Source organism: Rhinolophus hipposideros (assembly GCF_964194185.1).
Source record: "Rhinolophus hipposideros genome assembly, chromosome: 24".
Classification (NCBI taxonomy): Eukaryota; Metazoa; Chordata; class Mammalia; order Chiroptera; family Rhinolophidae; genus Rhinolophus; species Rhinolophus hipposideros.
Window position 1 is genome coordinate 18,400,207 of NC_138070.1, and position 107,756 is coordinate 18,507,962.

At 50.0% G+C, this 107,756-nt stretch overlaps 3 protein-coding genes across 6 annotated transcripts; 1 reads left to right on the forward strand and 2 right to left on the reverse strand.

The window, feature by feature from the left end:
- Nucleotides 1–7,689: 7,689 nt before the first annotated feature.
- On the reverse strand, nt 7,690–51,842 carry AP1B1 (adaptor related protein complex 1 subunit beta 1). Of its 4 annotated transcripts, none has more exons than XM_081037318.1 (22): nt 51,702–51,842; nt 36,045–36,107; nt 32,958–33,063; nt 30,372–30,507; nt 29,354–29,599; nt 27,961–28,151; nt 26,922–27,143; nt 24,388–24,508; nt 23,861–23,956; nt 22,768–22,883; nt 22,264–22,429; nt 18,820–18,918; nt 18,133–18,392; nt 17,287–17,488; nt 16,417–16,437; nt 15,649–15,792; nt 12,971–13,116; nt 11,639–11,768; nt 11,275–11,359; nt 10,529–10,615; nt 10,280–10,434; nt 7,700–8,691 (listed from the first exon to the last, which is right to left on the reverse strand). In XM_081037318.1, exons 2-22 carry the CDS (start codon nt 36,079–36,081, stop codon nt 8,617–8,619), a joined length of 2,841 nt encoding a protein of 946 aa, XP_080893444.1. In that variant the 5' UTR covers nt 36,082–36,107; nt 51,702–51,842; the 3' UTR covers nt 7,700–8,616. The 4 variants fall into 4 exon arrangements, with proteins under 4 accessions (XP_080893446.1, XP_080893444.1, XP_080893443.1 ...); XM_081037317.1 differs by having other exon boundaries at nt 10,274–10,434; XM_081037320.1 differs by lacking the exon at nt 16,417–16,437 and having other exon boundaries at nt 7,690–8,691.
- Nucleotides 51,843–55,712: 3,870 nt separating this feature from the next.
- LOC308492451 (uncharacterized protein) lies at nt 55,713–90,159 on the reverse strand. Its single transcript, XM_081037500.1, has 7 exons — nt 90,045–90,159; nt 87,791–87,857; nt 83,241–83,358; nt 80,954–81,117; nt 78,874–78,966; nt 73,706–73,739; nt 55,713–56,281 (listed from the first exon to the last, which is right to left on the reverse strand). Exons 2-7 carry the CDS (start codon nt 87,794–87,796, stop codon nt 56,271–56,273), a joined length of 426 nt encoding a protein of 141 aa, XP_080893626.1. The 5' UTR covers nt 87,797–87,857; nt 90,045–90,159; the 3' UTR covers nt 55,713–56,270.
- On the forward strand, nt 89,946–97,798 carry NEFH (neurofilament heavy chain). Its single transcript, XM_081037494.1, has 4 exons — nt 89,946–90,929; nt 92,857–93,056; nt 94,030–94,154; nt 95,742–97,798. The coding sequence occupies exons 1-4, from the start codon at nt 90,056–90,058 to the stop codon at nt 97,210–97,212; spliced, it is 2,670 nt and encodes an 889-aa protein (XP_080893620.1). The 5' UTR covers nt 89,946–90,055; the 3' UTR covers nt 97,213–97,798.
- Nucleotides 97,799–107,756: the final 9,958 nt, after the last annotated feature.

Genomic DNA, 107,756 nt, shown 5'->3' on the forward strand with positions numbered 1-107,756 from the left:
CGCCGGCGGCGCGGGGCTCCGAGGTCCGACCTCCTCGCCGCGAGGGTCCCGCAGCAGAGCCGGGCTCGGGGGACGGCGCTGCGCTCGGCGCCTCAGCCCCTCCGTCCTTCTCTCGCGCCGGCGCCCGGAGTCGCCGCACCAGCCGGCGGCGCGAGCGAACGAGCGGAGCCTCCCGGAGGTGGCGATGAGGTAACCGCCCGCCGCCCCTCCCACCTCCCCCTACTCGCCCGGGACGCCCCTCCCGGGAAGGGTCGCAGGAAGGTGATTGGGGTGCAGGGAGCCCGTGGAGGGACCTAGCTCCTTCCGCGGATCGCGATTCTCTCAACCCGCTCCAAAATAGAAGCCCTTCCCGCCCACGTCCGCTCCGCCAACAGCGCTCTCCGAGGCTGACTCCAGACAAACCCCGCTAGACTCAGGCCGCCCGGGGTCGGATACGTCCCCAGCTGTGTGACCTTGGGCGAGTCGCCGCACTGCGTTGGCTCTCTGCTCCGCATCCATCAAAACCAGACACCATTTCTTGAGAGCCTACTACATGCGGGGTCCTTTACTAAGCAATTCCATACGTGATGCTTGAATCTATAGCCTCAACCTGGCATCTCCATTTCAAAGGAGAAAACTGAGGCTGGAGAGGGGATTCTCCAAAGTTGGGGGCAGTGGGTAGCCCCTGACCCACAGCTTTATGGTCTCCTCCTCCTCCGAGGAGCCCTCCCACCTTCCTCTGCCCACAGGGGAACATGGGCCGCACTAAACAATATGTCAAATGACAGTTATCGAGGGAGGGCAGGACAGGGGGTGCTGAGCCTCGTACACACCGGTTCACAGCAGCTCAGCCCCAAATCCCTGTCCCAACAAGGCTGAAAGATCCAGAAATTGGTGGACACCACCTCTGTCTCTGCTAAGGCCAGGTTTTCTGCCTGAGACTCCACCTGTAACACTCTCCTTGGAGCTGGTGAGAAGATTCTCCCCCATCAGGCTTGGAAAGCCTTGACTTGCCCAGCTCCCCTCCCCTCTGCCTCTGCCTGCCTCCTCCACATAGAGGGGGCTCCCACATCTCTGATCAGATGCCCAGGTATTTGGTGAAATGAAACTGCTCTGTTTCTGCATTGACCAAAGTTTTCACTTACTGTTTGCCAGGATGCTGAGATGGATTTAAAAAATAAAAAAAATAAAAAGTCCTACCTTAGGAGAGAAGGTTCTAGAACACATGGGATCCAGGAACTGTAAGAGCACAAACATCCACTCCCCATCCTGGGGGAGGTAGAGGAGTGAAGAGGAGTTAAACCTGGAAGTGGGGAGGGCATGCGTCCTCCAGGGAGAAGGTGATGGCAACCAGAGAGTGTTTCTCCAGAGCATTGGGTGTGTTTTCATTCTCCCACAATGGATTAGGGACCTGGATCTGTTTTCACTCTTCTCAGCCACTAGGGAGCTCAGAGCCAAACTTGTGGGTACCCTCTGGCAGTTGTTCCAGGTCTTCAAGCCCAGCGAGGGGGGACTCCTGGCTTCATCTTCATTTCCTGCCATGATTTTTCCCTTCACCTGATTTCCCCACTTACTTTGTAACTTTTCAGGCTTCTGGATTTTGTGAGCCGCCTCATTTCCTTTGGGGAACAAGGCAGGGAGTGAATAAACTAAGCCTCCCTTCCCTTTTGGTACTCAGCAGGCTCTTTTTCCATAAGGCCCTTCGTGTGGCCCACACCTCTGCCTGGAGCACCCTCTCTTCTTGCTCCTGTCCACCCTTGGGAGCCAGCTCTGGGTGTCCTTCTTCTGGAAAACCTGCCTTGCTTCACTTTCTGACAGAGTGCTTTCTTGGGCAGGGCTTCTTCAGGAACAGGCAACGGAGCTGGTGGAGGGCATACCTGGGATCTGGTATGGTTTCTCAGGGCGAGGTTTTGGAATGATGGAGGACAGTGACAAATTCCTTAGGAAACTGTTACATCAGCATCACTAGCAGCACTTCCCATTTATTAAGGACCTGTGATGTGCAAAGCTCTGACCCATAGCTACATGTTCATTAAGACTTGGAGGGATGCAATGATTTGCCCCAAATTTTCCAGCAGGAAACTGGCAGCACAGGCACTGGAACCCAGGACCTTGGGCCAACGAGCCTGATTTTCTGAGAAGCCGGAGTTCATCCAAGCCCAGGGGCCAGAAGGAGGGCAGCTGGAGCTTGTGGCCCTGTGGGAAGGGACTTTGAGGAAGGCCCTGGCACTGAGCTGAGCTGTGACAGGTGTGGGCAGCCAGTGCCAGGCTTTCCCTAGACTGGCAAGCCAGAGACCTTGGGCTGCTTGTCTGGCTGGGGTGTAAATTTTGAAGTTTCTCTCATCGATCTCCTCACTCCTTCCCCAAGGAGAGGCAGTCAGGCTGCTGTTTGCTGCGCCACTACTCCTATACCCTTCACGTCCTCCCATGCAGTGCTCCAGGGAACACCCACCAAACATCCACACGTGCTCCTTTGCACGTGGGACCCGGCCTGCCCTCTGTGGCTTATGAGGGAGACAAACATACAGCCAGGCACAGACTGATGGAAACAGGAGCATTAGGCTGGTTCAGGCCTAGGGGACACGGGGTGCACCAGTTTGACCGAGGGTGGGGGCTCAGGAAGGGCCCGATGACACAGCTAAGCTGAGCTCTGGAGGATTAGCCACAGAAAGTAGGGTGGGCTCAGTGACAGTTAAGAGGGCCTGGCCAGGGGCAGGCCCTGGGTAGGGAATTCTGCGTTGCCCAGTTCATTGCCCAGAGCCTCCCAAAGCCAGCCAGCTGGGTGTCCCCCACCGCCCCAGCACCTGACAGAAACAAATAATTACAGAAAGGGGGAGAAAGTAACTTCACAGTAAAGAAAACTGCAAATTCTACCTTGGCCAAGTGATCCAGATTAATGTGACTGTGGTAAGTCATGCTGATGGCGTGTGTACCTGAGATGACATGATGAGAAGGGCCCCTCCTCTCTGGTCTTCTTCCTAAAAACCCATACCCTCAGTCTCACCATGAGAAAAACATCAGACAAACCCAAATGAGGGATAGTCAACAAAATACCTGACTAGTATTCCTCGAAATTGTTAAGGTGATGAAAACCTGAGAGCGTCACAGACCAGAGGGAACTCGAGAGACATGACAACCCCATGGCATGTGAGCTCTGGGAACAGAATAAGGACATGAGTGGGAAAACTAGTGAAATCCAAATAAAGTCCGTAGTTTTGTTGAAAAGTTATATAATTTGTTAATTTTATATTATTAATGTATATTATTGCTATATATTATATATTTACAAATATATGTTTAGATCATAAATATATAAGGAAAAGAATGAAGAAGTCCATTTATAAAAAGAAGCAAACAAAAAGGAAACACTTCATGAATCTATGCAAAAATAAACCAATATAGTCAATAGTATTGTGATAACTGCACGGTGACATGGTTACTAAGACTTAGTTACTAAAGACATCATAAGGTATATAAACGTTGAGTCACTGTATTGTACACCTGAAAGTAATATAAATTGTCTTTCAACTATACCTTAATAAAAAAATTAAAATATATATGCATGCAAGAACTTTTTTTTTTTTTTTTTGGTTTTTGAGAGCCCACTGGCCCATGTGGGAATCGAACCGGCAGCCTTCGGAGTTAGGAGCATAGAGCTCTAACCACCTGCGCCACCCGGCCGGCCCCCATGCAAGAACTTTTAATGAAGAAAACTTAAAATATTACAGAGACATCAAAGAAAGCATGAACCAATGGAAAGGCATGTACTCCTGTATTTGGATGTAAATATTATTGACATTATAAGGATGTGAATTCTCCATCAGTTAGTATAAACATTTGGTGTGACCCAAATACAAATACCATCAATTCTTTTTAAACTAATTCTAAAGTTCAAATGGAACAAAGATGGCAAATAAGAGGATACAATAAATTATGAAAATATAAAGATACAATAGTTTTTAAAAACACAGTGACCAATGAATGGAAAATTCTCTGGTACAGAGCGGAATCCACAAAAGCACTCATATATATGTGGAACTTTAGTATATGAAAAAATGACATTTCAAATCTGTGGGAAAAGATGAATTATTCAGTAAATTCTGTGGAGAGAACTGGGTAACCATCTGGGAAAAGAGGAAGTTGGATCCCTACCTTGTTCCTAACATAAAGCCCAGATGGAATAGGTTCAAAATGCAAAAACTAAGATGAGACAAGTACTAGAAAGATGAAGAGACTAAGACTACAGAAAGGGGTGGCTGGAGGGCTCAGGTTGTTAGAGAGCGAGCTCTTGGCAGCAAGGTTGCCCGATCAATTCCCACATGGGATGGTGGGCTTGGAGCTGAGCTGCGCCCTCCACAACTAGATTGAAGGACAACTTGGGGCTGATGGACCCTGGAGAAACACACTGTTCCCCAATAAACCCCAATAAAATCTTTAAAAAAAAAAGACTACATAAAAAAAATTCAGCAAGGAAAAGTTAAAAGCAGTAATAGAATGGGGGAAATAATGACAAATCAGGACGAAAAGGACCAATAACCATATAAAAAAACAGGCAAAAAACATGAAGACTGCTCAGAAAAGGACATATAAATGGCTCAAAAACACATGAGCAGAGTTAAAACACAGTAAGCTGTCATTTTTCACCCATCAGTTTGGCACACATCAATATGCTGAGTTTGTGAGGGGGTGAGGGAATAGGTGTCTCATTCCTGGCTGTTAGGAGAGTAAATTGAAGAATTTTTAGCAACAGCTATCAAAATTATGAACGAACCTACCTTTGACCCAGCAATTTCCATCTCAGGAAGTTATCCAGGTATGAAAGTGAATATTCTTTGCAGTATCACTTGTACTAGCAACACCTTAGATACTGTGTTTCCCTGAAAATAAGACCTAGCCAGACAATCAGCTCTAATGTGTCTTTTGGAGCAAAAATTAATATAAGACCTGGTATTATATTATTATATTAAAGACCGGGTCTTATGTTATAGTAAAATAAGACTGGGTCTTTTATTAATTTTTGCTCCAAAAGATGCATTAGAACTGATTGTCCAGCTAGGTCTTATTTTCGGGGAGACACGGTGTAAGTCAATGGACGTCGTGAGGGTGCTGGTCCATGATGGTACCTTCATTCACTGGAACACCACACAGCTGTTATAAAAAGGCATTAGGACTCTCTTCATGATGGACTGATAAGGGAAAAGTCTCCAAGATATAAGGTGCAGAACAGGGTGTATTTCATGTTACCATTTGTGTATTAAAAGGGAAAAACAGACATCACTGTCTCTTTGGAAGGTAACATTGGTTTCTTTGGGGAGAGGAATGAGAATTTTTCACTTATATACTTTTTTGCCTTTTGGGTTTTGAATGATGTGAATGCATTACCTTTTCAAAACAGAACTAAAATATGAAACGTAAAATGCTTATGTCCACTGGTCTAGCAAATCTGGGGACTAGATCCTACAGGTACGTTTCCACCCACGAGCAAGGACTTATGTAGGAAGATGTGACCGCACTGTTTGGACTGGCAGCAGATGGAAACAGCCTGAATGTCCATCAGCCGGCACTGGCTAATGGCCGCCCATTTGCACAAGGAATACTGAGGTGGGTTTATTTGTACAGACAGGTAAGATAAGGAAAGTGCTGGTCGTGTATGTGTAGAGTGTGCTACCATTTAAGTAAATACCTGCATGGATTTGCTTAGATACATGCACAGAATATTCCTGGAAGAAAATCCAAAATCCAGCAATGAAGTTTGCCTCTAGCGAGGAAAACTAAGAACTGGGTAAGGGTGGGAGGGAGATCTCAATCCTTTGTGTGGCTGATCTGACCCTGGTCTGGAACCTCCGTAAAAAACAAGAACAGCAATCCACTGGCTCAAGATTAAAAAATGTAAAACGAGTTCATGCTACAGGTCTTAGCACAGTGGCTGGCACCCAGGGCACCCAGGAGGGCCTTGGTTTTTGTTGGACCTTCCAGAAATCACTGGCTGCTGTTGTTGAATTCCCCAACTGGCTGGGAAGGCCCAAAGCACTGGAGAATGTCCTGCAGGGCGCCAAGGTCTTGGAGGGGGCAGGCCCTGAGCGTGGGGAGGCCTGAGCACATCAGGACCAGCGAGTTACACGAGAGGGGGAGGAAGCACGGGAAGGCTTCTCACTGAGGCCAGGGAGGGAGAAGAAGCTAAAGGGTATACTGGATATCCCCGAACGCACTTCTAAAGGCGTGGGCCCCCAGTGGCGGTGCATGTTTTCTGATGCGGTGCATGTTTTCCTGATGCGAGACGAGGGAAAGCCCAGGCTTGGGGAACCGGGAGTGCCAATACTCTCTGCCTGTTTCTCCCCGAATATATTAAGACTGCTGGGTCCCATCATAAGGGGTGCTGTCTGGGTGAAGAGGGGCACCTCTGGTTAAGGTCCTGCCCATAATCTCCTGAGAACCAAACACAACTAGAATTAGGAGGGTGAAGCTAAGATGTCTGCCAGTCCCAGGCCCTCTGTCCAACCAGGCCAGCCTTTCTCATCAGCTTTCCTCCTCACCCCACTGGGAACAGCTATCTTACACTTCCACTCTTCTGCCCTCAGCGGTAGAGGGATGGGGACAGAAAGCTCTGTGAGGTCCCGGATAGCTGAGCCAGCAGTGCACTCAGTGGGTGAGTCAGGGGCAGCAGGTGACAGCAGGCCAAGTGACAGTCTCCTCAAGGGCTCACAGCCAGAGGGGACCCCAGCCGTATTTGTGCATGGCCTTCTGAGCCTGAGGGCTTTCAGGTGAGGTGAGAACCAGAGTTGTATTAATACAATCAAGGGTCTTGGTTGATTGTAGGCTCTGTGGTCCCTAAGACAGTGTGGCAATCCCCAGGAGTCAGAAGAGGGCCAGGTGCTCCTGCTGATGCCCGGGCCCAGGCAGTTGCAAAGGCAGCCGTTTGTCAGAGGTAGGCACGGGGCAGTGTGGCTGTGGCTGAAACAGGTGAGGGCACCGGGGCTGCTCTTCCCTTTGAGGCAGGGTGAAGGCCCACCGGCCACAAGGCATTGAGAACGAGCTCTGCTGTCTGTCAGAGCACAACCCAGGGCCCGGCTGCCTTTCCCTGGGAGCCAAGTCAATGTGAGGACTGGGGCCACAGGGGGAGTCAGCCCTGGGTAGCAGCTGGGGCGGCTGCCAGCCTAGTACCCACTCAGCCCGCCAGTTGCCGGGTGGGGAACAGCCTGCCCAGACAGGTCTGGTGCTTGGCCTGCCGCCCACACCCTCTTCCACAGCCGCTCCCAGGAAACTCCCTGACGGCAGGGAGCTGAGGAAAACAAATGGATGTCAGCCCTGGGCCCACATCAAAAGGGATGGCGTCTGCTGGGGCAGAGTTGGGATCAAGGGTGGGAGAGGTTCCAGGGAGATCAGCAGACTTCAGAAGTCAGTACCTAAGGACACGGAGGAGGGAAAGGCTGTCCGCAGTGCCGGGGGAGGGGCGAGGGACCCTGGACTCCAGGGGACTCTGGACCCGCCCAGAAGAGCCTCAGGCAGCACCTGACACACTGGCCAGGGATATGCTTGATGTCATCATTTTTATTCACTTTCTCTTTTCGAAAATAAACATACAATATATAGTCTATTTATATATATATATATATATATATTAGATATAGTTACTGCAGGGCTCAGAACACTCTCCTGCAACCACTAAGAGGCAGATTTCAATTCTGACATTTGGTGGAGGGGGAAAAAAGTGTCCGTGATTGCCAAAAGCAGAATCTTTATTATTAAACAGCAGTAACAGGAAAACCTAATGCTCTGTCACACATACTGACACTTGGGAGGCCAGGCGGAGGGGAGCAGACACTAAGGAGAAGCCCAATAACCCTGCGCAGGAGGCAGCCTGCTCGCCGAGTCCCTCATCCCTTAGCCCTGGCTGCTCCAGGAGCCCAGGGCACACCGAGGAATGTATCATAGGTAGTGACCGTCCTCAGGGGCAAGAGGGGCAGCTTGGTAGGTGTGTGTGCAACTTGCAGGAGAGCAGGAGCCTGGGCAGGGAGTATGGGAGCTTCTGCCTGGTCTTCCCCACGTAGGTCAGCTCTCGGGCGGCTGTGGTCTGCCTGACAACCACTGGGCCCCAGGCTAGGTGCATTCAGGAATGGGGGGTGTGGGGGTGCAGGCCCTGGGAGTCCCAGACCCTGAAAGAACTGCTCTCCCGATACCAAGGGGACCCTCCACGCATGCCAGGACAGCCTGGCAGGGCCCATCTCATGACAGCGCATGGTGGGGAGGGACACGAACACCAACCTGAGAGGGGGGGGCATGGTGCTCCCCAGGCTGGGAGCGCCCTCAGGTGCCGAGAAAAGGAAGAGAACTTTGGGTCTTCCTGTCCAGCTTCTGCAGCCGCTCTGGCTCTGTCTCTTTTGGTCCTGTCCTCACCTGTCCCTAAGTGTCAGCAGCCGTGGAAGAGGGGAGTCCCCGTGCACCAGAGTACACTGAGCCTTCACTCCAGGAGGGGTGCCGCCCGCCCTGAGGACCCGGTGGGCCCTGCAGTCAGGACCAGGGAGCCCCAGGGGTGGCCAGCAGCCTTCCCTGGTCCCTCCAGAGAGGAGGTGGTGCTGTTAACCCCAGGGGGCTCCTCAGTGGGCTGGGACAAGGCTGGGGCGGGCACTGGACGGGGCCTCAGTTCTTGAGGATGGTCTCGTAGGCCTGGTACACGTGCTGGGACACCTCTGGCGCTCGGCACTTCAGGGACAGCTGCGGGAGAAGAGAGGGGTCTCGCTCATTCCCACGACTCGTCTCTGGGGTTGTCATTTACTAGCCTGGGAAGGAACACGCGGGGAGGGCGGAGAGGATGGGAACCAGATGGAAGAGTGCTGTGTGCACACGTGGCCTGCTGGCAGCAGCGGCTGGGGCAGATGTGTGGGGAAGGAGAGGGCGGCCGCCACAGCCAGCCGGGTGTGGACGGAATCACTTGCAGCCCACACACCTGCTGTCAGCCCAGCCAGCACAGCCCTACGGCAAGCAGCGTGAATCAGCAACGGGAGGCTGGCAGGGAGGGCCTGGCCCCCACCCTGCAGAGCTGCCTGGGCCCCCACAGCCCATGGAGGCTGAGGTCCTGGGGGAGGCAGGGGGCTGGGAGATGGTGGGGCGCTGGGGGTTCTTCCTAATTTCCTACCCAGGAACCAGGTACGTCAGAAACTTTGTCTCAGTTCCAAGTGCAGTGTGAGACCGGAGAGCACAAGAAGAGGACAGACAAGTGCCACCACCCTTTCTGCCAAAATCACTGCTTCTGAAGGGTGCAATTAGGAAGGGGAAGTGGAAGGGGAGCTCCAAAAATCAGCAGCAGTGGCCCCAAGGGGGCTCTGGTCTGAAGAGCTCTGTGCACAACATGTTAGGAAGTGGGGGTACCAGCTCAGTTGGGGCCACCTGGTTGGGAAGCGCTGGGGTGTCAGCAGTGGGCAGGATGCCCTCCTGCCTGCGGCCTGCATGCGTGTCTGCCTGGCTTCGGGAGCAACGGGTGAGGCAGGGCTGGAAGGGCCAGGGGTGCACTGGAGTCAAACCAGGAGATGGGGTGTTCGAGGTGTGGCTGGGGAGGATGAGGGGAAAGAGGAAGAGAAAAGCAATCCGCTAACCTCCAAGTCCTGCACCACGGGCACCAGCAGGGAAGGTGGACATGCAGCAACCAAACACAGGGAGACGGAAATTACCACCACCGAAGCCACTGCCGCAGCCCCAGCCCAGCCACAGAGCCGTCGCTGCAGTGGGCCCCGGGAGCAAGGTCTCTGAGGGGGAGGCATGCCTGCCAGAGACTGGGTGCAGGGGGAGAAGCAAAGCCTGGTGCTCGCTGGGCCTGGAACAGCAGCTTGGCCGCCAGGACAACCACGCACTCCGTGGAAGCGTGTCCTCACTGGGGTCTGACTCAAAGCGTCGGAAGGACGAGCCGCTGGGAATCACTGTCTTCCCAGCTGCGCCCCCAGGCAGGCCGGAGCAGGAGGGCCAGGGACTGGCCTAGCAGGGCCACTCCTCAGTCAGGCAGGCGTCGGGCCAACGGCGCCGCCTCACAGGCCCAATTTTACAGACTCTTCTAGTTCAACTCCTTATTCTGAGGCCCAGTTTGGTGTCTTACCTCAGTGACTTGATGGGATCGAGTCGGAGACTTTCTAAGGCCCTTTCCAGGGACACAATTCTGATGCTTATCAACACCAGGCTGAAAGGGACCCCAGCCTAGCTGGGCTAGAGTGTCCCCCATCAGCCCCCCCTGCGGCCAGGGAGGAAGGCGGGGCAGGAGAGGCGCCTGGGACGGGGAGGGAGGCCCGGGGGCTGGCAGGGCGGGGGCGCTCACCGTGAAGCTGGGGTTGCCCGGCTGGAGGCGCAGCTCCGCCAGCACCCAGATGCCGTTGGTCAGCTTCAGGGACTGGTAGAGCATGTCCTGGCCCTCCACGTTCCTCTTGGCCACTGTGAAGATGTTGCTGCTCTGCAGCCTGCTGCTCGCGGCCTCTGGGGGTCAGAAGGCCCCTGGTCAGCAACGGGGGAGGGCCTGGGGTGCAGGTGAGGGGCAGTGCGGATGGGGCCGGGTGCTCAGCAGTCCTACCTGCGTTGAGAGGGCAATCTCTAATCTGGAACTGGGTTTCGTTCTCATTGGGAATGTCCTTCCATGTGGCCAGGAACGTCTGCCGGTCTGTGGGGAAGAAGGCCCGCTGATAACCTTGTGGCCCCGCGCAGTAAGACCCAGCAGGCAGCGGGTGTGCCGTGATGCTGAGGACAGGCACGGGCCCTGCCTCCCGGAGCTAACCCGCAGCTCTGGGAAGGTGGCTACCTGCAGTTCCCAAAGGACTGGGCTTCCTGCCTCTGGGCCTTAGCTCTCCTCCTTAGCACCCACATGTGCCCTTCCCCTGCTCTGGCCCCAAGCAGCCTACTCATTAGTCACCCTGCGTTATGGGGCCTCTGACTGAGAGATGAGGGGGGCAAAGAGCTCCACGCAGCACCGAGCTGGGAGTGAGTCCTCTGGGCCTGGGATGAGTCTTTTCAGGGGTTCTAGTCAGGGCACAGGAGATGGGCATCAGGGGTGAGGCATGACCTGGGTTCCCGGCCTCGCGGAGCTGGTGGGATGACTCTCTAAAGTGCTCAGGCAAGGCTGAGGGGCAGAGCAGGAGAACCCTGGAGTGAGATAGCTCTTGCGTGGCACAGCTCCCTTGGGGGGGGAGGCACAGCTGGCAAGGTAAGACCCTGGGGCCATGACGGAGATGTGCCCCTCACTCCAGGCTCTGACTCATGGACTCTGCTGTGGGGCTGCCAATCTACCATTCTAGGGACCCTACAGGTGCCCTCATGACTCACCCATCTTCCCGTCCTCCACAAAGAGGATGTGCAGCGGGTACAAGGTGCTGAAGTAGAAGACGTCGATGTTGTTCTTCACAGCCACCTAGGAACAGGTCCTCACGATGCCTGACTCACCTCTGAGGCCTTAGGAAAGGCCCCGCTTCCTGCACCCCCCACCTGAGAAGATTCTCTCACATACCTTCCCTGGGAACCACGCCCTTACGTCCCCTCTATGGGGCCTCTTTGTCACATCTGTGGCCAAGAGCACGACTTCACAGATGCAGCCCTTTGCCAACACAGGCCAGGCCCAGACCTTCCCATCAGACCCCTCCCCAAGGGTGGATGGGTAAGGACTGGGTGTTTGGTCCTGCGGGGAACACACCTGGAGGTTGTTCAGAGGCTCCATCTTCATGACTGAGCCCACCGTGCTGAGAGGCAGAGAGATCTCCACAGTCTGGTTGGGGCTGAGTGGTGCGTGGACCTGGAGCGGGGCGGCGGGGGCCAGGCCAAAGCTGGGGAGAGAGAAGCCCCCACAGGGATGGCAGGGGGAGCAGGTGCTGACATGGTGGGCTCCTCAGGCTCTGGAGCTGGGGCAGTAGTTGGCAAGAAGCCTCTCCAGCAGGCCAGCCTCACGTCAGGCCCAAGCCCAGACAAAAGGACAAACTCCTGACCTACGTCCTCTAGCCCTCAACGGCCATGAGGACGGGGGGAATCTCAGACCGGCTGCAGGCCTGAAGCCCACCTCTGCTCCTTGTTCTCCTCTGGGCTCGGCCCTGGGCAGATCCAATTAAGCATGGCCTTGCCCCGTCCTGCCCTCAAGGAGCTCAGGTGGGGGGTGCAGGGAGCGGGGCCTTTCCTAAGGCCTTTGGGACCTCTAAGCTGCTTCTAACTTGGAAACTCTGTGAATGTCCAAGTCACTGCTGCCAATTCCCATCTCCCAGGAGGGACGTGGCCTTCCCAAGTGACATGCAGGGTTTTACTTTCTGGGCCAGAATTGGCCAGGTCACAAGATGAGTAGCTGTTACCGTCCCTGGTCTGACAGAAGTTCAGGACCCACTGGCCCACAGGCTCTCCCTGGGAAAGCAGCCCCTTCAGTCAACTTCTTAGAGGCTCAGTTTGCTCATCACTAGAGCTGCTCAGGAAGAAGAATCATCAGGAGAGGCTGCTTGGGTTCCCCAGAGAGCACTGCTGGCCTAGCTGGCCTGGTCCACGGAGACCCTGGTGGTGCCAGACAGGAGACCTTCCCCACTGACCCCCAGTGCTGGAAGGGGTGAGGAGCCCGGAGCAGCCACTGCGTAGAGGCCCTGTCTGACAGTTTAATCCTTTGCTGGCAGGCAGGCCCACTCCCCATCCGCCTCAGAGCTGGAAGCAACTCAGGCCTGGAAAGGGGGCTCCAAGCTCCTGTTATGTGGGGGGCTTGCCAAAGGCAGGCTCCTAGGCTGAAGCTGGGGACTGTGTCAGTAATACACCCCTTTGGGCAGTGGAGAAAGGCAAAAAAAGAGAAGATGCCCTACCCCCTCTGCCTGGTCTTTTGGAGTCCATATAAAGAGGTCACTGGAGAGGAAAATCACCGCTTTAGAGAACTTTGGCCTGACTTGTGGTTGTGAGGAACACCCACCTTCACCATAAAGGAGGCACCAGGCCCCTGGCAGCCCTGAGCCCGGCCTGCAGGCACCAGCATGGGCTCTCAGCAGGCTGGCCTCAAGGAGCTCACCTGTTGCGGTTGAACTGGATGGCAAAGTCGGTCATGACCTGCAGGGCCTTGTTGGTCAGCTGCAGGTCCATGGAAATGGAGCCCACCTGGCGAGTGAAGGTACCTGAGATCTCCAGCCCCTTGGCCTTCATGGCTGGGAGCCAGACCTGCAGGGGAGAAAGGAGGGTGGGGGCCGGGGTGCTGGTGTGTGCCACTCCCCCAAAACTCAACAGCCCCTTCTCCCTCCACCTCTCTCCCTCTCTCTCTCTTGAAGGTGCCTCCCAGATTGACCACAACTGCCTTTATCACCAGGGGCCGACCACGTGTATCCTGAGATGAGAAGGACCCTGCATGGCCCACCCAGGGCCACCAGCACGGTGTGGCTGAGGACTGCAGCAGCTCTGGGGAGGGAGGTGCTGGTGTGCCCAAGGGCTGACCCAAGTCTTCAGAGATCACAGAAGGAACAGTGAGGAAGTAGGGCTGAGGAAAGTGAGAACAAGCAGGCTCCCAGCCAAGGAGAGCGGAGAGCCCAAGGCCGTCCTGGGCCTCGGCCAGAGCCTCAGGCCAGCATGGCGTCACAGATTGTCCTCCCTGGAAGAAGGCCGGGCTGGCCTTTAATTGTAGAAACCAGTCTGACCAAGGACAGGACCTAAGAGGACTCTTGCCTGGCCTGCCCGCTGTTGTTTGGCTGCCCTTGTCACCTGAGTCTCAGCTTAAGAGCTGTCTCCTCAGGGAAGCCCACCCCCAGACTCCTTCCCTAGAGGTATTTAGGGAGTGTCTGCTGAGCAAATGGCTGGAATGAAAGCCCGGCCCATGAAGGACACCTGCTGGTGTCACCCTGTGGACATGCAAATGCCTCTCAGGCTGCTATTCTTACTCAGACAGCCCACAGCAGGGCAAAAGGCTCAGGCCCCATACACAGCTCCCCCAAGGCGCCCTGTGTCAGCAAATGTCCTACCGTCTCTCAAGTTGCTAATACCAGGAACCTCAGAGCCACCTGGGCAACAGTCCTCAGCCCACCGTGACCCCTTCCACCATTATGTAGCCAGTCCTGCCAATGCCACCTCCTACAATCTCCTGCCAGGTCCTCCATTTCTTTCCTCTCTACAGGCACCACCTGTGTCTGAGCTGCCATCAGAGTTCACCAGGGAAGATGGCGGCTGCCATGTGGCTGCCCCAATTCCTCTCCCCAATTTCCATAGCAGCTGAAGTCATCTTTTAAAATGCAAATTTGATCATGGCACCTTATAAAACCCTTCCAACCCTGCAATGGCTCCCACTTGCCCATGGCTTCTATAGCCCGGTGCTCTGCCCTCCCCGGGGTCTGCTGGCACCTGTGTCTCCGGTCCCTCCACATGCTATTCCTTCTGTTTGGAAAGTGATTCCCCATGCCCCCCGTCCCCCAATCCTTCCTAACCCTGATCATCCTTTGCTTTTCCTGCACAAATCTGTGAGGGCAGAAGCACATGGCTTTAGTTCTCAGCTATAACTCAGCAGGAACTCCTGTCAGGTGACTTCCCTGTGCCCCTCCTCGCCACCAGGCCTCCTTTCCCAGGTTCTTATAGAACTGGCTATCTTTCTGTCACCAAGTCTGACTGGTGAGATGGGGACCTCAGCTCTCTTGGTCATTGTGGGTTGATGGAATCTAGCACAGGTCCTAACAGAACTCACCCTGAACATTTGTTTACTGGAGGAACCAATGAACTGTCACTACCTACTGATCCAAATGCTTGAGGAACTCTAAGTTCTTGTACACAGAGAAACGCATCCCTCTTGACCAGGAAATTTGGAGAATGTATTTATCCCCACAGGCGGGGTGGGGAAATACACATGAGACAAATAATTCTAGGCAGTCACAATGCTGTTACGAAAATGCAGACAACATACATACTGATTCTGAAGGGAAAGCAGCCACATCCTGAACATCCTATGACTAAGGTAGTGGGGAAAGTCCTTCCCATGATGGAGTGACTCCTCCTCCAGGCAGCCTGCCCTGACTTCTCCTGATCTCAAATGAACACATAGCTCCCTGAGGGCCACCTGTCTGAAGGCCAGTTCCAGGCTTTATATTCCTGGCAGCCCTGTGATGCCTGGTGAGGGTATCTTCTGGAGTGGGCATGCCCAAGCCTTTACAACACTGAAATACATCATTTTATTCTTTTCCTTTTATGTCTCCTCTATGCAGTGGGAGCATCTTTTGATTTATTTTGAAATTACATGTGTAAGTAGGTCCACGGTCCACAAATCTTATTTAAGGACAGAAGAGAAAGGGGGCATTGTAAGATGTCTATTATCAATGAGGGCCACTGAGTCAGACAGCACTACTCCAACCAGATGGGACTTTTGCCAGTTCCCTGGACGGTGCTGGGTTCTCCTTCACCTACAGGCCTTTCCACAGGCTGTTATCTTGGCCTGGAGCCCTCTCCCCACTTTTGCCTAGCTAATTCTGACTTGGTCTATAGGCCTGAGATCCAGCTTCCCTTTGGGACACCTTCCCCAGCACCCTGCCCATGCCTGATATAGCATGTTTTCCCTGGGTTCCCATAGCCCCCGGCTGCCCTCAGCACCGTGCTGGCAAACAGTTGCTGCTCCTGGAGCTCATGACTGCTGGCTTGAGCCAATTCTGCAGAATTTAAGGAGCCCACACATCAATCTCTAATTTTCTCTGCTCTTACCACAAGAGGAAGGATGGTACTTACTGTTTTTGGGGCCACGTATGATCCTGACAGGGTGCCCACGCCACTGGTCAAGTCAAAGAGGTCACTCAGGCCACTGCCCATGGGTGCTCCTAGGTTGGCTGGTACTGTAGCTGCTGGGGGAGTCACGAAGTTGGGGCCCCCGATCTGGAAAGACAAGGGGTCAGAGTCAGGCATCTAAGGCAGGGACATCAGGGGCCCGGGATGAGCAGAGCCACCTGGTTCTTCAGAAAATAGGGGGGTAGGGCAGGAGGGGGTCCCACAGGGCTGCCATCACATCAACTCTAAGTTGCAGAGACAAGACAAAGTGAAGTGGGTGGAGAAGAGAGGCAGAGCCCTCCCATGCCCTGCAAGCCTTGGGTCTCAGGAGTGACCTCTGGGAAAGGGCTGGGGACACTCACAGGCTAACACAGCCCACAGATAAAGGGGGTGCCGGAGACACACTGCTATGCTGTGACTGTGCTTAGCAGATGGAGTGTGCCCTCCAGGACATCAGAGAGGGGCTGTGGGGACAGAGTGGCTGGCGACCCTCAGGATGACAAGGCAACTCTGTCACAGGGTGGCGAGGATGGGTGAGGAATTCAAGGATATGGAGACCCAGTGGCAGCTAGACACCAGACAGTCAAGGCAGAGGCTGCCAGGACACTGGACAGAAGGCCAGGGTTCAGCAGGGAGATCCTGCTTGGACATCATCTGACCCTTGGGATGCTGGGCCAGAGCTCTCAGGAGGAGCCGGGACAAAGGCTTGGTGACACAAGGGTTGAACCGTACCCCTTCAGGCTCATCCCCCATCTCCAAGCAGAAGCAGGCAGGGTGAAGAGAACAGGCAGCCACATGCACAGAGAAAAGCCAGGAAGGAGAACACAAAGAGAGATGAAAGGGGAGGGGGAAGAGAGAGAGAGAGAGAAAGAGAGAGAGAGAGGAAAATTAGTTACTGCTGCCCTATCCGAGATGAGTCTGGTGCAAGGCTACGCCAGGCCTAGGCGGGGCCCAGACCGTCTGTATGAAGGGCACTAACCCCCTGGCTTTACCCCACCTCCCACATCCCATACCATGGCCCTTCCTACCCTTTCCTGTGTCACAGCCTTGGGGACTTGAGCCAAACATGGCCAAGTGACAGAGGCTCTGGCTCTACGAGCTGCCCCCTCTACCTGGCTCTATCAGCTGCCTGAAGAAGTTCCAGGGAGGTACCCAGGCCGGTCTCAGCACCCCTTCTACAGGGCAGGAGGGCTGTCTCTGACCGCTCATGGGCCTCGCTCAGGCCTGCAGGGCTACTGCCCCCAGCTGGTGCCGGGTATGGTGGGAAGAGGACACAGGTCTGGCTCCTGCTGCCCTATGGCCAAGGTGCCTGCAGCGTCAGACTTGGGGGAAGGGGCGAGGCCTGGCCCTACACTGTCCCAAATCCCTTGTGCCTCAAGGCCTGGTAAAGAGCTAAGTCCTGTGCCTGCCACTTAGCAGCTATGTTCTCTTGGAGGGAAGGACACCTAACCTCTGTGAGCCTGTTTTCTCACCTACAAGTAGGGAGCTACATGATCACCTTCGCAGGCAGAGGTACCTGGTGCCTGGCACAGAAAAGGTGTTCAATGATCGCGCCTCTGAAGATCATTATCAATGTCATCCAGAGGGGTTCCCAGGACGTACCAGGCTGTCAAGGCCACCACCAAGAAGGTCCACAGCTCCCATCTGCACCGAGGAGGTCGCCAGGGGTGGGCCGCTCACCGGGGGTCCGAGGTCCAGGTTGAGAAGGTCACCCAGCAGGTCGCCTTGGGCGGGGATGACATCCGGCTGCTCGCCAGAAGGCGCTCCAGGAGGGGCTGTCTCAGGGCTCTCTGTGCTCTCGCTCCTGCACACACACAGGCAGAAGAGGGTCAGCAGGGTGAGCGTTGGGCTGTCTGAGGGAGGTCCGAGTCCGCAGTTTCCAGGACCCGGCCCTAGGACATGTGTCTGCTCACTGTCCCAGAAGGGGCTGTCTACATGGCCCCTCTTCCTCCCTCTTCCCCCGTTTATCCATGTGTTTGGCTCTTCAAGAGATCCAGATTCACGGGGATGAGTGAAAGGAGGGAACATCTGTATTTCCAACACTTAGCCCAATCTAAAGAGCAGACTGGATGCCAGTCCCCAGAAGACTGGGCAACCAAGCCAAACCCACCACCTGGGAGTGGCAGACGAGGAAAGCGAGAATGGGGCTCTGGAATCAGACAGACTCCGGCCTGAGCCCAGCTTGTTGGCTGTGGGACGCTGCAGCAGGCACTCTTCATGCCTACTCCTCGTCTGTTAAATGGGGATATCTCTACGCGCTGGTCTAGGGCCCCAATGAGCTCACCTAGTCAACACCTGGTGTAGTAACCACTCAAAAAAGGGTCTCTAGAACCACAATTTTCTCAGACTCAGGCCTCACCAGGGAACATTACTTCAGGCCTGAGCCCGAGCTACTGAACTGAGGAAGGAGGTGGGAGGCTCAGCCCGTCACGGGCCCCCTTCACTCACGAGGCGGTGCGGGGCGGCAGGCTCTTGTGCACCACACCCCGGCCCCCCTCCACAAAGGCGCTGGGCGGCTTGTGGTAGACGGAGGCCAGCGTGCCGATGTAGCAGATGAGCTCGTCCAGCAGCGTGGGCTCGATGAGGTCCGTCTCTTCAGAGATGAGCGGCTTCTCGGCCAACACCACCTCCTTGGCAGCCACTGGGTCAGTGGAGAGCAGGCGCCAGTAGATGTAGCCGCGGTCCCGCAGGTCCGGGTTGTCTGAGTCCTTGTGGGGGGTGATGAGAAGCCCATGAAGCTCAGAGCAGAGCAACCGGGGAGGGGAAAGGGAAGAAGGGGAAGGAGCAGCTTAAATGGACATGGCCTCCCAGATCCTCCCCTTGAGCTCCTGTCTCCATTCCCCACTCCCCTCCACGGGCAGCCTGCCCTCCTTGCCCTCATATAAACCCCTGCTTCTCACAGACTTCCCTCTCCTCTCTCATTTACATCTGTCTCCATTTTACCACCTGACCCCATTCCATCTTGATTTGTTTATGGCCGAGCTCCCAGAGTAGGCCTTCTGGATCACGCTGGGGCCAAACCCACAGTAGTGGCATTCTTAGGGGCCTGACCACCCAGGTCTGGCTCCTGGGGCTGAAGCGCCCCTTGTGGAGCAAGAGTTGTGCTGGGCACAGCGGGGAGGCTGGGGTACCCACCTGAGTGGCCAGGCTGAGGACCTGCTGCACCAGCTCCTGGGTCTCTGTCGGCTTCTTCAGAAAGAGTTTCACAATAGCTGTCAGCAGCTGCAGCTGGACCTGCGGGAAGACAGAGGTGACAAGGAAGAAGTGTGAGCTTCAGGTGGGGACAGCAGGAAACCAAATGAGGGCCTCCAAGAGGGAAAAGAGCGTTCCAAGGCCCCGGAAGTGGAGAACAGCTTTCCTAGGTTTGGGAGTGGCCATGGAACACGGACTAAGGCCATAGGGGGTGTTGGTAGTGCTGAGTGGGAGTGGCCTAGACCTTGGCATTACCACTCAGGAAGGAGCTGGCCGCTGTACCACTTGGCAACCCTACGCAGGCCAGGGGCTGCTGCCCAGCCTCAGGGTCCCAGAAACCTGTCAGGGCTCCGGGCCTCCCAGTGCCGCAAGGAGCCCACAGCTTAAAAAAGGCAACACGTGTAGCTGGTAAGCTTCTTAAGGGGACCACCGTCAACAAGTGGAGGTGGTGGTAGTGCGGCCCAGGGGACTGGGCCATCAGGGCCCACAGAGCCAGCCTGTCGTTGAGGAGCTGCGCTTCTACCCGAGGGTGGGAACCATCCTTGCCCAGGCCTCGCTCAGCTTCCACCTCTTACCTGGCTGCTACCTTCACCTGAGCATGCCTCCCGCTGCCCTCGGCTTGGCCAAAACCTCCTTAACCCTCTGAACTCATGCCGACCCAGCCCCTAATGCTTCTGCAGCCTCCTGCACCGCCACCGCCATCAACACCGCAGCCCCCACTGCATTGGAAATGCTTTCCAGCCACTGGGCTGTCCTGTGGAGAAGGCCCCTTGAGGGCAGAGCATGTCTGTCACAGTTGTACCCCTGGTTATTCCTCCATCTAGTACTCAGTGTGTAGCAGGCACTTATGACTGAAAACTGGCTGACGGAAGAGACATCTCTGAAAGAATAACCCTCTGCACACAGTCCTTCCTTAGCCGCATCTCATTTTTGCCAGTCCCGGGAAAAGAGGGCAGCCTGAGGCTCCTGAGCCAGGGCTGTGCCAGGGACAGGCCTGCAGCACGAGGGCAGGAGGGGACCTGGCAGCACATCCTGGGCTTGTCCAGCCAGCGGGCACTTACAGAAACAAAGGGCTGAATTACCGGGTACACAGGCTGGAATGACAGCAGGAGGCAGGATGGAGGGGAGGCGGTCTCTTTCTGGGAATGGGTGATGCAGAGTCCTTGTGATTTGGTTACACATGAGCCAGTGGCAGAGAAGCAGTGAGCTATTTCCAAGGCAGGAGGCAGCCCAGGGACTGGCCTCTAGCCCTGGCCCTAGCCCCCTGGCTGTATGGCCTAGAGAAAGCCAGTTGGTGAGGGAGAGGTGTGGCCTACTTTGGGGGTTCTTGTGAGCTTTGAAAATGGCAATTTATGGCCGCTGACTCGGAGCTAGTTAGATCACACCTCATTTGGACTCTGGTTCTATCACTTCCCAGTTGGTTGATCCTGGGCAAGTCATTTCACTTCTCTGAGTGTTTCCTCATCTATAAAATGGGTATAATACCTCGCACGGTTAATGGAAAACTCAATAAGACAACAAACAAAGAGTCTATTATGTATTCTGCTCAATACACAACAGCTGTCATCATCGTCATCGATTTCAGCACGGCCACCACACAGGGACTCTTTACCAAGTTCTTCCCAACCCAGGTCAGCTGGTTGCCTGGAGTCATTCATCACTGTCTGGTCTGCTACTCTGTCTGGGACTCTGGCCATGAGCCCAGCTCCTCCCACCTCCCAACAGCCCTCCTGCAATGCTGCTGCTGCCTCTGCCATCCACACAGGAGACAGAGGCAGGCTGGGCTGACGTTCCACCCTGGCCAACACGAGTTCCCCGTCCCTCAGAGAGGCCTAGGAACCTAGGACCAGGAGGCTCAAAGAGAATCTGAAATAGGTTTCCAACTGCAAAGCACCAGACAAGAATTCTTATAAAAGCTCTGAACTGTGCTGTGAACCCAGGAGGCAAAGGGAGAGGCTAGTTAATTGAAACACCACCACACGGCTCCTGTTTGCCGAGCACTGCAGTGGGCAGTTTACCCACATCACCCAAAAAGCTTTGCAGGAGCCCTGTACCAGAGACCAGGAAAGGGGCATGGTGAGTTGAACCTGCTCCAGGCCACCCAACAGGAGAAGCCTGGATTTATTTCCCCACCCCAGGGAGCAATTAATAACGGCAGGGCCTTCAGATATATTTCCAAGGGAAAAATGCAAGGTGCTGAACAATTTGAATTTGTATAGTATGCTATCAGTAGGTTTACAAACATATGAGAGGGAAATATGTATGTAGTCAATCCTTGTTATTTCTACCGTCCACATTTACAAATGTGGCTACTTGCTAAAATTTGCTGGTAACCCCAACATCAACACTCGTGGCACTTTCATGGTTATTCACAGACATGTGCAGAGCAGTGCAAAATCCGAGTTACCTGACATATACATTCCCAGCTGAGGTCAAAAGAGGCGACACTACCTTTTTATTCTCACATCATAAACAAGTGTCCTTTTCAGTCTACTTTGTGCCACGTCTTTCACATTTTGTTGCTTTTTGTGGGTGATTTCTCTGTTTAAAGTGGCCCCCGAGTGTAGTGCTGAAGTGCTGTCTAGTGTTCCTAAGTGCAAGAAGCTGTGAGGAGCCTCCTGGAGAGAATGCCTGTGTTACGGAAGCTTGGCTTAGGCATGAGCTGTAGTGCTATCGGCCCTGAGTACAATGTTAACGAATCAGTAACGTATGTTAAACAAGGTGCGTTCAAACGGAAACACCCAGTAAAACAAGGCTATGGATTGACCAGTAGACTAAAAATGTTGGGACCAGAGGCTCGTAGGAACCCAGCTCTGTATTTCTCCTGGGAGCAATGGTTTCCTTGCTAATTCAGGGACTTTACAGAACATAAGAACCGCAAATAACAAGAATCGACTGTGTACGTGTATGTTTACGTGTACACAGAAATTTGTGCATACCTGCTGGTGTATTTCTAAACTATCTGGAACTATTCCCAAGAAACCAATGAAGAACACTGGTGACCTTTGGGAGAACTCGTAGCCGGGAAAGTGGTGGGAAAGAGAATTTTCACTATATGTATCCTTTCGTATCTTTTCAATTTTGAACCAAGTCAATGTATTATCTATCCCAAGAGAAATACAGAAACAAAACCAGAAAGCTCTGTGTGCCTTCAAGGCACACCATCGGAGGCCGTCCTCACATGTCCCCCTCAGGTACAGTAGCGTGGGGGGGAAAGGGGCCACACCTGTCACCCATACATAACTTACCTGTCTGTCCACACCATCAGTGCTGTTTTAGGAGGGGCAAGGCTCTGCGGCCTGCTGGCTGAGGGGAGTTTCAGAGCAGGATGGACCACAGTGGTGATGACCCACACCCTGGCCTGAGCCAGCCCACTCGACAGCTCACCTGGGTGCTCTCATCATGGAAGCCCTCCAGGAAACTCTCCAGCAGCTCATCAGCATTGTCAATCCGCTCGGCATACTCGCCCACAATCCAGATCATGGCAGCCCGCGCCTCGGGCTCATCCAGGGAGTCCAGGTTCTCGCATAGTGTGGCAATCACGCTCTCATACCTGGAGACCAGCACACAGCCGACATGTGAGTACTGAAGGAGCCTGGGCAACTCCAGAGGCCCAGCAGGGGTCAGGAAAGACAGGCAGATGCCGGAATGGAGAGGGTGGTGAGTAATGGGATTTGAGTTTTATCTGTTACATTTTAGTTCTTTTGCTCTGTGGAGCAGAGGAGGAGGGGGGCAGCTCAGGAGCAGTAAGAAAAAACAAAGGCTTTCTTTTGAGAATGCTGTTTGTGGCCCAGAAGTAAGGAGAGAGGAAAGGCTCCTCCTCCGCTTTTCCTCCGCACACCCCGACCCCAGCAGAGCCGCATTGCCCACACTAGAGGGGCGGGCACGTACTTGTTGGGGTACTTGCGGAAGATGTCCTTAATGACCACAATGGCTTCCTGAACCACGTAGTTGACCTTGGTCTGGATGAGATCAAGCAGCGTGCTCACACAGCGCTCTGCAGATTGCTGTGGGGAGAGGAGATTGTGGACGAGGCCCTGCACCCACCTCCGACAGTGCCCTGCTGACTGTGCCTTGGCCACGGGCTCAGTCACACCTCTTCCTTGTCACAGCAGAAGCATAGAACACTGTCCCCAGAGAACGGGGGAGAATGAGTATAAAATGATGGCCCTGGAATGGCAGGGACACAGGCAGATAGAATTAGACTGAGGAGAAGGCCAGTGGAGCTTCTGCGAGTGGGGAGTCCTCAGAGCTCCTCCAGGCCAAACCCTGAGGGAAGCCTGACACTGCATTTCCCCAAATGGTCTCCCATGACCAAAAACTTAGAAAAGCTCTGCTTAGACACTCTCCACCCCCCAATTCCAACATGCTGTGCTAATGCCCTCATAGGAGAAATTTCTCAGGATGCCATCACAGGTGCCAGGGGAAAATGTCCCAAGGCGCTGTGCTGACCAACTGTCCCACGATTCTCTAGCCCCCAGTGGACCCATTTAAGGAAATTCAACTCAGTGGTCAAGGAACATCTCCATAGGAAGAGAACGGGAGGGACGAAACGCCAGGACACGGGCGTCTGGCTATCCTTGGGAGCTGGAGCAAGAAGCGCATAGACAGCTGAATCACGATACTTGCCAGAACGTTTGACAGGTAGAGCCCCTGCCCCAAAGCTCCATGAAGTGAAAGCTGAGTCTACCAGGGCAACCACCAGCTGGGGCTGCCCCGTCCTCTTAGCTAATGCTTCAGGACAACCTGTGATTATCATAGGTTCATTTCATCTGCAACAACTCGAAGGCTTAACGGAGATTATAGAGTAAGAAGGAGCCCAACCAAATCTGCACAATGGGTGCCTTGGGGACTCTGGTGATGACCCTCAGGCATTCCCGGACCATGAGCAGATGGCAGATTCTGCTTCCATCAGACTGGTTTCCTGGTTTCAGCTTTCTTCCCCTCCAGCTCCCCAGGTGAGGACAGAGTCCCAGAGCCTCACCTCCACCTTGATGGCGCAGCGGCCAATGGCTCGCACAGCCTTCCGTACAAAGTCCACATCCACCTCTGTCGCGTACTCTTTAAGCTCTGCCAAGACCTGTGGCCCAAACAGAGAAGATGGGGTTGGAGGGATCTGATGGGGCAACCTCCTGGAACACCCGAGCAGTGGGGATGCACAGATTCCTAGGAAAACAGGATTCTGCCTCTTGCTAGAGGTAGGAGGCCTAAGGGAGACAACTGTCAGGTGCCCCAAGGGGACAGCAGGGAAGGACTAGTGGGCAGCGCTGGACAATCCTGTTTAGGTTGATCTAGCTAACATATCCACATAACCACCCTTTTCAATGGATGGGTAAGTAATAACAGGGAGAACAGATTCTTTATCACTTAACGCTTGTTACGTGCTTTCTTCCAGAGCCTGTGTCCCATGCTAAGTACACTCCGTGAGATGAAATGTTAACAGTGAGGGTCGGCAGCCTGCCCAGAGGCCCACCCCAAGGCCCGTGCCCCTGGCCACTGCCTCCTGCTGACCTGGGCAATGTTGGCCTGGGAGGCCAAGCGAATCATGATGTCCAGCTTCTCCAGCTTCACATAGATGGGGTCGTTGTACTTCACGAAGAAGACCTTCATCTCGTGCTTGAGGATCTCAGGCCTGGTGGTAGGGCAGGGTTGCCCAAAGAGCAAAAAGCAAGTCATCAGCCCTGTGAGAAAACGCCTTCCACATTTGCTGGGGCGCTTCTGGGGTCTGAGGTGGAGGCTGACACCCGTGAAGGCCGTCACCACCATGGTTGCCCACTCCTGGGCAGGAGGCCCACTGACTGGCCATTGTGTGTCTAACCACATCCCAGGAAGGGAAGAGGGAACATGAGCAAGAGGTTTCCCATTAGAGAGGCAGCAGGCACCAGACGACAGGCTTAACCTTGGTTCCAATCCCAGCATGTGACTGAGGTCTCTACTTCCTCACCCATGCAATGGGCATGACACTGAGCCAGAAAGCATTACCACCGCAAGCCTGAGTCTCTAGTCTTAGAAAGGCCTGGAGTCTGGGAACTCAGCTTTCGGGAGTTGTCTCACCATTCCCTAAATGATAAAGGTGGTTAACTGCGCCTAGACTGTAGAAACAACATGGTCTATGCTAAACACTAGCTCTTTGGTGGGTGCCAGGCAGAGGATGGCCACGTGAGTACCAAATAGGCACCCCCAGGCAGAGTTACACATTTTATTGCTGAGGGAAGAGTGTGCTCTGTGTGACCCCCACCCCCATGGATGGGAGGGCATATAAGGAAGTCGGCACGTGGATTCCTCCAGACTCCACCTGTGTCCTCCTTCCTTAGGCTTCAGCTGTGTATCCTCACTAGTTTTGATAATAAATCTTAGCTGTGAGGACAATACATGCTGACTCCCATGAGACCTAGGGAGCCAATGAATGTGGGGTGGTCCTGGGGAAATGACGGGGCTGTTGTAAGTTACACATGACGCATCTAGCATGATCGGTGCCTGCCTCAGAGAAGGCGCTGGCCACACAGGAGCGATCAGCAGTAGCACTGCTCCTTCTTCAACTGACACCACCCACATCATTTTTCTTAGATGAGGAAAGCTAACAGGTGGAGAGGCTTGTACCAGGTCACACATCTAGTGCAACTAAGGAGGCAAGATGAGAGTCAACACCCCAACTCCTACTCCGATGCCCTTTCCAGAACAGAGAGGAGGAAGGAAAAGGAATGAGGACAGACGGTGAAGAAGGGAGAAGACACAGCAGAGAGAAAGGAGGGATCCTGGGTACTCCGTGCTGCTGTGCAAGCTGCCGAGAGGTCCTGACAAAACAAGGAGCCTCCGTCGTGCCTATGGGGGAGGCAGGATCCTGAGCTGAGGGGGGGGCAGCAGCAAGAGGTGATTTCTGCAATCAGGATGTGGCAAAAGCTGCCCAACCACATGTCAGGACCGGGCCAGGTGGTACCTTGGCAACACAGTCGACTTCTTAAGAGATTTGCCATGTTAAATATAGCCCAGGGAGCCTGTCACGCTCCACGTCACTACACCTTACTAATCCTGCCCTGCAGCTGCGAATCCCTGTGTCACTCTTTTGTCTAGGCACTCAGAGAGCTTTCCCATATTTAATTCCAAACCTTCACAAATGTCCTTATTCCACTGATATCTCTGGGCCCCCAAGAGTGTCCTAAGAACCAGACTGATGTTACGATGACAAGGAGCATCTTCCAAGAGAGAATGTCTACGAGGCCCTTTCCTCTGTGTAGCCCCGTTCCCACCAATGGGGCTGCTGGAACTCACAGACGCTGGTGAGTTCACTGCTAACCAAGCTAGTTGACCAAAAAGGCCGGGAGCACTCGAGTCCAGCTCCATTCTGCAGAGCTGCTGGGCTCTGTCACTGGATGATTCCAGAGAAAGCCTCCTGCTTTGGGTCCCTTGGACCTGCACTGCTAACTGCTTTTCAGCCCACCCACCCAGGGCAGCGGGCACCTTCCCTTAGGAGCAGTGGCTCACTGCCGCAATCGTTCTCCTGGGGAGGATGGAACCAGGTTGGGCAGCGTTCAGAGCCACTCTGACGTACCACCTCCCTAGCCCCCAGGCTGATGCAGAGTCCACAGCGTCTCACCTCCTGCAGTCCTCCAACCTCAGGGAATTGGACCAGAGCTATGGACTCTGTCCCCAGGGAAAATGCATGCACACAGACAAAATCTTACAAGCCATTTCTAGAGAGCTCTAGATTGTGTAGCCATCCACTGTCTGTGGTGAAGAAGCTCCATGCTAGCTTTTACCTGATTCGCTACCCGGTTAGGCTAAACCAGGGCTTCGCCACCTCAGCCGTACTGACGTTTTGGACAAACAGTTCTCTGTGGGGGGCTGTCCTGCGACTGTAGGACGTTACGCAGCATCCCACTAGATGCCAGCAGCACCCCCAGATGTTACAACCCAAACTGTCTGCTGACATTGCCAAGTGTCCCCTGAGGGACAAAACTGTCCTTGGCTAAGAAGCCCTAGATTGAGCGGAGACTTCCGGCATGTGACACTAAGTTGCCCAGCAGCGTGTGAGTGTGGCCCGGTACCTTTTCTGCACGATGAGGTTGATGTTCCGCAGCGCCACGTACTGCAGCTCGGGCTCGGCAGAGAGCAGCGTGACGAGGGGCGGGGCCAGCTTCTTGAGCAGCGTGCCGTAGTAGTCCAGGTCCTTGGACAGCATCTCCATGAACTTCATGAGCACCTTCACAGCAGACAGCACCACCGCAGAGTTGGCGTGGGAGAGCCTGGGGGTGACCCGCTCACAGATGCTGGACGCCGTTCCCAGGGCGCAAAGAGGAGACAGACAAGGGGAAACACCTGTTTTTAGTTATCAAGACAGCATGTCTTCTGTATGTGGGAGACCTTCTTTCTGGTTCTACAGCCCGCAAACTGACCCCAAGAGGTGAGAAAATCCCTCTGAAGCTCAGTTTCTGTGTCTAGAAAACGGAGACAATGATGCCGACCGCACAGGGTTGCTGGGGCTTAAATGAGACAACGCATGGAAAGCACCAGCAGGGCCTGGCATGTAATAAACACGTGATCAATGGCAGCCCCTTCCCTTCCTTCGCTGCGACCGTGTTCAAAGGGGCAGGCTATCATGTTGGTTAGGACTAAGTCAGGGAAGTGCCAGCTGGGTGACCTGCACGATTTCCTCCACTTCTCTGAGCTGGAGTCTCCTTTCCTGTGAATGGAGACAAGGAGGAAACCATCTTCCCAGAGTTGCGTTGAAGATTAGCACGCGCATGGGAAGCACCAGCAGAGCGCCAGGCAGCTACCCAGTGAGACTTCCACGAAAGGAGGCTCCCATGCTGCCCACCAACCTCCCTCAGCCTGAGGTGACCGGGATCTCTGCTAGCTCCCAGGTCAGGCCCTGGCTTCTGTCTCTGCCCACAGTGAGCAGTGAGCTGACTGCCTGAAGCAACAGCATTAACAGCCTGGCCCTGGCCTCCCTTGAGGCGTGTCTGAGGACGGTCTGTGGGACAAGGCCTGGGAAGGAGCCCACTGGAGGCCTGAGGCCCAGCTCGTGGTTACAGACCCCCTAAGGCCAGCTCTGGCTAGGCTGCACGCAAGGGGCAGCGTGCTCACCTCTGGGCCTCCCGGTCATCCTTGGGCGTGTAGTTGGCCAGGCAGTCCAGGATGAAGATCTGGCCCCATTCGGTACACTCATTCAGGGCTGTCAGCAGCTTGTTAATGGACTGAGGGTTCAGGTCGAGGAGGTTGCTGCTGGGGTGAGACTCGGCGATCTCAGAGAGGGCAGCTACTGCGTTTGCCACCACCTGGTTGAGAGGGTGGAAGGGGCAGAGGCTGGGGGCACTGCTCACAGGCCAGAGGGCAGTGGGGCTAATGATGCTGGCTGGTCAGAAGTTGAATATCCTGAAAAAAATATGACCCGATGGGCAGGGTCTGGAGCACGAAAACCCACTCTAAGCACTCCCCCTCCTGACTCCTCTGTAAACTGGAACTAAATAAGTGTACCTGCCATTAAAGAAAGAGAGGGGAAAGATGTAGTTCCAGGGGCCTGGCAAGAGAAAGCTTTCCAGCTACCCAAGACACAGCCCCATCTACCCGTTACAACAGCTCACTTCAGGCGCTGTCAACAGTGCTTCTGAGAGCTAGAAGATTCCTGCACAGCCCCCGGGGGTTGCTGGGAACAGATGGGGGCTGGAGTACAGAGGGGCTTGCAGGGGAAGCTCTAGGCTCTCAACCCATTTCCACCAGAGCAGCTGTTTTTATGTGTGCTCTGCATGGTTCTCAACTTCTCCCTATGCTGGTGCTCCCATGGCCATCCGCATACCGGCCACTCTGCGCCTGTGTGTGGTCAGTGTTTCCATAGGACACAGAGGGATGGCTGGACCCAGGGGTTTGTGCATTTCATTTGAAACAGGGCTAGCCGATCTGTCCTCCAAACTGCTGCCACCGCTGTGTGTGAGGAGACGAGTTCCCCTCCCAGCTACAACCTGGTGCCCTGTCCTCCAGCCTGTGCTACTTCCAGGGGGATCTCTAAACCCTGCAAAGATGTGGGGAAAGGGAAAAGCACCTCACATTCAGAGCTCAGCGACGGTCTTGGCGAGAAGACAGTGAGAGTGACAGGGACTAGAAGGAGGGCCTTAGTTTAGGTTGCAGCCCTACTGTGTGCCAGGCCATACCAGGTACATTGCCTTCACAGCTTAAACCTCACAGCGCTCTTGCCAACCACGCAGGATTAGATCCATCTTACGGATAAAGAAAAAAGGACTCTGAATGTTAGGCAGTTTGCCCAAAGTCACACAGCTTGTTAGAGAGGGCGCAAAGAAGAGAATCCAGGTCTAGCTCCCCGCAAAGGTGGTGCCTGAACCACTGCAGACACGAGAACCATTAGCCCGCCCAGCCAGGCTCTGGCTTCCAGGAGCTGGGGACTATCTGGTGGAGGGTCAAGTCACGGTCTTCCCAAGTAACCCATGAGGTGGTAGAGGTGGCATGGTGGGTGGCAGCGGCTTACCATGGGGTTAGAATCGGAGATGAGATCTTTAAGGGTGTCCAAGAAGCCCTGGTCCTCTACCAGCTGGGCGTTGATGTCATGGAGCTTGGCCACGCACACGGCTGCCGTCTTGCGCACATAGGGGTCCTCATCCTTCAGGCACTTCCGGAGTGGCTCACACAGGTACTCCGTGATCTTGTCAACGCGGATGCAGCCCATGGTCCGCACAGCCAGGGCCCGGATCAGGGGGTTGGGGTCCTCACAGTCCTGAGGGGAACCAGCCATTGGCCAGGGGCAGGGGTGGGCTGGGCAACATCAGACGGCTGCTGTGGGAATCTCCCAACTGCGGCCAACAGCATCACAAGTACCATGTATGGGCACCGAGCATGTGCCAGACACTGTGCTGGGCCTTTGGGCTTGTCGCCTCTGATCCTCACAGCAGACATACAATACCCTTCCTATGTTGCAGGGGAGGAAGCTGAGGCTCTCAGGAAGGCTGGGAGCTCACCCAGTCACTGAGTGGAGCTGAGTCCACCCACATCCATCCAGCACCACAACCCTGAATCTTTCCATTGGGCCACAGAACCCCTCATCTGCCCATATCTGAGCACAAACAGGGGTCGGGAGCTAAGGTTCTAAAGGTGCACAGAGCTGACAATTCTAGTCCCCATTTGTTCCTCAATCTGGAGGACAAAAAATGCAGAAAGAAGCAAAGCCTAGAAGGGGAACACAGAAGCTCTCAGACACTTGCTGAATCCTGCCCTGGCAAAGCATGCAGGCAATGGCTGACCCCAGGGGAACTCGGGGACCAACAGGGCTTGTGTGACTTCGCATGGAATGAGTTAGCAGGGTCGAAAGCATCTGATGTTTTGGAAAGCGGGAGGAGCATGAAGCCCTCTTGGAAGATGAAGCCCTCAGGCTGGGAGTGAGAAGGCCTGGAAAGGAGTCTGAGTGTTTCTACCCAGAGCCATAGTGCTTCACCCCAGGAGATCGAGAGGGAGATGGAGCAGTGAGCTCCTCCCACCAAGCTCCTACTCACCTTCACAAAAGTGTTGACGGCCATGATGGCCATGTCGGGCTGGCTCTTGGCATAGTTCATCAAGTACAGGTACACCAGCTTCTTCAGTTCCAGGTTGTCCGTCTGCATACAGTTTACCACGTCGGGGAAGAGGGCACTAGAAGGTCAAAACGGCATCAATGTGGGGAAGGCCAAAGAAAGAGGAAGATTTTTCAGGCAGCTAATGGGGCGGGGAGAAGTGTAGGGAGACACTGGATAGGAGGGAAGGAGAAAGATAACAGGACTTCCCAGTAAAAGGTAGGGCATCAGCTATGCTCTGTTACCATGGTAGAAATGGAATTCCAAAGGGTGATTTTAAAAGCAAAGAGAGTCCTCTGTTCTTTTCCCAGAGTTCAAACATGAGCTCTGGAGCCCATGAGACCTGGCTCAAACCCAGCTCTGTCTCTTGTTACTGTATGAAGTTGGGAAAATTCCTTCATTTCCCCACCACCCCCCAGCCCATGAGTCTGTTCCTCATTTGCAAGAAAGGTGCAACAGAACCCCATTTCACAGGGCCCCTGTGTAATTAAAGAAGATAATATACTTGGCATCTGGGAAATGCTAAATAAATGAAAATGACTGTTTTTCCTTCCCTGATACTTATCGTGGCCCTTATATTGGGCTGTTGGTTCTGGAGGGTTGTAGGGAAGCAGGGAAGCGCTATGCTGCTTTCACCACAAAGGCCAGCTCAGACACCCCCTAAAATTCAACCCAGCGTGTACAGAGCATGTGCTATACTCCAGGCTTGGCACTACGGGCTGTATGTAGGCACCTGCTCTCATTTAAAAGCCCCGAGAAGCCAGGGGATTATCCCCATTTTATAGAAGATAATATGAGGCTCCTAAATGTCAAATAAGCTGCCTGAAGAGCCAGGTCTGACTCCAAAGCCCATACTCGAGATGGCTGTTATTCTGGGTAGAACCGTCCCCAACATGGTACCCACAGTCCCAGAGTCACAGGCCCCTTGAGATGAGAAATATGGTTAGACATCAGTTTTCTGTCTCTGGAATTCTCCCCTCCCCTCTCCAGTCTCGTGATTTTTATGGGTAAGAACACGGTAACAGAGACTTAAGAGGTCAAAGGGAACTTCCTGAGCCTCAACAGGTAGGAGACCAGCCAGTGCTAAAAGTGACAGATCACCTTGGAAGATGAAAGATGACACGCGAGGAAGAAAGCGGTGGTGGGGTGGGGTGAAGGGTGTGGGGGAGAGGAGGCACAGTTGATGAGCCCAGCCTGCTCTTTTGGGCCGTGGCATCAGCACAAGCTCATGTGAGATGGAAGAACAAAGAGGCTTCCTCTGTGCAGAGGTGACAGTGGCGTCCTACTTGAAGGAGAATGGCTTTGTCCCAGAAGGAACCTGATTTGGAAGGTGGCCCTGTTTTCCGGCAGACGCCCAATCCCTTTGCCACTGTCTTCAGCAGGTTCCTCTCCTGCGGTGCTGTCAGGATCCTTGCTCCCCGAGGGTGGCAATGGGACAGGGCAGTCCGCGGAGAAGCATGGAGCAGTGAGATCCTGGTGTGGGACCCGGATGAGGAGCTGCCCCACGTCAGCACCCAGGCCTAGGAAGCAGGTACTGGGCACCATGAGGGCACAGAGGAGACAGAACAGGCAAAAGCCACCTGGATTTGGATTTCAGAAGAGCTGGGCATGAGTCCTAGTTCTGCCATTAACCATGTGACTATTGGGGAGTCATTGTACTCCTTCTTTATTTGGTTTCTTTGAAAAGTAAAAATATCATTACCTACCATACAGGAATTGTAAGGAACTGCTGGGAAAACATCTGAAACTGTTCTGCAGATTCTCAAACACTGTGCAAGTGTTAGGTTGTTGTAAAATCCACTCCCTGCCCTTGGGGACTTCACAATGTGGTGGGCAAGTAAACACAAATACACACACGCAAAGACTGGTCTAGAATTAGTACCAGGTGATAGGAACATAGAGCAAATGCTGTGTGCTCAAGGCGGTGGGCTGGGACGCTGAAGGGACGCAGCAGGAGACCTTAGTGGGTTTTCAAAATGGAAAGCAAAGCCGCGCAAATGAAAAAGGGGAAAGGGACATTCCAGGAAGGAGAAAAGCACGAGCAAAGATGGGGCAGCAATTCTACACGTGATCTGCCCCAGCAATCAGAGGCAAACCAGAGGCTGCCAATTAGTGCCAAGCTGGACAAATCCAATATGCAGGTATGTTTTCCGTGCGCAGTGTTCATTTCTTTAATACCATCTGGTAATCTAAAATAGGGAGATTGAAAATGAAAAATCCAACTTCTCATTCTTTTTTTAAAAAGCAGAAGACCTGGCCACACTGGGTTTGTTTTCCCCAACTGGCAGCGATCCTCTGGAGTTTCTGACAGGGTTCATGCCATGTCCACTTGCCCGCGTGTGGCCTTTTTGACCCAGTTCACTTCGCTCACTCCATTACTGCCTGACCCCATTTGCATTTGAGCTCGTGCCCCTTGTGCAAATGAAGCCTTCTGGTTGGAAATGAAGTTTGGGAGGGAGCTAGATGAAGGGAGACCTGGGTGCCTAGAGAGACCCTAAAGGAGATGGCACGCAGCCTCCTCCTGCACACCTGACATCTTTGCCCACGGTCATCGATGCAATTACTTTCTTCACCGCCTCCTTCTTCTTCTCCTTCTTGTCACTGTTGAGCTCTGCCTTCAGCTCGAAGATCTCCCCTAAAAAAGGAGGCAGGCAAAAAAGGAGTGGTCTATCCCCACCCTGCCAGAGGGAGATTCCCAGTCCCCAACTTCCCCCAGAGTGGGAGGGAAACAGGTAAGACACTCCATGCTGCCGGCTGAGGGCAGCTTTAGGCCCCCGGTCTCACGTGGAACAGGCAGCAGAGAGCAACAACTGCTAGGAGAGGAATTATCAAGATGAAAGCTTGGAGGTCACACTATATTGAGGAGAAGAACCGTGGAAGCTACAGATGTTCTGAGAGAGACAAAAAGCGAGAAGGCAGGTCCTGCTCAGCCAGATGGCTGAAAACACACAGAGGGAAGCGAAGTCGTCCTCAGCCACCCTTACCCAAAGCCCTTAGGGCGGTGTGTGATGGAATCTGGGGACTTAAGGTCTGAGGGGAGGGGGTAGGATTTGCTCAATTCCCACACTTGGCTTTTCCTGTTTTCCTAGAACTTCTAGTTAAAACAGCTCACTCAGGGTTTCACTTCCTGAGACACAAGTGGTTGCTCAGCTCTGAGAATGGGAATCCAGCTGCCCCACGAGGGATCTAGCATGCAATCAACTGTTTTTAAGAACTTGATCTGGAAAAAGAAAATGAGGAAGTAGGGTTGTCTGGGGCCCTGCTGTGAAGAGATAGTCAGGACCCTGATGAACCTAGAAAAAGGTTAAGAGGGCAGACTTTGGAGGGACAGGCCTCCCTCCCTCAGAACAGCAGCCGCCAGCATTTCCTGAGCTTTCTCTAAGCCAGGTACCCCTCTAACTTATTCCCACGCTTTCTGTCATTTCATCCTCACAATTCTGCATTTCGCCTCCTCTCCCTGCCATTTTATAGATGAGCAAATGGAGGCTGCAAAGAGTTCAGTAACTTGCCCAAGTAACACAGCTGGTAGGAAGTAGGCCGAGACTCAAAACCAGGTCTGCCAGCTCTAAAGCCTGTATGCTCAGGCTTACCCAGGACACACACTTTGCTTCTCTGGACCTATTTCCTCATCTGTACTCTCGACCTTGACCAGGGCACTGGATTTTCCCATTTAACACTCAGATGTGACCCTCTCATTTCAGTGCTGGCACTCAGTGGCCTGCATTAAGGGTGGCCACTATTATTAATTCACCATGAGACCCGCTGCCTTGGCTATCTCTTTTGTAGAGTAAGAGTCCTAGGCTTCCCTCCCAAGTTACTTGGGATAGGGGTAAAGCAGACTGTCACATGGGGGTAAGTGCTCAGGAAGTTCTAGACAGATTTACAGTGAGAAAAAGAAAACTAGCAGGTTTTTATCATGACTGAACAATGTGGTGTTCAGCAAAGAACTCCAAACAAGGGTCATTAAGAATACACAGCACAGCCCGGGGCAAGGCCACAGTGAAGACATTGCTCAACAGAGCCACGAGGAATCTGTAGACCTTGAAGTTCGAATTCATGGCTCTGTTGGGCTGAAGGAACCCGTGCTTTTCTCCAAGAGACAGAGAGGGCCATGTCTCTCAGCTATGGAGTCCAATAGACCACGATGGCTTTGAGCCTGGGCCCCACTGCAGGGCTGCCCCTGCTTTGCTGGAAGCCTTTGGCTGGTTACAGTACAACTGGCCCCCATTGCTGAATCTCGGCCTGACCCCCCTTGACCCCCAGAAGGCTGGTGAGGTGAACCTGGGATCTGCCTGCATCTGAATGGCTCCCCTTCTCAGTCCCACACAAGGCATGTGATTCTCCTACCCCATTGCCTCCCCGCTAGCTAAGGCAGGTTCATCATCTGCATCTCTCATCAGAACTGTGGTACTAGCCTCCCGGCCTCCCTCAGCTTCACCCCCTTCACTTTTCAGAATCTGCTTGGACCTGCCCTTGCTTCAAACCGTCACTGATGTCCGATTTGGACCTAAGCATCTCTCTACAGACATTCCCCTCAAAAGAAAACACACAAAACCCCAGCACTGCCCCCCAATACACTCAGCACTAAGCTCATCCCCTCCGGCCTGGCTCTCCAGGCCCTGATCCCCACACCTCTGCAACCTTCCTTCCATCACACTCTTGAATAACTTGTGCTGAAGTGCTTTCCTTTCCCCGAATGTACCAAGGGCACTCGCCCTGCTCCCCTCTGCAGCCCCACCCCCTTTATCTAGCCGGTCCACCCAGGCCCCTCCCACAGCCCCCTACAAATCCCTTATCATGGCACCGCTGCCTCTCGGAGTGATTACTACTTCATAAACTGTCTTCTCTGCTCAACCACCAGCAAAGCCAGTTTAGAGACTGTCTCCTCCGCTGTACATGGAAGGTATTCAATAGAACTGGCTGGACCCATAAATGAATGCCTGAGAAGGGGCAGCTGACCCAACGACGACTCTTTTAATCCGGTTAGCAGGCGTGTGCCAATCGCACTTGGAAGGAAGCAGGGAGGAAGGAAGGGCCAGTCAAAAGATGCTTACAGGGTCAAAGCATATCTGCCAGCTGCTACAACAGCCTCCGTTTCCCGAAAAGCGGAAACAACCACAATATGCAACAATATAAGATGAGCTTAGCAAATTTCAGTGTAGCGACTCAGTCAACTAATACTGAGTGGTCAGAACTGTGGGGAAATGTTTATGGTAAAGTCAAATGAAAAACAATATAAACGCTGACTTCAGCGACATCAAACATGCGCCCTCAGATAAGGCCTAGACAAACATTATCGTTGTGGGGCCGCAGATAGCGCTCTGTACCCTCTGTCCTCTGGAAAAAACACATCATATTTAACAGTTTTAAGCCATGGGGAACAAAAGGGCTCTTTTTCTGTACTTGGAGCTAACGCTCTTCCCTTTTAGTGTTCTAAAAGAAGCAGTCAATTTCTACACCATCAACAGTTCAGTTTTCTGGAGCCATAGGGTTAAAGATACTCTGGGTAATTCCCACGACTCCTTCCAGGCCCCAGGTCGCCCCCCGTGAGGAGCAAGCAGAAGGGGTGGGCAGGGAAAAAGTAGGACAAGACCCCACAATGAAACAAAACAGTACCTTTCTTGGTCGTGGTGAAATATTTTGAGTCAGTCATTTTGGTCCTTTATCTGTGGCCAGACTCTGCAAGACAGAAAAGAGGGGTGACTTTCCGCTGTGTTCCATTCCATTTTCAGTGATGGAGCACAGGAGCAGGCGAGAAGGATCCAGCACACATGCGGTACGGGAAGATAGCTTCTTGTCTCTCTACTGGGCAAATGAACTAGTAGATAAATGGCTGATCAAACTTGGAAGGCAATTCTGAAGGATCTAGCACATTTTTGAACGGGCATATCCTTTGACCTACCAATTGTACTTCTAGGACTCTCGCCCACAGAAATACCTGCACAGGATGTAAAGGTTTTACTGCAGCACTGTCCACAACAATGCACCACTGGAAATAACTTCAATGCCCATCGATGAGGGAAGGGCTCCATACTCTGGAAGAGTTCACAGATTCGAAAGCACCTCCCAATCCCGGTGACAGCAGCCCCTTGTGACCCCGCCTGGTGTAAGGGCTCACACAGGAGAACTCATCAGAGCCTCAGCACAGCGTCACCAGGGTACTGTCATTGCCCTCCAAAGTCAAATGAGCTTGGAAAATGCCAAGTTTAAATGTCAAGCGACCGAGAGTCCTTCTCCCCTCAGCTTTTCCAGCTTCTCTAACAGTGATGTGCATCACTCGTCTCTAGAGAGGGCTAGCGTCCATATGCTGCGGCCCCTGGTGTTCCCCAAATCGAACTGGACAGTGTTCTCAAAGCACCTCTCAGGACATCTCCTAGAGTAAAACAGAGTGAAGTGCTCTTCTACGGCAATAAGACAAAGAAAGTACCCCGCTTGCTGAATGAGAATTCATTCAACAAGCATTTATTGGTTACCTACTGCGTAACCTCAATAGTTCCTCTTGGTCAACAGATGAAAGATAAAAGAAGCTATGTAGGAGCCAAGTGCCCTGGATACATGGCAGAGACTTCTGGGATTGTTCTAACATGTATTAAGAAGCTATTATTGACTGAGCCCCTCAAAGCCAGGGGTTTCACACACATTCTCATTTAATCTTACCAATAAGGTAACTGCTTTTAACCCCATTTTTACAGATGAGGAAACTAAGGCCCAGGTAGGTTAAGTAACTTGCCCAAGACCACATGGCTTGTAAGTGGCTGGACTGGGAGACCATTTCAGGTCTGAGCTCAGCATCGTACTCTATTAATGAAGGAATTCTGCTTCCCCCTTCTGAGACGGAGGACAGAGCCTGGCAGTGGCTAAGGACTCAGTCCAAAAAACCTCGAGACTTTCAAGTGTAATCTTCCAGTCTTACCTGTAGTTTCACATGGTAAGAAAACTACACAATCCCCAAAACATTTAGTTGGAGAAAAGTCACTCGCTTTGTCCCTTCTGTTGCCTCTATGGAAGAGACGCAAACATGTAACCCATGAACATCTTCCTTCAATTCATTACTATGTGGGGGAGAGATGGTGGGAGGGGTATGAGGGATTAAGAATCATTTCAAAAGTCTCTGGAAACAAAACCAACATAGCTTCTCTTCAGCCCAACTGTATTTTTCCAGACTAAGCTTGTATTTATGGCAGGATGGCAATACGGCTGCTCTCCAACTGAGACACCCATAGATTTTGTTTCAGTAATCAATGGAAAACAAATACGTACCATCTAGGGGCTGCCTTAAGTCCTTTGTGGGTCCCTTTAAGATAAAGAAACAAAGGCTTGGCTGATAAAATAGGATAAAGAAAAAGACAGAATTCTACTTTCCTTTTGCTTTGCAAGGTTGAAAAGGGATGATGGTACTTTTCTATGGGAGCTACAGGAAAGAACAGAAGAGCCCACTGCATTGGATGATGCCAGTCCTGCAATGGGGACGCTAACTGCCACTCCAGGCAGCAGGAGTCAGGGCTGTAGACAAATCCACAAAGGGAGGACCCACACTGGTCTGGCCCACAGCTCCATCTGTCCTCCCCATTCATGCCCGGCCCAGGGATCCACAGCTGGCCAGTGTTCAGTTGATATTGTTGAAAGAAATGAAAAGGGGCCACTGAAAATCCCAGGGAGCCTCAGCCTGCTCTTTGACAGCTCTGTTATGTAACTATTTGGCATTTGTTTCCTATAGCAGTTTACTTACATTAAAAACAACTTTCTTTTCAGGGCACATAAAGCCATTTTACCAGAGAAACCTCACCAAGCGAGAGGTTCTTTTTGGAGCTCTGAGAATGAGCAGGTAAACAGGATAATAGGATGTCTGTCACACAATAAAGGGCTGCATGGCTTCAGAGGTCACAGGCTTGAGAGCACAACTGGCAGAGGTATTCCAAACTGTTTCTCAAGTTTAAGTTTAGTCTAAGAAAAGGGATCAATGAAGGCAAAAGGGGCTAAAAATCACAGGCCGAAAGAATCACAAAAAGTAACATACAAATAATGCCAATGTTAAATCTAGAAGGAAATCAAAATCAACAAAGCAAAAACTACCTTAGATGACTAACGTCAGCACTGCCCAGAAATTCTTTCTTCTCCAGTAGAGGAGGGTGTCAGGGGCTTTCCCCTGATCTGCAGGCACAACACAATTATCCAGGGGCCCTAAATTCCCAGAACATAACCTGCTGGTGACAGATTTGTGTTGTATGCAGTCAACCAGGTGAAGAAAAAGGTGGGAAATTTGGGGGATTAAAAAAAGCAACAAAGCTGTAGTGTCAGTCAGGTCAAAACATCACAGCTGCTGACACCCCTAGAGCGTTGAGCTTTCAATGACACTCTTCCTTTTACAGGTGCTAAGCAACTGTACTCACAAACTTCAACTGCCAACCAGTGGGCTGGCGCTGGGCACCTCTTTGCTCTGCAGTATCTATTTTGCATATCCCTCTGCAGAGGGCCCGATGGGGCTGGTGATGCAGAAATCAGATCCCTCTGAAATTGTTTCACATACAGGAAATTAAAATAGAGGAGGAAGGAGAGGTGGGGAGAAGTGAAAATGCTTTTGCAAAGCCCACCCAGGGCACAGATTAGAAAAACCTCACTTCACTGTGAAGAATCTCCTACACCCTGTTGATCTACTGCAGGTGATTATTTTCTTGTGTCCTTACACTGCCTCATGGATGTCAGTGCAAGAGAGATTTTTCATTCTCTTTGCAGGAATGGAAAAAAACGTACAGTTCCGTCCTAAAGGAGCTCAGACTTGTAGAAGCTGCAGGAAAGATTGTGCTGGCCTTGCTCAGCTGTCCCCATACACCACCATCCGAGTAACGGAGGCCAAAGGGGCTAAGACCTTGTTCTTGGATGAATCCGACCGTGTACATGAGCCACAACAGAACGTAGGCAGCCAATTTAGCAAGAAAAAGCTTAGGGTCTGGATTCCATCTTTGGAAGTCGCAGAGCACATTTAAAAAAGCAATTTAATTGGAGAGAATTTTTGGTTCAGAAACTGCTCTGGCCAGTGTGATGAGTCACTTTGGCTAAGGAGACCCCTCAACTGAGCATTTACAGGCCAAGGAATGGCTCAAGGGGATGGCACAGTTCAAATGAAGAGAGGAGCGCACGGGGAAGGGCTGGTTTTGTCTCCAAGGAGCCCTGCTGCTCTCCTGCCTTAAGTCTACCTGCCCACACCCATCCGAGGGAGATGACTGATGCCACCACCCAGGACCACTTCCTGTTCTTCTCACTTTTTTAAAAAAATCCTATTAACATACCTGCTTCCCCTGCCACTAGGAATAAAGCCTGAAATAAAGCAGTTTTCCCTTAGGTTTTCTAGAATTATAAAGACGTCCCTGGTGAGAATCACCGACATACTGGCCAGGGACAAAGATGTAACGTAATCTAAGAGTGGAAAACTGAGGTCCCGGGAAGAAAAGGGAAGGGGAAAAGAACTCATATGTTCCCAGCGAAAGACTGGATAGTTTTTTTTGGGGGGATTTTAGCCACTGGAGTTAGGGTTAGGTTTAAGGAAAAACAAAAGTCTTCACATATCTAAATGTAATTTTATGAACAAGAAATAAAGAATATCTTTCTGTGTTTTAAGCTAATGAAATGAATTTAATCTATAAAAAATATGTTAAGAAAGTAAGTATTGAATACATTTCAACTTTTCTCTAGTTCTCGAAGTTGCGAATGACAATTAATGATTAGGAAAGGAAAGAGTACTGAGCTAACTAAGGCTACAGTTCACTTCATCTCTATAATTCAACTTCCTCTCGTGAAAATGGGGACTTCACCACCCGCTACTCTACTGATTTCACATATTTCTTCTGATGGAATAATGTGAGAATGAAAGCGAGTGTAAATGTGAACAGTGTAAATATTGGGGGGTTCCATTTATATAAAATTCTTGAATAAGCAGTAGAGGCAAAACTAACCCACAATGATGGACATCTAGCGGACACTTCTAGGTGGGAAGGCCTGCCGTGAAGGGGCCACGAAAGAACTCTAAGGGTGACAGATATGATCTGTGTCTTGATGCAGATACTGGCCAAACTATACACTTAAGAGCTGAGCATTTCACTTGCTGTAAATGGTACAAACATTAATTTTTTTTAAAATAACAATGTAAAACCCCCCAACGTTAGAGAAGAAAAATAGAACACTGTATAACCCAGAGGAAATAAAGCCTTTGTGAGTTGACATAAAATCAATTAAGTCTTAAAAAAATCTATGAATTCAATTATATAAAAATCAAGCTTTTCTGCATGGACAAAAACAAAAAAACACAAGACATACGATAAACACACACACAAAAATTTGCATCACATCACAGACAAAAGCCTATTTTCCTTAACACATAAAAAGTGACACCAAATAGGACAATGACAAAGGATAAGGCCTGTTCATAGAAAATGAAGTGCCACGGTTTAAGCTTGCTGATAATAAAATGGAAATTGCAACTACAATGAAATACCATCCATCAGCTTGGTAAAGACATAAAAGTCTAATAACACTGCACATTGGTGCTGATGTGGGAAAATAGATACCTTCATATGATGCTAACGAGTCTAAATCGCTACAGTTTCTATAGCAATTAGCCTTTGACCCGGCGATTCTGCTTCTAAGAATTTATTCTATTATATATGTACAAAACTCGGCATATAGTTAATCATATAGCATCCTTTGTTATAGCAAAATATTGTAAACACCTTAAATCGTCTTCCACAGAGGACTTGTTTAAAAAATTATGGCACAGCATGCAGACATATGGAATACTATACACCCAAGTAAAAGAATGAGGCGGTTCTACACGTGCTGGTATGCAACACTCTCCGAGATCTGAAGTGAAAAATGCAAGATGTAAAAGTGTATGTTGTTTACTACCATTTCTATTAAAACTAAAAACATGACTATTAATAAAACATAAATACCCATGTTTGCAAATACATTGACTATCCTTGAAAGGGTAAACTAGAAAAGTTACCAGTGGTTTCCTCCAGAAAGGAAGGTGGATTACCAAAGGATGGACGAGAGACTGGCCTTTCATCATTCACCTCTTTATGTCTTGGGAATTGTACTTCCTGTGCCTGTATCACCTTTCTTATGAATATAATACAGTTTAGAAAACAATGGTGCATCTACCCAAAACTTCCATGCTCATCCTCGCTCAGCTCAAACACCACCGCACCGGAGCCTTCTCTGGCCCCAGAAGGCAGAGGCCTCCCGACATCTGACTCAATTATCGTGGACTTTTCCACAGCCCTTCTCATGCCTCTTACTTTGGGATTTGTCCTGTTTAATGCTGTCAACCCAGTGACTGGCACTATGCCTGGCACATTCCAGGAGCTCACCAAACGTCTGCTGACAAAATGAAGAAAAACACAGGTTCCCAGAGAAGCTCCAAAAGCAAGGGCACATAACAGATCAAGAGAAGATCCTCCGATGAGTGCCAGACACTGATGACTGGGCAGACCAAGAACATAAGGTTTTGCAGTTCACGTTCAACAAACATGGCAAGGCACCAGTGCCAAGATGGCTGCCAAGAAATCTAGCTTTGCTACCAACAGCTGTGTGATGCTGGGCAAATCCCTCCATCTCTGAGCTTCATTTTTACCAATTGTCAAACGAGAGAATTCAACCAGATTAATGGCTTTTCAAGCCCCTCCTTGCTTTTAAACCACTTAAAACAAAAGTGTAACTGCTCTGGTTGCTGTAAGAGTGGGGGTCCTAGAGTCTGGCTCATTCCACTAGGCCCAACTCCCAACCCCCTCACCAGGGGCCCTCCAGACCAACCCATAGTCCCATGGGACAGTTTGAAAATCAGTCTAGTCAATGACAGATAAAGTCCCTCTCACATCTCACATTCTAGGACAAACCCATTTCCTCACCAATGAGTGCTCTTCGTGGGTACCAAACAAGAGGAAATGGAGCATGATCATTCTCAGAGCACGACAAAAGACGTTTCCAAGAGAACAAAAGAGAAAAATTCGGAATGCAGCCAGGGCCAGCAAACCTTATTAGGTTTTCAGTAGGAAGGAAAAGAGCAACAAGCCAAGCAATTGCCCAGATGGCAGCCAACGGCCAGGGTAAGGACTGTTCTAGTCTCAGGGCAGTGACTCAAGTTAGAGCAGTCCATGCTCTGCAGTGGGATGAGGCACGTCGCAGCACTGGCACAGAGCACTGCCTGCTCAGGGACTTAACAAGGGAGACAACTGGTATTGTGAGATCAGCCAGAGCAGAAGCTACAGGAAAGGAAAAAGGGAAAGAGACACTTGGCAAGGTCTGATCCAGCAGCCAAGACCCATCTCTGAAGTCAAGGACACTCAGGCGGGGAAAACTGATTCCAGAAAGTCTGTGTTGGTGGCTTCCAATGTCAGTGTTGAAATTGTTACTGTTAAATCCTTGCCTGATGAAGAGCTGTTCAGAAACTTGCTCCGAGGCACAGGTTAGCTCAAAAACAGGCAAGACTACGCTAGGAAGTGAATAAAAGGGGCCACCGTGTCTTCATTTGGAACAGAAAAGCCAAACGATTATCCCAGTGTTTTGCTGTTTCAATTCTGTGTCAAGAGCAGAGGTTGATTTATTCCACAAATATTCCCTGACTCTATGCCATGTTCTGGATTGTGTCCCTGCCCCACGAAGCCTAGGGTTTAATAGAGATGATAGCTCCACTCACTACCCAGTAATTCTACACCTCTCCTCACCTGTCCAGTAGTCTTTTAAAAAGGAAAAGGTCCTCATGGGTAAGTACTAACGTTTACTTTACAGCCAGAGGAAACAGGTAAGGCCCATTCAAAGAGGAAAAGGTGAGTCAGCAGTAGAGAAACAAGATTTCAGACTTTCTCTCTGGGACAATGGAGTCACCAAACCCAGACAGATAGGCTCTTTCCAGTCAGCTCAATAACTATGAAAAAATAAGCTGTGTTCCTCCTCAGGCTTGGCATGCAATTCGGAACAAAGGGGGCAGTGGTGTAGTAATGGCAAATGGAGGTCTGTTATGAGCCAAAGTCACTAGGTACAGAACTTCAAATTTAATCCTCACAATAATCAGTGATGGTATTGATAAAATCAGAAGTTTACAGCTGAGGAAACAGAAGCTCAGAAAGGTCATGGCATCTTCCTGGAGTTCAGAACACGGCAGTGCTGACATTCTCCGCCCTTACCCCATAACGAGGTCCTGCTTGCCCCGCTGTCAAGCGAGGCAACTCCTCCCTGAATGAAGCCCTGGCAGAAACGCACATGCTCCAGGCCAAAGGGTACGGGAAATATGTTGCCACACATCCCTCCAGTGCCTTGAATGCTGAATGACAGGTTATTTTAGGGCCAGCCCGTCCAGTTTGGACAGTGAGAATGCCAAGTTTGGTACCGTGCCTAGTGAAAGCCTGTCTAGATGAGCTTGCTGGTATATGGGCCTCCTGGGATCTGGATGAAAATTGATTGGTCAAAACCAATCTCCTGAGACCTACTAGCAATTAAAGCCTCAAATGAAATGGAACTAAAGGAGGCAAATGCCACATGCAAATGTCCCTATAGCAGCACTGAGTCTCTAGAACCTAATTTTAGAACCAGGTGCTAGGTCTCAACTACCTACAAACAGTAATGGGTGGAAGGATCTGCTGTGAAGAAAAAGGAAAGCTCCTCTGGACTTGAAAACACAAACAAACTAGGGCTTCTTCTGAACAACACTTGAATTAATCGAGATGAGGAAAAAGACGCCAAAGACTAAAGAATAAGGCTCCTTAAAATCCGTTTTCCCTCTTATACAATGGGAACACTTTCTGAGGATCTGTCAGGTTTCACAGTCGTCCATTCAGCACGTCACAGAGTGGAGAACCGCTGGCTCTGAGACTGAGACTGTACCCCACGCAGAAGCACAGCACACGGTAGACTAAGGGACGTCTTCTCCCAGTGCTTCTGACAGATTCAGAGACCAGGTAAAGGACTGCAGGTGAGCAGCAGAGGGACGATGCCTTCCAGCCAACTGCCATCAATGTTCAAGGAGAAGGGTTCTGAGACCGGTAGAGAGCCAAGGGAAACCCTCTTAGATGAAGGCTTGCCTAAACATGAAAAGATGGCTCAGATTTGGAAAGGGAGGGGTGCAGGTGACTTGGAGAAGACCCCACAAGACGCCAACCTAACAGGAAGCGAACTGAGAATAACTAAATCACCAGCTAGGGTGCAGGCTCTGCACTAGGTGATTTATAGCCCCCCTGTCCTTTAATTCTCAAGGTAACATGTTTAAAAATGAGGAATTAGAGACGCTGAGAGAGGACTGAGTTACCCAAAGACAAAACAAGCATGTGTGTTCAGGAGTCTGTGAGACCCTCTGCCTGGCTGAAGGGTAGGAGCTGGAAGGGAATGAGCTGATGAGGTAGGCAAGGAAGGATGAGATTCAGAGGTGCGCTTGGGTGCCCGAGTGTGGTGGATCCTGGCGGCAGAAGATGCAGTGGCCCTGGCTAACGAGAAGTCTCCCGCAGACTAGCGTGGACACTGCCCATCGCGCCCTCCTCTTGGAAACCCGTTCTTCCCTTGGATTCCAGGATGCCATGTCCTCTGCTTTCCCTCCTACCCCACTGTCTGCTGCTCCTCCGTTTCCTTTGTTAATTCTTCCTCCTTTCCGTCTCCTTCAACACTGGAGCGCCCAGGGCTCCTGCCTGTACCTCTTCCCTTCTCCATCTATGCTGTCTCACCTCTTTGGCTGTAAGTATCATCTACATGCTGACAACTTTACAGCCCCAGGCCCAACCTCTCCCCATATATCCAAACTGCCTAACTGACATCTAAACTTGACTGTCTATATGGCTAATAGGAGGCTCAAACTTAACGTGATAAAAACTGACCTCAGGTTTCCCCCAACTGGCTCAGCCTGCAGTCTTCATTATCTAGTTACTGCCAATATCATCTTCAACAGGTTCTCAGGCCAGAAGCCTTGGTTACCCTTGACAACACACACTCTCTCGCTCATAGCCCACATCTAATCTATCGGCAAACCCTACTGGGTCTAACTCGAAATGAATCCAGAATCCATGAAGCAGCGTTTCATCAGCTCCATCACGACCAGCAGGCCGCAGGCCACTGTCGCTTCCCATCAGGATGCTACCAAAGCTGTGTCCACACTGCCCCCCACAACCCACCTCAGCAACAGGCAGAACAATCCTATTACAGTCTAAGTAATTTTAAGTCTTTGCTTAAAATCCTACAACGGTTCCCCGTCTCTCTCAGAGTAAAAGCTAAAGTCCCCATCATGGCCTCACGGTCTCTGAGGCCCTGTGTGAGATGTACACCCCCTTCTGTCTCTCTCACACACACCCTCCCTGCCACGACCTCTTCGAATTCTTCTCGCACTGTTCTCTCCATCACTCCCTCGGTTCCAGCCATATGGGCCTCTTTGCTGACCCTTGAACAAAATCGGCATGTCTCTACCTCAGGACCTTTGCACACATGGTTTACTTTTCCAGGGAGGCTCTTTCTCCAAATAGCCTCATGACTTAGTCTCTCACCTCATTTAAATCTTGGCTCAAATGTCACCTTCTGACTGAGGCTTTCTCTGACCACTTTGTTTAAAACTGTACACATCCCCAACCAACCCACCTCACTTTCTAGTCTTCTTTCTCCTCGTTTTTTCTTCAAAGCACGTAATACCAACATTCTATAAAATGCATTTATATTGTCTATTGTTTTCTCCCTCCATACTATAAATTCCACGAGGACAGGATTTTGTCCCTTTGGCTCACTACTGTAGTCCCAGCTCCTAGCCTGGTACCTGGCAAATAGTAGGGACTCGATAAACATTTGAATGCCTAGTGCTGAACTCTCCTCTTGAGGGAATTCCACGTTTTCTAAAACCATCCTGAGCTAGCCCGCAACTTCCCAGCGTTCCACTCACAGGGTTTGCCAGGATCAGAGTATACATCTCATGTGGTTGTCAAGCTATTTTGACAAAATCGAAATTGAAAATGCCAAACCCCATCGCCCGTTTTACAGCCAATAAATGTAAGTGAATAAATTACAAGAGGGAAAAGAAAGGGCAGAGGCTGGAAGATCAGGTGGCAACGTCTCTATTGGGAGACATGTTCAGGCCACTTCGCTCAGGGAGGCCAGACCACTGTCCCCTGCGCCACAGGCATCAGCTCACAGAGTAACCAGAACCGTGGGAGGTGGGGACAAATGCTGGGGGAGAGGCTTTACGGGGGCTGTGACACAGGCTATGAAGTGAGCCCAGCTGGGCCCTTCCCTCTGCCTACAAGCCTTCAGGCCCCCGGGAACGTCTGTGTTCCTCTCACTGCTTTTGCACATGCTGATCCTCTGCCTGGATTATCCTGTCCAGCTTCTAGAGTGGCCGCTCCAACTTACCCTTCAAATCTCAGCTTAGGTGACATCATTTCAAAGATACCATCCCTGCACGCACCGAGTAGCAATTTTTCTGTCCTCACCCCCTAGTAGTCCTATTCAGACGTTCACTGACCACCTCCCACAGCTCATGAACAGGTCTACATGCTGGGGACGCAGCAGTGAATGAAACAGACAAAAACCCTTCCCTTCATGGAGCACACATCCTAATGGCAGACGGGACCCTAAGAAGATAAACCAGGGAAACGCACAGCATCTCGGATAGTGAGTCAGTGCTACAGAGCAAAGGAGAGCAGAGAAGAAGGCTGGGGGAGGGGAGGTTGAAATTTAACTAGGGAGGCCACAGAAGGCCTCCTTGAAGTGACAGGTGACACTGTCCAGGCATAAGAAATAGTCAGGGCAAAGGTTGGAGTGTGCCTGGCCTGCTTGAGGAACACGAGGTGGGGGGTATGAGCTGAGTGAACAATGAGGGGTGTAGGGGGGTATGAGGTCAGACGAGAATGGAGGCGGCCTTCCAGACCCAGGTAAGGACTCTGGCTTTTTACTCTGAGTGAGCTGGGAGCCACTGAGGATTCTGAGCAGGAGTCCCGAAATCTGACTTACATTTTAACAGGTGCTGGCTGCTAATGCTTCTGTTTCCCTCATGGCTTACCAGTTTTTCTAATTTTTAATATTTGTTTTCTATTTCTTCTCTGTCTTTCTGCCCCATTAGAATGTAGTAAGCACCCCGAGCCAGAAACTGTCTGGCTTGTTTACCTATCCTCACACTCAGCCCAGTGCCAGGCACACAGCAGGGTCTGAAATTAACACTGAATGAATGAATGTTGGATGTATGAAGGTTCTGTCCTCAGCGTCTCAACATCCAGCCACCCAGGCCTTAGCGATCAGAGAATAAAGACCAAAGAAGCAGACTCAACAGCTGGCTATAATGAAATTTTGTCATTCCACTCTCAATATGCTTAAGACCCCAAAATCAATTAGTGTGTGGTAAAAAGTATGTGCTACCCAAGTTTATGCCTCTACAGAGCTCAGCTGTAACTAAACTTTTCAGCGCTGCAAATGGACACTGAACAGTTTGTTTTAAAGCTTTTGAGACCTGACTTCCAAATCTGCCACCGTCCAGCTCAAGTCCACAGAGGAGACGGTAACCTGGGGGATCAGACTAAGGCATCCTAGCTAATGATAAACTCTGAGCATTCTGGAGTCGACCAGCCATACTCTTAATAGAAGAGGTCTACCGACTTCAGGGAGACCCTCTTAATGAAGGGCAAGCCCAAGGTCAAACCCAAGGCTCAAAACCCAAGAAGCATGAGGCTTGGAAGTCTAGAACGACAGCCAAGCTCCCGCTCAGCTCCATTAAATAACAGGAGACAATACAAGAGCAAGGGGTTGGGAAAGGAAAGGTGGCCACAGCCGTAGGACAGGGGCTCTCCAGGGGTCTGCACAACATAACAGGTACAACATGCCAGAACTGTAAATGAGAATGTCACATACTTGAGGGGTTTGTGACCTAAAACATGTCAATACATACAAAGCTCTCAACAGCAGCCAGCCATCTAGTGCTTGATAAATGTTACTCACTATTACTGCTATACAGGGAGAGACGTTACCACCAGCACCTCCCCAACCCCCAGGTCTCTGGAGGCCCTGAAGCACGGTTCGTGGCTCACTACAGTAGTTTGTAGCAACAGTAGTTTGATAATAGTGAATACCACCACTGCTCAGATTTCTCCCTGTCCCCTGGGGTGACATGAGGATAGACAGGAGATCATCTGGAAAGTGCTTTGAATTTCTTAGGAGTTGAGGAATCCTGACAATTCTTTCATTTGTTCATTCACTGAACAATGACTGAGCACCTACCACGTGCCAGACATTTTACTAGGTGCTGGAGACACAGACAGGACAAGTCCTCTCCAAGAGTTAAGAGCCTTTTTAGGGAGAAGAGAGCCAAGTAAGCAATAACAACCCATGGTGATCAGTGCCACATCAAAGAAGGGCATCTAGTTTAGGCCTGCAGGGTAGGGGGGAATGATCAGATGGGAGGCACCAACAAGTGGTCCAGCAAAGGGAGGATGGTGATGGGCAATGGTGTTCAGGCAGTGGGAACAGCAGAAAGCAAAGGCACAGAGGTATAAAAAGTTGGAGCTTTGCAGAAAAGCAGCTGAGTTTGATTGGAGCTTGGGAGAAGGTGGAAGCGTGGAGTAGGAGCCAGGCAGGGGTCAGGGCCCAAAAGGCCTTGGATGCCATGTTAAGGGATGTGAGTTTAGCCTGAGGGAAAAGAGGAACCACCGGTGGATACGCAAGCAGGATTTCTTAAAAAGGATCCCCCAACTGCTCCAGTGATATTCTCTCTCTGGAGCTATTTGTTCCTCTGTGTGTGAAGAGAAAACGAATACAAAAAACATTTCTGGGTTGTGATAATTTATCATGACCTATCTTAGACAAAAAGACCTGTTGAGAAAAAGAAACATCTTCAAGTAACAGAGGCCCCCTCAGCTTACAGAATCACACCAAAGAGCAAAACCCACAGGCAAGCCATGTTTGCACACTGTCAGCACCTCAGGCTTTGGTGCCAGGCGGTGGGGTTTTCTGGGAAGTGAGCAATTAAGACTTGCAACAGTTTCAGAGGATGACTAGAAAAAGATGTGAGTCCAAGCCCAAAGCCAGCAGGACTAACAGACTGAACTTGTTCTGAAAAACTTTCAGGAAGTGAAACCAGAAGGATAGAAGTCCTGTGTATATAAAGATCTCTGTTTGCAGAAGTAAGTAACGCCCCACGAACCAGAGTGACAGCCTTCCTCAGACACAGGCCCCCAGCAGGCATCAACTGCCTAGGGTTAAGGCACCCACTACAACAACAGGCTCTGTACAAATTTCCTCATCTCAGCCCAATACACACCAGAGCTGGGGGCGGGGGAAGGAAAGTGGTGGCCAGGATTATTTTAGAGCTAAGGTAAGGGAGGCCCAGCCTCAATAAATTGTCCAGGGCAAACTGCCAGGAAGCTGCTGAGCTGGGGATGGAAGCCGGGGCTGACTGATGGGGAGATGGGAGTGCTTCTTCCATTATACATGCGCCCTCTGCTCAACCCACACTCAGCAGATCATCTCTACATAACCTCTGAGGGATCTGATTCTTTGAGAAACAGTGAAGCTGCTCTTCATGAGTTTCTAACAGATCAGAGGAGCCTGGTGGGCTCAACCCAGAACAGGGAGTCAGATGCCCTGAGCTCTGCTCATGTTCCTACGTCTGTGACAAGTTGCTTCATCTCAAATCCTCTCTTGGAAGGAGAGGGATAAGGTGACAATATTAAGTTTCTGTGAATTCAGTGGAACTGGGAGAACGGATCATAGAGTTTAAAAAAAAAAAAAGGTATTACGGTAACATTTACATCACAGCTTTCTTCAGAAGCGTGTGGAAACCTTCACGGGTTCATTAAGTCTTGTAACTCGCAGGAGTGGGTAGGAAGGCAGCAGGGTTTTCTCATGCTACTGTCAGGGACAGTGAGACAGAGCCGGAGCAAGCAAGTGTCTGCAAAGGAATGAGGCCCAGACTCACAGAGCCTCGTTCTCAGACCAGCACACCACCTCACGCTATCCCAGGCAACACGTGCTTTCCCCGGCCAAGAAGTTATGGCGCCTGCACTTTTCTCAGCGTGACACACACCCTTCTTTTGGGAACGCTCTTCAAGAACCAGGGCCAAAAGATCCCCTCGGGGTCATGCAGTTCCCCTCTTTGTTCCAAAAGGAGTGCAGCTCAACCACTCTCGAGGAGAGTTTCTGAATAGTCTTACATTAGAGCCATGGACTCTATAGAGTCATGCACTGTTTTGTGTCTCATGGTTCCCAATAGGCAGGGAAAACTTCCAGCGGCCCCGAAAGGTTATCACAGCCATCGTCCGAAGGGCTGGTTCGTCCTAAAGAAGGTGAATCAAATGCCCCTTTATGAATGTTAGACGAGACGCAATAAGGCGACATCTTTACGTAGGTGCCAATAAATAGGATATGCTAAATATCATTATAAACAAATAAATCATTATAAATAAATAAATCATTATAAATAAATAAATCATTATACATATGATATGTTAAATAAATATGTTCAAGATATTCAATAAGCCCGAAACCCCAACCTCGCTCCAGCCTCTGTTTTCTCCGCACGTTGTGGGGCCCTGAGACCCCGAGTAGGAACCCCGGCTCTGCCTGAACTACCCGGCCGACCTCACCATGTGTGATTTGACCTCCCTGGGTCTCAGTTTACTCCTTGATAAAACGGGGATGACAACACTCGCCACCTCACAAGGTGCCGTGAAGTGTATACGCCGCGTCGTAAGCGGCGCCCTCAGCACAGCGCCCACGCACAGCAGGGGCTCCACAACCAGCCGCGAGCTCTTGCACGCCTATTCTTGGCATTAATACAGATGCCCCCAGTTCCCCTGTCTATGAGACACCAACACACAGACCGAACCCAAGGCTACCACGGAGCAGGCGGCTGCTTCTTGGTGATTATTTTTTTTCCCCCTTTTCGAACCTCGGCAAGGAGATAAGAAGGCCCTGAACGACGAGGATGGCCGGCGGGGTGAGCACCAAGGAGGACACTAGGACCCGAAGGGGAGTTTCCCTCGTGGCCGGGCGCGGGCTCCTCCGGGCCCAAGTCTGGAAGTCTCTCTGGGAGGACCGCTCAGGCGGGGCTGCGGACCTGGGGGGGCTGGAGGGCGGGCCCGCGGCCAGGTAGGCGCGAATGAATGAACCCGCAGTGCTTCAGCCTCGGCCGAGCCTGGGAAGCCACCCTACGCGCCTCTCACGCGCCCCGTCACCTCCGTGACCTATGACCCCGTAAACCCCTCACCTCAGACCCCCGACTCCCCGCCCACTTCTTCTCCGACCTCGCCGGACTCCCTGCTTCCTCACCCGCAGGTCCGAACGGCTCTTGGCAAAACAGCGCGGCTCGGCTGGGCAGCAAAATGTCCGCGGCCTCGTCCTCCCGCTCTCCCGGTGCGTCCGTGCCGCCAGCTGCTCTGAGCCCCGGGGCTGTCACCTGCCCAGCGGAAGTGAGCTGCTCGCGCGCGGGCACTTCCGGTGGACGCACAGCCTGGGGGCGGGGTCAAAGGTGTCACCCTAGCGGGAGGTGGTGTCCGCGGGGCGGGGCCAGGAGGGGGGCGGGACCGTTCGGAATTAACCCCTTCTTAGCCGCGGCAGGGCTTCGCCAATGTCTCCCGTAGGGCGCTTAGGAAACGTAGCCCCCTAACCGCTAAGTAATTTAACGTGGATGGAAAAAAGGGTAGAGACTTTGAGGTCCATCTCTTCCTTCTGTGTTGCAGACGAGAAAACTGAGGCTCTGAGAGGGGCAGGGTTTTGCTCAAGATCGCTTACCTCGTGAATGGACGAGTCAAAACTAGAGCTACAAGTCTAGTCTAGCGCTTGCTGCCCTTCAGTGCAGCCCTTTGGAAATTCTGCATTGTAGGGGGAAAACATTAGACCCTCCAAGGAACTTTTATCCAAAGAGAACTTCATAATGTCCCAGTTCCCCTTTTGCTGGGTCTGCCAGGACTTTGATTCCTATAGCCACTTCACTACGGACTCGTACTATTAACTTTCTCCTCCTTACAGTTTTTCTTTTCTTTTTTTTCTTTCTTTCTCTTTCCTTTTTTTTTCTTTCTTTCTCTTTCCTTTTTTTTTCTTTCTTTCGTTTTAGGAACAAAGAATTTAATAGTCAGGGCTAAAGCAATTAACCCAGAAAATATTTTAAGTAAATGTCTTTTGGGTTTGTTATTTACATATTAATTCCAGGAAGATAAACTGCTATTAATAGAATGAAAGCATCACATTTTAACATTTTAATTACACCATTATGGGCATAAAAGATTTTAATTAGCAAAAAGGCCTCATTAAACACAAGTACACATCTCTAACTTTGTCTTCTAAAATATTTTATTATTTTTATTTTTTTCTTACATACTTTTTACTTTTATTTTTCAATTAGCGTTGACATTCAATATTATTTTGTATTAGTTTCAGGTGTACAGCATAGTGGTAAGACATTTATATAATTTACAAAGTGATCCCCCCAATTAGTCTAGTACCCATCTAGCACTATTACATAGTTATTGCGATAGTTATTGTGATATTATTGACTATATTCCCTACGCTGTACTTAACATCCCTGTGACTATTATGTAATGCCCACTCAGGTTCAAGCTGTTGTTTCTCAGTCTAATTGTGTAGGACACAGCTCCCTGGCCCGTGCTGGTATTATTGGCCCTACCCTTGCTAAACCTTCAGTTTGTCTGGGGAGAGTAACAGAGCTGCAGACACAAGTGTCATAGGGGATACACTGGGGCTATGGGAATCCAGAGCAGGAACTAAAGTTCCTCCAGGGTTGGAAGGACCAGGGGAGGTCTGGACAATTGGAGGGCATTTAATCTGAATTTGCAAAACAACAATGAATGTTTATGTGCCCATTGGTAGGCAGAGGGTCTCATTTGCTGCTCACATCAGCCCCATTTTATCTGGGTAGGGGCAAACTGCAACTCCAAGAGCTTAAGTCAGTGTTTGAGTGGCAGAGCTGAGGGACTGGTCCCAGAGCCCCAGAATACATGCTTCATAAGTCCTACTCACTCACCTAAGATATATTTGTCACTCCTATCTGAGCCAGCCATATTGGGGATACAACAGTGAACACGAAGTAGTACAACCTCTCCTTGGGACTACTGTTAAGTGTGGGAGAGAGGCAAATAAAAGGACAATTATAACACAGCTCAGAAGAACCAGGGATGTGTAGGAGACATGGGCACCAAACTCAATCTGGGAAACTCAGGGATGGCTTCCTGGAGGAGGTGACATCCAGCCTGAACTGTGAAGGATGATATTACTACTACTAATAGTTACCATGAACCAGGCACTGTACTAGGCTCTTTTACGCATTAACTCACTGAACTCTCCTAACAATTTGATTCCACAACTGTCCCTAAGTAAACAGGAGAAAACTTAGGACAGTGGGCAAAGCCAATTTCTCCCCCACTTCCCTGTGGGCCTGGGCCTCCTCTCCCATAGCTCAGCCTGTCAGGAGAGCTAAAAATATAACACTAATAAGAGACACAGCTCAATGCCAAAGGTTAGATGATTACAGCCTGGAGAGCTGGAAGACAGAAGTGGGGAAGAGAGGCTTCTTGGGGGCTTCCCTCTCCATCTCCACCACCAAATCCAGCTGGCCACCTGCCCGAGTCACACTCACTATCAAACACTCAGAGCTGTGTCTAGAACAGTCACATCTAGGGCACGTGTAGTTCACACAGGCCCTCTGAGACCCCGGGCCCAGGAGGAGCCCCTTGCTCCAGGATGGGTAGAGCAGAGCCAGTGATGGTCAAGCCCACTTGGAGAGAGAAATGACCTCTCCCAACAAATACACCATTACTAACAATATTTGGAGAAGGAAGTTTTCAAACTTTTCTCCAAACCCTATTCATTTCTTCCCTTCCCTATTGAGTTGGCTGATGTTGGACAGGTTTGTCAACCTCTTTGGACCTTAGTTTCTCCTTTCTGAGAACTCTGAACCCCTCATGGGACAAGTACCACTGGATGTTCTTGACATCTATCACTATTCTCAAGGGGTGGGCACGATGATAACCCCCACTTTACATTGAGGCCCTGAGAAGCTGAGGAACTCTCCTAACTTCACGAGGTAACAGTGGGTCCATGCTTTTCCCCTTGCCCCATGCTTACCTGCCTCATGACGTTTCATCCAATCAGAGGAAGGTTGGAAGTACTTGTGATGTCATGAAATGACCCAGGGCCTGCTGCTGGGCTTCAGCAAGTGCAAGCTTCAGCAAGTCCCTTCCTCTTTCTGACACACAGAATCTCAGATCCCATCCTTCTAACTCTATCTCCACACTGGTGCATAATACTAAGTACTGTATGTTGAATTAAGTATTCTTTCCAAATATGTCCACTAGAGGGCCCACAGGTGACATTAATTGCCACCCTTCCCTTCCGGTGAAATTTTCCCACAGGCAGCTCACAGGATGACTTTCTATGTACTGACCTCCTTTCTAGAGTCTTCTTCTTATGTGATTCCTATTCCTCTCCTTCATTTTCTGCTTGCTTGCTGTTTTTATCCTACAAATTTCTAAAAGTTGCCTCAGATCCTTTCTGGAAGGAGGCAGGAGGTGACTTTGTCCATAGCCTCACTAACAAGGCCAGCCCCCCACCTGCTGAGGGTGGACAGCTCCAAATCCTTCCCAACCAGGGTAGGCCTGGCACAGACCCCATGGCAGAGGGGCCTAGAGGCTGCCCAGGACCCCTTCTCTGCCCCCATCTCTCCCTGCCGCGAATGCTCGCATTCCCCCATCCCTGTTCTTCCCAGGAGCAAAATTCTGCTCACCCACTCCTGGCTTCATTGCCACCATAGGCCATTTCTCAAAGGGTCTGTTCTCCCCTCTCAATTGCCCCTGAGAGGACTGAACCACCCTTTGCTGGTGCTATTGAAAAAGCCCGGTCTCTGAACCCCGCCTGGGTTTAAATTCCCAGCCATGGGACCTCACTTTCCAATTTGGAAAATGGGGCTGATTGGGTGTCCATGCAAAGTTGTTAAAGAGATTAAATTGTAGAACTTACAGTGCCTGGCAACCTATAAACAGCCCCTTCCTGAAAGGGAGCTTCTATTTGTATTAATATTGGTTCAACTCAGCCATTTCCTGGCTATGTACCTGGAAGCATATAACTTAGCTTCTTTGAGCCTCAGCTTCCCCAACTAGAAAATGGGACTAGTCCCCTTACACAGATATCAAGAGAATTACAGTAGATATTGTAGGTAATGTTCTTAGAGCCATGCCCAGCAAACACTAAATAAGCAGTAGTGATTGTGATTATTAAAAGCCATGCATTAGGGCACAAAGAAAATGTCAATAGACTCCAGTATATAGAAGAATTGGGATTCATACATCATTCTTTGATGATACTCTAAAACACTAAAAATAATAAAACCAGAAAACAACTACACCTGGCAAATAAAACACTCTCTTCTAAATAATCCCTGAAACTTCTATGCATATAACTATGCTCCCTTTTGAAATCCCACCAAAACAATAGTAAGTGAATTTTAGAATTTTGATAAAGTGTATATAACATAAAACTTACCATTGTAACCATTTAAAAAAAAACTTTTATTTATTTAAGTGTTTTTCCAGGACCCATCAATTCCAAGTCAAGTAGTTGTTTTAGTCTAGTTGTGGAGGGCGCAGCTCACAGTGGCCCATGTGGGGATCGAACTGGCAATCTTGTTAGAGCACCACGCTCTAACCAACCAGCTGTCCCACCATTTTAACCTTTTTTAAAAAAATTTTATTGGGGAGTATTGGGGGACAGTGTGTTTCTCCAGGGTCCATCAGCTCCAAGTCATTGTCCTTCAATCTAGTTGTGGAGGGCGCAGCCCAGCTCCAAGTCCAGTCGCTGTTTTCAATCTTTAGTTGCAGGGGGCGCAGCTCACCATCGTTCTGAGAATTGAACCAGCAACCCTGTTGTTGAGAGCTCGGACTCTAACCAACTGAGCCATTCGGCTGCCCCTTATTTTAACCATTTTTAGGTGTACACTCGCATTAGGTACATTCACACTGTTGTGCAACCATCACCACCAACCATCTCCAGAACTCTTTTCATCTTCTCAAAATGAAACTCTAAACCCATTATATACTAACTCCCTATTCCCCCTTCATCCCAGCCCCTGGCAACCACCGTTCTCTTTTCTGTCTCTATGGATTTGTCTACTCTAAGTACCCCATATAAGTGGAGTCATACAACATTTGTCCTTTCTGTGTCTGGCTCATTCATTCAGCACAATGTCTTCAAGGTTCATCCATATTGCAGTGTATGTCAGAACTCCATCCTTATATGACAGTAATAGTCCACTATACATATATACCACATTTTGTTTATCCATTTATCTGATGGACACTTGTGGGTTGCTTCCACCCTTTTGGCTACTGTGAACAACGCTGTTAGAAACATGGGTGTCTAAATACCTGTTTGAATCCCTGCTTTCAGTTCTTTAAGGTTTATACCCAGAAGTGGAATTGCTGGATCATGTGGTTATTCTATGTTTAAGTTTTGAAGGAACTGCCATCCTATTTTCCACAGCAGTGGCATCATTTTACATTCCCACCAGCAATGTACAAGAATTCCAATTTCTCCATATCCTCACCAACACTTCTTTTCTGTTTCTCAGATTTTTTTTTTAAATAGTAGCCTTCCTAATGGGTGTGAACAGGTGTCTCACTTGGTTAAAGGGATTTTAACTTGGTTAAAGGGATTTAACAGGTGTCTCACTTGGTTAAAGGGATTTTAACTTGGTTAAAGGGATTTTGTGGTAGAAATCCACAAAAGCCATGAGAACAAGAAAGGAAACAATGGTAACAACACTAGAAATGGGAAAGCAAATGGATAAAAGGTTAAAGACTTAGCTGAATCCTAAGCCACGAAGACAGAAGCCAAAAAGCAACCCAATTTATACTGCAGGGCCCCCAAAGATTCAGGAACTGGCACCTGCAGGGCCCCCAAAGATTCAGGCACCAGAAACGTTTGGAAGTAGGAGTGAAAAATGCACTAAAATTTGGAAGATTCATTGAAAGTCTGAAAAGGAGTTAGACATCGCCAGATCCTTCCCTAACTCTGACCAGAAGACATTATGTCCCCCCCTCATCCAGCAGAAGACCTCAGAAAAGAGCAAAACAGAGGGCCCTTGACCACGGAACACCAGGTAGTGGGGGCGGGGGGTGTAATACAGTAAAAACAGAGAGGAAACAGGGCTCCGAGGCAGTGAGAATCACCGTGGACAAGCCCACTCATGTCAGAGCTGTCACTTAGCTGTCAGTGCATTGCTTAAAGCTGAGGAAGCAGCCAAGGATCAGCAGGCATTTGAGGAATGTGGAAGTCAGAGGCCAGTATGACAAACAGATCAAACAACATGGTAGATACAATCTAGATTAGTTGCCGCATACACATACTCCTAGATTATTTTGGAAAGAAACATAAGAAACTGATAACATTAATCCCTGTGGGGCAGGGACCTGGTGGCTGAAGGACCTGGGAGGATAGGTCCACTGTACTTCCTTTTGAACCCGTAAAATTATTTTAAACTTTTCAATTTGAAATACTTTTGTTTTATTTTATTTTTTTTTATTTTTGGGGGGGTAAGGGAAACAGGACTTTATTGGGGTACAGTGAGTACTTCCAGGACTTTTTCCAAGTCAAGTTGTTGTCCTTTCAATCTTAGTTGTGGAGGGTGCAGCTCAGCTCCAGATCCAGTTGCTGTTGCTAGTTGCAGGGGGCGCAGCTCACCATCCCTTGTGGGAGTTGAACCGGCAACCTTGTGGTTGAGAGGACACGTTCCAACCAACTGAGCCACCGGGCCCTTGAAATACTTTTAGAATTACAGAGAAGTTACAAAAATAGTAGAGAGTTCTCATCCACCTTTCACCCAGCTTCCTCTAATGTTAACATCTTATCTAACATAGTACACTGTAACTATAGTAAACTGTAACTAACTAAACCAGAGACTTTATTCAAATCTCACCAGTTTTCCATTAAAGTCTTTTTTTTCTGTTTCAGGATCCAATCCAGAATCCCACATTGCATTTCATCATCATATCTTTTTAGTCTTCTCCGGTCTGCGACAGTTTTTCCTTTGTTTTATCAACTTTAAGCATGATGCGCTTTTGGCTATTTAGCACAAAAATTATGTGCTCTTCTGGGAGCATCATAATCAGGGGAGATGTGATACACGATTTTGCTGTATCTTATTACTGGTGATGTCAACCGTGGTCTCCTGGTTGAGAGAGTGTCTGCCATGTTTCTCCACTATAAAGTTACTATTTTTCCTTTGTAATTAATGAATATCTTATGGGGAAGTACTGTGAGATATTTCTGTTGGGCTGATCTAATGATGATTTTTCTATTTCTCTCATTCTACATTTATTCATTGGAATTCTACCCTAAGGAAGAGCTCCCCTTTTGTCCCCATTGCTTTATTCAATGATTTATTTCTATCCATATTCAATGAGTTATTTAAATTAAATGATTTATTATGCAAATGAACTCACGAACATTTTGTTCTGAGTTATCCTCCAATTAAATCATTTATTTTGTTGATCTTTTTGTCCAACTTTGGCCCTTGGGAATTTCTTTAGCCTGGCTCCTTTTGACAAGCCCTCATCATGTTTTTTCAGGATTTTCTTACTTTCTGGTATTTCAAGATGTTTCCAGGCTCATCTTGTCTTTTCTCTGCTCTAGCACTGCAGTCAACCGTTTTTCCAAATAAATTACCCTTGGACCATGATTTCAAGTGCAGATGAAATTTATTGATTGTCCTTCCTTCGGGTTAATATTAATTACGTTACCTGAACACAGCATCCTAGGTTATGTGAATTATTGTTAATCCTCATGTGACCTCTGCAGGCTGTGTACCATTATTATCCCTATCTTACAGATGGAGAAACTGAGGCTAAAAGCTCAGTTAGTACATGGTAGAATAAGAGTTTGAGCTCAGACCTGTGGGCCTCCAAAGCCTGGACTCTTTTCCTTGATAGGTAATGGGAGTTAGGGAGGGCAGGGGGACATTTGTCAGAGAAAACTGACAAATCCACATCAGCAGCTGGACGGATCACGATGGATACCTCAGAGCCGTGATGGATGTGTATGTGTCAATGTGGCGAGGCTAAAAGACATGTCGCAGAATTCTCTTCCCTGGGTGGGCCACAGGAGAGGTTCTTGTGCAAGGTTTGGAGGGCAGAAGCAAAACAGCAGTCCTTTTTGTAACCTACACACGTGGAAGCAGATTGGCATGAGGCAGGGGCAGGTCTGCAACTGCTCTGTAACTGCCCCACCTTCCTAGGATCAGCAGTTCACTCTTAGGCCAGGTGTGTAGCTCTGTGAGGAAGGGCCGCGGCTTCTGCAAGACGCCTATGTACACTATCAAGTTAGGCAGCAGCAAGAACAGCTGGTTTCAGACGGTCCACATAGGCTCCAGCCTGTGCCTGTGGATTAAAGTATGTAATGTCCTACCGCACATTACATCCGTCTGCCCCTCCTGATGGCCTGCGCAGAGTCCAGCTTTCCTAACTGCCTTCGTCTCAGTGGCTGGAGGAGGACAGATTTCTCCCAAGCTGGCGCCGACCACAAAAAGGTGTAGTGACCTGCAGACCCAAAGGCCAAACAAAACAAAAAGGAACCCAGAATCCTACATAAAAACCCAATCGTCCGTATCATAGAGGCACTTTGGTCAAGGGGTATCCTGGAACTGGGGCACCCTGGGGACAAAACTGATGATGGGAATCTGTGGGTGGGTGTGAATCCCCACCACCATCAGATGGGATCATGCTCTCCCAGGAGCAGAGTTTGGGCCTCAACATCCGGGTTAGGACCCTGCTCTAGAACTCAGCTGGGTCAAGAGACACATGTGAGCTGGGCTCCCAGGTGGGGCTGAGCTGGACTGCCATGATGCCCAGATGGGCATCTGCGGCTGGGCCCTGGATGGCCACCAGGGGCCTCTGAAGCCACGTCTAGGAAGGCAGTCCCTACAGTGCTAGGGCGTCTGGGAGGTAGGAAGAATTCAGGGTAGAGGAGTGGAGGTCTCCAAGGTTGCATAGGACGACTCACATGTGCAAGGCAGCCAGCTGTACTTGTAGGAATTATTGGTGCTGTGGCTCCATCTGCTCCACCTTGGGCAGCTGGGGGTACAAAGCTTGGTTAGTGCCACCTGGGACTGGCATTGGGGCCACTCATGGGGAGGGCCGAGGCTATCATCATGCAGTGTGGGGAGGCTGGAGGTGGCAGGCCTTCGCCTCATGAGGATTTCTATTAACTTCTTTGCTGCTCGCCAACTGTGTAAGCCACTGTGTGATCCTGTTCAGGCCTCAGTTTGTATAAGGGGGCTGGATTGGATGATCATTCAGGTGGCTTCCAGCCTCCTAGTAATAATAGTGATGATGGTAGTGCCATTTGCCAAAAGCTCATCATGTCCCAGACTCCACACAAAAAATCATTTAATTGGCCTATCTTCCTTAATCTGCACATGCCCGTGGGGTAGGCTCAGTAGCCATTCCCATTTCATAGGTGAGGTCATAGAGGTTGATACAGCAGGAATAGAGCTGAGCTGGGAAGAGCCCAGCCCAGAATCACACGGATCTGGGCTTGGACCCAGGTTCTGCCGTTTCTAGCTGTGTGATCCCGAGCAAGTCAGTTGCCTTTTCTGTGCCTCTGTTTCCTCTGACGCCCACTACACAGGGCTGCCACAAGGACCAAAGGACGCCCAATGCCGGGCGTGCAGGGTACACACCGTAGACATCAATTCTTGTTCCAGACTACATGCATCATTATCTATGGCTGGAATTTGAATCACACAGTCCATTTGATTCCATAGCCCTGGCTCTCCGCTCTCTGAAATGCTGTTTGGGTTGAAAACAGATTTCTTGGTGGGCTCAGGTCACCCTCTAGAGGATCCAGGTCACCACAGCCACACATTGGGCCTGCCAGGTGCCCAGAAAACTGCCCACCCAGCTCCCCAGCCAGGCTAATATTCTTGTCTCATGTGGCCAGCAGCCTCTGCCACTCCCTCCTGGCAGGCCCAGAAAAACCTGTGCGTGTGCGTGAAGGCTTTAAGGCTTATTTCTTTGTTTGTGTACTCGTGGCACATTGGCTTGATCTCTTCGAAAACAAGCTACACTTTGAGACAAAGACTGGCCTTTGCCTAACACCCCTTTGGGGATAAAAGTGGAAAAGTACCACCCAGCCTAGCCTGTAGTTTAACTCCCTGAGGGTTGGTTATTTCCCTGGAACTGGCTCCAGCCTCCGGCCTGATTCTCAGTGATCAGACTGTTCCAGAGTGAGGCGGGCTGAAGACCTACAGGTTATTTGAACTGTGAGTTGTTTTGGGCCCAGTGTTAAAAAATGAGATCTCTGATGCCTAAGCCTTCTAAAATTGTCCCTCCTCCTGGGACATTGGCCAAGTATATGCTTGAAAGCTGTGGGGAATTTTTGAGCAGGTATTTAACTAAATGGACAGATCTGACTATAGATAATTATAAATATCAGTGGCTGCTTGGGGGAACTTTTGATATTCCCAAATTTGAATTTCTGAAAACCAGATTGTACAGTAACAGCGCTGAAACTAAGAAAGAGGAATGGAATGCCGTTTTGGAGTGATATATGAGGCGTCTGGTCAAGACTGTGACTCTAAAGTTACCTTTTTACAAAATAAAGTTTCAAAACTAACTGAGACTGTTAAAAATGTAAAAAAAGGGCCGGCCCGGTGACTCAGGTGGTTAGAGTTCCATGCTCCTAACTCCGAAGACTGCTGGTTCGATTCCCACATGGGCCAGTGGGCTTTCATCCACAAGGTTGCCAGTTCGATTCCTTGAGTCCCACAAGGGATGGTGGGCAGCGCCCCCTGCAACTAAGATTGAACACGGCACCTTGAGCTGAGCTGCCGCTGAGCTCCCAGATGGCTCAGTTGGCTGGAGCGCGTCCTCTCAACCACAAGGTTGCAGGTTCGACTCCCGCAAGGGATGGTGGGCTGTGCCCCCTGCAACTAGAAAACGGCAACTAGAAAACGTCAACTGGACCTGGAGCTGAGCTGTGCCCTACACAATTAAGACTGAAAGGATAACAACTTGAAGCTGAAAGGCACCCTCCACAGAGAGGACAACAACTTGACTTGGAAAAAAGTTCTGGAAGTACACACTGTTCCCCAATAAAGTCCTGTTCTCCTTCCCCAATAAAATCTTTTAAAAAATGTAAAAAGAAAGGAAATGGCGCCTAAAACCTCCTGTCCTCTCTCCTCTGCATTACTTTGTCCTTCCCCCACTCCTCCTTTGTCTCAAACTCCACCTCGGACACCATCTTTTCCATCTTTTCCTCCTTGCCATCCGCTGAATCTTCTCTCTCTTCTCCCTTGGAACCTATCAGTACTTTTCTATTCAAGGTTAAACCCTCTGGGGATCCTAGTAAACCCCACGTCTCCTACATTTCCTGGACCAAAGCTGAGTTACGAGCTATAGTGAAAGAATTTCCCACAGTAACTAAAGATTCTAAAAAGTTTGCTAAAGAATTTGATATTACTATTCAAGCTTATCAGCCTGGATTTTCTGATTTATATCAGTTGATTAATATGTTGGTTGGTGAAGTCCAAGCCAGACATTAGATGAAAATTGCTGGATGGGAACATCCTGAAAGGGATTTGGAAAAACAAACTTCCGATTATTGGGAGGAAATCAGGGAACTTGCTAGGAAACTACATCAAGCAATTCCTGAGGCTTTTCCAAAGGCTCTCGATTGGAGCAAAAATTCAGGATTGCTTACAAAGGCCTGACGAATCTGTTAATGATGTAAAACGGATTCCAGGCCGTTTTTAAGGAACATTCAGGTCTTCCTTTGGATGCTGGCCACACATGGACAGCTTTTAATTCTTTGTTTGTCAATGGGCTGAATGAAGAACTTTCCCTCCTGGTTAAGAGATCCAGAATGGGATGGAAAAATGCCTACCCTAGACTTGGTAAATTTGTCAGATGAGTTCTCTGATACCCTAGGCAGACCGCCTAGAAGTCAGATTGCCAAGACATTTGATTTTGAACAGAGACAAATGGGAGGTTCTGTGGGAAACCAGAGAACTCCAACTTTTTGCCATTACTGCAAGGAGCAAAGACACTGGAAAAGGGATTGCCATAAGTTTCAGCATACAAAACGCTCTCTGCCTTCTGACCAATCTCTTTCAGGCCTCCCTAAATCCCAGTGATGGGGCTCCGAGGAACTACAGGAGTTTTTCCCCATCTTTCCCCTTAATCATCTTGGAGAGACTTCTCTTCAGATTGGGGAGGAAACTATTTCTTCTTATTGCCAGCCGTGCTACACTTTCAGTGCTCAACCCCACTGTTGTAAACAAATATCTCGGAGTAATAAGATATTTCACATAGAGGGGATTTCACATAAACCTCAACAGGTTCACATATCTGAACCTATTCCCTTTTGCCTAGGTCTCTTAAGAGACGAACATTGTTTTCTCCTTAGTTCTTCTGCCCCTATCCATTTATTAGGCAGAGACTTCTTAGAGAAGTATCATGCTGGAATATCCTTTTCTCAAAAAGGAGAAATAATATTAGAGTTTGACAGTAACCATCAGAATCATCAATCAGGTGAATTACAAGACCTTTCAGCATCTTTCATTTGTGCTCTCTCTGATGGTGCAGTAACTGAATCTGAGAGTACTGATCAATGGTCCCTATTGGACCAACTACCATCTTTATAGGCAAAATCTCCAATTGATATTGGCAGGATTTACAGTACACTTTCTATCAAGGTTCAAATCGATCCTTCAAAGCTTTTGCCTAGAATTAATCAATATTCTATAAGTAAAAAGGCCATCCAAGGTGTAAAGCCCATAGTAGAAGATTACATACTCAGGGTCTTATTTATCCCTTGCATTAATCCTTGTAACACTTCTATTCTACCTGTGAGAAAGCCAAAGGGACACGGTGGAGGTTTGTCCAGGACCTCCGAGCAATAAACCATTGTCATCCCTCGACACCCTGTTGTTCCTGACCCTCATACGCTGCTGGCATCCATTCCAGCTGGAAGTAAATTCTTTACAGTCATTGATTTATGTAGTGCATTCTTTAGCATCCCGGTTGAGGAAGCTAGCCAATAGCTTTTCGCTTTCACTTGGGAAGGAAAGCAATTTACCTGACTCTGATGCCTCAGGGATTTACTGACAGCTCTTCTTATTTTTCACAGATTCTGAAGACCAATTTGCATGATATAATTTCCCCTAACGGTTTTACTTTGTTACAATATGTAAATGACTACTTTGTTCTTCTTCTCAGGTTTTCTCACAGGATGATAGCATCCATTTGTTGACACGATTGGCCTTAAAGGGACCGAAGGCCTTAAAGAGAAATTATAATTTGCCCATACTCAGGTTTGCTACTTGGGACATCTGCTATTGAAACAGGGTCTGTGCCTGGATCCAGACAGGCTCCATGGCATCCTAACTTTTCCGAGGCCCAAGACGAAGCATCAGTTATGATTTTCTTGGACTAGTCGGCTATTGCTGAAATTAGATCCCAAATCTTTCTCTTATGGCAAAACCTCTGTATGTCCTGTTAAGGAGTGGCAATCCAGACCCAATTTCATGGGAAGAACAGGGTGACATGGACTTCAAGGCCTTGAAGGAGAGTTTAATAAACCCACCTTCTCTTGGGCATCTTAACTACCCGATTTCCCTTCTTCCTTTTTGTACATGGAAAAAGACGGAAATGTCCTTGGGGTGCTCACTCAAAAACATGGGGATCAACATAGACCCGTAGGATACTATAGTCAATAACTGGACCCTGTGGCTCGGGGATACCCTCCTTGCCTCAGAGCTGTTGCTGCCACTGCCCTCCTGGTTAAGGCCACAGAGAAGATTGTTACAGCATCCCTTCTATCTTCTGCCTCATGCAATAAAAACTCCCCTGAATTCTCGTCATACCCAGCATCTTTCAGTCAGCTGTCTTGCTTCCTATGAAATGCTTTTATTAACTGCTTCCCATATAACCCTTTTACATTGTAATAATCTTAATCCAGCTACTTTTCTTGCTTCTGAGACTGAGGAAGCCGCTCGTGGCTGCCTGACATTAACAGATCACCTCCTAACTCCTAGTGATGATTTGCAGAAAACTCCTCTTGGTAAAGCTAATGTCTCATGGTTTACCGATGGTTCTTACTTAAGAAATGACCATGGTAAGTACTGTGCTGTTGTAACTCCTTCTGAAGTCATCGAGGCAGCACCTTTGCCCCTGGCCACTTCTGCACGGTGGGTTGAATTATATGCCCTCACTGGAGCTTGCATTTTAGCAAAGGGTAAAGCTGTCAACATTTATACCGACAGCAGATATGCCTTTGGGGTGGTTCATGACTTTGGAATGCTGTGGAAACAACGTGGTTTACTTACCTCCAATGGAGATAAAATTAAGAATGGTCTATATGTGCAGAAATTATTGGGTGCTCTACTTTTACCTGATACTTTAGCCATTATTAAGATTCCGGGGAACTCTAAACTTGACTCCCTGGAAGCCAAAGGAAATCACCTGGCTGACATTTCTGCTAAAAATGCTGCCCTTAAAAGGCATCAAAAATAGTTAGGTCTCTGTCATGGTCCAGAGGGAAGCTTCTCCAGCTGGTAACATAGAAAAACTGGCCAGAAAAGCCCAACAATTAGCTTCTGAAGAAGAAAAACATAACTGGAAATCCAACAATTTCTGGTTTAATAAGGAAAAGAGACTCTGGTTTAGACCATGTAAAAACCCAGACCTACCGGAAAGTTTGAAATACCTACTTTTAACCACTGTACATGCGTTGAACCATTGGTCAACTGACAAAATGGTAGCTCTCATGCACCAATATTGGTGGGGAAATAATAAGGCTGTGAAATGTGCCTACCTCAGGTGTCCTACCTGTCCTAAGTATAACTCAGGGAAACCTACTCACACTGCCCCTGGACATTTTAAATTGCTAAATGGACCACTTGAAGTTTGGCAACTAGACTTCATACAGCTTCCCCCATCTCATGGATACAAGCATGTTCTAGTCATGATATGTGTTTTCTCACTGGACTGAAGCCTTCCCTTGTAGACAAGCTAATGCATCTGCAGTGGCTAAAGTACTGTTAGAGAAGATTATTCCTACATGGGGAACTCCTCTTGAGCTCCACAGTGATCGAGGAACCCATTTCAGTGGTCAGGTGCTAAAGCAAGTCTGTGCTTTTTGGCCAGTTCTACATTTTCACTGTGCTCACCATCCCCAGTCTTCAGGATTGGTTGAACGCACTAATGGTATTAAGACGCAATTGGCAAAATTTACAAAAACTGTTCAAATGCCTTGGCCAAAAGCATTGCCATTAGTTCTTTCAAATCTCAGATCTACTCCTTTTGGGATGCATAAACTCTCGCCTTTTGAGATAATCGCAGGACGCCCTATGCTTCTCTTGACCCACTACTGGTGAAAGGAGACATACTTGAGTATTGTAAAGGCTTCATTGATTCTATCGACAACAATCATTTAGTCAAGCAATCATTGTATCATATACTCCAGGGAAGTGAAAAACTACAAATTCATGTTTTACAACCTGGAGATTTTGCTTATTGGAAAAGACACCTCAAAAAGGATTCCCTCCAGCTACGCTGGAAGGGCCCTTACCAAGTGCTGTTGACTAACCCCTGTGCTGCTAAACTACAGGGAGTAGATTCTTGGATATATGTGTCACATCTAAAATGGGCACCAAACCCTGACTGGAAAAGCACACAGTCTAGTGACCTGAAGCTAAAACTGACAAGATTTAAACCAGGTGACCCCTTAGGAACTTTAGTTCCTGGTCTATGCCCGCCACATAAGCTAGGTTGTTATGTCCTAATTCTATCTTTAACTTTGATCTATTTAAGCTCTGCTTCTGATGCCGGTCGACACTGGACACCAGTTGTTTCCCGATCCATGCGCTCTTCCCCATGATGGTTAGAGATGACACCCAGAAGAGGCACTTCTGACATCGAGGGACTAGAGGCTGAATATATATCGAGGGACAAAAAGCTGGACACTGGAAAACCTGAGACCAGAAGACCTGACTGTTGATCATTAATGCTTTTAGAGAAAAGATCTTGATCAAGACGTGGGAATGTTGAAAGTGAATTGACATCTTAAGATGCTTAACCATAGAGCTGGGAGGGCTATGGGTGGAGCTGGGCCCCTTGTTGACTCTCTAGTCTTGACTTCCTGTTGAAGTCTGTGGTAACCTCCATGGGTAGGGATGCCAATAAAGCGGGGAGCCGTGTTGAGGTCGGCTCCTTTTCCTTTTTCCACGTGGGCTGCCGGAGGGCAGTCCAGCCGCAAGTGTGTTTGCACTCCTTGGTGGTTCCTTTTCTTTTTCTTTCCCTGAATAAACCATTTTCTTTTGGTGGATTATCTGGAGAATTATTTTGGCCAGTTGACAGGACCATGCCCTTTCAACAACAGCTCCCATTTGTGAGGTCAAAGCACCAGACAGGGGTGAGAGCCTGGAGACGGGGCAGTGGTGAGGGCCTGGAGAGGGCTCCCTGAAGAAGGCGTGTCTGAGCAGGGCATACAGACCCAGCTTTGGGCATCATACAGACCAAGGTTTAAATGAGTAGCTGTGTGACCTTCACTTCACTTATCTGGGCCTCAGTTGACTTAGTTGTAAAAATGAGAGCCACCTGGAAGGGTCTATTGTGAGGTCGCTATGAGATAACGAATATGAAGCAGGTGGTGATTCTTATTATGGGAGTCGTTTCCCAACCACCAACGCCCTCCAGACACAGAGAGCCGAATGAAGGTCAAGGGCACAGTAGCTGCTCAGGAAAGTGAGCCAACCAGCTCCGTGTGGACCCCTTACCCCCCAGGCTGGCTCTGTATTGAGCGTTTACAACGGACCGCACCACTCCTGTCACTATTAATGCTAACAACAGCAAGGAGTGAGCCCATCTCCGGGAACCTCCATATTCTCACACTCTGAGTCTACCCACAACCCCTCTGAGGTAGGACAGGAGCCCCTGGAAGCCCCTGGGCAGGTCCAGGGGCCTTGAGTGTCCATACCATTTGCCCAACCTTCCTCTTGAACCTTTGCTGATGCAGTAACACCTCAGCTCCTTGGCCATCTATTCATCGACCTGGACGAGGTTGGAATGTGGCAGGTGGAACAGTGAGGCCACAGCCCCCACAACCTCAAGCTGGTATTAAGGTGGCACCCAAGACCACCAGGACAAGCCTCTTGGGCTGGCACCCAAGACCACCAGGACAAGCTCACGGCTTCTTGGTTAAAAGGACCTAGGTTATAAATGGAGAAACAAAATGTCTTTATCTATACAATGGAGGAATGTCTGTATTTATACAAAGGAATGAAGCACTAACACACGTTATAACATGGATGAACCTTAAAAACATTATGCTCTGTGAAAGAAGCCAGACAGAAAAGGACACATAGTGTATTATCCCACTTATATGAAATGTCCAGAGTAGGCAAATCCATAGAGACAGAAGGGAGATTAGTGGTGGCTCAGGGGCTGGGGACGATAGGAGAATGGAAAGTGACACCTAGTGGGAATGAGGTCTTTTTTGGGGGGAGGGAGAACGTTCTGGAGTTGGGTGATGGTTGCCAAACCTGGGGAATATACTGAAAACCACTGAATTTTACACTTTAAAATGGTTTATGTTCGGTATGTGAATTATATCTCTACTTTTAAAAAGAGAAAGAGGACCTGGGTTGCAGTGCTGGCTCTAGCTGTGTGACCTTGGACAAGTTCCTTAACCTGCTGTTGCCTCCTTTTCCATCTTCTGTAAAATGGGAACAGTTTCTCCCTTTGGAAGTCACTGGGAGAATTTACTGTGTTAATGAATGTGGAGCACTCGGCACAGTGCCTCCTCGGCAGCGGGTCCTTAGTAATGGATGTGGCCATTGTGGTGGTGGTAAAGCACCAGAACGATGTCCACCCTGGCACTAGCCAGGCCACAGCTGGGGGTGTAGAAAGAGAATACATTCCGGGCCACTCCCTGTGCAGCAGGATGTTGAAAGCCAGAAGGCTTGGCCTGGCTGGTGATTTGGGGCAAGTCAGTTGCCTTCCCTGAGCCTCTGTTTGCTCATCTGCACAATGGGTATGATAATAGTACCCTCCCCCCCACCACAATGGAAGAACTGGACAAAAACCCAAGTGTGAAAATGCTAAGTGACTCATAGATGCCTCTGCCGAAAATAGCTGTGGTCATGATTGTAAACTCTGAGAGGGGCTGGCCCTGTTTGTTGAGCCCACCTCCTCTCCTATACGCTCACCTACTCCTTCAGTTGCCCAAAGTCAGCCTTACTTTCTTCCACGCACAGGCAGATTCTGCTGGCAGAGCTCCAGCCCAGCGGAGCCCAGGGGTCCACGTGGGGGGATGGCATGTGGGGCTATAGCATGGGACACAGAAGCTCCAGAGGCCTGGAGAGTGAGGCAGGACCCACCTCCTAGGCCTCATCAGGGTGACAGAGTGACCTGAACTCAGGCCAGGATGAGACTACCCACGGCACCACTTCTTTGTTGGGTGTCTCAGGTGAGAAGGTACTCATCTGCTGGAGCTTTGGGTTCCAGATTCCCAACCCACTAGATAATGGAACCCCTTATAACCTCCTGTGGATGTCCCCCCAGCCCTGGCCTCCTGCCTGATCCTTCATTCAGTAACCCCCACACTGGCTGATCCTCTTGCCCCACACCTGGCTCACCTCCTTGGGCACCAAGAAGACACTGTTCTTGAAGAGGACATTGCTGGAGACTGTGATGGGTCCCCCAGCAGCATCTGGTGGTTGTCCCTGAAGGGCCAACCTGAAATTTCCCAGAGGCCAGGACTAAGGAGCAGGAAGGTGGCAGGTGGGTGCAGGAGAGAAGCTGAGTTATACAAGGTGGGTGGTGCTGGTGCTGGAGCTGAGGTTGAGTGGTGGGGTGGGAAGGCAGGAGAACAAGAGAGAAGACGAGTGAGCTGAGCCTATAACCTTGGTAGCTGAAGAGGGGAGGAGGTAGGTAAGGCAGGGTCCGAGAAGAAATTCAGACAGGAGGGGTCAAATGTCATAGTAGACACCAACTGCCCCGGCCTCAGCCATGGCCCAGAGTTCTGAGGGGCCTCCCTCAGGGCTCAGGGAGTAAACATCTGGGGGGGTGGGCCCAGCAGAGTCTGTCTCCCTGAGATCAGCCTGGACACACCCAAGGCTGGCTGTGATAAGAAGGGAAGCATCGGGAGCAGGTGGGGCAAGAGGCCTTGGGAAGTGAAGCCACTGACTCCAGCTGGCTCAGATGGGGCTGTTTCCCTGCTCAGGCCGCTCCCCTCCCCCCAGGGCATCCACCCTGACCTTCACCTCTGGGTTAGGTTCCATTATTAGATGTGCTGATGGGACTGTACTCTCAGCATCCGTCCGGTTTGTGTGGATGTCTCACCTTCGGGCCAGAAACTGAGTGTAGGCTCCATGTCTGTCTCGTTCTCCATGCTCTCTAGCACCTTGCAGAGGACCTGTACCCTTCTAGAGAATGAAGACTTAGATACTGAGGGCGAGAATGTGAGAAGGCCTCATTAGCTCACTGGGAACATATGTCGGGGGTCTGCCCCTGGCCTCAGGGGTGATGCTGGGAAAACCAAAGGCCAGGGCAGTCTGGGTCAGCCTGGGCCCAGCGGCCATGTGGGAAGCAGGAGTGGCCTCCAGGCCCCCACAAGCCTGGGGCTGGGCCCCATACCATGCTCATAGCACCAGGTATATTAATGTGCGGTGGGGAAGCTGAGACTGAAACATGGCAAGGAAGGGGCAGCTATGACCCAAAACAATGACAGTGACAATGGTGCCACCCCATTTACTGTGCTTTTCCAACTCACAGGCACTGTAGTAAATATGTATGTGATCAATTGTCTCATGTTTAACCTCACAACTGCTTTGCTGGGTTGATATTAGCAACTCATTTCACAGGTGAGAAAACTGTAGCTCAGAGAGGCTGAGTAACCAACCCAAGTCATATAGCAAGGAAGTGACTGAGCTGGGAATCAACTCCAGGCTCTTACTTCAGAGCCCACATGGATAACTACCAAGCGCAGGTAACCTAGTGGTTGAAAAGGTTTGTCATTCCCATTTTACAAGGAAGAGACCAAGTGTCAACAAAGGACATCATATTCTTTGGCTTACAGAATAATTCCAGTAGGTCCCTAGGCTGTGTCCTGGCAAGTGCAATAGACTTGGCTGCAAGAGTTCTGGGTGTGAATCCATCACTGTGTGACCTAGGCCTAATTAACTTACCTCTCTGAGCCTGTTTCCTCATCTGTCAAATGGGAAGCTGTACCCACCTCATAAAGTTGCCTGAGGATGAAATGAGGTGATGAATGTCAAATTGCCTGGCCTAGTGCCTGGTACATAGTAAGCGCTCAATAAAGGTTGGCTGAAGCAGAGCACTGAGGCAGAATTCACCCAGGAAGCTTCTTTAGCCTTGCACTTCCTAAATTCATCCATTATAATTGCCTTATATATTGAACACTAACTATACCAGGTACCCGCTATTAACTCAGTCTATACACACACACACACACACAGCCTGGGGTGACGGGTATTATTATGATCTCTATTATACAGATGAGGAAACTGAGGCTCAGAGATCCTTGGGCTCTGAGCTCTGTGTAGGCAGAGAACATGTCTATGTCCTCCTAACTCTGGTCTCCTAATATAGGGCCTGGTACATAATAGGTGCTCAGTCAATATTTTGATGACAGGGTTGGTAAGGGTTGGAGCAGAGAATCAAACTCTTGTCTATCAGGCTCTTTTCAAAGCCTGTTTTTTAACTGCCATCCTGTGTGCTTGTTCCTTCCCATGTCATGCATGCTTCTGTCTTAGGAGCTGGAAGCTCAAAGTCTAGTGCTCCATAGGGCTAAATAAATAAAGACTGGTGGGCTGAAGGAAGAAATGATATAAGCAGCAGCTTAAAGTAGTCTGGACAGAATCTCTGCCTCCTATGTCTCTCTGGCCCTCTGCCCCTGGCTGTTTCACCAAGTGTAAGGAAGCCATTTTGCCCTCCAGGCTAAAACATAGCACTTTCTGCTCTTAGGAGCCTTCTACAAGTCCTTCTGGGCCAATACTCATATTCCAGGAATCAGCCCACACTCCTGCACACTCTGAGCCTTTGTCTAGGCTGTACAACCAGCCTGGAAGGCCTTCCTGCTGCCCTCCACCCCACCCCCACCAGTCCACGAACCTCCTCATCCAGGAAGCCTACCCTGCTTTGAAGCCAAGAACCCCATGGAAGGAGTTTCTCCTGGCCCTAAGGCTGGGTCTGAGGAAGGTGGTGGCTGGAAGGGGCGCCCAGGAACAGGAGGCCTGCAGCATCCCAGGCTCAATGGGACTTGTAAGATACTTAAGCTGGACTATTTGCTAATAATTTCAGAAATGCAAATTTAAAAAAAAAGTTCCCCCTTAACTACAAAAGTGACATGTACTTATGGTAAAAAAGTTCACATGGAACAAAAACTCCTCCATCCTCACCTCTCAGGGTTGTTCGTGGGTACAGCCCCCCCCAGGAGGGCAGAGGAGTGGCCGTGGTTGAAGACAGGGCTCCAGCACTGGGAAAACTAGGCTGAAAACTGCACGGTGCCACTGCTGACCCCAATGGCCTTGGGCAGTGTCCTTGGCCTCACTGAGTCACTGTAAAGTGGGAGAATAGCAGGTACTCCCCCCTCAGGGGTTGTTGGGCAGGTTGAAAGCTGAAGTATGTGCCTGCACCGTGCTTGGCACAGGCCCACACAGGAGACACACTCGATGGTGAGTGGCCATGACTGGTGATACCAGACCCTTCCACGGCAGCTGGAAAAGACCTGAGCAGTTTGAGCTCCATTAAGGCTGTTGGATGCACTGATAATACTCACAGCACAGTAACAAGAGCCTGGGTCGGTTCTGTGCTCAGCACCCTTCTTCCCCAGCGTCTGGGTCCTAGAACCAGGAGACTGGGGATATCCTGATCTCAACAGTGCCCTCTGACCCCTGCCCTCGTCCACCCCCATGCTGCAGGCCTGCCCCTTGGAGGGCTTTCCTGAGCCTGGAGGAGCCAGGCCCAACCAGAAGCTGGCTCATTGCCGGTGCTGCAGGCAGCGTCCTCCCCAAGGGCTGCACCAGACTTTTTCTCTGTAACCTCCCCGAGCGCCTGTAAATCTCTCTGCAGAGACTGCAGAGGCCTCTCCTGGTAGCTTGGGCAGGGCTGACTCCCTCGCCCACTTTCTGGCTCTGCAGGGTGCAGCTCGGCTCCAGGGCCAGGGCAGGATGCCCAGGGACAGGTGACTGCAGCGTTCTCGCCTTCGTCCTCCAGGCCATCTCAGGGGCTGGGCTCCCCACTCACCTGGCCCTTCCCTTCTCAGCCTCGCTTTCTCCACCTGAAAAACAAGGGGCTGGGGTCTGAATCTTTTTAAAGGTTCTGAGGACAGTCATAGTCACTATCCCCCAACAACGCTCACACACACCCCCGCTCCCCACATAATTTTGCACAAAACTTTACCAGCTGCTTCCCCCACTAGATAGATCTGCCATGAATCTGCCTGCTTAAGAATGTGTGCATTTCAGGAGCTACTGTTACTTACAAAAAGCAAGGTGTGAAACAGAATATATACTGTAATCTTATTAAAACATATTAACATTTAATTGTAAATATATAGAAAAATCTGTATAATAAACCATATAAAATCTGTATAATAAACCATAATAAATGGTTCCGGAGCTTATCTCTAGGGAATGTCGGGGGGTGTTCAGGGACTTCCACTGTGTACCTCAGACATTTTTATGACTGAAATTTTTTTTAAACAAGTGTGGGCCACTTTTAGGGATTTTTTCCCCCTGTTTAAAATATGATCCTATAATATTATCACAACCAGTGTCTCCAGACCATTGATCAGAGTGGGAACAAGGACTCAGGCTTCTGAAACGCAATCAACAATGGATTAGCAGTACTAAGACCATGACTTGACATAACCGTATTCCTATGTGTAAGGTAAGTGACCTATCTAGGCCTCCGCTTATCCTCCAAAATGGGGTTAATGTTAATTCCTACACCTCAGAGGGGTTCTTACTTTGATAAGGAGAATATATATATATATATATATATATATATATTTTTTTTTTTTTTTAAAGAAACAACTCTCGAACAAGGCATTCTCTCAAGGACTGCCTTAGTTTCCAGTGGAGGTGCTAAGTCTCGGAACTGCTCTCATTGGCCAACTTCTTTCTAGCTGCTGGGTCTCCGGCTGGACCCCCGAAAGGTCCCCATAGGGCCAAGAGTCCAAAGGACAAATGTAGCTGATGGAATCTAGCCTGGATTCTTGTGTCTGGCACCAGTTCAGCAATGGGGATATAAAAAACCCAGACATCACCTCATTGCTGTTTCATCAAAAAAGGAGACTTTCTCCCTGCACATCCCTGCAGAGGACAAATTCCTGCTGGCTGTGTGGCCTGGGAGGGAGCAGGAAGGGGGGGGAATGTGGGGAGTTCTCCCAGTCCTGGGGCCCCAGGGGGCAACCCAGGTTATTATGCTGGCACGGGAACTGACCCCTTGGTAACCATGACAACTTCACTCCTGGGGACTGTGTGGGTAGCTGACAAGAATAAGCCCCTCCTACCTCTCCCCATACCCTGTGAGGAGGTACTGGTATCCACTTCTAATGAGATACTGAGCTACAGCCAGGATTTGTTGCCAGTCTGACTAACTCCAGAGTCAGTGCTCTCAGCTTCCAGGGAGTCAAGAGGCCCGTGGCCTAAGCAAAGCTCTCTCCTCAAATGCCATGTGCCACCATGGGCAGGTCTGAGACCCTTCCTGGGTACTTCAGTATCCCCCTCAGGGATTTTTCAGAGGAAAACTCCAGGCCATTGAACCTTTTCCTCCAGGACAGCAATGCCATGAGTTTATGTGAGGGGCTTTCCTGGAAGATTTGGTCTGATGGCCTCAGAAAGAAAATTAAAACAAGACAAACAACGCCTTAGACAGGACCAGACAGTCTGAGCAAGGGCTGTATCAGAAAGGTTCCCTCAGACTCAGATACACAATGTGCTCTTTCTAGAGGCCAGTCCTGCCCCACCGGCTCCCCTGGCCCTGCCTGCTCCGTGTATGTGGCTCAGCGGCCTCATAGTCTCCTACTTCCTGCTCCCCAGCTGGGATCACACAGTTTACCTGGAGACACAGGGACGCCCCCTAACCCACTTCCGGAACCACCTTGGCCACAAAATACCCATCGCCAGTCCATCCCCCATTTCTGACACTGTCTTGCAGGGCCCTGGACAGCCTCAGGCTCGGGGGCTGGACTGGACCTCAAAGGGAAAGAAGACTCTTGTTTACTGTCACCTGCTAGTGTGACACAGGGATTTACCTCCAATAACTCAGGTCTGACTCTCCTGAGATATGGATGAAGAGACTGAGACTCAGGTGAGGACTGGCCCCGGGGGCCGTGGGGAGCCCTGCCCAAGGCCATGGGGCTGCAAAGCTGGGCTTCTCCATCACTGCCGTCACCCACCCTGTCCTACCTCTCTCTTATTTGCCTGGCCTCATTGTCAAGGTCCCTGTTCAGACACACAGGAGACTCAGTTCCAACGTGAAAGATACCATTACAGGATCGTATTTTAAAAGGGTCAATCAGAAGTATGGATATCAGTGATGACACCTTCAAGATCATTCCCAAATGGGGAAACTGAGGCCCATAGAGATTCCATAATCTACTCCAGGCTGCCCAGTCCGTCCATCTATGGCAGGGCTGGGATAAGACATCATCCTTCTTCTCAATGTACAACCTGCCCCGTTATCCCAGGTGTCCAGGAAAGCCCAGCAGGTCTGAGAAAACATGACTGTCTGCAAGTGGGAGCCAGGAAAAAAGGGGCAAGGAGTGGTTGCAGGCAGTTTTGCTGGACAGAGACCTGAGGGCGCCATGAAAAGGTGCTGTGGCTCTGGAGTGGGGACTAGCACCTCACAGGGGAAGCATCTCCCCAGTCCATGCCCTCTGCTCAACCATGGCAACCGGGATGCTGTGGCGGCTGCTGCAGCGCTGGCTGAGTCCCCAGCGCGGCTTGCAGTTCTGTAGAGGGAGGGATGTGGGAGGAGATGCTGATCGGGTGCAGCACAGTCCAGCTCCAGCCGCAGTGACAGCAGAATGCCCCGAAAAACCTGCCGGGGGTGGCCTGGTCACCTTACCCTGCAGCTGGGCAGAAGGAGAGGGCAGGAGGGGGGCTTCAGTTCCCTGCCTGGTCAGACCTACAGGCCCAGGGGTCATGCCTTTAGTGGCTGGGCCTGGAGAAAGCTGCAGAAAGGGGGCCTGAGGCTGAATGGAGGAGAAGCTTCTTCAGGCCCTAGGGCTGAGTCTAAAAAGGCCCTGACAGGAAGGGGCATCCAGATCTTGCCCTGGGGGAGGGGATGATCTGGGACAGGGACAGGGGAGCTGTAGTCCTGCCATAATTCACTGTGTGACAAGATAGCTGAGGAGGCACTTGATGGATGACGATCGTGATATTAATGAGAGCAGTAATGACAATAATGGTTCCTGCAACCAGATGAAGGAGGCATTATTTCCCCCTATTTTACAGATGAGGTCACTGGGGCTCAGAATGACATGACCTGCATGGCTGGCTTGCTCCATCCTAGTCCTGGAGACACTTGTGTGCCCCTCCTCCCTGGCTCTGAGCTCCGGGTGGGAGGAGGCTTTGTCTGTCTTGGTCCCTGCTATCCTCTGCCAGGTGCCTTAAACGCAATCTGCACTCAGTACATAAGATGAGTGGACGCATGAAGCCAGCCCCACTGGGGGTACAAAGGGGATACCCAATGCACCCACCCTTCCCCATGTAAGCAGAGACACATCCTTGCATCTGTATATGGCAAAACCCATGGTCTGATCTGAGCTTTACAGTATCCCAAGAGGTGGCCAAGACCTGGAAAATCACCCCCATTTCATAGATGAGAAAACTGAGGTGCAGGGAGGTTATGTGCCTTGCTTGGGGCCCCTCAGCCAGCCAGTGGTGGGCCACTGGGGCCAGGCCCCTTTGCCTCCTCATGGAGCCCTCGGGGAGAGGCTGGACTTACTGCCATGAATAAACGATGCCAGCGATAGCTTACATTTAGGGAGCACTTATGATATGCCCAGCATGTAGCATCTCATCTAATCCTCCTAACAACCTTTTGGTGTTTTTTTTAACAATTCAATCACTTAACCTGTATGATTCAATGGTTTTTAGTATATTCAGAGTTGTGCAACCATCACCTCAATCAATTTTAGAATACTTTCATGCCCCCAAAACAAAACACTGTACTCTATCATCCCTCAATCCCTTCATCTCTCCATTTCTAGATAACTACTAATCGACCCTCTTCTCTATAGATTCACCTCTTCTGCATATTTCGTACAAATGGAGTCATGTAATATCCATCAACTTTTTGAATGGGGTGTTATTGTTACACCCATTTCTCACATGGCAGTAACTGAGGCTTAAACAGGTGCAAACCTTACCGAGAGCCCTCAATGAAGCAATGATTGGTAGTATTGAAACCCAGGCTCGCATGACCCCAGAGGTTCTGTTCTTTGTCACTACCTCCTCCAGACAGTGAATCTTGGAGCTCAGTAACTACACCACTCCTCCCCTCCCTTCTTCCTGAACCCAGGGCCGCACCCCAAGTTCCTCTGTCACACTCGGGGGTTCTGCTATTGTGTTTCCCCAAAAATAAGACCTAGTCGGACAATCAGTTCTAATACGTCTTTTGAAGCAAAAATTAATATAAGACCGGGTATATTATTTATATCGTATGGTATCTTATGGTATCGTATGGTATCGTATGGTATCGTACGGTATCGTATCATATCATATCATATCATATCATATCATATCATATCATATCATATCATATCATACCCAGTCTTATACTAAAATAAGACCAGGTCTTATGTTAATTTTTGCTCCAAAAGACACATTAGATCTGACTGTCCGGCTAGGTCTTATTTTTGGGAAAACACGGTAGGGAAATCCCAGGCCCCGGGACCCTATCTCCAATTCTCTCTCCTGACCCCTGCTTTCAATCCTTCAGGCCTCAGCTATGCCATCTCCTTTGGGAAACTCTCCCTGATTGCTCACCTTTCTTGGCACTTCCACTGCCCATGTGCATTTGTCCATAGAAGACCAAGCAGCCTGACTCCCTCTGGGGAGGTATTTGGGGTCACCCAGTGAAACAAGGCAGAGTGGGGACTAGGGTCATATCCCCAATTCCCACACCAATGTTCTTCCTCTTGGCCTATTCCAAACAGGAAGCTCTCCTCTCCTCTAGCCTCACCCCATCCTGAAAGTGGTGCTGTCAGGCCGTGGGGAAGAGGGTGAAACTGAGGCTCAGAGAGGCTAGTGATTTGGTGAAAGCCACAGGCACTGAACCGGGACTCACCGGCTGACTCCCCAACTTGCCCCTCACCACACGCTGGGTCAAAAGCCCCATCTGTGGCCCCCACAGCCCCTGGGCTTGCCCCTCTATCAGTTCTTAGAAAATTGGCTCTTTACTTGTTGGTGATGAGGGAAACTGGGGCCCTGTCTTCTTTGTGGCTGTATCTCCACTGCAGGCCCAGGTCTGGCACAGGTCTCAGGAAACGTTTGCTGAATGGATGATGAAAGAAGGCAAGGAAGAGAGGAATGAGATCTGGGGTGGGGTGGGTGGTTCAACCACCTGCCCCAAATCACATGATAAAACTCTAGCATCACAGGGTCTTACACCAGTTCTTTTGAGTCCTCAATCCAGAATCTTTTGACATTTTGGGGTCTTACGCCTCTTAGATATTCACCCACACAACCCTACACACAGTTTTGAGGCTCCTGGCCCCCTGCAGCTCATCCACAGGCCATAAAGCTATATCCTGAGGACACAACAGATGTGAATCAACGTCACAAAAGCCTGCACGCAGAGCACGCACTTCAGCGGTCTCATCTCGAACCACAAGGCTGCATCCAGCTGCAGCCCCTAGCCACAATGCTGCAGTCCTCACACCATTGCTCTGCCTCCTCCATCCTCACTTGGCTGATACCCCTCCCGAGGGGCTGCCACCAGCTAGGGACGTGCTGGAATGCTCGTTAATGCCACTTTAGCTGCAGTCAGGCCTCAAGAGTGGGGGCTGCCTGCTTCCCACATCAGGGACCCCCGCTGACGCAGCAGGACCCTGCCTCTCCTCCTCTCCCCTAACACCATCTTGGTCCCAGGGGGTAGAGGGGGCAGGATCCAAGGCTCAGAAACTCCCTCAGTGCCCAGAATGGTGCTACAGACCATTGATGATAACAGTTGCTTTTATTGAGGGTTTTCTAGACCAAAAATGGTGTTACAATTTTTGCGTATGTTTTTCCATCAAATCTCAAATGAAGCTGGTACTATAAGCACCCCATTTTACAGACAGAGAGACTGAGGCACAGAAAGCTTGCCTGAGGTGCCCTGCTGGGAAGTGGCAGTGCTGACATTCAGCCTTGGATTGGTCTGACCTCAGAGGTAAGCCCTGAACCATTAGGGAGTAGCCTCACCCAGCAGTTACTGCTGTTTGGAGGTGGCTGCTCCCCTTCACCTGTGCAGGACATCTGTCCTTGGAAGCCTCACACTGGGATATTCTGAGTGAACTGGCAGAAACACATTCACGACAGAGTCTCAGGGGATACACAGTTTGCCAAACCTCAGCTTGTCTCTTCATCTGCAATCATAAAATATTAAAGCTGGAAGGTGCCCTCGCTATTGGGATTATCTAGTCTCCAGTTTAGGGGGCGGGACCCAGGCCCAGAGATACAGGGAACTTGGTCCAAGTCACAGGTAATTACGAACAAACCTAAGACTCGGGACATCATGTCAATGCTCCCCCAAATCAAAGACCATCAGCTCAAGAAACAATGTTCAGAGCCTTCCGGTCTAAGCATCTCATTTTACAGAAGGGGAAACTGAGACTCAGGGAAGACTTGGGTCTTCCTAAGAATAATACACAGGCAGGCAGAGAGCACCATCAATGGACCACAAAGTTCCAGTTTTTTACTGGCTGGAGTGAACTACTCTGTGATTCTGGGCCTCCACTGCCTCGTCAGTAAACTGGGGGTGCTAAGAAGAGTACCCACCAGACAGGGCTGTACTGAGGTGGAAATAACACACGTGATGGGCTTCATACAAGGAGGGCACATGGTAAGTGCTCAATAAATCTGAGGTACTACTGTCACTTGTTACTTCCATGGCCATATCTCTTGTCTGTCACCACCCCAAGGCTGTGGGGCGCCTGGTCCACCAGGAAGGGGCTGGTCCCCACTCTCCAAGATTCTCCAGCCTCAGGAATGCTATTGCAGCAAGGGAAGGAGCAGCGCCACGGAATGGCCTGTTCCAGCTCTGATTTCTCAGTGCCTGCCTAGGGATGGAATTTCTGAAAATGCTGGAGGGAATCCTAATTTTCGCAGTCGTGGAAGTGTCCTGGGAGAGTCCGCATTTTACAGATGCGGAAACTGGGGTCTGGGAAGGGGGAGGTTACACTCAGAAGCACACAGGGAAACAGGCCCAGAGCTTGATGCCCTGGTGTGCAAGCTTGTGCACGGACGCCCTGGGAAGATCCCCTTCCCCTCTGAGTGCTACCGTGGTCGGGGCGTTACTCACGACGACGACGAGGGAAGCGCGTTGGCAGTCAAAGCGCCGCCGCCTTTCAGCGGTTCCCGGGGATGCCTCTGACCGGACGCCACTGCTACCAAGACCGCCGGGACGTTGGGTCCCCGCTGCGGGCGAGCCCGGCTTCTCCCAGCCTGCAGAGGGAGAGAATCTGTCAAATCGGAGAACCCGCCTACTATCCCAGAAGTAGAGAAACAGGTTCTGGAGTCTCGGCCTCTGTTTCATCCTCTGGAAAATGGGTTGGATGACAAGTCTTGTGAGGCTGCAAGAGGGCCCCGATAAGTTTGTGAAAGGAACTGGAAGACATATTGGTAAATAAGCAAGTTTCTTAACTTGCCTCAGTTTGTTCATCTGTAACTAGGGATAATTGTACCTTCCTTCTTTGTGTATATTGTGGTAATTGTGAACTATGGGGAAAATACGTATAAAGAGCCTGGCACCCTGTAAGCACCCAGGAAATGGCAATGATTGTGACAACAGGCAAAGTGCCCTACCAAGCTACTACTTGGTTCTCAGTCTTGGTTCTGCCCTCAATGAGCTCCAGCCACAGAATCAGAAGCAAGACAGCTGCGAGCTGTAGTGAAAGCACTGGTTAGGAGTCAGACTCGTCACTGACCACTTGGGCCTCAACTTCTTCATCTGTACAACTGATGGCTTCTAAGGCTCTTCAGCCTGGCTTCCTTCAACACTGCTTGTAAACTGCAGCCCAAGATGATTTATAATTAGATGTATAAGGTGGACTAGAGTCTACAGGAAGTCACCACCGATTGGCATTTATTCTTTTAACAAACTTCACTGAGCTAAGACTCTGGTACCAGGCCCTAGAGATTCAACACTGAATAAGAGACAGCTCTTGACTTTATGGATGTCAAAGTCCAGTTAGGAGACAGATAGCCCTTTAGAACACAGTGTTAGGGCCACAATGAGGGAAAGGCAGGGGACTGTGGAGGCCAAAAGAAGCTGCTCTCAAAACCCTGGGGGTTACGGAAAGCTCCCTGAAGGAGACGGTCACATGGCATAGCTGAAGGATAAAGAGGAGTTCTGTGAAGGGTGGGCCAGTGAATATTGGGGTGGGGGAAAGAATTTCAGACAAGAAGCTCAGGGTGTGAGCAAATATGGCAGAACCAAGAATTTCAGGGCGGCCGGATAGCTCAGTTGGTTAGATCGCGAGCTCTCAACAACAAGGTTGCCAATTCAATTCCTCCCACATGGGATGGTGGGCTGTGCTCCCTGCAACTAAAGATTGAAAATGGCAACTGGACTTGGAGCTGAGCTGCGCCCTCCACAACTAGATTGAAGGACAACGATTTGGAGCTGATGGGACCTGGAGAAACATACTGTTCCCCAATATTCCCCAATAAAATTTATGAAAAACAGAATTTCATGGAGGTGGGCCTGGAAAGCAGAAGAGATTTGGGCAGAGAGATATCTGGGCAGGGGAGGGCATACAGCTCTGTCCATTCCATCCAGTTCTGCACCCTCCTAAGCCACCACCAGAGAACATTCATGTGTCCTTCTGTCTTTGCTTCGAGTGTGTATGTCCCCACCCTTTCTTCACCCGCTGTGTACACATCCTGAGCCCCAGGTGCTTGGATCACTTCCTGCACCCACAGGCTCCTTGTCTAGGAAGGGTCAGAAGGCACAGGCATCAGACTACAGCATATGCCATCATCTAGGTGCCAGCACATGCACTTAGGTGATGAGCAGGGTACAAGAAACCAGAAAAGAGAGGTCATGGAGGATGAGGATGGCTTGGACTGAAGAGCTGAGGGGGGCACACATTCCCAGGAATGGTCCAGGCATGAGCAAAGATAGGGAAATACAACAGGGGGTTGTTCTAGAGCCAGACTGTGAAGTTTTGGGCTTGGCAAGTAATTTAAAGTCTCCAAACCTCAATTTGCTCACCAAAGCCTCTTAGCGTGGATGTGACACTTAAATGAGATAATCTATGTAAATGACTGAATTAACACTTAATGGTAGCTCAATTAGTGAACTTGGAAGTGTAGTTGAGGCCCGATCAAAAAGGCAGTTCTCCTGTAGGGACACTAACTCAGAATGCACAGCCCTGGGGCCCCCCACTAGAGATTCTGACTCAGAGGATCTGGGTAGACCCAGGATTTTGCATTGGCAACCAATTCTGAGGCAGAATTATTATTTTTTTTTTACTATTAACAGAAAGCGCATGATCTCCACTAACTTGCCCTAAAAGGCAGTAAAGACCTCAAGGTCAGCTTTGTCTCCTTCTTCCTCCACTGACCTCTCTGGAAGCCAGGAGGCAGTTCAGGCGCCCAGAAGAGCTTTCCCTGGTGTGTGTGTCCGAGACCCCAGCCCAGGTCTGCTCGGGGCTCCTGCAGTCCTCCGTCCATGGCCAGCGCCTGGATCAAGGCCAAGGCAGAGGTTTCAGAATCTTTCCTGACACCTTCCCCCTTTGCCTCCCCTCCAGTGTTTGCTGCTTTTGGCCTTGCTGCCGCCAGGCCTTGTGTACCCTCATGCAGCCTGGCTGCAAGGGAACCGAGCTGAGGTATAGCTGCTCCCGAGCAAGGCAAGCTTCATGTCCAGCAGGCCCAGGGCTGTGCCCACTTGCAGGGGCCTCTTTGAAAGGCCAGTAACGCCTCGTTTACCTGCCAACATTGACCATCAGGAATGAACTTTTATCCAAGTGAGAGTTCTCTCCTCAAGCCCCAACACAACCACTTAAATACTTTGGCATAGAACCTTTCTAAAATGCACCATGGATTACCTTCGCCTCCAGAATAAAGAGATGAGGTATCACTGAAACCTTTGTGTCTGAGAGCCAGTGTGGATACTGGGCAGTGCAGGAGGCCTAGTTGGGAGCCCCAGCTCCACCACCTTGTTCTGTGTCCTTGGCAGGTCATTTTCTTTCTTTGATCTTGAGGTCCTACTCTGTATTGGAGGATGACCCTGCAGACCTAGCGGAGTTGGGACAGCCACCGTGGATGTAAGCAGCCAGCACACAGTGGGCAGGTGCTCACCTCACAGAGCAAAATTCTTGCCAAAATAGTCTTCTTAATGACTCAAGATCTACACTGTGCGAATCAGTCATGCCTCCGTGACTGCTTTCTACTTGTCTCCCTAAGCCAGGTCATCAAGAAAGCGAGTTGGGGGGTGGCCCGTTAGCTCAGCTGGTTAGAGCGCGTGCTCTTAACAAGGTTGCCGGTTCAATTCCCGCATGGGATGGTGAGCTGCGTCCCCTGCAACTAGATTGAAAATGGCGACTGAACTTGGAGCTGAGCTGCGGCCTCCACAACTAGACTGAAGGACAAAGACTTGACTTGGAGCTGACGGGTCCTGGGAAAAACAGTTACCTAATAAAATTTTAAAAAATAAACCTCAGTCTTTCAAAAATAATAGTATTAATAAATAAAAAGAAAGTTAGTTGGCCATCATTTCAACTTCCTGATTGTACTCTCTGGAAAGTCTCCTCGCTCCAAGACTATGTTAGTTCTCAACCCCCCTTGCTTCCACAAAGGGGTCAGAAGGAATCCTCAGAGCAAAGCTCCCGCCATGTATGATGGAACCAGGAAAGTGCGGGGTCTAGATCTAAAGCAATGATCCTGTGGGGACCCAGTAGGGCCTTCCTATGAACATGAGAGGTGGTGGCACAATCTTGCAGATGAGTATACCTGCTGCAGAGCCCATCAGACCTCTGTTCAAACCCCAGCTCCACCACTTAACAGCCGTGTAGCCTGGGGTAAGTTATCCAACCTTTCTGGGCCTTCATTTCCCAAAGCATGAAGTGGGGATAATAAGTGTCTACTTCATAGAGTTGCAGGGATGAGAGAGGCCACGAGTAAAAGCAGAGGCACCTTCTTCCCTCCTTAGATGAGAGCCTTCATTCCTATGGTTGCCTAGCCTCTTGCTCTGGTAACAAGCATGACAGCCCTAGAGCACGTGTACCTTGGCAAGCCTCACCCAATTGCTAGAAGGGGTCCAGTAGGAAAGACCAGTCTCACTCCCAGTCTCAGGAACCACACAGCCTGAGAATAATTCATCCATAATTGTCCGCAAAGACAACTGAAGTGGGAGAGATGGGGTGGATCTAAAAATCCACCCACCAGCTCCTGACCCTTGTGGCAGAATTCAGCCGCCCATCAGGTGCTGTCCCAGGGCTGCAGACGCTGGGCAGGCAGGCAGGCAGGCCTGCTTCAGACTTTCATCAGCTGCAGGGATGGTCCCCTAGAGGGTAAGACTGTGCGTGGACACTAGGAAGGGGAGGCTTATGCAAAACTGATGTAGTTCAGTTTTTAACGTTTGCTTCATAAATAGAGTAGGGGGAGGGAGGCTGCCTCCCCTTTACTATAAATCAGATTCAAGTCCTGCAAAAGTAGGACACCTCTAAGGAGGGGGAGGAGGATGAAGGAGGGTGAGAAGGGATAAGGAGAACAGAGGTATTAGGGGAAAGAAGGACGGATGTGATAGGGGAGAAGGAACAGAGAGGGGAAAGGGAAAGAAGTGGGGAAAGAAGAGGGCAAAGGAGGGAGATACGGAGAATATGGGGCACGATGAACACTAAAGGGGAGGAGAAACACGGAGAAAGAGAAATGCTCGGGACTTTATGTATGCATAAAAATAACTGCTGAACTCAAAAAGGAAATACTAGGAGTGGGGTGAGTTTGCAGGCAATGGAGTGGGTAGGGCTTGAGCCTCAGCACAGGAGCTGCACAGCTCCAGCTGGGAGGCTCCAAGCCTGAGGCGGCGCCACACTTTCAAGGCCTCCTTTCACAGTCAACCTGCAAGGCCTCCCTCAAGGGCTCTGCAGGCCGGGAACTGTCCAGGTGCCTGGTGCTGAAATGTCCAGGGTGATCTTCTGCCTCTCCAAGGGGGGCACAGTCCTTTGACAACTAGTTGTTAAGCCCCTACTGTCTGCCAGCCATTGTTCCAAGAGCTGGCAAAATTGGCAGTGAATAAAACAGACAAAAAAATCCCCCCTCTTATGAGAGGAGACAAGAGAAGATATAATTTCCCATGTTCGAAAAGGTCAAGTTCTATGGAGAAAAATCAATCAGGAGAAGAATGAGTTTAGCACATGCACCCCAAACAGTAGTCACATGCTGTTCCTCAGAGAGGTGACACAATGGTGCAGAATTCCCAGGCTGGGAAGTGAGCCCCCTTGTAAAGGATGAGCTGACCTTGGGTCACAGGTCACAGGGACTCTCATCTGGGCAACCTGTCAGAAGCCAAACCTCAACCTCAGCCAGCTGCCTGTTCCCTCTCTGGGCGTCTCTCATTCCTCTACACTAAAGGGACCTAGACTTCTATTGTGTCAGAGAGATGGGTTTCTACCGTGTGTGTCCAGCACCAGCGTAGGCCTGGATGACTTGAAACACTGGGTTCACCCTCTGCTCTGCCACCAGTTCAACTGAGGTAATTCACATCCTCATTCTGGCCTCAGTTCACTCATTTATAAAATAGGGACAATGATCCTTGCCAAATGAACCACGTGTGAGGTGGTACAAAGCAGAAAGTGGTGGCTGAATTCTCTCGGCTGTACACACGGAAGGGATTCTCCCTCACTAGGGTCTCCTTCTGCAGCGTTCTCAGTGCTCACCACAGGGTCTAATCCTGTAGCTGCTGAATGAAGTGAATGACAACAGTGTTTGGCTGGTTTTCCCAGAGAGCTGTACTGCTTCCCCCTTCACACTGCAGTCCTATTCCTGAAGGGCACTCACCCTGGGGCCCACAGCAGCCCAGGGGGACAGCAGGGATGAGGTCCAGTTCTTGAGTGGTCCTTCAGTGTGGGCCACCTCGGGAGACACTGGGGGGCAAGAGGTGCCTGTGGTCAATCTAGTTTGGGGAACCTGGCACACTAAACTCACCTTTGGGAGATTCCCCCACACTCATCACCGAGTCCAGGCTCCAAGAGCTGCTTCAGGAGCCCTGTTTCGCCACGAAACCCCCTCTTTTCCTCTCCTTTTTGGATGAACACATCATCATCCTGAAGAAGGTGCCTTGGAAAACGCTCGACTAGGATTTGGGAAGGACCTGAGAATCCTTGTCCCAGGGAGACAATTTTAGAGGTTTATGCAGTTCTGTAACCTAGTGTTTAATGTGTGCTTTTTACATAGCAGGTGCTCAGTAAACATGTGACAGATGAATGAACATGCTGTTCTACTCACTTTTTAATGGTAAGAATTGAGGGGAGGAAGCTAAAAGTGATTCAAGACCCAAAGACTCACAGCAGACTCATTTTTTGTCCCCTCTAGACCACAAGTGTGAGGGGAGAACTGATGGAATTTATTCATCCATCTATTCATTCCTTTATTCACCCAATGACAACACAGAGTGGTAAGTGTGATACAGTGGATTCGCACTGGAGACTGCGGAGGGGATAATTAACTAAATATGAAGGGTACAGGAGGCTAGGATGGCTTCCTGGAGGTGAGCCTGAAGGGCCCTTTGAGGGTCTGACCTCAGGGTTCCCACCTTCATGTCATTTTCCCAGCCACAGGAATCATGCTTAGGACTTCTTGCTTGGAATTCACAGGAAGCTGTGACCCCATGATTGTGGCCCCCTAGGCTTGACAGAATCCATCTTGGCCCTCTCCTCTTTTACCTGGCGCCTCCCAACATTCCCCTTGCTGACAGCTGCCTGTCAGCCTTCTCACACTCAGAGGATGGCTCTGCTTTATGCAGATGACTGAAAAGGTCCAAAGAAACAAGACTCTAATAGCAGAATTCCAAGCAAAACGACAAGTAAATGGGGAACCATGTGAAAGCAAGGGGGCCCTGCACAAGTCTCCTTTCCCACAAAGTGCCGTTCTCAGAAGCCCCAGACTGGACACTCACCTCCATCCTCCCAGCACCAACTGCAAACCAGCCTCTCTGCCCCCTGCAAGCTGGAGCATGCCTGGATCTTTAAATGGGAAGAAAAATGCTTCATCATGTTCTGCTTCTCTATGCAAAACCAGAAACCCCCTCCCCCCTCCTCCTTCTTCCCCTGCGCACTCTCCTTCCAGCAAAACGTGGTTAAAGGGACAGCACCGTCACTTCCCCTGCGCTGAGGGTCTGCTTAGATCTCGGGGTCTGGGGATGAGGTCGAGGGCAAACAGAAAAGAATTGGCACTGGTCTTTCCTAGGAGATCGTCTGTCCCCATCTTGGGGATCCCACAGAAGGAAAACCAGTGTAAACTGGAAACGTACATAGGAGGGGTTGAGACAACTGCCTAAGGGAGGCTCAGATCTGGGAAAGGAGTCTACACTGGTTCTCCTTCGAAGCATCCGGCCTCCCCAGGGGTCCTTTCAGCTCCCAGCGGATGAGCGGGACTGTCCAGGTTTGTGTGTGGGAGAACTTCACAGAGAACAGGGGACCAGACCCCTAGCAAAAAGTTGAGGGGCTGGGTCTCTGGCTCCCTGCATGAGCCTGCCAGATCATTTACCCACTCCCTCCTCAGTCCCCCATCTGTTTAGCCCTAAGGTCAAGCAAGGGGGAGGCGCACACCTCCTTTTCTTCTTCCTCAAGGAAAAAGCAGAGGTTAACCCCTTTCTCCCTGAAAAGGAGCAGGCCATGTCCCAGGGCTGAAGCGCCATCCGCTGTACCACTCCCACTCCCAAGGCATTTGAAATGAGCCAAAACCAAGAAAAAGACAAATAATACCAGCAGTTGCAGAGCCCCCTCAGGTTTCAAGGACCCCTTTTAATATATGATCCCCCAATAGGCCTTATGGGGGCGGAAAGGGATGCCTATCGTGGCACCCACTTATCTATTGTGGGGGTGTGGGGAGAGATGCCAAGTTGAAGTTGAGGAGATGGGGAGGAGAAAGGGAGAAAGATGGATTTCCGAGTTGTAGTAAAGCAGCTGCCATATCCACAGGCAGCACGTGGGCTCCCCTCCCCCAATTCAGCCAGAGGACCCCCACCCACCCACCCACAAAGCTCAAGCTGTTTGGGGAGCTAGGTAGGGGTCTCAAGTTGCAGTCTGTCTTAGGGCTAGGGCACCTCTTTGTATAGATGGGAAAACTGAGGTGGGTGCATGACTTGTCCAAGGTCACTGGCCAGCAAACTGTGGAAACGACCTCAGTGTGCAGACCCTGGCCTGAATGACTACTCCCCCCCCAACCCCACACACGTGCCAGCTCTCCCAACTTCATGCCCAATGCCTCACAGCATCCCCACTCTGGGTTTTCTGACCCTGTGTATGCACAGGAACCCCTGTTCCCTTCCCTAAGGGTCCCTCCTGCTGGGGCTGGCTGCAGGGTCTCCCACTTCCTATCCTGCGGAGACCACTGTGTCCCCCCATCTGCACTTCCCTCTCTCCATCCTCTGCAGTGTCTCCCATACCCCCAATTCAGGGTAGCCTTGCCGCCCTCCCCAATTCCAGGTCCCGTTCCACTATTCCGGAGCTGCAAGCAGAGTTTTTTGAGCCCTCTCCTGGTGGCCCCTCTAGCTATTAGGGGAACAGTGTACCTCCATGCAGAAGTCTTCCAACTCTAACCTCTGTAGCATCCACCATGCCTCCATTCAGGATTGCCTTGCTCCCTCCCCTATTCTCTGGCGGCTGCAGACACTCTGCGTCCCCTATCCTGAGCGCCTCTAATTATTAGGAAAATCTTGTGACCCCCATCTCATGCAGGGGTCCCCTCATCCTACTAACTAGTCTTTCATCGCTCCATCCCGAAAGCACCGTGCCCTTGTTCCCATCAGCTCTTCTCGTCTTCTCCCAATCCCAGGTCCCTTGTTTTACCGACTACAGTAGCAGGTTTTTACAAGCCGCACCCCGGGGTCCCCACCAGTCCACTCTGGGAGTCCCCTACCTCCTGACCTGACCTGGGGGGGGGGGCGCGCGGCTCTTCTGACGCCGCGCGGATTCCCGTTCACTCCTTGGCCCCTCCTGCCCCGCCCTTCTCACTGCGGCGGAGCAGACCGGCCCCGGGGCGCCGGGGAGGAGGCGGAGAGGGCGGGGCCCCCCTTGCCACCCCCCCCAACTGCCGAGGGGCTGGACCCGGTCGGGCTGCTATAAAAGGGCGAGTGTCCGAATGCTGCCGCAGTGCCGCCCGCCCCGTCCCGGCTCCGATCTGCTCTCCCCCTCCTCCGGCGGCCGCACCTGCTCCAGCCATGATGAGCTTCAGCGGCGCGGACGCGCTGCTGGGCGCCCCGTTCGCTTCGCTGCACGGAGGTGGCAGCCTGCACTACCCGCTGGCCCGCAAGGGCGGAGCGCGCTCGGCCGCCGGCTCGTCGAGCGGCTTCCACTCGTGGGCACGGACGTCCGTGAGCTCCGTGTCTGCCTCGCCGAGCCGCTTCCGCGGCGCAGTCGTCACTTCGAGCACCGACTCGCTAGACACGCTGAGCAACGGCCCGGAGGGCTGCGTGGTGGCGGCAGTGGCGGCGCGCAGCGAGAAGGAGCAGTTGCAGGTGCTGAATGACCGCTTCGCCGGCTACATCGACAAGGTGCGGCAGCTGGAGGCGCACAACCGCAACTTGGAGGGCGAGGCTGCGGCGCTGCGGCAGCAGCAGGCGGGCCGCGCCGCCATGGGAGAGCTGTACGAGCGCGAGGTACAGGAAATGCGCGGCGTCGTGCTGCGCCTGGGGGCGGCGCGCGGCCAGCTGCGTCTGGAGCAAGAGCACCTGCTGGAAGACATCGCACACGTGCGCCAGCGCCTGGACGACGAGGCCCGACAGCGCGAGGAGGCTGAGGCGGCGGCGCGCGCACTCGCGCGCTTCGCGCAGGAGGCCGAGGCGGCGCGCGTCGAGCTGCACAAGAAGGCGCAAGCCCTTCAGGAGGAGTGCGGCTACTTGCGGCGCCTCCACCAGGAGGAGGTGGGCGAGCTGCTCGGCCAGATCCAGGGCTGCGGCGCCGCGCAGGCGCAGGCACAAGCCGACGCGCGCGACGCTCTCAAATGCGATGTGACGTCGGCGCTGCGCGAAATCCGCGCGCAGCTTGAAGGCCACGCGGTGCAGAGCACGTTGCAATCCGAGGAGTGGTTCCGAGGTTCGCAAGCGCGCGGAGGTGGGGAGGAGGGGGTGACCCCTGTTGGTCCAGCAGCGAGGAGCGGGGTGGCGTGACGCCAGGGGACGCTGGTGGACTCTGCGTGGAGGTGGCTGGACTGGAGGGTGCGCTACTCAGCTTTCCTAGGCAAAGTGCATGCCCCTTAAATAACGGTTTTACTCTGGGACACCTCGGCCGTCCCCTCCTCCCTCCCACACACATACACTCTGGCTTCTCCTTTGGCTGTGCTCCTCCAGGGTCTTTATGTCTGTCCTTTTACTCTTGAGTCCCCTCTGCTTTCCCCCACCAAGGTGAGGTTACCCCACTCCTAGGCCCCTTTCCATCAGGTTCCCTCTGCAGCTTCAAAGAAATTCTGGCTTGTGGTCACAGGCGCTGGGGACTCTGTCCTTCAAAGTAACCTGCCTTCCCTGCCCAATGCTGCCCATCCCCCTTTCCTGTACACTGCAGGGGACTCCATTCTTCTGACAGGTACCAGGCTCCTCCCTACTACATGCAGAGAGAGGTGGGGCATTCTCACATCATTTTTCCAGGGGTGGGGGAGATGGGGTGTGTGTGTGAGGGGACCATCACCACAACCAGTTGGCACCTGAGACTGAGGTGGCAAGTGAGCCCCTTAATGTCCCCTCTCCTCTCAAGAAACTGGGAGCTTCCCAAGTCCACCTCCCTCCCCCAACTACATGCTGCCCTGAGTCAGCTAGATTGCTGCTGCAGCAGCTCTGAAGCTGTTTCCAGCAGCTGCAGGGTGACCTTGACCAACACTTGCCCTCTCTGGTTTTCATTTTTATTTGGGTTGAAAGATGGAGGTGGACCAGCTGAACTTCTTACTTTGGAGAGCTCCATATCCCCCCCCCGAAATTGTAAAACTTTGTGCTTGTTCTTGGGGGAGGGTGCAGACGTTTCAGTGATTTTCAAATGTGTCTGTGATCCAGAGGATAACAATCCTCACCCACCAGATGGTTTCTAAATTTTTGCCAGTACTAGCAGGGAAAGCCATGAAAGCTGGGATTTGGATGCATGGCTTTTCCCGTTCCTTTTCCACTCCTCTGCAGCGGCAGAACTGTCTCCTCCCCCATCTCTGCAGCAAGGCTCCTCCCAGAGCAAATCCCTCTGTTCTCTTGGGCTTTGCCCTTCACACAGGCAGACCATCCCAGGACTTCTGGTCCACCCAGCTGGCTTCCCTTTTTCCTCCTCCACTCCTGACTCAGGCCCTGGGTGTCATGATCTCAGTATTCAGGATGTTCACTTTCAGGAGATGTACACTAGGCTCTAGATCTCTACTGGCCCCAGAAGGTCTGGGAACCAGCAGCCCTTTGCTTGCATGGGCCAAGTGTGCTGCCACTGGCTCAGTGGCTCCAGTGCTAAAGAATGAGAAGGGACAGAGGAGCTGATATGCAGGCCCCAGGCTCTGCAGTGACTTCGGTCTCTGCACAGCAGAAACTGGCAAGAAAGGGGCTGCGTGGGAGCTCACAGCATCCTCATGCTTTCAAAGGTCAAAGACTCATGAACTTGTTCAGCCGCAAGTTCTTAGTTAAACTGAACCAGAAGTTTAGAGTTAAGCCAGGTTTCATATCTGAACTCTCAGCTCTTGCTGGGGAACTAAGCCAGGCATTAGGCCCAGAAATGGGTTCTTCCTCTGCACTGAAGGGATTCTGGATCCTGCCTGAGTCGGGGGAGACAGAGTCTGATCTTGGGAGCCAGCTAGACACTAGATTTGAATTCCAGCTTTGCCATTCACTAGTTGGGTGACCTTGGGCAGTAGTCTTTTGCCTACCACACAGGACAAGGTGAGTTAAGCATCCAGGATGACACCCGGCACCCAGTAGGTCCTCAACCCATGTGTGTTACCTTCTGGATCTGGGTCTTGGAACCAGGTGTGTCTAACCTCGTTCCCTGTTCCTTTCTCCCCCAGTGAGGCTGGACCGACTTTCAGAGGCAGCCAAGGTGAACACAGACGCCATGCGCTCAGCACAGGAGGAGATAAATGAGTACCGGCGCCAGCTTCAGTCCAGGACCACAGAGCTGGAGGCACTCAAAGGCACCAAGGACTCGTTGGAGAGGCAGCGCTCTGAGCTGGAGGAACGTCATCAGGCTGACATTGCATCCTACCAGGTGGGCAGGGGTGGGGCAGAGCGCTGGACAAATCACTGCCCTTCTCTGAACAGGGCTGTGGAGGTCAAGACTATAGGCCTTTGAGTCAGACATACCAGGGGTACCAATATGCCTGTCTAGCTGTGTGACCCCAGGAAATTTACATGCCTCTCTGAATCTGAATTCCTTCAAAGAAAAAGAAAAGAAAAAAAAAGCCTGCTTTGCAGAGCTGTGAAGGTTAAAGAAATAGACAAACTTTTTAAGAGATGAGTGTAAATGTTCCCAGCAGGGTTTGGTCACAGTGGGCATTCAGTAAACAATAACCAGTGTCTGTGAGTGTGGGTAGCCTGGGAAAGGCCTCGACAGATTCCCCATTAAAGACAAATGGCAAAAGAAAACATCACTTTTAAAGAACCTATGCAAATAGTATGTGGTGGTAGTAGAAAAATTAGCATTGTAGAAAGCAAACGGGAGGCAATAAAAATCAGCCATAATAGTTCACTTTAAGCAGTGGTTAAATGGGCCTGAGAACAGGGAAGAAGCTTCAAATCATATTTACGTTCTGTGCTTCTGTGTATTGTTTCAGTTGTCAATAACTGATGCTTCTGGAACCCTTACTATGTGGCAGGCACTTTGGAGAATTGGAGAACCAATAGGGAGCCAAAGCAGACAAAGCTCTGTTCCCACTGAGCATTTTCTAAGCTTAAGAGATCTGTATAAATTCACCTATCATCCCACTGACCAGTGATAAGTATTGTTGGTGTCTAGTGTTTTTCATTCCAGACCATTCTCCAGGCTGAGGTTATATACATAGCTGGATTTTTGCTCCAGGTGGTTTCCATGTCCATGAATGAGGTCCCACAGCTCTGACAGGGTGTGTGTTAGCCCCAGCAGCGTGGGTAGACAGGACGCTTTGGGTTTGCACAGCCTGCCCCAGCTGCTGAGGGCCAGCCTTTGGCTGGTGATTGACGGGTATGTGACCCCTCCTCCCCAGGAAGCCATCCAGCAGCTGGACGCCGAGCTGCGGAACACCAAGTGGGAGATGGCAGCCCAGCTCCGAGAATACCAAGACTTGCTCAATGTCAAGATGGCTCTGGATATTGAGATTGCCGCTTACAGGTGAGGTGGGCCAGGGCTCCTTCAGAGTGGCGGGGAGCCCTTGTATTCTTATGAGGAGCTAAGCCTTGAGTTTCAAGCCCCCAGCGAGGCAGCCTGCCTGTCTTTTTTTTTTTTAATTGTGGTAAAATGTATATAATGAAAAATAAACCATTTTAAACATTTTTAAATATATAGTTCAGTGGCATGAAGTTCATTTACATTATTGTACAACCATCACCACCATCTGTCTCCAGAATATTTTCATCATCTCAGACTGAAACTCTGCTCATTAAACAATAACGCCCTATTCCCCTTTCCTCCCTCTTCCAGCCCAGGCAGCCACCATTCTACTTTCTTTGAGACAAAAATCTTGAGAGTGGCTTATTTTCATTCTGACAAGGACTTAGTCGGTTGAAAGCTCCTTACCCCCTTCCCCAAATCCAGCTAACTAAAGGCCGGCTTTGGAGGGAAAGGAGGTACTTGAGTTGTCAGGGGTCTTTACAACTCTCTCTCTTAATATTTCTTACATCTCTGAGCAGTTGTTTTCTGGAGAAATAAAAGGTGAGGGAGTGATTATAGTCCTGACATCATGGGGTTGTTGGGAGAAGCTAATCCTGTTCATGAGCTGGTCCAGGTAATGCAGATGCCACTGGGTTGCCACAGAGAAATTCCTCAGTGACTGGTAACCATGAGACCTCCCGGCTTAGCAGTTTCCTGCCAAGGAGCAGAGCTGATCCCCGTGAGGACCTGTCCCAGTTGATGTCTGTGACCCTTCACTTCCCATATCTTGACTCTAGTCTGTAGTCCTGCTACTCAATACTTGGTTCATGAGCACTTGTTAGAGAGATGTACTCTCAGTGTCCCCACTCCCAGACCTACTGAATCAGAATCTACAGTCGTGAGATCCCTGAGTGATTTGTATGTCATCCAATTTGCAAAGCACACTGACTCTGAGGCAGGCATTTCCAGGCCCTTTTTAGTCATCATCATATTGAAACAACCCTCTGAGGTGTAGGGACTCTTATGACCCTTTTTTTTTACCAAAGAGGAAACTGAGGCTTAAAGAGTTTGGGTGGCTTGGCCAAAGTTACACATCTAGTGAGGTAGCAAAGAGTAGAAACTATTGCATGACCCAATTCCTAAAACCCAAAGGATGAAGAATGCAAGGGGACGGGAGACCCTTGAAATTCAAATAAGAACATTGTTAGACCTCTTAAACTCAAATTGATAAGTGTGAAGTTGTCTGCTCAGGCTCTTAACTTTCTCTTGAACAATAGTTTACTTGAGGGACAATAAATGTAACTTTTGTTAATGTAGGCACTTTCTCTTGAGGGCCTCTTTTTAAGAAAAAACAAGGTGTGTTATCGCTTAAGTTGTAGCCTTAACTGCATTAAACAGCAATACCATTGGAGTGCGGATTCTAGGTGGTTCCTGGGATGATTTGCTAAGTGGCTTTCTCCATTCTCAACGTGCCCATCATTCACATTCCTTCCTCTGCCAAAGTCGGTATCATTGGACACAGTGGATCTTCAGAGGAAACCAGGAGGATCCCAAACTCATCACTGTGCTCTGGGTTCATAGTAATGTGTTCCATTATCCATTCTGCAGGAAACTCCTGGAGGGTGAAGAGTGTCGGATTGGCTTTGGCCCGAGTCCCTTCTCCCTTCCGGAAGGACTCCCCAAAATCCCTTCCACGTCCACTCACATAAAGGTCAAAAGCGAAGAAAAGATCATGGTGGTAGAAAAGTCAGAGAAGGAAACTGTGATTGTGGAGGAACAGACAGAGGAGATCCAAGTGACTGAAGAAGTGACTGAAGAAGAGGAGAAAGAGGCCAAAGAGGAAGAGGAGGACAAAGAGGAGGAAGCAGAAGAGGGAGAAGCAGCAGAAGAGGCTGCATCCCCAGAGAAAGATGTCCCCAAGTCACCAGAGAAGGAAGCAGGAAAGTCCCCAGTGGAGGTCAAGTCCCCTGGGAAAGAAGCAGCAAAATCGCCAGCTGAGGTGAAGTCCCCTGAGAAGGCCAAGTCCCCCGTGGAGGTCAAGTCCCCCGTGGAGGTCAAGTCCCCAGAGAAGGTCAAGTCCCCCGTGGAGGTCAAGTCCCCTGAGAAGGCCAAGTCCCCCGTGGAGGTCAAGTCCCCCGTGGAGGTCAAGTCCCCAGAGAAGGTCAAGTCCCCCATGGAGGTCAAGTCCCCTGAGAAGGCCAAGTCCCCTGTGGAGGTCAAGTCCCCCGTGGAGGTCAAGTCCCCTGAGAAGGCCAAAACTCCTGATGTGAAGTCCCCAGAAGCCAAGACCTCAGTGAAGGAGGAAGTAAGGTCCCCTGCAGACATCAAATCCCCTGAAAAGGCCAAAAGCCCCATCAAGGAAGAGGCCAAGTCCCCAGAGAAGAGCAAATCTCCCATAAAGGAGGAGGCCAAGGCTCCTGAGAAGGAGGTCTCAAAGAAGGAAGAGGCCAAGTCCCCCATGAAGGAAGAAGAGAAACCCCAGGAGGTGAAAGTCCAAGAGCCCCCAAAGAAGGGAGAGGAAGAAAAAGCTCCAGCTGCACCAAAAACCGAGGAGAAGGACAGCAAGAAAGATGAGGTGCCTAAGAAGGAGGCTCCAAAGCCCGCGGTCCAGGAGAAGAAGGAACCTGCTGTAGAGAAGCCCAAGGAATCCAAAGTTGAAGCCAAGAAAGAAGAACCTGAAGATAAGAAAAAAGCAGTGACTCCAGAGAAGGCTCCTGCCAAGGTGAAGGAAGAGGCCAAAGCCCCAGAGAAGACTGAGGTGGACAAAAAGGAACCAGGTGACGCCAAAGCCAAAGAATCCAGCAAGACAGCAGAGAAGGCACCAGAGAAGCCAAAGAAGGAAGAGACGCCAGCAGCATCCGAGAAAAAAGAGGCCAAGGAGGAGAAGGCCATTGAGGCCAAGAAGCCTGAGGAGAAACCCAAACCAGAGGCCCAGGCCAAGGAAGAGCCCAGCAAGGAGGCCCCCACACCTGGCAAAGCCAAGACAGAAAAGGCTGAGAAGTCCTCTAGCACGGACCAGAAAGACAGCAGGCCTCCAGAGAAGGCCACAGAAGACAAGACCACCAAGGGGGAGAAGTAAGGTAGGAGGAAAGAAACGTCAGAACAGCCAAAGAAACTCAGGAGGGTCTGGGAGCTCAAGGGTCAGCATCACAAATTTTCATTTTTTTTCTCCCTTTTCTTTATGTAAGAAGAAAACTCTGCTTAGATGAGGGGGCCCTCCTTCACCAAACAGGAATTTCTGTTAGCAATGTTAGCAACAGAGGGCCGTCCCACGCCCCAAACCCTCCCCAGGCGATGGACCATTATGTTATGATAGCTTATGTAGCGGAATGTGATCTATGCCGAATGCCACACGTAAACACTTGACTGTAAAAACTGCCCCCTCCTTCCAAATAAGTGCATTTATTTCCTGTATGTGCAACTGACAGACGACCGCAATAATGAACGAGCAGTTAGAAACACATTATGCTTGAGATGTCTTAACCTATTCCCGAATGCCTTCTGTTTTCCGAAGGAGTGGTCAGGTCCTTGCCCAGAGCTCTCTATTCTGGAAGAGCTGGAGTGGGTGGGGACGGGCAGTGGCCACTGAATCATGCCAGGGCGCACTTTTCCACTGGAGTCCACTTTCAATTGCTTCTGTGCAATAAAACCAAGTGCTTATGAAATGAAAATGCTGCTGCTATTTCTTCTCTTCCCCCAGGCAGGCGGGGGGACAGGGTTAGGGGAGGTCTAGATGGCCCACTCAAGACTGAGCATCGAGTCGCTTGCAGGTCTGGGACCAGGTACATGGCCTCTTTTGTACTATTTCCTGAGCACAAGCCAGGCAGTGTGATAGATGCTTTATTTTTATGATCTTGTAGACAGGTGGCCTGGTGCATGGTTTCTTAGCGTGGTTCGTAGCTCTCTTACATCCGCATCGGCTGGGAGCCTTATAAAAATGCAGATTCCTTTTTCCACCCTAGGCCATCGAATCGGAATCTGAGAGGCAGGCCTGGGAAAGGCCAAGTCCCACTTGATTCTAATGCATACTGATGTTTGGGAACAGGTGAGGTTCTAAAGACACTGAACAGTCTAGAGAGTGGCATATGTCCTCTTTTGTAAGGAGGAATGAGCCTTCTGGATGAGTGGCCATATGTAGCTGACTCACCTCTAGTGAAGATGACATCACCATATTGGGAACATGTCAATAGTCACTTAACTGCACTCCCGACATGCTCCTCCAGACACAATTTTGAAAGCTGTGTTCTTGTGGATTTATGTGGCATCTTAACTGTAAAATTCTTGTGTGGCTTCCAACTTTAGGACTGTCATGAATCCTTGTTCTGCTTTCTTAGCACCTCTCCTCCTGGGACTTGCTTCTTTTCCTGCCCCAACCAGATGGTTCTCAGAGCCACATTTTCTAATTACCACTGGTCACTAGTGGGTGGTTCAAGGATGGCCCCAGCTGAACCAATGAGAGCCCTTTCCTGTCATTTTAAACTTGAGACCAGTGAGTGGCTGGTACTCTTCTTGTAGAATGTGGGAGGATGTGGGAATTAGTAGTTGTGGGCTGCCATTTTTCCAGCCTTGTGGGAAAGCTAGTCTGTGAGAGAGGGAGAGATACTGTGTTTCCCCAAAAATAAGACGTAGCTGGTCTTATTTTGATATATCAGACTGGGTCTTATATTAATTTTTGCTCCAAAAGATGCATTACAGCTGATGGTCTAGCTACATCTTATTTTCAGGGAAACACGGTAGATGGACAGAGACAAGATACCTAGAGAGAGTCAGGGTAGATTTCAAGTCGCTGATTTTGGTGTTCCTTTCCATGGCTTTATGGCCTTTTTTTGAGCCAATAAAGTCCCCTTTGCCAAATCTCATTTGGCATATCTTTGTCATTTTCAACCAGAAGAGTTCGGAGTAATATAGTGACTGAAGGGGTGGTTCCTATGCTAGAAACCAAATGGTGATTCTCAGAGAATGAGCAAGTGCCTCTTCAAAGTTCTGCCCAAGGTCAGGTCTTCAGCTTAGGGTCCACATCTCATCCCTAGCAACCATCTTCACCTGTCACAGGACTGAGTTTTTTAAAAGTTTATTGGGGTGACAATTGTTAGTACTAAGTTACATAGATTTCAGGTGTACAATTCTGTAATACATCATCTATATATCACATTGTGTGTTCACCACCCAGAGTCAGTTCTCTTTCCATCACCATGTTTTTATTTTTTTTAAAGAGTGCTAAGACAGTGTAGTGTGGTCACATTTAAACAGGGGGTCTTTAGGGGTGGCCGGTTAGCTCAGTTGGTTAGAGCATGGTGCTGCTAACACTAAAGTTTCTGGTTCAATCCCCACATGGGCCACTTTGAGCTGCACCCTCCTTTAAAACATAATAATAAAAAATAAGGGGGGTCTTTAGATGCCATTTTAGAAATGGCTCTGATTGGCTCTTCAAGTTATCAAACACATCCAAGGACTCTACGGAAACCTAAGCTTTAATTTTCTAAGCAGCTCTGTCCTAGGGAAACCAGACAGAGCCCCCCCCACACACACACACAGGCCCTGGCACGTAGCTACAGTGATATCAAAATATCAAGCTTGGGATCTGGGACCTAGGAAATCCCCATGTGTCTTGTCTGAAAATAAATCACTGTTGGTTGAGTCCCCCAAATTGCATATAAAGATAACTACTACTATTTTTAACCATGTTTTTACATAAATTCTCTCCAATTCACATGGGAATTTTACAAATAGCTATTCTGATGTCTATTTTAATGGCAAGAAAACAGGTAAGGTGAGTTGCTCAGAGTCATAGCTAGTCAGTGGTAGAGCCAGGATTTAAACCTAGAACTTAACTCCAGAATCCATACGTTTTCTGTTAATACTAAGCCACAGAATCCTGAGCAAATTGTTTTGGTGTTCCATTGGTTTAGTTTTGGTCATCAAAGGACTGCTATGTAGGGTGACAATTGTCCCAATTTGTCTGGGATGGAGGACACTGGGTTTTCAGTGCTAAAACTAGGGAAGTCCCGGGCAAATGAGAATGAATTGCTCCTCACCCCTAGTGTTTGGGCAGCCACTTCACATTTCAGGATATTGCAGATGACATAACCTATCGGCTTAAACACTATTATGAATTGCATTGTATTTCTCCCTTACCCCAAATTTATATGTTGATGCCCTAACCCCACAATGTGACTATATTTGGAGATAGTCTTTAGGGCGGTAATTAAGGTTAAATGCAGTCATGAGGGTAGAGCCCTAATCCAATAGGACTGGTACCCTTACAAGAAGAGGAAGAGACACCAGAGATCTCTCTCTCTCTCTGCAACTACAGAGAAGACACCAGGTGAAGACACAGTGAGAAGGCAGCCATCTACAAGCCAAAAAGAGAGCTCTCACGAGAAACCAACCCTGGTGGCACCTTGGGCGGACTTGTGGCTTCCAGAATTGTGAGAAAATTAATTACTGTTGCTTAAGCCAGCCAGTCTGTGGTATTTTATGGAAGCTCTAGCACAGTAATTGTCATGCAGGGTGTCATGCGTGGTCTCTGGTCCCACTCCCCACATAAGAACACAGGATATGGTGAGGCCAAAAAGGAACACCCACGGAGCCATAGATAGGGGAGTCATACCACTATATTCTCGCTGGCGGCTGGGTTGGAGACACAGGTAGCAGGATCCACATGATCTGCAACCTGCTGTCCACTTCTCTGCCAACCAACCAACCCCACTTGCTAGCTGCAATCCGCCCTGCTAAATGCAATCTGCCATGCTAACTGCAATCCGCGCTTGCTAGCTCAGCCACCATCTTCTTGCTAGCCCCCATTTGCTGCTAGCGTAGCCATGGCAGTTATATTAGTGGCCAATGGCTCACTGATTACAGCTGATGGCCAACTAGCCACAGCTGATGGCCATCCAATCACAGTTGATGGCCATTTACTACCTGAGCCAGCACCTTTCCACGTGAGGCTGAGAGCCTGGAAACTGCACTCCCCACACTAATACAAACACATAAAGGAGATAAGTGGCTAACCTACCTGAAACAATCAAAGATGGCGCAAGTTTAGGCCCAGCTTGATTCACAGGCTGAAATGAAGTCGCTGGGACTTGATCAAGTCTTGTCCCTCAGCTGTTTTCCTTAGTTTTGGCTTCTGTGATAGGCAGCCTCTGAAATGGTTCCCAATGTTCCCCAACTCCTGGTATTCATGATTTTTAAATCTTCTTTCCTTGAATGTGACGCTGATGTAGTGACCTACTTCTAGTGACTAGAATATGGCAAAGTGATGGGATATAATTTCTGAGAATAAGTTACAAAAAGATTCTGGATTCTGTTTTGCTTGTTCTCACTTACTCTTTCACTTGCACTGATGGAAGCCAGCTCTAAGGAGAGGCCCACGTGGCAAGGAAATGAAGGAGGCCTCTGGCCAACAGCCAGTAAGGAATGGTGGTCCTCAGTTCAACAAAGAACAACCTGCCAAGCATGGATGCAGATCCTCCCCAGCTGAGCCTTCAGATGAGACTGCAGCCCCAGACAACATCCAAATTGCAGCCTTGTGAGACCTTAGGAAGAAGCACCAAACTAAGCTGTGCCTCGATAATAGATGTATTATTTTTTTTTAACTTTTTAATTTATTTTAAGTGTATTTCTCCAGGACCTATCAGCTCCAAGTCAAGTAGTTATTTCAATCTAGTTGTGGAGGGTGCAGCTCACAGTGGCCCATGTGGGGATCGAACCAGCAACTGTGTTGTTAAGAGCACCACACTGTAACCAACTGAGCTATAACGGGCAGCCCCGATGTTTGTTGTTTTAAGCTGCTAAATTTTGGGGTAATTTGTTACACAGAAATAGATAACTAATACAGCTTCTCTCAGGAAGGCCTACATGGTGTTCCTAAGTAGCTATGGGCTTGCCCTCTTCCAGGTACAAATCAGCAAGAGATTCTGTCCTCACCAGTGCAAACAAAGTCTGAGGATTAAATTTTATTAGATGACTAGATCATGTGCCAATCCTGAAATTAATGGAACATCATAATTGGACCTGCTAGGTCACATGCCAAACTTTAGATCCAGGGGTGGAATCAGCCCATCTGAATTACATAAACTGGATCTCACATAACCCAGGGATATAGAGGATTCTAAAATCTTACAAAGGAAGAAAAAACAAAAAACAGGATGATCAAGAACCAGAATGGTCCCAAAGTTCTCAGCAGCAATGATGGAAACTGCCTAGAAGTCTATACTAATAAAATAAATGTGAAAGGAGAAAAAGGACAATTGAAAGCATACAAAGTCTCAAAATTCCCATAAATTCTTTGTCTGAAAGTTACTAGAGGACACGCTCCAACAGAAGAACAGCATAAACCAAGAAATAGAAAAATGTAGGAGTACAGAAAATAGGGACTACAACAAAGAAGAGATGAGAAGAGAATCTCCAGTGAGATGACAAAGAGGAGCTTGTGGTGCATCCTCCATCCAGATCAGAGTGGGTCTGGGAGGGGCGGGGGAGTTCCCAAAATTCAACTGATAAACTATGTGATATGATCTACCGTGGGTAAAATTGAACTGAAAGGCTTGTACTGAACTATTGGAGTGGGAGGAGAGTTAGTCAATTTCAAAGAAAACACAACAAATAATAAAAGGGAAATAATGATGAACTCCAGGACAAACAGTATTATGTATAAGAAGTGTAAGTATGATATGCGATTTAACAAGTAACCACATTTATGTAATAATAACAAAAGCAATCAATGTGTATTATACTCAAAAGTAAGATAAATATATATATATCTATGGGAAAGACGGGGAAAGGGGCCGGGGAGTATATAATTGGTCAAAAACATTCACCTCTGATAGAAGTCTGGAAAAAATGCTTAAAATTGATAAATCAAAGGAGAGACTGACCAACTCTCTCAGCCTAGAGGAGACTCAGGAGACGTGATGACAGTACACTGTGGTGTCCCGGACTGGACCCCAAAATACCAGTGGAGAAACTGGTGAATACCAAATAAAGTCTGTAATTCAATAAATAGTAATGCACTAACATTAGTCTCTTAATTTTGACAAACATACCGTGATTGTGTAAGGTGTTAACATTAGAGGGAGCTGAGTGAGGGTATTCAAGAACTCTCTATAGTACTATCTTTGCAACTTTTCAGTAAGTTAAAAATTATTTCAAAATAACAAGTGTTTTTTAAAAAATTGACATATCAAGAGATTATAAATGAATAAAAACATGGAGGTAAATACCAGAACCTGGGACCTAGAGTTGAAGGGAAGAGTAGATAGGGGTAGGGGAGATGAGGTAAAGGCCCCTGTGCATTATTATAAATAGCCGGTAACCACTCAGAGCAAACAGGGACTAAAACATCACACCGAGTGCAATCTCTTCAGTATACAGATGAGGAAACTGAGGCCAGAGAGGCAGGAACCTAAGGCCAAACAGCCAAATGGCAGCAGAGCTATACTTTCCAATTTGCTCCATACAGTAAATATGGATTAAATGGATATTAATTTTTTTAAGAACCTGATTTTTAAACAATTGCCCTCAATGACACTTACTTAGAAAACCTACACCTCCTCAGGTTTGAAACCAGAGGGAGGACACGATAGGCGTTAGAGCTATAAGGCCTCTTAGGAATTACTGACTCAGCCAAGGTCTATGGAAAATGAGAGGACTTGTGTAGACTAGAACAGGTTATCAGCTTTGGCACCGCCGTGGTCACCACTTGCTAAGCACTTCCCAAGGACTGGCCCTGGGCTACGCATTGTATGTCCACAGTCTAACAATAGCCCAGTGAAGTGAGTACTATCGAATGTGCATTTTCCAGTTGAGGAAACAGGCTCAGAGAAATGGACCTTGCCCAGAGTCCCAGAGCCTGGAAGAGCTGAAGCCTGGATTTAAATTCAGGCCTGTCTGACCATGGAGCACAGGCTCTTCCTTACTCTGTCCTCTCCTGGGACATAATACATGGTCATCTCCAAACCGTGTTTCCCCAAAAATAAGTCCTATCCCCAAAATAAGCCCCAGTTAAGATCATCAGCCAGACGAACGCATTTAGTACGTTATGATGATGTTCCAGAAGATGACATGACTGTATTTGAATAAATGTAGACTGTTGTACATTAAAAAATAAGACATTCCCAGAAAATACACCCTAATGCGTCTTTTGGAGCAAAAATTAATGTAAGACCCAGTCTTATTTTCGGGGAAACATGGTACTGATGGTATTTGGATGCCAAAAGCCCCAGCCCTCCTTGAGGCTAGCATTCTTAACGGTGGCCCCAAGTGGCACAGGCAGAGCAGAAGGCTCTTACCCGACTGCCCTTCCGTTTCTGTCCAAAGTGGACGTGCACCCAGTGCTGTAGGCATTGGTTGGCCAGATGCCAACCAGGATCGACTTGAACCATCTAACAAACAAAAATCATCCTCCCTCTGGAAGGATAACAAACCTTAGGAAAAACCAATAGAATCAATTTGCTAAGTAATTGCTTGTCAGATGTCAGCGACCTGGGGGACACAGACAATACATGGAAAGGAGCTGACTGCTTTGGGATGTGCCCTTCCTGTTGGTAGCTGTTGGCTCAGCAGATAGAGCTGGGTTGATGAAAAGCATTCTTCTTTTTTCCCCCCAGGGGATTGTTTCAGAGTGGATAGGTTAGGTTCTGCCTGTAATAATAAAAAACTACATCTCAATGGCTTAACACTAGGCTGAAACCTAGAAGGCAGGGATGAGAATCTCTCCTCTTTGCTGAGCAGTGCTGGCTAGATACAGGGCATGGTGCTGAGAGATTTGATCCAAATCCCCACAAGCACCGTGTGAGGAAGGTTCTAGTGTCACCTCCAGTTGTAGATGAGGACCCCCGAGGCTTAGGGTGAGTCAAGCAACGTGCCCAGGGTCACACAGCTGCTCAGAGATAGAACAAGGACCTAGGAATGTCAGCCTGACACTGAGCTAGAACTCCTGACCACCACAGCACTCTTGGTGGACATGCGTGGCTGAAATGAATAAACGGCCCAGCCAGAGTGCCAGCCTGAAGCTATGTGAAACCTGAAGCTACTCTTGTGAAAAGGAAAGCTGTGAAGGCAGACCGAGCTCTGGGCTCGCACCCTGGGTTCTCAGGTAGAGAACCGTGTGAGCAAGGACAAGTCATCTAACCCTTTGAGCCTCAGTTTCCCCATCTGTGAAAAGGCAATGTGTACCATGGTGGCCTGTTGTAATTAAATATGACAGTGAATATAAAATCGGGAGTAGCACAGAGCCTGACTCAAAAGAGATGCTTAGTACCTGTTCTCATCAGGAGGCCGCTGAGCAACATGGAAAGGGCAGAGGTTCCTGACACCGACGGAGAAAATCCCTTTGGAAGTCTGGCAGCTCTGCTCCTTCCTATGAAAAAGGTTTTAGCCTTGTTTCTGCAGAGTGATCAGCAGGTACACATTCAAAATCAAAAGGGCCTTTTTGATTTGTTTGTAGAGGAAACAGCTAAGAAAGGGCAAGCTGGGAAGAAAATGGAAACTAGAAGAAATCAAGAACACAGACGGCAGCTTTAAAAAGGTAAGGAGCCTGGGCTGAGTCCCAGACACAGGAGGACAACACAAAGGGCCTGAAGTCTGGGATGTGTCCTAGGGAAGGCAAGGCCAATTCTGGCTGAGGAGAAAGCAAGCCAGGCCCCTTCCCCCGTCTGCCTAACCGAGGCACAAATGGCTCAGTTAAGTAGCTCTAAGGGGCTGGATTGTCCTGGGCTTCTCAGTTTTAAAACCCTCTCCTTAAGGCCAAAGGATTCTTTTGTTCATCCTTCTCCTTTGAAGAAGCAAAACCTCTTCTGGAGGGTCACAGGCTCTGAGATCCTACCTAGGAAGCAGAGCCTCCTCCCAGCAAGCTGTTTGCAACCTTATCCGGACGACTGGAGACAAGCTTTTGTGCTGAGTCAGTCTGGCCGCCTTCCAGCCAAGAACAGAGTGGAGACTGCAATGCAGGGGCATTAAAGGAACTATTTTTAGGCCACCTTTCAATCTTATTCAGCACAGGCGGTGAGACGCAGGCCTGAAGGTGGCCAGACCAAGGGGAGAGTGGCAGGGACAAAGTCCCAGGCAAGTAGGTCAGGGGACAAGGAGATCTCACCCTGTGGTGAGAAAGAAGTGCCCGGAGGTTCGCAATGCTGCCCAAGGTGCAGAAGACAGAAGAGGGGGACCTGCTTGTGGAGAATCAGGCCCTCCCGCATTATTTGAGGAATCACCAAGAAAAATGAGGCAAGGGAAGAAAGTACAGCGACTTCCAAAAGGAGACTAGGGCAATGTGCACCTGGGGAGCTCGTTAAAAATACACTTCCTTGGCCCATCTTAGGTCAACTGAGTCCGAATATTAGAGTGGGGTGCGTGGGGATCTGCATTGCTAGTTGGCTCCGCGGATAGGTGACTCACACACACTGAAGTTCGAGGACCTCGCCTGGAGAAAATCTACCTCTGGAATTCAAGGGAACAATACTGGATCAGGGGAAGGGGGGGCACAGGTAATGGCGGTCATTTAAGAGCCACGGGAGGTGCCCTTCTCTCCTCACTGGGCTCAGGCTTTCATCTGTAAAATGAAGGGGGTTGGCAGGACCAGGCGTCTCCCAGATATTCCTCAGAAAATCCTTGTCACTAAGTGCTCAGGGGTATCTGAGAGGACAGGAGGAAACAGCTTCTATACCAGAGGCCCATGTTATCCAAGGATAATCAGTAAAAGTCCACCTAGAGTGAATACGCATACACTGGGGAGCAAACTTCAAAGTATGTTGTGGCAGGAAACAAAACAACCCATTTGATTGAAACTACACAAAAAATAAAATGTACATATATTGAAAGTTGCTAAAAGAGTAAATCTTAAAAGTTCTTACCACAAAAATGCACAAATGTGAGATAATGATGTGTTGACTGACCTTTTGGTGGTAATCACTGTGCTATATATAGTATATCAAATAATCACGTTGTACACCTTGAACTTACAGAATGTTATGTGTTAATTATATTTCAATGAAGCTGCAACAACTTATTTCATCTTGTAGCCAGCAAATTTAGATTATACTTGCAATTATGTAATCATTCTTAAATATTTTTACATCTTTATATCTTATTTCTTAAAATGAATAAAGAATGAATTGAGTACTGATTTGGGGGGGGATAAAATTTTTCTGACAAAACTGTCCAGAAAAAACTTTATGCCATCCTTCTGTTGCCTGACTTTGCAGGATTCCAAAAGAGAGAATTCTGCAAACATTTTAGAGGGTGTTACCTATTTCCCCACAACTTCTCTTAATTCTTTGAGAGTCAAACCATTATTTTTGGAGGCACTTATCCTGTCATCACCATGAAGATTTTCAGATGTCACCTGGTCTGACTCTGCCAGAGCCTCACTGGGTGGGAGTTCTGCGTGTGATTCTCCAAAATCACTCTCGGTGCTTGCATGAAATCCTGCAAGATTTACAATTATTCTTTGTGATATATTTGTCTTATGTTTGCACTGCACTGTCAGATGTTCATGACACCCAATGATCAGAGAATTTGGCCATCAGAGACACTGACAGATCTAGGGGAAAGAAGGAGGGGAGGGGAAAGAAGAGCACTTGTTTTTGTGCTACGCTTACTTTGACTTCCCGTCACCTCCTAACA

Coding starts and splice junctions, on each gene's coding strand:
- NEFH (XM_081037494.1), top strand. CDS start 90,056: ATGATGAGCTTCAGCGGCGCGGACGCGCTGCTGGGCGCCCCGTTCGCT. Junction 90,930..92,856: donor ATCCGAGGAGTGGTTCCGAG/GTTCGCAAGCGC, acceptor TTTCTCCCCCAG/TGAGGCTGGACCGACTTTCA. Junction 94,155..95,741: donor ATTGAGATTGCCGCTTACAG/GTGAGGTGGGCC, acceptor TCCATTCTGCAG/GAAACTCCTGGAGGGTGAAG.
- LOC308492451 (XM_081037500.1), bottom strand. Junction 78,967..80,953: donor TGAGTAACGCCCCGACCACG/GTAGCACTCAGA, acceptor TCATCCATTCAG/CAAACGTTTCCTGAGACCTG. Junction 73,740..78,873: donor GTTTCCCTCATCACCAACAA/GTAAAGAGCCAA, acceptor CTTGTTTTTCAG/GTGGAGAAAGCGAGGCTGAG.
- AP1B1 (XM_081037317.1), bottom strand. CDS start 36,081: ATGACTGACTCAAAATATTTCACCACGACCAAGAAAG. Junction 17,489..18,132: donor CTGCCGCCCCGCACCGCCTC/GTGAGTGAAGGG, acceptor GTGTGTGTGCAG/GAGCGAGAGCACAGAGAGCC. Junction 10,435..10,528: donor AGATTGCCCTCTCAACGCAG/GTAGGACTGCTG, acceptor TCTGACCCCCAG/AGGCCGCGAGCAGCAGGCTG.